We start from the raw sequence: 131,010 nt of genomic DNA, 5'->3' as shown, positions 1-131,010 counted from the left end.
GCACACACACACTTTTTCAGTTCCAGGCTGAGTGGCGTCAAAATGGACACGAGTACCCGTGCGTCCTCCGGAGGATTGGGATTTGATTACAACAAAAATGTATATAAATATATACCATCATCTGGGAATGGAAAATCCTGTGGGACTGATGCGGGTGGCAAAGGCTGGCATGGTATGGGTGGCCATGGCTTGGCATGGGAACACTACACCGAGCAGTTGGAACATTGCTGTGTGGAGAAGGAGAAGGCTCACAATGCGGCCAGCCCTGTGTTTTCACTAAAGCCCTGTTCCTTCCGATGGTGAGGGAGAGAAAAAGAGAGAGAGAGAGAAAGAAAGAAAGTGCAAAGAGGGAAACAGAAAAGGGGGAGAGAAACAGAGAAGAGGATATGTCAGCGGTGTGTCTCCTGGAGGGGCAGGGAGGGTGACTAGAGGGCTCCAACCACGCGGTCAGCCCTGGTCTGCCTGCCAGGGCTCTTGACGGCATGTGCTCTCCGTTGGCGAAAGAGACCGCCAATCTGCGTGGCATCTCCAACGGGCCATGTGGAATTTTGGCCACGATTTAGGCTATTTTTTGATGCAGATTCCGTCCTTTGGCCTTGGAGCGATCTAACCGCAGTTCATCTTTCCCAGATTATCAAGATGGTTGAAAGTGAAACATTATAAGTGGCAAAATAGTTTCGCCTCTAGAAAAACAGAAAAAACATGATTGGAAACACGTTGACGAGTCCTATAAAGGTACACAGGGTCCCTCTAGTGGCCATGTGAAATGTTACATACCAACAGACGCAGAGATGGCTGACACCACGGCATCCCATCACAACACTAGCAAACTCTGCTGCAAGAGGGGGAATAAAAAACATTTGATAACGAGTAAGTGAGCACAAACACAGACCCATAATTGAAATAAAAATTAAATCTAAGCTATAAGTAGATAATGTTATTAAGCTATAAATAGAATATGTTACTAAATAATTAAATGTATAAAATGTATGAAATCATATTTGTAAAATCTAAATAGCAAAACTACTGCATTTGTCTCACACCAAATAGCCATTTACACTCAACATTTACATCATTTACAATTACTGATGATTGTTTTGAATAGTTAAGACTGAGTCTTGAAATGTTTTGGAATCAATCCGTTTCAAATTTACAAATAAATAACAACAATAAAATGTGAATGTCATTACATAAACATCAAATACTGTATACTTACCACCACAACAAAATAGTAATAATAACACATAACAGAATTGAAAACACAATTAAAAAAAATATATGTCCTCAATAGTCTATGGCACAGACTGAACATAAAGGGTTTGTACTTTAAAAACATTCACATTTTTAACCTGTCTGCAAGATGTCTGGCAGGTGTAGGGGACAGAGAACTGAGACAGCAGTGAAATTGGGTCTCGACAAAAAGCTCTCCCATGGAGATGAAGTGGAAGGGGCAGTGAAAACATCTTACCTCTTTTTCTGGAGCGACCCAAGGGCTCTAGTATAGGCTTACATTACTAATAACCTCTGACAAATATCCAAACAAAATGCCACATATTGTTTTCTAAACAAGTGAAAGGGGTTCACAAAATCGATACAAAAGCTGCCGGACAGGAATGGTCCAGAATCTTAAAAAAAAAAAAAGGCAATGCGCTCTTTCTTCTTGGTCTGTTTCAAATATCGAGCAGAGTTGTTCTTTACAGATGCTTCCAGGTTTATTGCTTTTTAAGGAGTAACATGTGGAACACTGCAACAACGGTCCAGCAAAATTTATACAACAGTAATCTGTGTGACATAAATCTTTTGTTTCTGTGCTGTTGTTTGCTTCCCATGACGTTTGTTATCCTTTTAAGACTTTTAAGACTTTCCTTTTGTTACCCTTTTACTAAAGGGTACTTGAAGATTTAATAAGATTTTCAGTAGCATATACATACATGGGTGTTCATGAACATTTCTTGAATAAATTACTTTTACTGTCTAATATACGCCATGGCTTAACCGGATGATATACTGTATGTGTACATCCTGAAGCAAATAAAGCCTGGAAGTGTTACATCCTTGTGTGTCCCCTTGTCTCAGTGTTGTTTTTTGGTAGGCTATTTTTATATATATTGTGCACAGGAGAATCCTATTGAGACAAAATGTCTTTTCTGCTAGTCCTGGTCCATGTAAATGTTTTCTTTGTAAGGTTCTCTTCATTTATGATTATTAAATGTTTAGTTTGAGTGCACGCGGTGCAACCTTTTTAGATTCAACAATGGTTCTGAGTGTACTGGATACATATATGGCAAGTCATTATGACTTTCCATATATGTATCAAGTCTACACTCCTAACCATCGGTGAATCTAATTGTTGAATAGGCTATATACAGCATGACTATTGCAGCATTCCACTGGCAGAATGGTGCTGGGCGATCTTAAATAAGCCCTTCAATTTGACAATGAGTGGTTCTTTTTCTATTTGAGGTAGAGACATTGGACTGCTTAGCCTGTAGTGATGAAGAGCTCTGATGTGGATGTGTGACTGTGTGTAATGTATGTTTTTGATGTTTATAGGGACCCCCTCGAAAAAGAGATGGAACATCTCAAGGGGCTATCCCTTAATAAAAGAATTGAATTGAATTGAATTTTAGCATAAATAATCCGAATAAGCTACGAGGAGCAAGAGACATGGTATGCCTGTATATCCTACTGAAATGTAGAGAAGAAAAGGCTCAGGAGTGGGAGGACAGCATGGCAGATATTTTTGCCCTGGTGACAACAATATTTTTCTCTTTTCTGTGATGATCAAATTGTCTGATAAAGTTTTTTGTAATGTGATTAAGTTTGACATTCAGGGTGACTTCAGAAGGCTCTGTGGCATACTGTATTTAGCTGTCTGGACAAGACACGAATTGTGTCATGTGAGTGCTGATTTTGACAGATGTGTTTAGGGATGTGGTGAGCAACACTCCTCTGAGATCAAGGCTCTGTCCAAAATTGAGGTTTAAACATAGTAAAATCTATGATAGTTTAACATAGTTTAGATTTTGTTTTGGCTTGTGCTATGAATGTAATGGAAGATTCCAGCAATCATTGTGTCAAATATGTAAACCTCACTTTGTCGCTCTTACGTAAATCTACGTCCAGTGAAATATTAAGAAATAATGTGTCCATGGCCAAACATAGCTTTGTACCCCATGAGAGGCAAAATAGCCTATATTATAAGAAGCAGGCTAATTGAAGTGCATCATTGAAAGTGAACAGGGTGATAAAGCTAAGATTTCACTGTTTTTACTATGTTGAGCCACTAAGCATATAGCACATATAATAATATTGTGCTACGGATCTTCCTCTGCAATAAAATAACGAGTGGCTGTGATTACACCCAGAATGGCTGTGCTTCTACCGGATGCTCTGTGTATAATGTCAAATGTAACATGAACTCCAGTGGCTACAGCAGTGATTCTCAAAGTGTGGTCTGGGGACCACTGGTGGGATATCTACTTTTCCACGACAAGCCTGCAGTATGCTTTTGTAACGTCATTGCAAAGCTAAACATAGCTGAAGTCACTTTTCACCACAATAAGACAGGCTTGTATAAAACATAGGCTTCTGTAAGTGTTCTGCATCAAAATTACGGTGCAAATCCATTTGTCAGTTTTACGCAAGCCGTACCAACGCATTCAATTCATTTTCAATGAAATGCGGCATATCGTCGTTACCGGACTCGCAATGCATGTTGGGATTCCGGCACGGCGAGCGTGGGTCCGGTGGCACGTCAAAAAGTTGAGCTCTCCTGAAAGTTATGCAAATTAGCAGCGGCTGACGGACTGCGTTACCCAATGACTGTTGATTACATGAAGATGTCCCATGATACCTGTGGTCATCACGAAGGTGTATTTCCCTCGGTAAAAGCAGATTTTTGACATTTGTCGAACTTTTGGATGTACAAAATATAGACTACAAGCATGTATGTTGCATGTGCTTATGATGCCTGGGTTCAAATGATTATGTTCGATTTCGACCATAAGCATAACAACACGAGGTGAAGCTGTGTGTGAAAAAAACACATGTGCCGAGTTCGGTAAGAGCGTTTTGAACTGTAATTTAGGGGCAGTTGGTTTGCTATATGGATAAAAACGGCTAGAAATGTAGATTGATATACTTCCTGTATATAACTCCCGGGCCACGCGAGCTGTAGTAGCAGTGCGTCGACACTGGGGTATCCAATACGTCGAGCTGCGTTAACGTAACGCTATAGTGGATCCCGGGCCTTAGCAGTGACAAATTAGCACCCATCAACTGTCAGTTCAGTTGACAGGTGGTCCCTGAATTTTTTTGGGTGGGTCAAAGTGGTCCTCGGCCTGAAAAAGTTTGAGAAACACTGGGCTACAGTAACTGTCATGCCACTATAATGATGCCCTTGATTCCAATTTGTCTCACATATCTCTGCCATGATACATCAACTTGTGCCACATAAAAATCTATCATAACACACAGGCAACATTGTAAATGACGACACTCAGTCTGAAAATGTATCATTCTATTGCTGGTTAGAGTAAGACTAAAATATATTTGGTACATGATGCAGATAGGGGAAGTTTACCATGGTTTTGTCACATGGCATTTTCTGGTTTGTCAAAAGTAAAATATGTGGTGGCAACTGTATGTTGTGCATGATTCCATTCCAAGTATTCTGAGTTTTTTTCTCCTTTCTCCTGTTCTCCCTTTGTGCCCCTTTTCTCCTTTGTACTGAGTTGCAATCTGGTTCAACATATGGGCAGTACACTGTAAAAGACATAACACTGAATACTATATAATTATTATATTACATTCTAATGATCCCTTAGTTAACCGTTTGTTCATACTTTTGTCATAGCTACTCTGCTTCTATGTGTTTGCCTTTTATTTTTCAGTCTTTTTTCCCTTTTCTGATTTTCACGCAGTGGGCTACAATTTGCTATTTTCAATGTACTAATAATGCCTGTCACAAAGATTTGTGTCAATGAAGTCTTTAGTTTACTTCTTTGTGTGCCTTTCTCTCATCCTCTCAGTATCAAGAGAATCAAGAGCTTTTATTTGTCATTGACCAAAACGAGTTTTGACAACGAAATTGTGTTTAAGAATACACTGTACAAGTACTCTCAGGTCGCTGCTCATGCGAGCGCCGCCATTTAAATGCGGCAGTAGAGCCCTATTATATGTATTTCAGTGATCTATGTATATATAGCCTTCACTGGCCTACATGTGCATATTAGTGATGAGAATTTAAAACTAGGTTGCATTCTCACAGAAAATGCTGGAAGCGGGCTTGCCTTTTGGGGCAGAGATGAGCAGTAATGATGAGAATTTAAAACTAGGTTGATCAAATGCTACTAAAATAAATGCCTTGTTGTCGATATTGAGTGACGATGGTTAGTTAACCAGACGTGACCATTCCACTAAATGCAGACAAGACTGTGTAGCCTAACTGAATAGACTCAGTGGTGATACTGAACCCAACCTAAACAGGGTAAATGCAAATGATCTACTCACGTCAAAAACGTTATTCATTAATTCTGGTGGTAATAGGCATGTGTCACATAGTGTTGCATAGTGTTGCACAACACATAGTGTTGCACAATGTCACCAGAGATGCCAGAATGATGACTATTTATTCTAAAAATGTATGCATGACAAGCAAGCAAATTTTACATATTTTGACAGGATGTCTGTCAGTCAAAAATGAACTTGTCATCAGGCACGCCACATGACAGTGATTGCAACAGCTGGAAAACAAAAGATGTTCTGCCAAGTATTCAGGGAAATATTTGCATAGCCACACTAAGGCGTCGAAAACATCTCGATGATGGTCTGGTCTCCATGTCTTTGATGCTGGAAGTAAGTCTGGATGCAGATGGCGGTGGTTCCATTCGAAGTCAGTAGCAGTTTGTCATGCCTCATCCAACTGTTCTCGCCAGTATATGGTGTTGCACAACAACGCAACACAAGAAAGTCAATGTTGTGTCAACTTCGTTTTCATTCGTCATCCTGGCTAAATCAAGAAAACTCTTTTCGTCTGTTGTTCCATTAGAGGTGACAACATTTTCAACAGCTCCAGTAAACAAGCCTTTCTTTAGATGTAAATCAAAAAGAAACCACACTACAGTTAAACTGATTTGATGGACTAATCCGTTTCTGATGTAAACATGGGTGTTTATATTATGTATAACAGACATCACTAGATGGTGGCCTTTTGTTTCAAGTCACACTTTGGAAATGTTTACATTCTTTAGTCCTCCGAGTTGCCTGTTTCGGTATGTGACAGCACAAAGTACATGTAAGAGACTGTTCGTTATTTATTTCCAGAGTCTTAGGAAGATTTCCACCCTTAGTTTTGCAAGACCCTCCCGTCGCGAGCTTCAAAACTCTGATGACCCTCCCCACAACATCATTCAAAAAACGCATGACCCTGCAGTGCACCCCCTGTGCCAATGTAGTCAAAATCATACAAAAAAAACGAACCCTACTTGACATATGCACTTATTGCTCTGTGTATTTCCTGTGCACGGAGTACCTGCAAGTGCTGTATGCCCTCGATTAGTTTAAAAGTATCTAATGTAATGTAAACTGCTTCTCGAAACCCTTGTACATTTCGCAGCCAAATTTCTGAATGAAGTCCTTGAATAAAGCCTTGGCTGTGGCCACAGCAGACTGGTCCTGGGTAGGTACAGCAACCGCATAACAGGAAAACATGACAAGAATATTAGTTTAAAGGCCAACTTCCGATAAAACACAGTTTTACAGCACTCACTCCTTTTGAAGATCGGACGGTCACCCCAAGTTAAACTCACTTGTAGAGTAGAGAGTAGAGTAGAGTATCATTTATTGATCCCAGGGGGAAATTAAGGTGTCAAGTAGCATACACACATACATAAATAAAGACATTGCCCACAAGACGTAACACACATATTACACATTAAATAATCATCATATATAGCTCACTGTTACATACATTTGCCAAGGCATCTCTCTCTCTCACACACACACACACAACACACGCACGCACGCACGCACGCACGCACGCACACACACACACACACACACACACACACACACACACACACACACACACACACACACACACACAAAAACTGTAAAGTGTCCACAGTGTTCACATGTGCCTTAGCTGAGTGGCACATAGAAGCCCAGACAAAGTGGCCATAAAGTGTCCAGAAGTGTCCATAGTCTCTCTGCCTAGTACACTGTCCATTGTATTCCTTGGAAAAAAGAGATGGGGGGGGGGGGTGTAACACAAGTCGCCCCCTGTCTCACTCCACACACACACACACCAAAAATAAAGTGTACATAGTGTCACCTGTGCTGGGTGGCCATAAACAAAGTGTCCAGGAGTATCAGTAGTCCAGGGGGTTACACAAGTCGCCAACTGTGTCTCTCTCCACACACACACACACACACACACACACACACACACACACACACACACACACACACACACACACTTGCAAGGCTCTCATAGCGGTGCGTCACCTCGCCTGGCTGTGTTTCCCGGTGTTTCCCAATTGACATAAATAATGCAGAGAAACGAGCGAATCACGAAAGCCTTTCTGTGTTGCGTCACGTAGAAAGAAGGCGTTGCCCACAAAGGTTTATGTCGACCCATTTTTCTAAAAACATGTCGAGTAATTTTTTCTGCTTGTTTTCAAAACAAGCGACGTCTGGTGACCCAAAACCTAGCTTAGCTTAGCTATCAGCTGGTTGCTACTCTCAGGTACACACACAGCACAAAGCCTCATACACACAGCAAGCCCACTCTGGTTGCTCCGTGCCTGCAGCTCGCCTTAGGGTCGCTGTCGAAAGAGCACAGCCCTGAATGGAGCCTGCACGCCTCTGTTGGCGCCCCTATAGTGCAGTACCACCCGGGGAAGTGGCGACTCTGTTTCCCATTACATTCTCTCCAAGAACAGGAGGACTGAGCCAATCAGAGACACATTTCCACGAGAGCAGGAGGAGTGAGCCAATCAGAGACACATTTCCACGAGAAACACGGAACACCCTTTCGTTTCTCCACAAGCCACCTTGCTAGCTTGCAAACACGGCTTGAAAGAAAGCAACCAGAACGTTTTTTTAAAACAGGACCAACGCGTAACACATTCAATAACAATGGGGAACACAGCAATATTAATGAAATTACGTTGAGAGGCAATCTTTAAGGATGTCCAGGCCGCCCCAATGACATTTAATGCAGCCCCACAATTTCAAAGTAATAAGTGCTTTGCCTTTCCCTCAAAACCAGCCTTGTACACAGCACACTGTGCACATTCCTTGGCCCTTTTCTGCTTCAGCTGTTGGGGGCCTTAATTGGGTCTTGCCAGCTTGGATGTCTGGCTCCAATGAGGCTGACCCTGAAGGGGTCATCTCCAAGGGTGCAAGAAGGCCGGACAAAGCATCAGCATTGCTTTTCCGACTACCAGGACGGTATTGGAGAGTGTAGGCCTACTTAAAGTTGGCTATCTAGCCCCCAGGTTCGCTGTGTCTAGATAGACAAGGGGATTGCTGTCAGTGAAGACTTCAATATCGGCTCCGCACAGGCAGATATTGAATTTCAGTGACTGCCAACTTGAGAATGAGCTGTAGTTCCAGCTGTTACATTCTACTGGGTGTGGTGGCTGTAGCTGATGTAGGCGATGACCCTTTCATCTTGCGTTTGCAACAACACCACTCCCGGCTCCTCCAGACTGTCATCCAGACACAGCCGGAACAGCCAGCCGAAGTTGACAAGTTGCTAGAATGGGGACCTCAAATACGGTCCTTCTTCAGCTGGTCAAAATGCTGCCTTGTATGCCCCGGTCCACTCCACTAGCCTGTTCTTTGTTTTCCGGTGGTGCCCTCCGGCGATCTTGGAAAACCCGGGTATAAAGTGCCTGACCTGCTTTATAGTCTTTGGAGGGGGCCTGCTACAATCACCGCAGCCCCCCCCCACCCCCCTTCACTCAGAAAATGCCCCAGGTAGCATTCTTTCACCTGGAAGAGGCAGCACTTCTGGAGTTGAAGCTTTAGACCATTGGTCATTGACTTGACTTGACTTGACTTGGGACTTGAGGTCAAAGACTTGAGACTTACTTGTGACTAGAGATGGGATATCGGTATCGGTGTATCGGTATCAGGTTCAGATATCAACATTTTTCAAAGATCGGATCGGAATTTTCCCAAAATATTGAAATTTTCCTGATACAGACACTGCAATGTGAATTTGAAATCATAACACTTGCATATTAGTTTTCAGGATGGGATTGTTACTTTTTTACTTGTTACTTTTTGCTTATTAATTGGTTTCCTGTTCTTCTGACTCCCCTCTCTGACCAAATAATCTGCTTGGGCCTACCTCAAGTTGAAACCCATGCATATATGTGATTTTGGTATTGGATCGGGTTAATATCGGTATCGGCAGGTATCCAAATTTAGATATCAGGATCGGATCGGAAGTGAAAAAATGTGTATCGGTGCATCCCTACTTTTGACTTGACTTGAAGTCTCGTGGTGCCTTTACGAATAGCCTCGTTTCTCGTGGTTGGGCGACGAAAGGGGGAACTGACAATTGGGGAAGTTTGGTTCTGGGGGGAAGAATAATGTGGACGGACGTCAACAATCAAGCGCGACTGAAGGCGAACTGGAAACGACGGTAATCAAACATTTCAAACAAGTGATTTACGGTTAAGTTTAGGGTTAAGTTTAGGGTTAGGGTTAGGGTTAGGGTTAGGTTTAGGGTTAAGGTTAGGGATAATGTTGGAGGAAGGGAGACATGGCATGAAGCTGACACAACGACAGCGCTCCCCTCCTGCAATGCATGCTGCTCGGGTGGTCTCTCTCTCTCACTCGCTCTCTCTCACCCACTCTCGACAACAGCACGCGTTGCCCAACTACGAAAAATGAGGCCATATCGTAGCGGCTCCACGAAGCATGTAGTTGATTCTCCCCGAGACTGGGCTCTATGCAAACGCCATAGACCACCTCCTCAGCAGGGCTGCAAGCCGGTCTTGCTCTTCCTTTCAGGGTGGTATTTTGGGGGCTTGACTCTCACTGTTTGAGCATGAGCTGCTACTTCCACTATGGTGGGCTCTGACTGGGTGAAGATCTGACTGGGGGGGGGGGTACTTGTATGGGGAAGCCATTAGTGTTACATAGACGCTGTGCCATTCTCCCATTGCACATTCATGCTAGGGTCCTCCTCACCACCCCCCAGTCATGAGTTCAGTTATCCAGGTCTTCTTGAAAGCGGTCTCCCCTGGGTGGCTCACCTGTGTCCAACAGTCAGAGACCACATTCATGCCGAAGATACGTGATGAACACACAGAAGTGCTCTCTATACTCCCATAGGTCTATGTTTCCACAGTCTTGTGTTTTCTCAAGATTTTTCTAATTTCAGATATTTTGTCTAAAAAAACATTTCTTACTGACAGGTTAGGGTTAGGGATTGTTTTGGTCTGGGCACAGCTAGTTTTCTTTCATTCATTATATGAGTTTGATAGCCTAGCAACCAACTGGAAAAGGTATTTCTCAAAAATATGTCTTAAAAGACAGGTTAAGGTTAGGGAATGTTTTGGTCAGGGCACAACTTAAATTGCTGTAGCATTATTTTGTTTAGGATTAGCATTTGGTATGTATTTTCTAATGATAGAGTTAACACAGTGCTGTGGTAATAGCCTATAGAAAGCACTTCTGTGCGCCCATCACGGAAAACAATTCCGTGTCCAGGAGCACATAAAACAATTCCGTGTCCAGGAGCATGGAATTTTTGCAAAATCCGCGCTCCTGGACACGGATTTTGTGTCTTTAACATCCGTGTCCAGGAGCACGGATTTTTGGGGGATCAGAATGTCCTTAAACCCCCTTGCATCACACATTAGAAATCTACTGATTGATATTTAGTGGAACATGCTTTTTTTTCAGGGTCAAAGTTGGAGATTTCCCATTCATTTTTCCATAGGAAATAATAAGTGAAAAGGATGAAAATGTATATTGATTGGAAACTTTTACAGTGATATGATATGATGATTAAATATGCAAATGAGGTCTACTGAAATATGTTGTAAAATCTGTGGTAACAGACCACACATTCATACATTATCTTGCTGGAACCAGTTTCTTGAAGTAGAACTGCCTCAACAGTGTCATGTTTTAAAAAGAAATTTAAACAGTCTTTTATTTTTTTTACTTTGATTTAGTTATCAGCACACTATAATACTTTCTACTGTACATGTTCTATGTTCTATAATATTTTTCTTCTGTCCTTTCTTTCTTTCCTCTCAAGCACATTGAATGACAGTTATGTTAGGATCATGTGCTATCCAAATCCTATTGCTATTGTTATTGCTATTGCTATTTCACCATCCAGTTTGTCCACCCCTGATCTACTGCTGTGTTTTGGCGCCCTCCCTTGGCTGTTACAGCACTGAGCAACTTTAGGAGTGAGACACACTGTGTAAGATGGTGGCCAGAGTAGGTATTGCAATTACCGTATGCTGCTCATTGAAACTGTGCTGTCTACTGCAAATGTGATTTATTTTTGCATGATAATAAAAAGTAAATAGATACTAGTATGACCACAGTGCAGAAGTAAGTTTTGCAGATAAAAATGTCTATTTCTGGAAATTTAAAATGGCAGACAATGGAGAAGATCCCCCTTTTCATGTATGTAAAGTGCAATTTTCCAAGTCATAATTCAATTCAATTCAATTCTTCCTTTATTTCAGATCCAAGGGGATCCATATCACATTAACAACAAAGCATCATCACATAGTACAACATTTAAAAAAGAAGCAAAACAACATACAAAGAAAAAGAAGGGGGGAAATAATGAATAGCCTACTTGGAATTTGATGGTGGTGGTAAGTATTCATGAAAAAAGTAGCATTTGTGAATGGGCAGCATGAAAAATATTACACAATGAACCTTTAACTCTGTGCTCTAGTTTGTGGTTTGTGTGCCTTTTTGATAATATTCTGTTCCATTATTGCCATTATTGCCTGAGGCTGATGTTCTGCTGTAAAAATCGTTAGTTGGCCAATGCATGACTCAAATCCACAGTCAGACTCAAAACACATAATGACACCATGTAGCTTATTACACATATACTGGACCCTCTCTCTCATGCTCTACTGCATGTCTCCTTCTCCATCCCAATGACTATGCTGTATGCGTTTGTCGTTATTACATTTTCCAACCCCCTGCGGTGTGCTTGCATACTATTAGTGGTACCTACCCAGGCAGGGCCGATGACAGCTTTGTTCAGGCCCAGGACAAGGTCTAAGGGCCCCCTACCAAATCCATACAATGTAGTGAGGGCTGCTCAATTCTGGGCCCCTTCTATACCTGCCCCCCCAACCCATCCCTGTCAGTATCCCTACACAGGTACACTACCCCTGGTTGTGAATTTCTGTTGTATAACAACCTGTAACACAGGAATCAACTCAGCACAGATTTACTAGCAAAATGAAAGATAAAAGGCGCTGGTGTTGTGAGTATACAGTAGGTTAGTCATGTAGACAGGAGTATGATACATTATGGCTTATCACGTCTGTTCAAAACAAATGTAGATCCCATTTGTAAAGACACCCCACCCCTTCTTTAATACACTCATGTATGAGACCACTATACTTGCCATTTTCTCGAAAATATCGCTTTAAAAATTGCCTCCAGATTTTACAATGGGTCTTTCTCAAAACCTAGGACAGTGTCCTTCCAAGTGTATCAGCCTAAAGGTGCCGGTATGCTTGCTGCGAGCTGTAAATTACGCGCGTCACCGCGAGCAACCGGCATCACATGCTTGCTTCAAAAGCAGTTGACCAAGACGCAAAATACTGGCGGACAAACTCAATGAGACGCTCTTAAAAGTTGCTGCCATTGTCGTTTTCATATCAAGCACACTCGTGGAACTGCGCAGTCTATCTTACGATCGCCCCCAGCGAGTTTGAAGATAGCCTATTGCACCTGACGCACGCATTTGGCTGCCGTGTCCAACGCGCGCGAAATTGACATTAAATACGCATGTTAACGCGTTCATGAACGAATCGTGCACGCGCTCGCGTATCTTGCAGCAAGCATACCGGCACCTTAATTAGTCACGCCCAGTGATTGGATACTTTTTGGTGAACTCTACTGAATATCCAATCACTGGGTGTGACTAATAAAGAGTATCCAATCACTGGGCGTGACTAATTAGGCTGATACACATGGAAGGACACTGGCCTAGGTTTTGAGAAAGACCCAATGTTATTTGAAGTCTTGAAGTCTGGAAGGCTGTGCTACCGTTAAGAACCACTAGAGGGGACTATACCCTCAACTATAGAGCCACTTCCAGAGGGCTGCATTATTTTTCCAGTGTGCTGTATCTTGTTCTTGGTCTTACTGTTTATGATTACATGAATAAAATAGTAATATATGTATATCTTGTCAAACCTGTCAACAAATAATTGTCTAATGTCCTGTTTTGCATTTGCATTTCATGGATAAATAAAAGATAGGGTCGCCTTGGTCATGACAGATGGGCAACCAAAAGGTCTAGATAGAAATACCACATCAGCTGTGATAAGCAGTATAACATTAGCGTCTTGATTAGCATCACACTGGTTTACGAAAAAGGATGTCTTTTAAAAGAAAGTCATTTATCCTTACCTATGCAGGCCATTCAGTGCCAGCCAGGACTGTCAAAAACGTTTTGCTGTAACCTATATTAAGTTATTGTAACTTAAGTAAAGTAAGTTATTGCAGTTACTGCTGCTGCATTAGGATTATAATATGCAATAGCTGTGTTACTTTGTAGAATTGAATTTGATGACTTCATCAGAATCATTCTTATGACAGCACTAAAGAATAGGTTAAATATACCTATACCAAAGAGGGTGGAGTAATAAAGAGGCTTCGAAACCCACCCACCCAATGCAAAAGTGAGTGCTCAAGTTGGGTCTCCTAAGAGGGCGTTGTCCCCTCCTTCTTCTTCTATTTTTGAGGTGTTTGCACACGAAATGCGCTACCGCCATCTACAGTGCTAATGGGACTCCATTTATTCTCAACCTGAGGACTCCGAAGGTCTCCTAAAGGGGCGTTCACCCGACAGAAAGTGGATACCAGAAATGAACTAGAATGACTTATGATTCTGAGACAGTAGTAAGGGACAATGTGTGCTAAATTGTGTGGTTCGACTCTATTCAACAAGAGGCGAATTTACTCAATACTGTACCATGTCTTGTTGCAATTCTGAAATACACGTTTTGTTGTTGTTGTTGTTGTTGTTGTTTTTACTGTGTCTAATGTGCGGGTCCCTGGCAAGTGGGAGCCCCTATTGGCTGCTGCCATTGATTCAACAGTAACTCGGGCCATTCGTGAAGTCTTTACGAGAAAAACAGAAAAAAATCAACTTTAAGCCTCGTGGTGCATTTACGAATAGCCTCGTTTCTCGTGGTTGGGCGACGAAAGGGGGAACTGACATTTGGGGTAGTTTGGTTCTGGGGGGAAGAAAAATGCGGACGGACGTCAACAATCAAGCACGAGTGAAGGCTAAATGGAAACGACGGTAATCAAACATTTCAAACAAGTGATTTACAGTTAAGTTTAGGGCTAAGTTTAGGGTTAGGGTTAAGGCTAGGTTTAGGGTTAAGGTTAGGGATAATGTTGGAGGAAGGGAGACATGGCATGAAGCTGACACAGCGACAGCGCTCCCCTCCCGGAATGCACGCTGCTTGGGTGGTCTCTCTCTTTCACTCGCTCTCTCTCACCCTCTCTCTCACCCACTCTCAACGACAGCACGCGTTGCCCAACTACGAAAAAATGAGGCTATATCGTAGCGGCACCACGAAGCATGTAGTTGATTTTCCCAGAGAATGGGCTCATTGACTAGGATTAGGGTTTTGTTAACATGCCAGCTAGATCACTTCAGTAACACAGCACATTTAGACAGAGCACCCAGATTAAGCAGCATCATCTGCATGGACTGACTGTGCTCATCTGAAACTGTCCTGCACTTACCAGTCTGCACACTGTACTTCCTCTAATGAGCACATTAGTCTTTTTTAGCTTTGGATAATGGTGCTTGCTAAATGTACTGTAACGTACAGTAATGGGTACATGGCCTTAGACAATCTCTTCTAATGTCTGTGCTTCGTTAATGAACCCCTTTAAAAGGTATTTTAATTCCCCTAAAGCAGGGGTTCCCAACCGTCTCCAACTTGAAAGTGAAGTGAAAATGAAAGCCCAACTGGGAAACTCCAACTCCCATGGTCTTTGTGACACAGCACTCCATAGCACACAAGTGTTCACTACACACTGCACACAACGGAATTTCATTTATGCCTCACCCGTGAGAGAGATTCTCCCGCAAGAAATTCTCACTAATGTTCGGGGCCCACCTCTGGCCCAATGAACAATACACCTCAAAGAAATAGTCAACAGCAACACACATACAAACATTGTTTTGATTTGTACAAAATAATTTCAACGCCCAATTGGAACACTTTCAAGGCCCACCCGTGGGCCCCGGCCCACAGTTTGGCAATCACTGCCCTAACGACTATCTAACTGCTTTGGCCCCTGCACGCTAACCACACTGGTGTTTGTAATCTTATTCCAGCAGGTCATAAGGCTACAAGGTTATTTTGATTGGCACATGCATAGGCACGCTGTCCTGTTGCCAATAATGGGCTCCTGCAGCCTTGGCAATCGTCCCCGCTCCATTCAGAAGATGACAATGATACAGCTTTGAAGATTACCCAGAGACCTCTATTGATCCAGCTAATGCTTACAATTTTTCAATCAGTATAAATCTGTACACTAACAAATGACAATTTGGTCCCTGCAGTATGCTATTATTGCCCGAGTTCCGGTCCATGAAGAAGAAGAAGAAGAAGAAGAAGAAGAAGAAGAAGAAGAAGAAGAAGAAGAAGAAGAAGAAGAAGAAGAAGAAGAAGAAGAAGAAGAAGAAGAAGAAGACGAAGAAGAAGAAGACGAAATGCCCCCCTGTTCAGATTCACCATGTTAAAGGGAACAGTGAAGTCAACAACTCAAGTGTTAAACACAGCTGAGATGTGGGATGTAGAGTAATGCTGGCTTGGCTTGTGAATAACACAGTAAATGCATGTCATTTGTGAACCTCTCCTGTGCACCATTCCCCAGTCCTACCAACTGAATGTTCCACAGGCAAAATGCCCCCTCCCCAGACACTGCATACATTACAGCAGTGATTCTCAAAGTGTGGTCCGGGCAACAGAGTTCAGGTGGCCCACGAGGGGATTTCTACATTTCTAATACAAGCTAGCAGAAGACTATATTTGCAACATTATTACAAAGTCTCATTTTCACAACAATAAGACTGGCTTGTAATGTGAATAAAAAGTAAGTCTGCATAAAAATTTGAATTGTCAAATTGTCAATTCAGTTGACAGGTGGTCCCTGAATTTTTTTTGTGGGACAAAGCGGTCCTTGGTCTGAAAAGGTTTAAGAAACACTGATTACAGTATGATTATCTTTCAACCTGAGCCTTGAACATGAATCCCACTTCTTGACTTCTCCTGCTCAGACACATTCAGTGCTCTTGAGGCCTAGGCTGGACTGGGCTGGGACAAAACAAAAAAACAGCTTTTTTTTTTTACTTAGACTGGTCCCTCACGCATACAAGCCATTTTCGCACTATATCCTGTTTTATCCTTCCTCTGTCCACATTTTTAAGATGGACCAGTGGGCCGTCCCTTCTAAGCGGCTTTCTAGTCCCTAGTTTCCCTGCTTTAAGAAAATTAGACAAACAAACAAACAGACAAACAAAAAAGAGTAGGCCTATTGGCCCTTGAGGACTGGCCCACTGGGAAAATCCCCTGTATGTTAGGTAGGGCTGTAACGATACACACAACTCACGGTTCGGTTCGTATCACTATTTTTGACCTATGGTTCGATACACCCCACGATTTCTGAAATGCATCTCATTTGAAGCTTGAAAGCACTATCGCATTTTATCATATGGTTGTTTTCTGGACTGAAGGATAACAAAACTTTGAAAGGGCTTATCATGATACTGCCCCCTTATAGCACGATACAGTATCGTGACTCTGAGTATCACGATTTCTCGGTTCGATCCAATATTGTTACAGCCCTAATGTTAGGTCACTGGTCCAGCCCTGTGTGAGGACCACTGACAGCTTTGGTCAGGGTCTACTGGGGCAAACCAATGAATGTAATGTAATGAGCACCCAGTTCAGCACCAGTGTGACAAAGATCGTCCTGCACAGTCTGCCAACCAGAGCTCAAAATCACGACCTCGCAATCACAACCCTCCAGTATGGCATTACGATACCTATGAGCCATAGTTCAGTGCTACCACATCTCCATGAGGCTCCGGGAGGGAGGTTTACTAACGCTCTCCCCAAACTCTCAGCCAAACTCTGCTTGTTGGCATCCGTTACACCCGCTGGACTGGGGTACGCCGTCTCCCACCAGCTTGTGTTGTGACGCCAACCTACCTGATTGTTTTTTGATGTCATTCTCTCCACACAACACCACACAATAGGAGTGATTAGACTTTAATAGGGCCATGCAGAGCCGCGACAGCAGCCTGGGGTTCACTGTGCCAAGCTCAGGCACCAATCCAATCACTTTAGCCTTGTTTGCACTGCTGCTGCTGCTGCTGCTGCTGCTGCTGCTGCTGCTGCTGCTGCTGCTGCTGCTGCTGCTGCTGCTGCTGCTGCTGCTGCTGCTGCTGCCGCTGCCACTGCTGCTGCTGCTGGGAAGTGCACCATGTCACAGGCACAGATTAAGGCAACGGGGACAACAATCATGTGAATGCATTTAATTATCCGTTTGTTTACAGGACACCAAACTGACCCGAATGTGTGGACAGGGATAGCGTCCAGGCAAGTGTGAGAGGTAAAGTAGCACACAAATGTAGAGCTGAAGGCCGTGTCCCATTTATACCACCACCACCACTTGTTTATAACCCTGTACCCCACTTGTCATACAGAGGGGTAAAGTGTGACTGAGTTCCCAGGGCACCATGCATTTAAAGTGGAAATGAAGCAGTGACCTAATATAGGGGTCTATAACACCAGTAAGATAAGCCAGCAAATATATATTTTTTTGAAGTCTGAAATTTAAGCCGTTAATAAACAAAATAAAGCACAAACACGTAACGTTTCTGTTAACGTTTCCAGCCAACAGCGGGTGACGTCACGCGAATGGTAGTGTCCTATTCCTAATGCTGTTATGATAGTAGTGAATTAAACATTTGGGACTTGCGTGGCTGATTATGAGCTTATTTGCTTAACCCAAATGAAGCAAGAATACGTGTTTGGGTGGGACAGAACAAATATGAGGCATGAAGGCAGACAAGACATCCCATCACATGAACCACAGGTAAACAAGCAGCTTTTTTTGCTAAGGTGACAAGTCGCTAACCAATTTTGGTATGAGCCAACATGATCACTATTCATAATCGTGCGATGTCGTGCAATGTTGCAGTTCCCTACCTTCATCTTCCGATGATTTCGCCAACATTTTCCAAGCACCTGAATTAGGCTACTTTGACATCTCCGTGCACGTTTATCGGTGTTATCCAGTCAACAATAATCCAAGGCAACAACGCTATTCCAGCCAGTTTGAGGATGCATCCGCGACTTCAATAACATAATAGTTTACTACAATAGATGCAGCTACTTTAAGCATGCCATAACTTAATGTAGGCCATGATAGTTTAACGTGTCATTTCCCGTGGCATCAACTTCAAATCCCCAAAGCTCCTCCGAGAGCGAGACGAGAGAGGGGATGGGATAGCCACACACACAGGCTGCGTCCCTTCCCTTCACAAAGCTTTCCAAACTTCCGCCAATTTTGCAAGTTATTTTCTATTACTGAATTGAACCACATAGCCAACTTAAAGACATGGGCTATCAGATTAGCGTCCAACAATGCAGGAAAAAGACGTTATTGGTGACGGTCTGTCACTACAAACCTATGAGATCGAGCAGCCCCAGTCCTGACTCCTGTCCTATGGTGGATGCAATGGGTGGATGGCTGCAGCTATCCCACCATGCTCGTAGCAAAGGCTTTTTGACACAAAGTGATAATGACACTTGGCATTTCTCTTTCATCTGATAGTAGGTATATAACATAGAAAACCCAGGGACAATGTAAAATGAACCCCTCGTCCTTCTTCAATTTTACTGCCACGATTAGAGTCAGTTAGCGCTGTAGTTAGCACACGCTAACGTTAAGTGAATGGAAGGCTACATTAGCCACCAAGTTCTACCATTCGCGTTACGTAGGCGGCGAACATGGCTGCGCCCTTGTGGCGAAACTCGGTAATAACATGTCATTTTTCAGCAAACTACTTAAAAGTGCAGTTCAACGAACATCCATTCGTTTATGAAAATAAATAAGCCGCCAAAAAATGATAATAGTTGTCAGTGCTTCATTTCCACTTTAAGGGTCCCACACAGTGTCTGATTTATGTAGATATATCTCGGGGGGGGGGTCCATTAGAGCTGATTGGACATAGGGCCCGCAATGTGCTGCTTCGCCCCTGATCCTAGCACTCACTTTTGTGGGTGTTTCCCAAATACTTAGTGAGGAGAAGAAGAAATTCTGAGCGCTCTTGTTCTCCAACTCTGTAGACTCCAAAACTGTAGGTGCTCTTGAAGTAGGAAGACTAAAGTCTTTTCATATAGAACGTGGTGGCACTAGGGCCAGGCTTCAGGCAACTCCACAGGTCGACAAGGAAGTTATAATTAAAAACCCTTTATTTAAGGTGTTACGGCCTGTTAGGCCTTGATGAAGACCCAGTGTGGGTTGAAACCGGTTGGTGGTTTTACCAGTGTTACCATGCCCCATATTAAATAAAGGGTTTTTAATTATAACTTCCTTGTCGACCTGTGGAGTTGCCTGAAGCCGGCCCTAGTGCCACCACGTACTTAGTGAGGAGACTTTCCCTTGAATTTCCCCTTGAAGACTTCATATATTCATATCTCAAATGTGTCTCAGTGTGACCCATTGGAGGACATAATACGAGTAATTTGTTGCAAGGACCGAATATGTGTTTCTCATTGCAATATGGGGAATAGGATGGATCTAGAGTTACTCACACGGTGACTGTGACTGTGCATCAGCACCTACACAGCAATGAAGTCAAAAATGATTTTAGAGTGGGTACCTTGAATGTTAAATTGGGTTTGCACCATTGGGGAACATTTTGAAGTTCTGGAAGCTGTGCTCAGCAACTGTGGGTATAGTGTCCCCTGTTTGAAGCATACGGTATCTAATACTAAGTTGAACCAATCTGAAACGATCCATAGGCTAGCTACTTATTGTATATGTATTGTATGCTATGTGTTTATACACTCTACTGTTGCTTTACTGATTGGCATTATACTTGGGAGACATGGAGGGGGAGATTCCCCGTTTGCCAACACTTTCTAGAATAAAGTTGAAAGGCCTACAGTATGTAATTTGGGTTTGAAAGTGGTACTGCTAGGCAATACTAAGGGGGGGTTGCCATGGCAATACTGGCAACACTGTTGATGGCAGCTATGACAGAGAGAAGTGGAGTAGGCAGTAGGCAGAGAGAGGTGGAGTAGGCAGGAGGCAGAGAGGAGTGTAATACATTTAAAAATCATTATTCAGTCTCTCTTGCTATGAGCCTCAGACCACCAAACTTTCTTTTTGGAAAACATATCACGTAGTGACATATCATGCCCGTGGGGATAGGGCCGTGGCATGCCCCCATAATCGCAGCACGCCATTAAAACATGGCACTCCCGCAATATGACTCATTGATAAATCATTTAAACAGACAGACAGACACACGCACGCACGCACGCACACAACCACTACCACCACCGTGTGTGACCGCACGCACAAACGCACGCACACACACACACACACACACACACACACACACACACACACACACACACACACACACACACACACACACACACACACACACACACACACACACACACAGACACACACACACACACACACACACACAGACAACCACTACCACCATGGTGCGTGACCGCATACACACACACACACACACACACACACACACACACACACACACACACACACACACACACACACACACACATGCACGCTTTTGTCAGTGTGGGTCATTGCCCAGCATCTATTATGTCTGTGTGTGCAGGGAAGCCAACAGGGGAGGGGACAAAGGGGTCAAGTGTCCTGAGCCCAAGGAGACAGGAGGCCCAGAATTGGGTCCTCAATACATTGTACTGTATGTACTGGGTTTGGGGCCATTTCAGATGACTTTGTCCTGGGCCCAGCCAACGTTGTGGGCGGCCCTGTGTGTGGGAACTGTATGTGCCTGTGCCTGTGTGACTGTATGTCATACTACAAACTGTAAATCAGATTGCAATCTTCTCATGACAGACTTATAGGTGAGTGCATGAACACTTGTTTCAGGCTTTATGACCCCACAGAACTGTATCTGGCAACGCCAGGATGAAATGTCTAGTTTTGATTTAGCCTACACTGGGGTTCAGTTAATGAGTACCATGACACACTATTGAGTGTTATGTTTACTTGGCTCCTGTGGGACTTGAAAATACACACTGCACAGCACACTACTGCTGCACCCATACAATATGCAGGCTTCACTGTACAGTATGCCCGTGGGGACCCAGTCAGGCTAGGGTCATTTTCCAACCCTATATCCTGTCTCTCTCTCTACAACTCATTTCCTGTCTCCTACTATCCTATGAAATACAGACCAGAAAGTGAAAAAAAGAATAAACACATTGCAAGGTCATCTTAGGTTTTTGTTTGTGTGAGATGTAATAGACTACCTGGCATGATGTGGCCCTTTTAAACATTCAGATGGTTCTTTTGTATCTACCGGAAATGTCAAATTAAGGCCATTACCATTACCCATCTGCACCCCTCAGAATGGCAAAGTGTGGGCTTCTCAGTTCTTTCCCTTTATTCAGATTACCTACCTTCAGTCAGGTGACCAAAATAAATGGTCTATGACATAGACTCTATGGCGTCTCTGGGGTATGACTTCAACTTCATGTTGTTTTTATATCCATGTGTGACCCATCTAATGTGGATTGAATGTTTTGAAACTGATTGCATTTTAATCTTATTCACAGTTTGTCACAAAATAATAGTATTGTTAATAATAATAATAACTTGGTTTTATAGTGCCTTTCAAGGAACCCCAGGTCGCTGTACAATTAAAGGGGGGGGGTGAAGGAGCAAGGGGAAAGGACCGGTTAAAGTCCATGCCTCTGTGAATAGATGGGATTTAAGGTGCTTCTTGAACAGTGTGGGGGCTTGGCGTATGTTGGGAGTAGACCATTCCATTGTGTGGGTGCAGCAACACAGAAAGATCTGTCACCAAAAGTACAGAGTCTGGCTTGGGAAATGGTAAGATGGTCCTTTCCAGAGGACCGCAGAGACCTGGACTGGGAGTGGGGTTGGAGGAGTTCATAGAGGTACTGCGGATCAAGAGAGTGAAGTGATTTATGTCAAGAGAAGAATTCTGAGTGCTGTCTGAGTGTGGGAGTGATGTGTTGCCACCGCTTTGTGCGAGAAATTATCCTGACAGCTGAATCCCAACTTCATCAGATTTTGGGTTCGATAAAAAGTGAAAAAAATGGGATGAAAAATAATTTGATAATGCTTTGAGCATATCTTTTTTCAATCATGCAAATTAGTCACCTGTGACTCTTTTTGGAGGAACATAATGAACATGGAACATGACCTTAAAGCTAAACACTAATTGTGGTTAAGTTTGTGAGTCCAAGAACCCCTGCTGATTAAAAAGGCCATGTTAGACAACGTTAGAACTGCTTTTACAATAACACCATAATGGGAATCAACGCCCTGAAGAAGGCCATAAGGGCCGAAACGCGTAGGCATTGTAGCCAAATAAAAAAGTTTAAAAAAAATTGCAACCTTGAGTGCCTCAGCATCTGTCTTCCTGGACCAAGTTTGAGAGCCCCTACACTGATGAGCACCAAGGAAAAAAGGTGAAGACCCAGAAGCACTCCAATTACCTGCTTGTGTTCAATACAAATGGACTGTCTTCATGCAGTTGGGTTTGTTTGGCATCTTTTCCCCCAGACATGAAAGAGGAGAGAGTGTACCATTACATTAAACAGTAATGAATTATAATGCCACACTGTAATTAAATGGCTGTTAGATGAGATAGATGCAGCGTGCCGATCAGCCGCGTCGATGTCACAGCAGCAAGAGGTGAGTGAGATAATGACTTTAATGTCGTTAACTAAAATCCTTTTCAATTTATGTGTGCGTTTTCCTTTTTTCAGGCAACAGCAGAGGCGCATGATGACAGCGCATCGCTGACTCAAAGAAAATCTATCGCCTGCCCTCTCTAATGTGTACTCGTTTAATGAACCGTTAATATCTCTTATCATGAAGAGACGGCTTATCTGGTCCCAGCGCCACGGACCCCCGTGTCTGCATTCGCTGAGAAGGCTGCCTTCTAATCTGGCCACCTGCATGGGAGAGAAAAATATTCATTTGCGACAGCAGACAGATGTCTGTATGTTTTTCGCCTCCATTCCGATGAAATTCAAAACGAGCCTGAATGTAGGTCGAACAATGAATATGATGAGCTTTGTTATGTCAAAGGTGAGGACACACCAGTGGCAGAACAACTGCACACAGGGCCCCAAGGCAAAACATTGATAGTAGGGCCCCCCATACTGCTTGCCAAGGCCTGAATAGGGCCTCCGGCACCACCAATACAGGGGGCCCTAATCCCAGGGGCGAATGCCCTAATCGCCCCTCCCTATAGTTCTGCCCCTGTGCCACACTGCCTGTTCTTGCCACCATGGGCAAATTCTCTGTACAAAAAAATAACAAAAAGGTTGGCAACTGGACATAATCAGTATTCAAGAGATGATGTTTGTTTTCCCTACACAAGTTGTTTTGCTACTTTAAGTCCCAGATGGACTCATGCCCAGTTTTGAATGAGACAGATATGACAGTTTGTAACTGTCAAATGATTCATACAGGAAGACGCAAAGACAGGGTATTTTACTTTGTGTGGTCACCACAGATAACCACACTTTGAAAATGGGGTTTGTACATAATGAAAGTCTACTTAAAAGCTTGATTTGAGGCCAAAGATTTTTTTTTCATCTCTCTCAAACTTGTTTGAAGCAGAGGCAAGCACAGATTGATATACACATGGTCTTGCAAGCTGTCAGTTTCTCTCAGTCCCCTGTCCTCTTTTTTGTCCTTTTTTTCAATCTCTGCGACTCCAACAAACACACATCATCATACAAAGGAACACAGCTATCTATTTTTTTCTCTCTCTCTCTCCCTTTTACGAGGGCATCCATTTTGCCTGCGTTGGCAGATGTTGATGGTGGCAGCTGCAGATAATCCTCAAGTACTGGGCCTTGGTACATGTCGGAATTAACTCTGAATGTAACATCTGTCGGGCTCCTCTCCTCTCTCTGGGCTCCACTCTACAGCACAGTTACGTGCACAGACAAGTGGAACTCAGACCGCCAGACATCCACATCGCCCCTCGCATTCTCAAGAGGAGGAAAAAAACAAACAACTCACGCCTGCCCGCCACCGTCCCGTATGGCTGGTAAGTTTTTTCGCAAATCTGCAATGGGGTTCCTGTTTGTTGTGATGCCTTGTGGGTGGGGGTGCATGTTTGTGTTACTTAGTTTGTTTGTCTTGTGGTTCTGAATCGCATGTGTGACGAGCTGCAAAATGGAGTCGGTTGACTTGTAACTAAAACCATTCTTGGACATGATGTTATACTTTATATTTTGAAGTAGTAGAATGTGTATTTAAACATTGATGGGGGAATTTTCGGCCTCTGAGGCCAAGGTAAGTGGTAATTGATCATCAACAGACGATTGATTTGGAATTTCTGAATTTCTGGAATTGATTTTCTGAAGGAGTGCTAAATAGATTGGTGGTGGTCCCTTTGTGTGCCTTTCTCACTGAGTTTGGTGCTGTAGTTCTTATCTAGAGGTCCTCTGAAGAGCATCATTGGAGGCCGTGACTTAAAGGAGAGGGTCATATCACATTTGATTAGCACACACAGTGTTTTATATTTACAAAATACTCGTCTTATTTCAACCGTTAAAAGCAATGTTATATAATCTTGGATCACATGTATTTAAGCGCTCTTAACACCAGGCGTTCTCCCCCGTGGCCATCACTCTGAATAATATATGCACAGCAATATGCACAGAGCAGAGATGTCAAAACAGATGTCCGTTACATGTCGGAAATTGCAGCTTATCGTCTTTAAGATGTAAGGTGAACATACTCGAGGGCGTGTCTTGACTACACATCACATGGGTGACCCATGTGCTTACCAGTTCACATGGCCAATAGGCAGCACCAGTGCCGAAGGCAGCACCAATGAAATTGCTCTGTTTGGGACCTTGTATTTTTTTTATATATATTTTTTTTACTTTCTTAGTGCTCACCACTGCAGAATCTAATGTTTGAAGAAAAAGGATGGCTAATGATATTGACTCTGCAAATGGAGGCATACCTGAGGATTTCCTGGAATAATTAAAGAGTTTAAAAGAGAAAAATCGAATCAAATTGAACCTCAAGTTGTAGTCTTGTAGCAGGTTGTCCGCAAAAGTAATCATGTGGTATGTCTGAGTGTCTGACTCATCAGCCAGAGCCCTATCTCTCATGGTCACAACAGGGCTGCACAGGCACTTAAGGGTGGTTTATGCCTCGAGATCAGCGTCACTGCATCATGATGCAGTGAGCCGCGCAGTTAACGTAGTGAAGCCCCCCCCATCACGCAGGTACTCTGGGGCACCTCCCCAAAATTGTGTCTCGACGCAGGGAGCGACGGCGTGAAAGGGCGAAAATAGGTCTCTGATTGGTCCTCTCGACCAGCCTGCTCTGTCCTCGAGTCGAGAACAAGCGCTACTTCCTTGTTCTAACCTTCGTCGGTCTACGGACTGTGAGCTCTTCATTAAATAAGTTGCCCGTGCTTTGTTGTTTGATTTATTTACACGAACCGAAGACAACACATGCGCTTGCAAGTTACGACGCTGAAGTTATTTGGACAGTTGAACAGTGGTTCCGAGGTCGAGGAAACATTCCGCTTCGTCCTCGACAAATGAGCCACTTCTTTGTTCCAAACTACTACTGTGGCTGCCAGTGCGATCAAACATGCACGTGATATAAAGATTTAATGTTTCATTTTCATTCTCGTCGAGTTTGTGATGCTAAAAAACAACCGACACGTCTAGTTTACTCTTTGTATTGAAGGCAGTTTCAGCGTGGAATGACATCGCGCAGACCGTGCTTCAAAACAGGGCATAAACAAGAATTAACTGCATCATGGCTGCGTCAAGCTCACTCTGTGGCACAAGTAGGAAGCATAACTGAGCCTTTAATCTGTGGCTCTTCGTAAATCTTAATGAAGGTATAGCTCAGTGGTTCTCAAACCTTTTCCATCATTCCCCCCTTCAGAGGGTCTGAATGCTTCCGAGCCCCCCCAAGCAACAGCGGTAGCCTACTCGCGCAGACTGATTTTGCAATCGGTGCGCAGAATCAAAGGAAAGGTGACTGGTGATATTAAACAAAAAGGGACTGCAGTCGAGTACAAATTCATGACAATTAATCATATAATGTTGGTGAGGGCTTTAAACTTATTGACTTATTGGCGAGACAGGAAATCATTTCCTTAGGGGGAAAAACCCAAAATTAGATGTCACACGCCCCCCCTGAGATGCCTTCGCGCCCCCCTTTGAGAAACACTGGTAGAGCTATTCACAGACTACAGGCTACAAGGCTGGGCAGGCACAAAACTGGTGAAGTCAGCCCACATATTTGATTTAAAACTACAGTATATAGGCTGTACCAGGTGAAAGGAGAGGAGCACAAATGCAGCAAGACGAGATATGAATGATCACATGGTTCAGGACCCCATTATGAACCATCTAGATTGTATGGCTTTCATGCACATCCAATTGACTTTCAATTTGCCACCAGTGCTCGAAGGTCAGATATTTTCTGCCGTAAACAGTGAATTGCACATGCAACTGCTTGCAACCGAGTCCACGTACTTGCTTCAGGACGATTTGAGTACTTTGCACGATACTGGAGGTATCATCCAGGGGGGCAGATAGCCAACAGAGCTCTCATTAATCTTTCCCATCATTGTTTGACTCTACTGCAAACTCAACATGGAAGTGGACAGCCAGCCTCCCACATCCCCTTACGCTTTCTGTGTGTCCTAGGGCTGCAGCAGTTTCTCAGCAGTGTTGCCAGATTGGGCTGTTTCCCGCCCAATTGGGCTGCTTAGGATGGCCGTGTGCGGGTAAAAATGGCATTTAGCAGAAAAACCCGCCCAATTTTTGCCATAGACATCAATAGAATTGGGCGGGATTTTGTGCTTCTAGGCAGGTGTGGCTGCAGCCATAAAGGCTGGCAGGATTTTTCTTTTTGCACATTTCATGTTTGCACAAATAAAGATGTTTTATTTATATTTTGTACTTGAAAATATTGCACATTTTGTATGATGATTATGACTATTAAAATTATGTTTTATTATGGAGAAAGATTGTACATTGAATGTGAAATGCACTCAAACTCCCACGATGCATTGTAGATGATGATGTCACTTCCTCTTCAAAGTTAATGAATGAAGGCTACTACTAGCGTTAATGTTTTTGGCATGGAGAAAGGGTAGCGTTTGTTTTGAGCTCCCGCAACTTAACTTCAAGTGTATCTGAAGCACAAGGCTTCATCAAGTTTACTGTGAGCTGAAAGTTGAAGTCATCATTTTCCTCTTGGTCTATAACCCGGCAAAGTGGTATGTTGTATTTTATTTTATCTACTATTTTTATAACATTGGAGTCTGTGTGTGTGTTTATGGATATATGAGTAATGTTGTTATGTGTTTGTCTGTGTTTGTGTCAGTTCTACGGTGTACAATAAAGAAACACATCAGTACGAGAACCTGGTCTTGGCGTTAATACCGAGGGGAGAATCAGTAGAACACTACGGTGAACGCGAGGACTGAAGGACGAGAAGCAGCCGAGCTGAAACGCTGTGGTGGAAGTCGTGGCGAACGGAACAAAGGACGAGAAGTCGCCGACCCTGAATGCGTTTCGTCCGGCAAAGGAGTTCGGAAAGAAAGACGGAGTAGTTCCACAACTCGACTGCGTGGATTTCGGTGCGGGCCCAAAGCAAGGAGCACACAGCAAGGCAAGCAAGGAAACGCTTAAGGTTGGTGGTGCCTTTGAAGTTGCACAGTGTGTGTGACTTGCCCTCAGAACTGTCATCGTCTTCTACCCGCGGAGTTTAAAGGATTTATGAACGTTTCCATTCATCGAACTGTTTTGAAGAGTAAGCTGATGCTTAAACCAGCACTTGAAAGTTATCACGTGAAGTTTGCACAGGTTGAAATTGCTGTTTGCACAATTCTACATTGCTATATTTGTACAGAACTTCGTTTGCTTGGATTCTTAAATTAATGTGTTGTGGCCTATTGCACATTGTAGCCATTTATGCATGTTTGCACTGATTTCCTTGAACCTTTGACCTGTTTTTTTTCTTTCTTTTTTTCTCTTCTTCATCTAATCCTCTGAGTGATGTTTGGGTGTTGCCTTTGCAAATGAGTGCAGTTATTGGTCTGGACCTCTAGGCTACACTTAATAAGTCTACAGTTTATACCATTTAAAATCTTATTGAAGCTTACTGGTGCTACATAGGCCTATTTATGCAACAATATAGGCGTTCCTTTCAAATTACTTTATTTCATTAATGTATAAGTAGCATAACAACAAGATAAAATGTCACACTCAAGGGAAATAACAATACAAAACACACAAAATGGAGACCTTCCTGACCAAGACGATTCTAGAAAAGTTGTAACTAAAGATGACATTCAAGCAGAAAACACAGAGGCTCCCGAACCTAAAGAGGAGGGCGGCGACGCCACAGAGGAGGAGACAGAGGAGCCACTTAGGAGGAGCCAGCGTCCACGTGTTCTTTCAGAAAAAGGAAAACAATTACAAGAGGCCAAACTGAAAGACTTGCTAAAGACATTTGATCGCATGTATAAAAGGTGGAAATATCATATTAACGGATTAAAGAGAGCAATTAAGGGCCAAGAAGACTCAGACTTTATTGTGGAAATTATTGCTGCTATTAATGTCCAACAAAATGATTTAAATACCACCTATGAAAGAATCCGAGCCATTTCAGTACCTGACCATGAACTGAGGAGAAGGAATGACTGCTGCTGTGCTATAACTAAGGCTGCAAGGGAAAAGGCCCTGTGTTTTATCAGTGCTACAGGTAACCCAGATGACATACCCTGGCCTGAGGCTGATTCTGTGTTCGACCCCACAGAGTCCAGTGTCCGCTCTCTGCGATTGTGCCCAACCTCCAGAGTTTCTAGCCGTGTGTCCATCAAGCCTACACAGGAAAAGCAGCAACAAGCTGCAGCCGAGGTGGCAGCAACACATGAGGTTCTTAAAATTATGAAAACCCAGCATGAATGTGAAGAAGAGATCAGAGAACTGGAAGCAGAGGAGAAGAAGATAACTGCACAGCGAGAGGCAAAGGAACGTGAAATGGAGGCAGAAAGGGCAAGGGAAACGGCTGTGTTTGTAACAGAAAGTGCGGCTAGAAAAAGAAAGTTGGAGGAAAAGAAAAAGGAGGTGGAACGTTTAGAGGAGTTGAAAAGACACAATGCTGCACAGGCCAGACTTAAAATTTATACTGAGGAAGACCTGCAAGAACACGCTGCATCAGTCCCGCAGCACACACAGAGCATTCATGCTACTGTAGGCACCACATGGGATCCTGCTGCCTACTCCTCAGTTCCCTTGCAAGCCCAATTAAAAAAGCCTTCTTTCACGCTGCTACCTCCTGTAGTTCAGGTACAAGACCAACCTACTTCAGTACTTCAGCACATACCGAACAGTCATGACATTGTAGGCTCCACATTGAAACCTGCGGCCTACTCTTTTGTTCCTTTGCCAGCTCCATTAAGCAGGCCTTCTTTCACCCTGCCACCTCCTGTTGCCCGCCTACAAGACCACCTTAGGTCAGCACCTCAGCTTATACAGAGCGCTCATGCCACTGCAGGCACCATGTTGGATCCTGCGGCCCGTTCATTTGTACCTGTTCAAGTTCCAGCAAGTTGGCCCTCTGCTACACTACCACCTCCTATGGCTCTTTCACATGGCCACAGCATTGAAACAGCAGCACCTGCTTGTACAGCGGTTCCTCAAGTTGACATGCAAGCCACCTCTGCTGACTCCACCAATGACCTTGTACGGATGCTTGCTGATGCAATAGCAGCCAACAGAATTCCTATTCCGGAGCCTGCTATCTTTTTTGGAAATCCTTTACAATATACAGACTGGAAGATGTCCTTTAACACACTTATCCATCGTAAGAACCTACCGGCTCAGGAAAAACTCTTCTTCCTGCGAAAGTATGTAGGAGGAGAGGCCAAGCGTGCAGTTGAAGGATATTCTCTTGTCGGAACAGAAGACGCGTATACAGCTGCATGGAGCATGCTTGATGATCGTTTTGGAAACCCTTTTGTTATTGGCAAGGCATACAGAGACAAAATTCAATCATGGCACAAAATCTCCTCTAGAGACGGCAAGGACCTCCGGGAGTTTGCAGATTTCCTGACCAGTGTCACAACAGCCATGTCTCATACTCAAGGTTTGCAAACATTAAACGACTGCGTCGAGATTCAAAAAATCGCTGCCAAATTGCCAGACTGGTTGAGTTCCCGCTGGAACCGAACAGCAACGCTGTTTCAGTATGAACACAAGGTCTTTCCTGACTTTAAGTTATTTGTTACGTTTCTCAACACAGAAGCCAGGATAGCTTGCAATCCCATTACGTCATTCCAAGCACTGAAAGAGTCAGAGCAAGAAAATTATAGACCAAGTGATTCAGATCACAAGCTTCACAGATACCGCAATGCCTCTGCGAAAACTCTCTCTACAAGCTCAAGTGAAAAGACCAGTTATGTATGCAAGTTCTGCAAATGGTCTGGACATTCTCTGAACAAATGCAGGAAATTCATGGAAATGCCAGTTGAGGATAGAGTGAAGTTTGTGCAACTAGAGAAATTGTGCTTTGGCTGTCTTAAGGTTGGACACAGCTCCAAGGCCTGTGCTGCAAGAAGTGTCTGTGAGAGGTGTGAGAAACGCCATCCAACTTGTCTACATCAAGATCGTGAGAGGAGCACAACATCTCAATCTCATCAGCTGCAGCAAGCGGTCAGTGGGGAACCTGCTGAAAGCAAACATGAGCAACCCAATGAACATGTAGAGGTACAGCAAGCAACTTCAAACAGAGTCATCCAGCAGGACAGAAACACCCACACATCATCAATTCTCCCTGTGTACGTGTCATCAACAGCTAATCCTGAGGAAGAGATTTTAGTGTATGCTTTGCTCGACACTCAGAGCGACACTACCTTTATTCTGAAGGATGTAGCTGACCTGTTGCATGTAGAGAGAGATCCTGTGAGGCTCAAGATTTCAACAATTACATCGAGATCGATGGTTGTGTCAAGCAGCAAGATGCGTGGCCTACAAGTAAGAGGCTTGATGTCTGATGAGAGAATCAATCTTCCAATAACATACACAAGAGAATACATACCTGCCAATAAGTCTGATATACCCACCTGTAAGACTGCCAGGGGTTGGCCTCATTTGGAACACCTAGCTGACAAGATGCCGCCTGAGCTTGACTGTGAGGTTGGATTGTTAATCGGTTACAATTGCCCCCAAGTTCTGCTTCCCAGAGGCGTGGTGAGTGGAAAGGAAGGCCAACCATTTGCTCAGAAGTCAGTGTTGGGGTGGAGCATCATTGGCTACAGCAATCTGGATAATGATTTAGCAGATGACATTGGAATCAGTCACCGAGTCATCTCAAGAGAAATCACTCCAACACCCGAGCCACTTAAGTCTGAGGTCCACTTTGTGTATCGAACTAAGGTGAAAGAAATGCTCACTCCAGCAGACATACTGAAGATCTTTGAGTCTGATTTCACAGAGAGCAGTGGAGAAGATGGAGTGCTGTCTCAAGAAGATCTTCGTTTTCTAGCCAAGCTGAAAGAGGGCATCAAGCAAAAGGATGACGGACATTTTGAAATGCCATTACCCTTTAAGCAGGACAAGCCAGCACTGCCAAGTAATGTAGCTTGTGCTGAACACCGTCTCCAGTGCCTAAAGAGACGTTTCAGGAAAGACGAGCAATACTGTAAAGACTACAGGGCCTTCATGACAGACATCATAGCTCGTGGCGACGCAGAGAAGGTTCCTAATGAGGAGATCAGTAAGCAGCCTGCTTGGTACATCCCACACCATGGGGTTTATCACCCTCAGAAACCGGGCAAGATTCGGGTGGTATTTGACTGCTCTGCGAGATTCAAGGGCATATGCCTGAATGAACATCTTTTGACTGGACCAGATCTCACAAACACCCTCATAGGAGTCCTGTGTCGCTTCCGCAAGGGTCAAGTTGCCATCATGTGCGATGTGGAACGCATGTTCCATCAGTTCCATGTTGCTAAAGAAGACCAGGATTACCTCCGCTTCTTGTGGTGGGAGGGTGATGAGTTGGAAGCACAGCCATCAGTGTTTCGTATGCGAGTACATCTCTTCGGTGCTGCCTCTTCGCCTGGGTGTGCCAACTTCGGGCTCAAGCATCTTGCTACTCAAGGTGAGGGAAAGTTCAGCCAAGCTGCAGCAAGATTCGTCCAGCGCAACTTCTATGTTGATGATGGATTGACGAGCGTTGAAAGTGATGAGGAAGCTGTGCAGCTAGTGAAAGACGCTAGAGACCTCTGCAAGTCTGGTAACCTCCACCTGCACAAGTTCGTCTCCAACAGCAAGCAGGTGATCGCATCATTGCCAAGAGAGGAATGTGCGGAAAGTGCTGCAGACTTGGATTTTGATCTAGGCCAGGCTAAGGTGGAACGAGCACTTGGAGTGCAGTGGTGCGTTTCATCTGACACATTCCAGTTCAGAGTAACTGTTAAAGAAAACCCATTCACTAGAAGAGGTGTTCTCTCCACAGTAGCTTCAGTGTTCGATCCACTAGGGTTTGTGGCACCCTTCATTCTGACAGGGAAAAAGATATTGCAAACCATGTGCAGAGATAAAGTAGGCTGGGATGAGCCACTTACAGAGGAGCTGAAGCCGTGCTGGGAGTTATGGCTCAGAGATCTTCAAGACTTAGCCACAGTTAAGATATCACGTTGCTATGTGCCACCAGCATGTAAGGATGTTCTGAGTTATGAATTGCACAACTTCGCTGATGCTAGTGTGTTTGGGTATGGAGTCTGCTCTTACCTTAGAACAGTGATGAAGAACAGAGAAGTGCATTGCTCACTAGTTATGGGCAAAGCAAGAGTGGCCCCAACGAAGGTGACAACGATTCCCAGACTGGAGCTTTCTGCAGCAGTTGTGGCCAGCAGGATCGGCGACCTGCTTCAGAGAGAACTGGAGTTGGATGAACTCAGTCAATTCTATTGGACAGACTCAAAGGTTGTTCTGGGCTATATTAACAATGATGCAAGACGGTTTCAAGTTTTTGTAGCCAATAGAATACAGCAAATCAAATCCAGCACAGAGCCTTGCCAATGGAGGTATGTGGCCACAGAACACAACCCAGCGGACCATGCATCTCGTGGGCTCACTGCAAATGAACTTCTCAAGTCCAACTGGTTCACTGGACCAAATTTCCTGTGGCAAAGAGACCTCCCTGAGGAGGAGATCAAGGGAGAAGTCTGTGTTGATGACCCAGAACTCAGAAGGGCCCAAGTCCTCACGACAAAGGCAACTGAGCAAACACCTCTGTTAAGCCGCTTGCAAAAGTTTTCAGACTGGGGAAGAATGATCAAGGCCACAGCCAGACTTAAGCGTCTTGCAAGGACTTTGAAAGGACTCAAAGAAAGTTCAGAGTTGACAACGCTGGATGAGAGGAAAGATGCTGAGCTATTCATCATTCGCCTGGTTCAAGAAGACGTGTTCTGTACAGAAATCAAGGCTCTTAAAGAAAAACAGGAAGTTACGTCAACTCAAGCCTTCAGGCTGCACAAGTTACACCCATTTGTGGACAAGCACAATATCTTGAGGGTGGGAGGAAGACTGACTAAAGCAACACTCCATTCCGACGTTAAGCAACCTGCTATTCTCCCAAAGGGCCATCATGTCTCTCGGCTTCTCATTAAACATTTTCATGAACAAATTTGTCATCAAGGCCGTGGTATGACGATGAATGAGATCAGGTCTAAGGGCTTTTGGATTCTGGGATGTAGCAGTGAAGTGTCTTCCATCATATACCTGTGTTTGAAGTGCAGGAAGTATCGCAAGAGCACGCAAGAGCAAGTCATGGCAGATTTACCCCCTGAAAGGTTAGCGGCTACTCCTCCATTTACTTACAGCGGCATGGACTGCTTCGGTCCCTTCTATGTGAAAGAGGGAAGAAAGGAGTTGAAAAGATATGGCCTCCTGTTTACATGTATGTGCTCAAGGGCAGTTCATATTGAAGCACTTACTGATCTCAGTTCAGACTCATTCCTGAATGCATTGCGCTGCTTTATCTCCATTCGTGGGAATGTCAGGCAGCTCCACAGTGATCAAGGCACAAACTTTGTTGGCGCAAAAAGAGAGTTCCAAGAACTCATGAAAGGATCCACTGAAGAGCGCATGAAAGAGCTGGGCTGTAGTTTCATTTTCAACCCGCCCTCCTCCAGTCACATGGGTGGAGTTTGGGAACGACAGATCCGAACAGTGCGAAGTGTCTTGACGGCCATCTTGGATCAGTCTGGCAGAGCCTTGGACAGCTCATCGTTGAGAACATTCATGTATGAAGCAATGGCGATAGTGAATAGCCGACCTTTGACATCTGAGAATCTGAATGATCCATTAGCACCAGAGCCATTAACTCCCAATCATATTTTGACAATGAAGTCTGAAATAATTGCCCCTCCTCCTGGAGAGTTCTCTAGGGAAGACCTTTATCTGAGGAAGAGGTGGAGGAGAGTTCAATATCTAGCCAATGAGTTCTGGCGCAGATGGAGGAAAGAATATGTATTGAACTTGCAACAAAGAGAAAAGTGGTACAAGAACCGCCGGAACACAAAAGTGAATGACATTGTTTTACTGCAAGATGACCTAGCCCCACGAAACCATTGGAAGCTGGCTAAGGTCGTTGAAGTCTTTCCAGGGTCAGACGGCCGGGTCAGAAAGATCAAACTTTTAGTTAGTGATGCGACATTGAATGATAAAGGTGTACGCACCACTAAACCTGTGTATCTAGAAAGGCCCATACACAAAATAGTCTCTTTACTTGAGTCAGAATAAGGTATTAGTTTAATCAAGGTGATTAATTCATTACCTAGCTTTCATGCTTATGTGTAGTGTGCGTGTGTGTGTGGGTGTGTGTGTGTTGATCGTGTGAACTTACCTCTGCGGTTCCATTATCTCACGTTGTGTGATGGTGGGAGTGTGGCTGCAGCCATAAAGGCTGGCAGGATTTTTCTTTTTGCACATTTCATGTTTGCACAAATAAAGATGTTTTATTTATATTTTGTACTTGAAAATATTGCACATTTTGTATGATGATTATGACTATTAAAATTATGTTTTATTATGGAGAAAGATTGTACATTGAATGTGAAATGCACTCAAACTCCCACGATGCATTGTAGATGATGATGTCACTTCCTCTTCAAAGTTAATGAATGAAGGCTACTACTAGCGTTAATGTTTTTGGCATGGAGAAAGGGTAGCGTTTGTTTTGAGCTCCCGCAACTTAACTTCAAGTGTATCTGAAGCACAAGGCTTCATCAAGTTTACTGTGAGCTGAAAGTTGAAGTCATCATTTTCCTCTTGGTCTATAACCCGGCAAAGTGGTATGTTGTATTTTATTTTATCTACTATTTTTATAACATTGGAGTCTGTGTGTGTGTTTATGGATATATGAGTAATGTTGTTATGTGTTTGTCTGTGTTTGTGTCAGTTCTACGGTGTACAATAAAGAAACACATCAGTACGAGAACCTGGTCTTGGCGTTAATACCGAGGGGAGAAACAGCGGGTTTTGAGCAGTGCACATACAACACACACCATTGCTCTCATATATATCTGTCACCAGACACTGACTACCAAAGTTAAGTTAAGTTCTCATTAAAGTCATGCAGAAAAAGTGGAGAACCAGAAGGATTCCCAGCCAATTGGGCTACTTGGGGTGGCCGTCTGTGGATAAAAACGGGGAAAATTGGCAATTTGGCGTCTTCTTTTCTGCAGTTTTATGCCCATAATTTGTTAAAATTGGGCAGAATTTAACGCCTCTTGGCGTTTTTTTTTTTTATCACCTTTTGGGCGGGATGTGATCAGACACATCTGTACTTGACAGACCTTTTTTAATATTTATTTTCTTCAAAATGCTACTACTATTACCATGTCAGAACGCTAGAAAGGACTTTTTTTAGGAAAAGCACAAAAGCACAACAAATACCTCTTAATGTATGTCCTCTACAAGTCTTCTGTTGTCCAGTCTTGCACTTTAAATGTCTGTATGAGCACTGTCTATGTCCATACTGTCTTAAGTCCATGTATAAGTACTGTCTATGTCTATACTGTCTATGTCCTTACCTAGATTAGTCTATGTCTGTATGGGAAAGCAAGAAATGTAATTTCAAATTCTTTGTATGACCAGTGCATGTAAAGAAATTGACAATAAAACCCACTTGACTTGACATCTGGCAACACAGCAAGTGTGCGTGTGTCAGTGCATGTCAAGGTGGGCTTGAAACCCATCACCATCCCTTACCTCAAGGGGAAATGGAGGCCAAAGGGTTTCATCACTTAACAAAAAAGAGAAAATGGAATGCTTCACTGGGTCCTGTATCCAGTTGGTAAAAAAGGGTGCTCATCAAAAAGAACCAATTTGGCATGCCCTGATGAAGACAATGGGTCGAAACGCGTAGGCATGTAGCCAGTATTTAATAAAGGCTTTTTAACTTAAGTAAGGAGTGCCTCGAATAGTGTTTTTTATCTTTTCATGGGGGTTTCATCACTTCTTCCTTTTTGATCCAGCCAGCAGGACACAAGTCGTATTCCATTCAGATACAGGCTGAAGTTTGTTTCACTAAAGAAAGAGAAATATTTTTTTCTGAGAGGATTATAGTGGTTTCTGTTTAGAAATGCTAATTTCGATACCCCAACAGCAGCCTCTCATTAAGGCCTCTCCTCGGGCCTCTAAACACAAGCTGCTGTATGTGCACTGTGCCTCCAACCAATTTGGATTTCTCTCTGTCTCAGATTCAATCCTAATACTAATAATTGAAGAATGGGTCGGCTAAACAGTTTGTGTGTGTGTGTGTGTGTGTGTGTGTGTATGTGTGTGTGTTTGTGTGTGTGTGTGTGTGTGTGTGTGTGTGTGTGTGTGTGTGTGTGTGTGTGTGCGTGTGTGCGTGCGTGCGTGCGTGCGCTTGTGTTTCTATGTGTGTGTGTGTGTGAGAGAGAGAGAGAGAGAGAGAGAGAGAGAGAGAGAGAGAGAGAGAGAGAGATCATGCAAAGTATTAGAAAAAAAGAAGCCGTATGCTATACGTGCGCTCTAGCCAACAATACAATATAGTATATTTCGTCAATGACGTGAACATAGGGACTTGAAAAGTAATAGTTCTCCGGACTTGAAAGGTAACAGTTCTCCGGGACTAGACAATCTGTACAACAGAGCAAAGGCAATCAACTACACCCTGTTCTGTGCACATTTGTGTGATTTGAACAAAGTAAGTGGACAATAGATGTCAAGTCGCTGCAATAGGGCTATTCCAAGCTAGAATCCCTCAGCATGTGGCACTGTGATACACAGTGCTGTCTACGTAGAACGCGGGTATACGGAGTATACCCACTTCTAAATTTCAGGGATTTCAGTATACCCACTTAAAATTGATTGATCCGTTGTTTTGAATAGCACAAATATATACAGTATACCCACTTCAAAAAAATCTAAAATATACATACCCACCATAAAAAGTAGACTACACCACTGGTGATACATTACATACGTTGCAGCCAAAGGGGCTGAAGGTCCCTCTCCTGAATGGCCAGCTTTCTGCCTCCAGGGTGCCAAACTGGATGGCAGGCTTTGAAACCAGAGGGGAAACCATGTCTTTTGTGTTGTTCATATCTTTCACATTGAAGAAGGAAGTGCACCTGTGTTTCAAGTCAACCTTTCCTCTCTGAAAGTGACAACATATTCAGTCCTCTTTATATTAGGCAGCCATGTTGTGCTGTGTCTGCCTGTTTCCATTGCAAGGATCTGATCACTTAGCCTGTATTTGGTCAGGATTCAACCCTGCTTCACATCTCAGAGGTGATATTATGCAAATTTATATTCACGATTTTTTTATTATTATTATTATTTTTGATGTCTTTGTTTGACAAAAAGTCTTGGTTTGGAAGCAGCACTGGTCTGAGTGTGACGGAGGTCATCTTGCACCTGTTCACCCCCCTCGGGGATCGAACCTGCATCCTCGTCAACTACAACGATTCGGCAATGGGAGACACAGTACGATACCGCTGGGCCAAGAGACTAGTCTCTCGGCCCAACGGCACGAGACTCTATGAGGCTATCGGAGGGAGGTTTACCAACGTTCCACGCCAACTCTGTGCTAGTTAGCCTCCGTTACATGAGCTTGATGCATGTTAGTTCTTGTTAGTGAGTTTATATGCTTCAGTACCAGCTGGCATAAGGGACTCTTGGATGGATTTAGTTCCTGGGTATTTACGGCCTCAAAATGGAGTGTACTTTTAGGACATGATTTTAAATGAATCCAAAATTTTAATGCTTTTTTTTTGGAGTAGATACAGTTAATAGGTAACGGCATAATTTTGACCTACATGCTTTGTTTGTTGTTTCTGTTTGGACTTTTAGTATTGACTGACGCAATTCTGCATGTAGGGCTTCTATTGGATGATTGCAGGGCTGTAAATTAACACCCCCGAACCTGCAAATGCGGGTGAAATTTAATTTTAGCAAATAGAAAAAATGACCTGCTTGTCAAATTGGCTAATTTGACAAGCAGAGGAAAGCAGAGGAGAACAGCTGTCTGACCGAAAAGTGTCAGCGTAGTTGAGCATCATGCTTGTCCCATGCCAACCGTATCTCAATCATTTCGTGAAGTATTCACGAAAAAAGTCGATTAATTTTCGTGGTGCATTCACGTTATTGCCCGTTTTTCGTGGTAGGGCAACGAAACGCTGCCTATTCACTTGAATTGCCCGACTGTTGCCTAGCGACCCACTAGTTTGATGCCCTTTCGGTAGCCTACCGTCACATGGTAATCAAACATTTCAAACAAGCAATTTAGGGTTAGGTTTAGGGTCAAGGTTAGGGTTAAGGTTAGGGTTAAGGTTAGGGTTAGGGTTAGGGTTAGGTTTAGGGTTAAGTAGGGTTAAGGTTAGGGTTAGGTTTAGGTTTAGGTTTAGGTTTAGGGGACATAAGGCGTAAGTACCGAAAGGGCGTCGAATTAGTGAGTCCCGAGTGTATCAGCAGTGTTCTGTCAGCACCCCCTCCCCGCCCCTGCAGACGCTTGGATAACCATAGCAGCAGTGGGTCAATTCAAGTGAATAGGCAGCGTTTCGTTGCCCTACCACGAAAAACGGACAATAACGTGAATGCACCACGAAAATTAATCTGTTTTTTTTTTCGTGAAGACTTTACGAAAGGCGTGAGATAGGGCTCCCCATGCAGTGTCATGCTGAGAGGAACCCAGACCTCACTTATACACGTAGCACAATATGCTGTATAATGCTGTCAAATACTTCGCACCAGATTGATATACCTATGTTTAGATTATAACATTTGGATTTACATGGAGGGTTCTGCAGGCTTTTTATATGATTACTTCGGCAATACGAATGTCTTATTCGCCATTGAATTGAATTGAATTGAATTGAATTGAATTGAATGAGAGAGTGGGTATTCAAATGCCTGTTTGTTTGTATATTAGTGTGTGTGTGTGTGTGTGTGTGTGTGTGTGTGTGTGTGTGTGTGTGTGTGTCTGTGTGTGTGTGTGTGCAGAATATGAATAACTGGGATAGGTATACTTCAAAGGGTGGTTATCACCTTGTACGTTTCACATTAGAATTTACTGTGTGTGTGTGTGTGTGTGTGCGTGCCTGCCTGCCTGCCTGCGTGCGTGTGTGTGTGTGTGTGTGTGTGTGTGTGTGTGTGTGTGTGTGTGTGTGTGTGTGTGTGTGTGTGTGTGTGTGTGTGTGTGGTGTGTGTGTGTGTGTGTGTGTGTGTGTGTGTGTGTGTGTCTGTGTGTGTGTGTGTGTGTGTGTGTGTGTGTGTGTGTGTGTGTGTGTGTGTGAGGGGAGAGAAAGAGAGCGATAGAGAGAGAGTGTAAGCGATTGAGCATATGGGCACGTGAGTGTTGAAACCCTGAAGGTCGCATCATGAAAAGGAGGAAAACATCTTGTCAGTCCTGCTGCTTCAGGTGGTCGGTGCAGGGCATAGTCGATGATGCTATATTAGCTTTGAAGTGCATCAGTAGGCCCCTTGATGTCACCTTATACCTGCTCTCAGCACAGAGTCAGCCTTGGATTCCTATTCAGCCATGTTATGCTGTCAATGGAATAAGGACCATATGAAAACATGCAGGGAAGATATATTGGCCACACGCTACCTGACAGCTGAAATAAGTTACGTCTCCTTTATGCTGTGGGTGAAATGGTTACACTTTTGACTGTTAAATTATGTTATATTTTCTTTTTTATTTTGTTTTTTTGTTTTTTAAATCCAAGGTTCAGCTTGTTACAACGGTTTCGAAGGCTATAATTACCAATGATAGCGATTGTTTTTCTAAGGCTTCTCATACCACGGACAGGGATATATCCATGTTTTCTTTTTTTAATCAAACCAGTGAAATGTGGTGCTTGTTTGTCTGAAGATGCCAGTAGTTTGGCAACCAGAGACAGGGCCATGTGGTAAGTGGTTTAGTTTATTTATCTGCTGACTAACAGATTGCACAAACATTTCGTCTTGTGTGGTACCCTTTGCCGGCATGGCAGGCTGTGCCATGTGTTTTCTCTCTCTTTCAGTCCATTACCCTTCCAGTGAACTGCCACAGACACAAATAGTGGGATCCAATAACATTGTCCCGAGCCTTGAATAATAATCACCCACTGATACTCAGTTTGACGGCACAGAACCAAAGCCACCACGGGTTTCATATTCATATTCATATTCATTCAGGGAAAACAAAGGTGATCTAATGTGACATGTTAATGGGGGAGGAAAAGCTTCCTGGACAGAAAGAAACTCTGTATTTAAGCTTGTTTCACAGGTAGCTCCTTTTGGAGAACAATCATGTACCAACTTTTTACTGTAATATAATATATGGTGAATCCAGGTAAATTGGGCCACTTTTTTTTCTTTTCTTTTTTTACATTTAAGCGAATGGCCCAAAGTGGCCCGATTTACCTGAATTCACTATACCTTCTAAGGTACAAGGTGGTGACCTGTGAGGTAAAAAACTACACCTTTAGGTTCAATTTTGTTTTTTTCCCAGATAAAAGGGTATGGAAAAGACATCATTTTGTAGAAGTATGCGTAATTGTTCTGTGAGAAAAGGAAGGCCTGCTGGTGTGATAAGCCTACGCAAAGAGACTAGTAAATCCATTTATCCGTGTCTGTTTATTATGGAGTAAGAATGAAATGAATAGCCTATGTCTTTGTGCCTAAAACGTGTAAAAAACATTACAAATATTTTCCCCCTACCCCCACCTCGCGATGGTGTTTCAAGAATGTATTTGAACTAAGAGCACCTTAACTACCCCATGGTATGTCTGAAATTGGACGAATCACACACTTTTGCACTAAATTGTCTATATTGGTACAGGTGCATGCTGTACACGTACTTGTGAATGTTGCATGAGCTATTTGAGGCAAACAACATGATGTTCTGAGAGGCTAACCTCTCATCAGGGCACACAAGATACAGTCCCCCAAAAAAGTGTGTGTACATGTGTGCGTGTATGTGTGTGTGTGTGCGTGCGTGCGTGTCTTTGTCTGTGTCTGTGTCTGTGTGGTATGCGTGCGTGCGTACATGCGTGTGTGAGTCTGCCTGTGTGCGTACGTGCGTGTGTGTGTGTATGTGTGTGTGTGTGTGTGTGTGTGTGTGTGTGTGTAACAGAGTGGAAATAAGAGGTTTACTTTTAGGCTTGTAAATGCCACTTCAGATGTAAATTACCGACTACGCCACCAGAGGGCGCCAAAGTCCCTCTGGAAAAATGAGTTCACACTAGCACATAATTGAGGACACACAGGTTCGTCAAGGAGGTACAGAGACAAGATGCAGGGCCACAGTCAATTCTCTTTTAATAATGCAAACGGTTACAATATACATCAGTTAAAACTGTATATACAATGAACACATTGGACATAAAAGCTGGACATCTACACTGGTGCGCAACAGTGACCAAGACCCTTTTCCCAAATCCTGTAGCTCCAATTACACACAGATACTAAGCACAGCACACTTAAAACTAGATTAATACCAAACACCTCTACACTGCACACAAGGTATTACAAAGGGCACCCAACTATCCATTCTAAATCACTGCAACTGAGGAGCTAAAGGGTGATTGGGTGGAAGGGCTACAGGTGGACTTAATTAGGGCACCAGTGGACACAAGAAACTAAACCAAACATAACTATAGTTAAAGAAACAAAATGGACAGTCCAAGAACTCTCACTTTCTTGTCAGTAAACAAAAATACAGGAGGCAAAATAGAAATAAAACAAAATACACATGCGCACGCACACACACATTCACCCACTTCACAGAACCCTCTTACTTCAAGTCAAGCACTAAAATCAAGCTTCACCTCAGTCACCAGCCATACACACACTATCTAAACACTCTCGCATGCATCCGACACACATCAGGGGTATACAAAACAGCAGCTCATTAAGACAACCTCACGCAATGCCAGCCGGCTACACCTGCACACACAAACAGAGACATATGAATAAACAGTCACCACATAATTCATAGTGGGGGGAGGGGGAGGCAGCAACATACCACGGCTGGCGAGGCACACATATAGTGTCGCAGCAGGGGAAAGGGGCTCCAAACCACAGCAGACTGCTTCCTATAATGACAGGTGACAGAAATTAGCAACGCATGCAAAACTACTATTTTACAAGGCGGCAGGGGAAAAGACGACTACATACCCAAGTGAGCAGACGAAATGGGCACCGGTCAAGCTTTAAGTTGGTTACGCTCCCAGAGAAGTGACTCTTCAAGGACTAGAACAAAACTCCACACAATTTCCACTATTGTATGAAGTGCTACACAGACAAGACTTCAAAGCGCTAACCAAACGCCAAATGGTGAGACATCACCAGCAATGCCAAACGAATCAGCCCCTCACAGCCAAGAAGACTAGAATTACCTGCCTTTTAAAGCAACCACCATTATGGCCAATTGGTGCCACAGGTCACATGACACGATGACATCATAGGATATGCTACAGTAATTTAAAGGCACAGTTCCCCATTATACTACATTCGTCCCCACTATTTTTGTCGTCGGCCCGACGACATAATAAAAACTAAAGAAAACAAGGTGTACTGACGATTAGCTAACTTATCCTCGGGTCACGCTCTCACTCACACGTGCTCGCTCGCTCAGACATGCATACTCTCACTCAGTCACACACACACACGCACACGCACACACTAAAACATACCAAGAAAATTAAACAACACCAGAAAGCAAATGCACACACATACACACAGGCAATGTAGGACGACACAGGTGGGTGTTAAACCAGGTTGGGTGGACATGGGAAAGTCCCTTGAGCCTGGCAATTGCCCCCTGGGACTGGATTTCCCCAGCCTAGGAGACGCAAGCCCCCCAGTCCGCCGATGAGGAGAAGGACGCCCATCGCCCCTCAACTGGGCTGTCGGCAATGGCTGTGTAGGGGCAGGGACCCGTGGCCCATCACAGTCCCGGGCAAGGTGGCCAGGCTGTTGGCACCGCCAACACGTGAAGGTGTTTCCATGCGACCCTGCTTGAGGCCGCTGTAAAATGTCCACCCATTGTGAAAGTAGATTAAGCTGTTCCTGTTGCCTACTTGCCATGGTCCTCAGTTCTGACAATGCCGTCCTTTCTTCCTCCATGTTGGAAGACGGTTGGTTACAGAAACACCAAGATTCACTCTCCCCGGAAAACCAGTGTCCGAAGTGGGCTCTCCAGAGGCCCAGTCACCGAGGGTTGTGCCTAAAACGAGCTGCTGTTTTGTTTTTATACAGACCCTCACTGATGCAAGCACTCATACACAAGCATTCACACCACTTCATACATTCACACCACAAAGATACAGGTTTAACAAACAAGGCAATGTCCAAAATAAAACAAATGAGCCCAAAACGCCAGTCTCTGTAAGGTCCTTATCCTGCCGAATCTAACGCCAAATGGTGAGACATCACCAGCAATGCCAAACGAATCAGCCCCTCACAGCCAAGAAGACTAGAATTACCTGCCTTTTAAAGCAACCACCATTATGGCCAATTGGTGACATCATAGGATATGCTGCTGTAATTTAAAGGCACAGTTCCCCATTATACTACATGTGCATGCGTGGGTACATGCCTGCGTGCCGTGCGTGTGTGTGTGTGTGTGTGTGTGTGTGTGTGTGTGTGTGTGTGTGTGTGTGTGTGTGTGTGTGTGTGTGTGTGTGTGTGTGTGTGTGTGTGTGTGTGTGTGTGTATGTGTGTGTGTGTGTGAGTGTGTGTGGTGTGCATGTGTGCATGCGTGGGTACATGCCTACGTGTGTGTGTGTGTGTGTGTGTGTGTGTGGTGTGTATGTGTGCATGCGTGCGTACATGCCTGCGTGCGTCTATGTGTGTGTGTGTGTGTGTGTGTGTGTGTGTGGTCATGCGTGCGTACATGCCTGCGTGCGTCTATGTGTGTGTGTGTGTGTGTGTGTGTGTGTGTGTGTGCATGCATGTGTGTGTTTGATCATTTGTTAGGATGAGTTAATAGGGTCTCCACTAGGGCTGTAACGATATTGCATCGAGTCAAGACATAGCGATATGCAGAGTCACTACTCACTATACTGTATTGTGATGCGAGAAGGCAGTATCATGATACGCGCTTTCAAAGTTCTATTACCCTTCAGTCCAGAAAACAGCCACATGATATGATGTGATGGTGGTTCCAAGCTTGAAATCAGTATTATTATTGTTTTTAAACTTTTGTACATTATTAGTAACCACTTTCAACCTATTTACCTATAAACGATCACCCAAAAAGATACATTTTAAAAATCGTGGGGTTGTTCTGTGTTTGTCATTGTTTATATACAATAAAAAAAAAATAATAATTTAAATCGTGGGGTGTATCCAACCGTAGGTCAAAGATCGTGATACAAACTCAATCGTGAGTTGGGTGTATCGTTACAGCCCTAGTAAAAACGATCATCAGAAAGATACATTTTAAAAATTGAGTGTATCATTACAGCCAGTGGCGGAAGAATTACACACCAGGCCCCAGGGCAAACCACTGATAGGGCTCCTCCATACAGCCTGCCAAGGTCACAATAGGGCCCCCACTATCAATACGGGAGGGCCCTGGGCCCAGGGGCAAATGCCCTGCTCGCCCCTCCTATAGCTCCGCCCCTGATTACAGCGCTAGTCTCCACACAAGACAGTGTTGCTATGGCATGCAAAGCTAGTGCTGCAGGAGCTAAGGATTTACAACTCCTTTTAAAGTTCGCAGCAACAACAACTTCAGGTGTCAAAAACAGACATCCAAGCAACCACAGTAAACCTTTTGGATTACAGTGCTACATTTCATCTAGATTAGTTAGAGATGGCAGATTGGTTTCCACAGAGCTGTTCTGTGACCCTTTATTTGTACTCAGATGTGACTCAGTATAACTACATAGTTATTTATTTACTGTGCATAAACCATTACAGTATGTGTTTTCCATTTGCAGAGGGAGAGAGAGAGAGAGAGAGAGAGAGAGAGAGAGAGAGAGAGAGAGAGAGAGAGAGAGAGAGAGAGAGAGAGAGAGAGAGAGAGAGAGAGAGCATGCATGTTTGTGTGTGTGTGCGTGTGTGTGTGTGTGTGTGCGTGTGTGTGTGCATGCGTATTGTTTGTATGAGTTTTGCATCAAGGGACAAGTGTTCGCAGTCTCTCTAGATACTGAATATGTGTGTGTGTGTGTGTGTGTGTGTGCATGTATGTGTGCGACGTGCGTGTGCGACGTGCGTGCACGACGTGCGTGCGTGTGTGTGTGTGTGTGTGTGTGTGTGTGTGTGTGTGTTTGCGTGTTTGTGTGTGTGTGTGTGTGTGTGTGGGCATGCATGCATGCGTATTGTTTGTATGAGTTTTGCATCAAGGGACAAGTGTTTACATTTTCGCGGTCTCTCTAGATACCGTACAGCATTTTCTAATGACAATCTATGATGGTGTCTGTTTGTCCCCCCAGGACCCGCGATGGGAAAGCCAGGGAGTCAGGTTGTACGAGAAGTCTCCATGGACGGAATCCAGTCGCCGCCTGTGGTAAGCAGTTTTTTTATGTGTGAACACGACCATAGATTCGGTCATGACTGAATACTGTTCTATAGACTGTATAGGCCCTACTTTATATTGACAGACAAAGTGGAGTGTGTGTGTGTGTGCGTGTGTGTGTGCGCGTGCACTGAGGTGCCTGTGTGTGTGTGAGTGTGTGTGAGTGTGTATGTGCGTGTGTGCGCATTTAGGTGCGCGCGCGCGTGTGTGTGTGTGTGTGTGCACGCACTCTGGTGCCTGTGTGTGTGTGTGAGTGTGTATGTGTGAGTGTGTGTGTGTGAGTGTGTGTGTGTGTGTGTACGTGCGTACGTGCGTGCACAAGCGTGTGTGTGTGTGTTGCCATGTGTGCTAATTGTGCATGCATGCATGTACGTGTTTGACATGTTTTGGCATGAGATGACAGTGTGACGTGTTGGACATGCAGCAGACCTGCCACCACAGCACACCAAACAGCAAAACAAAAACAGCTGCATCCAGAGGGACTCTCCTTACAGACGGACGCCTCTGTATCTTGCACTACATACTGTATGTGTTCCACGATCGGTGTCACCGCACAAGTGTGTGTGTGTGTGTGTGTGTGTGTGTGTGTGTGTGTGTGTGTGTGTGTGTGTGTGTGTGTGTGTGTGTGTGTGTGTGTGTGTGTGTGTGTGTGTGTGTGTGTGTGTGTGTGTGAGTGTGTAGGCCTATGTGTGTGTGGTTGTGTGTGTGTGTGTGTGTGTGTGTGAGAGAGAGAGAGAGAGAGAGAGAGAGAGAGAGAGAGCAAGTGTGCCTGCATGCGTGCGTGCGTGCGTGCGTGCGTGCGGGTGTACAAACGTATTGAAACGTGTTCATTTAAATGTGTGAGTGAATGTGTGGGAGGACATGTGTCCACCTCCTCTCTCTCTACTGAACTGAGGGCTATAGATGTACCTCTGAAGCCCGCCATCGGCGTTGACGCCAAACCCCATTACGCAGCGTAGATCACCTTCTGCTTCACTTGACACCTCAGCGCTTTGGCCCTCTCTCGCTAGTCCATCATTAGCGCTCTATATGTCACAGAGCGTTTACGTTTGCGCAGGGACGCGCTCGCTCGGCTGCACTCCTCCCCTGTGGACCTATAGCCACCGCAGCCCAGGGCTGGACTGTGGGAGAAATAGGGCCCGGGTACTTTTGGCTAAAAGTGTGGGGCCCTAATAATTAGTGGCACAGAACAGACTCCCGGATAACCACCCCACCCCCCCCCTACACACACACACACACCCCTATGGGCCCCTATTTTCAGAAATGTAAAACAATTATTATTATTTTTTATTTTTTTTTACATTTCTGAAAATAGGGGCCCACGAGGGTGCGGGGCCCACCGGGAAATGCTCACTGTGCCAGATGGCCAGTCCAGCCATGTCAGAATGTATCGGCAGCGTACCTTTATAAAAGGCCATTAGACTAGAGTGGCGCTGCTGCACTCCAGACTCACAGAGCTTGTATTGTTGTAATAATTGCCAGTTGCATAGGCTGTATATGATGGCCATCTACGTAACACAAGGTTCTCGAAATGCGTATAGTGGTGTGACAGGAAGGTGGCCATGAAAATGACGGAGTAATTTCGTCGATCTCGCTTTATGCTTGTAGATGATTGTGTTACTGTAAAAGCTGGATATTGGATCTTCTAGATGGTGAATATACTGTACGGTATATGCTTTTAAAGCTTTGGTGAATTTGTGTTCATGTGTGATGCATGGGAGAATCTGAAAGTGTTTATTAAAGGCAGCTCCTCCCCTGGGTGCTTTCCCAGCAGTCATCACCACCTCTCCCGAACACTGACAGCTTTGCGCAGAGGCGATTCTAGGGTTAGGTGGGGCCCCAAGCGAAAATGCAAAATAATAAACATTTTAACCAAAATTGCCACTACTGTGGTAAAGTGTTGTGTGGGCTGTTATCCACTATCTAGGGGTTTGGGTCCCCAAGCAGCTGCCTGGTGGCAAGATGTGACAAAGTCATGTGAAAGGGCACCAAAAACAATCGAGTGTAATGAGCAAAAGTGTAATCCTGACCCCCTCTGTACCTGGGCCCGGAACAACTGACCTGTTTGCCCATACAAATACAAATGCACATACACAGTGTCATGATTACAAGCTAGGAATTTAAGACAACATGCCTTCCAACTGTACTCAACACAACAGGTGAATTGTTCAATATTGCATCTTGTCAAAATTCTGCAATTTTTCACTTTTGGCATATCAGGGCCCCCCTGGCAAGTGGGGGCCCTAGGCTGCAGCCATATCTAGCCTGTGCATTAATCCGGCCCTGCTGACCGGTAAGTGCTGACTTACTTTGTGAGTGGCGGGCGGCAGGTCCAGGACTAATCCCTCTGTGTGTAGGGACATGGCCGCTCACAGCTCACATTAGTGGCCCAATTAGACGCAGCAGAGTAGGCCGGCCAGACACCTGCCTGTGTGTGTGTGTGTGTGTGTCTGTGTGTGTGTGTGTGTGTGTGTGTGTGTGTGTGTGTGTGTGTGTGTGTGTGTGTGTGTGTGTGTGTGTGTGTATGTGTGTGTGTGTGTGTGTGTGTGCATGGTGAGTTGGCGGGTGTGAGTGAGGTGAGAAGTGTCTTTGTGTACAGTGTGTGTGGCTTTCTTTCTCTAAGTGCTGCTAAAAGCAGCCCTTGACTGACCCGTGATTCTCACCAGGACAACACGATTAAGGCCTAGGTAGTGACGTTTCCTCAGTCCAAGAATAGAGAGTAGGGGGTCCTTAGATCATGCCAAGAAAACAAACACCCAAGATAGGATTGTGAGATGTTTCATTATTGTTTAATGAGTCCAAGACAGACTCAGCCCTCCGTCAGAAAGAATATCCTCAAAAAATGTATGAGTAGCCTACCTGTATGAGTAATTTATTAGTCGCACACAACCCTAGCCTAGTAGGCTACACCACCTTGCATGCACTGTATACATCAGAGAGAGTAGAGAGAGAGAGGTTCCATTGGCCCATTGTTTCCTGGTTCTATTATGGCCCCCCTTAGGCAGACCTAGGCAGACCTAAGGACTGTTCTATTCATTGTAGCAGCATTATGACACGCCCCTTTAGGCAGACCGGAACCTGGTCACGTTAGGTGCCCATAGAAACCTATTATGTTGGCATATCGCTATTAAAGAATCTCTGGTATACATTCTTGTCACCAGCACAAGTGGTGCAGGCAGGGGGAAATCTCTTTCAGTGATTTTGGGCCGACCGGTCGTTCAGTTGTAATCCCCCTCATAGCCAAATCCGCAGCATGGACTCTTCATGTTGTCAAGCCAAGGCCACAACCCAGTGGCCACAGCACAGCACAGCACAGCGCAGCGCAGCGTAGCACAGCGCTAAGCTGAGCTACCGGCTATAGTGGTTCAAAACTAGAGCGAAGTGAATTGAATCGCTGGGATGGGATTAAGATTAAGGGTCCCTGCTCTTTGATGGGTTTTAGCTGGACAAATCTGTGTGTGTGCTGTGTGTGTGCTGTGTGTGTGTGCTGTGTGTGTGGTGTGTGTGTGTGTGTGTGTGTGTGTGTGTGTGTGTGTGTGTGTGTGTGTGTGTGTGTGTGTGTGAGAGAGTGTGTGTGTGGTGTGGGAGGGGGGAGGATTATGATGTCACCAGGTCGCTCCGGCTGTAGGACGCACGGCGCGAGAGACAGAGAGTGACAGAGAGAGAGAGAGACAGCGAGACAGTGACAGAGAGAGAGACACAGAGAGAGAGAGAGAGTGAGAGAGAGAGAGAGAGAGAGAGAAAGAGAGAGAATGGGAGAGAGACACATACTGTCCAGTGAGTGCGGAGGGGAAATTGAATTGTCAGGGGATCTCCGCTGAATGGCCGGGATTACTGCACGCCTGGTGTGGCGATGGAGAGTGAAATACCAATGGATGACGCCCCGGCACTGACACTGGTGAGAGATGGCACCTGACGTCTGTGTGTGTGGTGGGTGAGGAAACGCGAGGGAAGTGGGGGGGGTGCGGTGGGGGGGCTGCACGCTGAGCAGTGCAGGCCAAGCACTTAAGGAGAAGTGGATTACCATGTACTGTATGCCCAATGCTGGGGAAAAGCTGCTAGAAAACTAATGGCGACCACTGAGGAGGAGGAGGAGGAAGGAGACCGTGGGGTGGGCCGTGTCATTTCCGTCGCTTTACATGTTAAACCGCCAGCTGTAGCCCGCCGCTCTCACCACCACCACGCTGTGTCAAAAGGGGCGACCAAAAATCTGAGTGCATGCGGTGGTGAGTAGACGACGACAGACACTGTGGCTATTACCAGACATGGAGCAGTAGCGCTTTTCACAAAAAATGTGCGAAATGTGTGAGGTGTCAGATGGGATGTACAGTAGGGCTTGTACAAATTGGATAAATGTAGCACAGACATGACACTTTTTTAATCACACTACATGGTGATTCTCTCTGCTCTGTATACCTAGGGTGTAAATGGTGGCCTCTATTGGGCTCTCTGAGCCAACTTTGGAGGAGACAGACTGATGACAAAGTGCAAATGTCGACAGCTTTTTGTATGAACTTCCACGTGAAAACAAATTATATCTCTGTTATGAACTTTGCACAGCTGTGATCTATCGCTGAGGGGACGTGAGGGAAGAGACAGGCGTAGAGGGGGCCGGGGAGGGGAAGGTTAGTCTAGACCTTTAGCTCTGGGGCCCAAAATAATCAAACACCCCCTACACCTGCTCTCCAGACATCGGTGGGTCTCACCTCAGCCTCAGCCCTGACTCCTGCTGCTCTTAATTATTCGATCAGTCTGGTATGATTCATCAGCCAGCAGGAGCTATGTACTAGGGGCCAAACAAATTATCTGTTCTCTAATTTATCCTTGGCAAACTAGCCGACTGAAAAATCCACTTGAATTATTGCCGCTTTTGAATTATTATTATTATTATGGCCAATGATTGCGGGGAGCTGAGCTGGTGCTGAGAGCGAAATGATCCTCTCACTCACTCGCCAATATACTCGCCATCACCTCTCAACTCTATCATCTTTCCCCTTCAACTCCATCTCCACACGTTAACTTCATTGTAAGTCGGCAGCCATGGTTTTGAGGATGGAGTTTGCCTTGTGATTGGGAGGTGGAAGTCCATGTGGAACACTTTATTTTAGGGATACATCTATTAGCACTAATACATACAATGTGCCTGTATAAGTAACGTGTAAGGCATGTACAAAGCAAAATCAAACATTTGTTAGGCATGTATTCGCAAATGTCTTGTTCATGCACAATAAGGGACTTATTACCAATTTAACCTTAGTAAGGACCTAGTTGGCCTTAGCATTTGCTTAGTACATGCCTTACAAGTTACTTATCCAGGCATTAATATTATATGTATTAGTGTTTATAGATGTATCCCTAAAATAAAGTGTTACCGGAAGGCGCCTATAACCCCTGCAGTAGCTCCAGGGATTGAATGCAGTACTCTGTAACTAAACAACTCTAGGTCGCATTAGATAAAAGCATCAGCTCAGTAAAATGTGAATGTTAAAATAAGGAGTTCACATGCAAAACCCTCTAAATGCATTTCTGACGAGCTACATTTGTTTGGCTTCAATTGTTGCACTTGATAGTATTATAGGCGTACATATTTAAATTAAATCAATTAAAAATGTAAAAATCTATATGTCTAACAAAGATCACCATGAATTTTTTTTTTAAAGACTTCTGAAAAGAGACTTATGCCTCTTTTCCACTGCCGGTTTTCTTGTAGGCCTGCAGCTCGACAAAACATGACTGCCGCCACTTTTTGCACGACACAGCTCAATCGTAAAGCAAAAAGTGGCGGCCGAGTCGCGCTGTGTCGAGCTGTACGCCTACCAGAAAAACTGGCAGTGGAAAAGAGGCATTACAGGGTTTTGCATATGAAGTTTTCATTGAAATGTAAATGTAAGGCCCTGCAGTGGCCAACCGGTGGGGCACTTGCCTTCCATGCGGCTGACCTGGGTTCGATTCCCGGCCCAGGTCCTTTGCCGACCCTCCCCGTCTTTCTCCCAATATGCTTCCTGTCCACTGTCCTATCTTAGGGGTGGGGTTGCAGGTATGACATCACGTTGGGGGAACTCCCCCACGATTCTAGGTTCTACATAGACTCCTATGAGCCTGCGGAACCCCCAACGTGATGTCATAATAGTACATATTGTTAAGATGGTTAACCTGCAACCCCACCTCTAAGTCGAAAAAGACCCCCCAAAAAAAGAAATGTATAATGTAAAACGTGTGTGTTGTCCTCCTCTTCCCCAGACCACGCCGGTGGTGGCTCTTGATGGGCTGACCAAGCCCAACAAGATGAAGGTGAAGTGGGCTCAGCTGGGCCTGGTCTTCTTCCTCCTCCTGTCCGGCGTGATGACCGGCTGCTTCATATGGCAGTACAAGCTACCCAAGCTGCTCTCCGGTACGTCTGTGTGGTTTAACTATATTTTACTGTTTCTGTTACATTACAATTATGTAGGCCTACAGTTTAACACAGTGTGTTGCAACGAGTGCTCCGCGAATGTTGAGCGAGCCCATCAATTCTGTCAGAAGAGGGCCCCTTGGAACAAAGTGGTCCAAGTTTGAGAAACTTTGAAACTTTGTAGAGGGAAGGTCTATGGCAAGCTTAAGTAAAGGGAAGAATAAATGACTAACTTTCCCTTTACATTTACCAAAAGTGATGAAAGTTCCTTTGGTTGAGGAGTGAAACATCTGTCAAATTCAAAGAAGTTCAGTTGCTTACAACTACGCTCTTTGAACTCAGTACTTTTGCTACCTTGAATGAGTAATACTATCTCATCTGCATTACCTGTAATGCCTGACCATTCACATGTATTTCCTCCATGGATACATGATACATGTGAGAGGAGACACAGTGAAGCTGATGTACTACAACACTGAACACCTTTAATCGTCAATGAATCATTTTCCCATATTGGGATCCATAAAGAACACATTTTGATCCATCTACAGTCAGGAACTTCAACCTGGGTCTTTATTTGCAAACCATGTATTATTTATTCAACCTAATTTAGTTTAGTTGTGTGAAACAAACTCAAAAAGTTATGGATACTGGACACTCTATTGTGTCATTGCCAAAGCTTATTCTAACACGTTCCTCATTCATGCTGACACCTTGTCATAGCTCTGCTTGTCTTGACGTGGAGGTGATGAGCTTTCTGTCTCTTGTCCGTAACATTTTCCCCGCAAGGGGTTTTCTTTCACCCGCAATGAACATCAGCAGCACGTCGTCAATTAAATGCAAACAGACACAATTATTTAAATAGCCCAGGGTGAACTGCAGGGTGCTTCAGTGCGGGTCAGAGTCAGAGATGAGAGAGAATTAAAGAGTAAACAAGGCGACTCTTAGATCCTATTAAGTCCTCCGTGGTGAGTGATGGGAAGGGATTAGAGAGTGGGTGACGATGGACGGGGCAGGTGCATGGGAACGCACTGCAGGAATCAGCACACGAGGAGTGCATCTTAATATGCGACCTTGCCTCCTCCACTTGCCTCCTCCACTTGCTTCTCGTCATGATGACATCACTGACAACAGCAGTCAATATCTTGCAAAAGTTCAATTATAGGGTCTTTTTCTCATTTGCAATTGGGATGGTGAATGAAAAACAGTCCCTCAAAAGTTGTTGTGGCTAGGCTGACAGCTGGGAAACTTTATCGTTTTCTCCACGGAGGAGGGGCCAGGAGGCGGGACGAGGAGACAAGCGCAAGTGGAGGAGGCAAGGTTGCATATTAAGATGCACTCAAGCACATGGCCTATGTGTATTTACATGCTGGCAGTGTTTACTGAATGCAAACGTCTGTCGTAGCAAAGAGAGATATCCTCCGCGCTCCTGCACTTCACAATCTGGTGCGTCTTGGGAAAGGACTTGGTAGGTAGCACTTTACAATAACCTTCCGCTATAAACAGTTAATAAACAGTTAGCAAACAGTTAGCAAACAGTTAACTATTAGTTAACTAAAGGTTTACTATACATTTATAGGTGTATACTAAACACTTACAAAGTTTTAAAAATATATTTATTAGTCCTTCCGTAACACTTAATAGAACATAATAATAAGTTACTTAATATATTATTAAAACTACTTTTATGATTAATTAATTAGCATATCAACAGTAACTTAAGCATAACAAGTGACTTATAAACTGTTAACTAATTATTACTTAATATATTATAATAATTAGTTGTAGTTTACAATTTATAGTTCAATATTAACTAAGTGCTTATTATTTTATCATTAATACATTGTAATGAAATAATTGTTAAGTGTTAATATTAACTAAACTATTGTTAATTACTTATAAATCATTTAAAATATATTTATTAGTCCTTCCGTAACACTTAATAGAACATAATAATAAGTTACTTAATATATTATTAAAAATACTTTTGTGATTAATTAATTAATATATCAACAGTAACTTAAGCATAACAAGTGACTTATAAACTGTTAACTAATTATTACTTAATATATTATAATTATTAGTTGTAGTTTACAAATTATAAAGGAGGAGAGGAGAGGAGAGGAGGAGAACAGGGCAGGGGAAAAAGAGGAGAGGAGAGGAGGGGATAGGAGAGGAGAGGAGATGAGAGGAGAACAGGGAAGAGGAAAAAAGAGGAGAGGACAGGAGAAGAGAGGAGAGGGGGGGATAGGATAGGAGAGGAGAGGAGAGGAGAGGAGAGGAGAGGAGAGGAGAGGAGAGGAGAGGGGAGAGGAGAGGAGAGGAGAGGAGAGGAGAGGAGAGAGGAGAGGAGAGAGGAGAGGAGATGAGAGGATGGGAGGGGAGAGACAGAAAGAGGGTGGACAGAGAGAAGACTGTGTGCGCAAGAGAAAGAGAACAACTCCTCTCTGCCATTCACTCCTCCTCATCCATCTCTCCTTTCTTCCTCCATTCTATTATCATTCTCTTCTTTCCCTCTCTATTTTCTCTTCTCCTCTTGTGTAAATAGGCCTATGAGGGCCTAGTTGGCAATGGGATGGCACCTACTATTGTACTCTTGTGGTTCAAGGCTGGTGGCCAAATATTTTGTTTTAGCAGTGGTTTTAATGTTTATTACATTAATACACAAAAAAAGTGGACCTTCCCAATTTTGAGTTTTCAGTCATAAACAATCTTACGTTTTATATTGGTAAATATAATTGCACCTTTAAGTTAAAGTTTCTATTGCACTGAACTGTCTTCTATTTTCAAGTCATTGAAATAAATAAAATAAATCAGCTGATTAGGTTGATATCTTTCCTCTGTTTATTTATTGTATGCTGTTCTAGTTATTTTATAGCCTATTTCATCTGCAACCCAGTCGACAAATGCCTATTGAAAATGTCAAATAAATAGTTTATAAAAAGCATACACAGTAAAATGGGATAATAAATAGAGGTAATTCTGGTGAAACAATGATTTAAGGATGGGTTGTTATTGTTAAAAACATGACTTAAATGAATTTTAAATAGCAGAACCTTTACTGTGACAATTACGATTTGGGACTTTTATTTTGAAACCGGCTGTGGCTTCCCTTGGAGCCGTTCACTTCAGTCTGTCGTCTGCCGAGCCAGTCGAATTTTCTTTGGATCTAGAAACAATCAAAAGAAAATATTTCGTTTTTTATGAAGTTTAAGTTTCCTTTTGCGTCCAGCTCTGTGAATGATGTAAGTTTTGAAGACTAGAGGCTTCCTTTCGTCGAGTATTTGTTTTGTTTCAATTCGCCTTATTCACCCGGAACTTTCTAAAGACGTTGAGGGGTACACTTCAAGGGTACACCCGGCTGCACACCAGCTGTTTGGCGCCTCACTGCTGTGTGCCCACGTCCTCAAAGAGAAACAAATCCTACCGTGGACAGACTTTCCACCGTTTCGCCAAAGAGCAGGCACTTCGGCGTGAATGAATTAATCACATCAAGAGGGATCCTGGTCCATATTTCAAGGTAAGATGCATAATTATGTCCAATCATACGCATTAGCTAGCACAAATAAGCTAGCTCGCCAAGATTCCCTGATTGACGCTCCCAACGCAGGACGCTCCCCTGTCGGCTCGCTCCCACTAGCCAGACTATCGGTCCCACCGCCGTATAACGGAGCTAGTTATCTTTTTGATGTTAGTTTTTTGTTTCTAACCCTAACCTTAACCTTAACCCTAACCCTAAACCTAACCCTAACCCTAAAATACGTGCAATATAATCGGGTGGGACTACACGTCCGGGAGTGATAGAAACACCTGGGACTGCACGTCCGGGAGCGATCTCAGTTGGGAGTGTCCATCTACCACCGCTCGCCAAAACTTGTCATGGCTTATGTAGCCTAATGAAGCCTAATTAAAAAAATATGAATGTGTAATTACACAACGCTACATTTATATGGTATTTCCAGATCGCTATTTCAAAATTATGCTTTCAATTTTGTGTTAAGCGATCCGATGGCTTACCAGATGTGTTACCAGAACCAGTAGCATACTTGTGCCAAAATGAAGTTGTTTTGCTAACGAACTAAAATACATGCTGGTATTTATGGTTACAGATCAACGCTGAGACCGAGGTTTGATCTGAGCACGTTGAGAAGCAATGCTTTGTTAAGGTCACCCGTGGTATGACAACGCTAATAAAGGATGCTGTGCCTGCCAACTTTGTTCGAGCCAAAGAGGAGAATCATCATTCGCATACCGTGGTTAGTTTGTTCAGTCGTAATTCAACTGGCATGTGTTAACCAAGCCTCTTTACAAAAAACTGATAATAGTTTGCCATGGAATACATTTTACTTTAGACAAAAAACTTAATGCATGTGCTGGAGATATTTGTTTGCATTGATCATGTACTCCTGAGTCATGAGCCAATGATTTCAAACTGTGATGTCATTACATTGCATTACATTTCACTTAGCTGACACTTTCATTTTATTCAAAGCGACTTAGTTATTAAATGTCAGGGTATTGTTTACAGTCCCTGGAGTAATGTGGGTTTAGGTGCCTTTTCAAGGGCACTTCAGCCATGGAGATGTAGGGAGCGGTCAGAGGGATTCGAACCTGCAACCCCCAGATTGAAAGACCAACTCTCTTATCACTAGGCCACGGCTGCCTCACCACTAGGCCACGGCTGCCCTGTGTATGTTATGACTCTCCTGTCCTTTGTGTTTCTTTTTCAGTATGGATTCCATGGAGTATTCCATCGAGTATTTCTTCTGTTTCAATCGTCTTGGTAAGGCAACTTGTCTGTTTTTCCCCATACTGTTGTAACCTAGGTCTTATATTGTCTATCACTGCCAAATACTTCAGGTGAAACCTGCAATTTGTATTTTGTTTTGTTAATACTTAAGTTTGATGTTGGCTGGTTGAAATGAGTTCGGAGTAAGCAGACTGTATTTCACATGCTGTGATCACGCACCCATTGCGTGCAAGGTGTAATTCTCTAGGCCTATACATGGGTTCTAAATGTTGTTTATAACCTGACTGCGCGAACCTAGCTGTGCACAACTCCACCTCTGATTGTTGGAAACTGCTGACGGTCAAAAACTTATCTCACATGTGTGGCTGCCAGTGTCTTGCCCCTCCTCATAACATTGTGTTGAACACTGTACGGGCCCATGTATAATTGCAAGGTTACCTCAATTTCAGTACACTATGTTGTTATTTCATAGTATTCACCCTGTTTACTAGAGGTGCTCCGATCACCATTTTTTGGCCCGATCACCGATACCGATCACCAAAAATCTTTATCTGCCGATTACCGATCATTGCCGATCACAAAAATGATTTCCTATTTTTTTAATAGCCTATTAATATCCTTATTGAATACCATTTCTGCCCATAAACCAATCAATCTTAATTTGCACATGCCTATTATTAGGCTATTATTATTATGATTTTTTTTATTTTTATTATTATTATTATTATTATTATTATTATTATTATTATTATTATTATCTTTCAGACTAGTGTTGGTAATACAGTCTACAGTATTAATCAATGTATAAGTTATTGCATAGAATAACTAAACTATTTAAGATTGAATTGAAACTGAAACATTACATCAAATAGTCTTCCACATACGAGAAAAAAACAACCTGTAGCTTTAAATGAGCAGCCTCGTGAGGAGAGCCCCTCCCCTCTCTGTCAGCGTCCACAGTTGCAGTGCTCCACTACCGTTCTGAATCTCTCAAGTTTTAACCACATCTGTCGCCGTTTGGTGTTTCAGCGACTATCAAACTAATCGACTGACTGCCAATTACAACTTTGAAAACAATAATTGACATGTTTGTGCTGACAACGTGAAGTTGTCGCGTGCTGACCGAGGCAACTACACAGGTTATAACGTAAAATGGCTCACTGGCGAGTACTCAATCGCAAATTACATTGTCAGGTAAACGGCGCATAGATCGGAAAATCAGATCATTGTTGATGCAGATATGATTATGAATGGTGGAAATGAAGGGCGGAATGGCGAAAAGTTATAGACAAGCAAAGATGCCTTCTTTTGGTGCAGTTGCAGCTGTGCAGAGCCAGCGCCTACATGCAGCGCCAGGTGTAAAGGCAAATGGTTGCGTGAGGAATTTAATATCTCTCGATCGGTTTTTTGATCGGCATGTTTTTCCGATCACCGATCAGGCTATTTTTGGCCATTATCGGCCGGTCATGATCGGCAGCCGAGCAATCGGAGCACCTCTACTGTTTACTTGATAATGGTTATTTAACTGAATGGTATGCAATGCAGTAGGAACAAAGTGTTTGCAGGTTTGCAGTTTGCATAGCTTTTCTTTTGAGAAGATAGATTTTAAATGTTGCACAACTTTAAGTTTATATTTGATAGGAATTCAACATTGTCCTGGGTGTGTAGCTTACGGCTGTAACTGCTATGATGCTTTTCTGTTATGCTGCTCTACAGCCTAGGCTACATGATGTGTCTGTCCCTATCAAATAAACCAAACTTAACTGATGACATATGTTCACATAGGTGAAGTTTTTGAGCTGGATCTGGATTCTGCTGAGGATCCGTCGACTACTAGATGGCGAGCCACCCACTCATTCGATTGTGATCCTGTTCTACATTGCGCATGGCATATTTGGTAGGATTGTGGCCTGCTCGTGTCACATCACTGACTATGACTGACTTCAACGCCTTGAACTGAACTGCTTGAAAGGAGCTATTTTTCTTTTTGAACAACTTAAAGGAACTCTCTACATCGTCTCTTTTGAGGATTTAAAGGACTATTTCCAATTTTTGAAGGACAATTCAAATTTTTTTTTTTTTTTTCTTTAAATGTTCAAACCTTTTTGGGGGGCGGGGGGGGGGATTGTAAATATTTAAACTTTTCAATCTCTTACTTGTGATGTTTTTATTTCATTTTGTTAATGCCCATTTTATTATTTTTCCCTATATCCTATGTTTGTATTTAAGAATGTCATTCTTCATTAGGGTTGCATACAATATTTTCTATGGATACATGATTATTTATAATGATAAATAAATAATAATTATTATTATTATTTATGCAAGATGGACATTTGACACGAACATTATGGTGTTCCCCGTTCATTTTGCTTTCGATATCCTTTCCTTTTTGTTTTGGACTGTTTCAATTCACAGGACGTCACTTTAATCCTCCAAAGGACATTTTTGGAGTGAAGCGGCCAACTCTCTTGAATTACTGCTCTTGTCGGCTTGCGCTCGCCTCTGTGGATCTAATAAGGACATAAAAGGACAGAAACTTAATGTTTTGTGTTAAGGCTACATTTTTATGTTAGAAATTATTTTTGTATTGTAAGGGAATTTGATCTGGGAAATGTGTGTTGTGACCCTGGCAAGTTCTCTGTTTTGTAGCGTGCTGGGGTTTTTGATTTGACATGCTCTAATTAATATAAATGGTGAAAATGTTGTAGAAACATATTGTATGTTGTCTTTTAATTGGTATCTTTTTCACTCTACCCAAAGCCTAGTGTCACATTCTGTAGCCCATTGATCCTGGCCTACCATTGACGTGTACCATACTCAGTAGTGGGTAACAACAGTTTAACATCATTGATAATTCTTTTCTCTCCTTCTAACAGTGTGAAAATGTATTTCTTGAGACCAAGTGAAAATCATTTGTACTGTGATCATTTCTAGTGATACTGTCCAATTTCAGGAAATAGGCTCATATTACACATCCCCTTGAGTTAAATTATTGAGTTTTACCTTTCTCCTCCTGTATGTTCAACCGTTCTAGTATGGCAGTGCAAATTTTACCTCCATGCTAGCAGTTAACATTGAGTCCTATGAGACCAGCTGGCGGCTAGCTGGTCTCAGAACTCAATGTTAACTGCTAGCTTGGAGATAAAATTTGCACTGCCGTACTCAGAGAACGACAAGAAGTACAGGTAAAACAAAAAAATAAGGGAAAGGTAAATCTCAATAACTTGACCCAAGGGGAGGTGTAATATGAGCTTATGTCCAAAAATGGGACAGTATCACTTTAATGTTACATATTAACTAATCTCAACCAACTTCACCATAAGGTTCCCCATTCTGAATGTTAAACATTAGTTATATATTAATTAAGCTCAACCAACTTCACCATAAGGTTCCCCATACTGAATTTTAAACATTAGTTATATATTAATTAAGCTCAACCAACTTCACCATAAGGTTCCCCATACTGAATTTTAAACATTAGTTATATATTAATTAAGCTCAACCAACTTCACCATAAGGTTCCACATACTGAATTTTAAACATTAGTTATATATTAATAAAACTCAACCAACTTCACCATAAGGTTCCCCATACTGGATTTTAAACATTAGTAAAACATTAGTAAAGCTCAACCAACTTCACAATAAGGTTCTCAATGCAGAATTTTAAACATTAGTTATACATTAATAAAACCCAACCAACTTCACCATAAGGTTCCCCATACTGGATTTTAAACATTAGTAAAACATTAGTAAAGCTCAACCAACTTCACAATAAGGTTCTCAATGCAGAATTTTAAACATTAGTTATACATTAATAAAGCTCAACCAACTTCACCATAAGGTTCCCCATACTGAGTTTTAAACATTAGTAATACATTAATAAATACTATACATAATTATTATTAAATGATTTATAAGTAATTAACAATAGTTTAGTTAATATTAACACTTAAAAAACATTTAATTACAATGTATTCATGATTAAATAATAAGTACCTGGTTAATATTTAACTATAAATTGTAAACTGCAACTAATAATTATAATATATTAAGTAATAATTAGTTAACAGTTTATAAGTCACTTGTTATGCTTAAGTTACTGTTGATATGTTAGTTAATTAATCATAAAAGTATTTTTAATAATATATTAAGTAACTTATAATTATGTTCTATTAAGTGTTACAGAAGGACTAATAAATATATTTTAAAACTTTGTAAGTGTTTAGTATACACCTATAAATGTATAATAAACCTTTAGTTAACTAATAGTTATCTGTTTGCTAACTGTTTATTAACTGTTTACAGCGGAAGGTTATTGTAAAGTGCTACCGACTTGGTAAATGCAGGTGAAGAAAGGAATCACCGGGGCATCTTCAGATGTGGAAATTAACTTGTTTTATTGGGCAAGCGCCAAGACTAACATTTCGACGTTCACACGTTTTTGACTGAAGAAGACGTGTGAACGTCGAAACGTTAGTCTTGGCGCTTGCCCCATAAAACAAGCTATTTTCCACATCTGAAGATGCTCCGGTGATTCCTTTCTTCCCCTGCAAACGTCTGTCATTCGTCTAAACAGGGGGTTTCTCAACGGGGGTGATAGGGATGGGAGTCCTCTGGGGTGGGGGGGGGGCATTAAGAAGAAAACAGCTGAGAGGTGGAGGAGCTTTTTCAGCTTCTTTGGAGGAGCAGTTTCAAATGGGGGGGGGCATTAGTCTATTTTTTCACCACTAAGGCAGGCTTATGAGGAGGTCAATGGGGGGGCATTGGGAAGCTTATGTTATGGTCAAGGTGTGTTTGTTCAAAACATGACTAACCATGATTTCTAACCTCTGGGTACCTCTTGTGGAGCACACTGTAGGGAAATGTAATAATAACAAATGTTTGAAGTTGGCAATTGGGATAAAGAGGTTAGGAAAAATTAATGACACAGTACTCATGGTTTGGGGGACAAAAAGGGTTAGGAAACACTGCTCTAATGCAACACACTATTCTGCTGTGTTTGACACTGCTAGTCATTCAAGTGAAATGTCATTGTAGATTTTGCTGTAAGATCATTTGCTGGATCCTCTTCCATGTGAGAGTCATTTGTGTTTCCTCTGAAGGCCTTTACAATGCTCTTTTCCAAAGTCATGATTAGCAGTCCAGAACCAGAAAAAAATGTGCTCAAATGAAGGCTGCAGTTTTATTTTGTCTGTATCCAGCTGGCCTCACAAGCTAGCAGAGTTCACTTAAAATCTTTTCAATGTTTGCCTGTTCAGTAAAAGCAACACTATACTGAGTAGCTTTTCAAGCCAACAGTGTTTCCATAATTGCTTTAGAATTTGTGAACTTGAAACCATGAACTTTCTTTCATGAACAGGTTTAGACAGGTTGGCCTTCTGAACTGTTTTAGCCACCCATCCTCCATGGATGAAGCATCCTAAGGGTGAATCCCATTACACCCCTTAGCCCTACGCGAACCCCTTTGCCTCCGTTTTGCGCGTCCACGTGTAGGGGTAGTGGCATCCCGATTCACGTTCAGACAGATGGGTAGGGGTAGAGAAAAGGGCTTTCCACCCCTCTGCGCGGAGATTTTCCAACACCGGACTCCGGCTTTGACCGGTTTCCCTGAATGCATTGCGAATTCATTTAAAAATTGGCGGCAAGCCGCGGCACTCACAACAACACACAAATTTCAGTATTTTCGCCGCAATTGACGGTTTTAAAGTGGTAATAATTATTCCATTGCACTAAGTTTAACATTGTCCTAATGTTTTATGGCCCTTTTCTCCGTGAAACGCACATGAAAACAATCGCTATTAACGTCAACCTAATGCATGGAATTAGTGACAGCTGTGAGTGTCATTCCGTGATTGTTGAAGGGGCATCCCAATCCATAGGGGTTGCGTTTCAAGCCCTACACCTTGCGGATTTGTTTGAAAGTACGAGGGGCAAGAGGAAGGCAAAGGGGTAGGGGTGGAGATTAGTAATGGGAAAGGCCCTAAGCATGTTTGAATGAGCCAGCCATCTCTCGGTACAGCTCAAACACCAGACAACACCGTTTCCAACCAGCGTGGCAACCAAAAAGGAACATAGCATAATATTGTGTTGAATACATCATCCGCCTTTTCAGTTCAAACCTCCTGGATTTTTTTTAAAATTGTCTGGTGAGTGAGCCATGGGCCATCTCCGACGCACCTGCCAGCTGAGGTGTGCGGAAAAGAAATCCACGTTTAACATCGTAGTTCAATCCTTCCACCATGTACAGTACATTGTGGTCAATCCCTTTTTGAAGCATGAGGGCAAATGCAGTCATTCGTAATATTACTCACTGTCAGGAAGCACCTGGGGGCCATCGGTAAAAGGCCGTCACATCCATGTTGTACTGTCAAAACGCATAAGCATATCAAAGGCCCATCCAGAGGTGACAGGGTGATATTGTTCTGTAGATTAAAAGCATTGCTGTTGTAGAGGGCATGGTGAGCGTGCTGTGGCAAGGCGCTGGATTCTGGTTCCAGGCGGTCGCCCTAAGGTGAAAATCTATATTGGACAGGCGGCAGTGAAGCGACGATAGAATAACAACGAAATAAAAATAACTTCATCTACAATTGATTTTTCTGAAGGTTTTTCTTTTCCTCTTTGTAACACAGTCAACGTGGAAAGTGTAAGAACATTCCAAGCTGCATATGGCCCTTAAGTGACTTGGATGCAGAAATGCAATAAATAGAGCGATTGTGTTGATTTAAGTTTTGAATGAGGTTCACCTATTTGCGTGCACTGAAGATGAATGCATGTTTTTGCTTCTGAGTGACAGTTCACTGGAGAGTCCTTGGAATTCCATGAGGCATTAGGTCATTCATACGATGGGAAACACACCAGGGAAATTCAATATGATTGAGAGCTGAACACAGACAGGCAGGATATTTTGTTTGTTTTTGATCTTGGCTTTTGTTCTTTTTTTGCGTCTCTTGGGACTACAAAAATCCACCAACCACCAATAATTGCCTACTGTATGTGTCTGCGGCATTTCAATGCATCTCACCTTTGGCACAAAGTTTTGCGCAGGAAAGTCAGTCACTGAATTATTCAAGGTATGCAAGAAAAACAGATAGACCTTGTCCATTCTTGTTTCCGAAAAATATGAATCCCAGGGGCGTGGGTAGAGAGGAACAGAATGACTCAGACAACAGGTCAGACGAAGAGGACTTTCCGGACTTCTTAAGAGAGGGGAAGAGGCTCTTTTATTCAAAAGAACATTTCAGCATTTCTGGAAATCCTTGAGTTAAACGATTAAATCTTAACTTTCACCTTTTCTTCCAGACGTTCTCTGATGCAAGGGGGGTTGTCTCCCCTTCTGGTTTTGATACCTCCACTTTTCCTACAGGATTTTAATATTTGCGGTATGTAACTCCATTGATAATGGTTAAAATCTGAAACTTATCCCCCCTTCTGGTTCTTCAACAAATCGCACCCTGGTTGTGTTAACTCTCCTCAGCGCAATCAGCACATTCTTGTAAGTTGTGGAATGACTGTAGGAGCAAGGAGCAGAGGAGTAAAACCACTGGGGTGCACATATATTTTGGGGCGCAGGTGCTGAGGGTTGGGGGTAGGGCTGGGCAATATGACGATATATATCGTTATCGTGATATGAAAGTGTATATCGTGACCTTCCTATATCGTTTATATCGTAATAGTATTTTTTATCAATTTTATACAATTGAATGTCATTTAATTACATTTCATGTTGTCACAATACACACTATAACCTTACACATCTAAGAATCCTGGTCCTATCCTACGTTGACCTTATGACTCTACATTCTCTGTCTATCTCTTCTTCCTCTGCCTTCCTGCTTTTTCTGCCTCTCCTCTATACCTCTCCTTTTAAATCTATCTCTAAAAATGTTTTTTTTTCCATTTGTTAAGCACTTTGAGTTACATGCCTTGTATGACACAGTGCTATACAAATACAATTATTATTATTATTATTATTATTAAGTGCATGTAACTGTAAAAATAAGAGTAAAAAGATCCATTTTAAAGAAAGGTTGTTGGCGACATGAAAAAATAAAGAGCAAATAAAGAGAATAACTGAAAACGTATGTAATTGTGCTATATCGTGATATATATCTTATCGTGATATAAAGTAATCCATATCGTGATATAGTTTTTTTCCCATATCGCCCAGCCCTAGTTGGGGCAGAGAGAGTAGAGAGAGAGAGGTTCCATTGGCCCATTGTTTCCTGGTTCTATTATGGCCCCCCCTTAAGGCAGACCTAGGCAGACCTAAGGACTGTTCTATTCATTGTAGGAGCATTATGACACGCTCCTTTAGGCAGACCGGAACCTGGTCACATTAGGTGCCCATAGAAACCTATTATGTTGGCATATCTCTATACTTAAAGAATCTCTGGTTGGGGGTATATTGCACTTTCGGCGGCCTTGCTAGGTGCTATATGTTAAAGTGGGGCATTGGTGTCACATGGTTTTAATTATGTGTATTTGTTGATTAACATTGTACGTTGTGGGAAAAAAAGACATTTCAAAAGGGCATTTGTTGTCAAGTCAAGTCAAGTCAAGTCTGCTTTTATTGTCACTTTCTTCATATGCACAAGACATACAAGGGAAATGAAATTATGTTTTCTCTCTATACCATGCCAGGACAGACATATACAAGACTGACATTTTACAGACTGACATAAAGTGCAAGACATGACAGATAACAGTGATGGACTGGTAACAATAAGTGGTCAATAATAAATAGAGTACAAATAAACATTTAACATTTAACATCAACATTTAACATTGAACATGTAAACAGAAGATAAGATAAAAATAGTGTAGACAGTGACAGCAGCAATAGTGTGTGTATGTTCCAGGGCCCGGTTGCACAAAACACCTTAAGTTAAGTATTTCCCTTAAAGTCTGAGTTAAGGGTCCCCTAAGTGAAAGTCAGTTGCACAAACACCCTTAAAATTTCCCCTTAAGTTTTCCTTAAGGGTTTCCCCTTAAATATTTAAGAGTTTCCCTTAAAGTTAAGAAATCCCTTAAAGTTCTTTAAAATCGTTGCACAAAAGACCTTAACAACCAAGTTAAGGGAAAATATCTGAGGGACCGATATCGTCGCCTTAAGTCAGACATGGCTGAGTTTATGCACATTCAGCAACGTGATCAACGGATTCAAATAAGAGTTTTCCGCGACCGGGAGAACCCAATGGATAGGCACGCTTACCGACGAACCGTTAATTATTAATTATAGATTTGATAGACAATCCATAGCCTATATGAATTATCCGACCGTCTCGAATTGGACCATGCTACAGGAGTTGTGCTCTCCCTGCCGTCTTGCAGCTGATGATTGCGCCAGGCACGGCGCCAGAAAATCAGCTTTGGATGGGCCAGAACATTTTTGGGTGGCACTTCATTAGACCTATAACATCAAGTCCTCATAACAAAACGTCTAATTTTTACTCGAATATGTGCGTATATTCAGTGTTTCCTCATTGTGAAGATTCTCGGATGAAGTTATGGCCGCGGGGTTAGGGTAGCCCATTCATTAATTTCCTCCCTCACAGTCTCGTCCATTGTCCCACCATCACCAAATGTTTTTATTGCCCTCAAACCCCACATTTATTTTGCTAACATGCATGAAGATGACAATGATCAATGATCCTCGCTGTGTTAATTATGACACTGGAGTTGTTTGGGAGTTGTTTTAGGAGCTCGAAAATGCAGGTGAGACACACGGCACTTCTCCAGTGCTTGCGCCATAGCCTATTATTATAATTCTTATAATTCGCATTACCGCTTGACACTTCCAAAACAACGCGGAAGAAACTAAAGATAAATGGAATGATATCACAAATACAAAATAATGCATGGGGAGTAGAGCCCTGTTAGCAGGAGCGCTACAATCCACAGCAGAAGTCCAATGTGCAGGTTTCAGAAAGAGTCGAAGACGAATAACTCGCGTCAGCCTCAAGGCATATTTATTTTAAAGTATGAATGAACACACTGCTCAAGAGCGGTTGGGTCATGGCTCAAGGGCACTCAAGAGAATGATCGATCCCAGAACATTCCTTTATATAGGGGGGTGTGACGTCACCAATCATATACATCTCATATTAAATCAATAACACCCCCTTGTGGCGTGGAACCGATACAGTATTGGTACAGAATACACACAGTCAATCATACACACATGTCAACACTCCCACTTATGAGTGACTCGTATCCTGTACAGCTTTTAACAATCAGATTATAGACAGAATTAAATCAAAACAGTTTACATAGTACACACAGTACTCAACATATTTACAACATGTCAGACACTACTACCAAACATTAGCCTAGAAATCTAGACGCCCTGCTGTAGGGGTTTTTGGCGCGGCCAGGCTAACCAAACATGACTCCTGTAAATTTCTGTAATTTCACCTTTGAGACAGGCTTGGTCATAGCATCTGCTACCATTTCATCTGTAGGACAATAAACAAGTGTCATCTTCCGTTCTCTCATAGTAGACCTTATGAAGTGATATTTGATGTTGATGTGTTTGCACCTCTGTCTGCACACAGGGTTCTTCACAAGTGCAATGGTGCCCTGGTTATCCTCATGAACAACAGTTTGAACATATTCATAGGAATCCATACCCTTAAGTAATTGCTCTAGATAAATACATTCCTGTATTGTGAGAGCTAAAGCCATGTACTCGGCTTCACATGTGGATAATGCTACTGTGGGCTGCTTCTTACTCTTCCACGATACCAGTGAGCTGTCTTTACTCATGCTCACACAGTAGCCAGACGTGCTCCGTCTGTCGCTGGTGTCTGCACCCCAGTCTGCATCACTGAATGCCCGAAGGCCTAGACCATCGCTGCTTTTCTTAAAAGTCAGCTGCTTGTCAGTCGTACCTTTAAGATAACGCAGTGCATGTTTAACTGTCACCCAGTTTTCCTCTGTGGGGTTTGCAAAGTGTTGTGAAAGCTTACCAACCACATAACTAAGATCAGGTCTCGTACAAGTAGCTAAGTAGATCAGACTACCTACAGCTTCCCTGTATTTAGTTACATCTGTCATCTTGGGTGCATCGTCAGTGTATTCAACCTTTTGTTCACATGGTGTTTCGCGTGTTCTGCAATCCTGCATATTAAAACGCTTGAGAATCCTCTCAGTGTACCTCTGTTGTGACATGGTTACACATTCATCAGTTTGACTGAAATCTATGCCTAGGACGTGTTTTAACTTGCCCAGGTCCTTCATTTTAAACCTGCTCGAAAGCATTGCTTTTACCTGCTCTAGGCTTTGAGTGTTGCTTGCTGCGATGATAAGATCATCCACCCAAATGACAATTATAACCTTCCCTGTCTGCTCTGACTCTTTTGTGTATACACAATGGTCTGCTGGATTCTGTGTAAAGTTGTCATTTACCAAACATTTGTGCAGCATCTCATTCCAGTTGCGCCCCGACTGTTTTAAACCATAAATTGACTTCTGTAATTTACACACTAGGTTGTTTCCTACTTTTTCATAACCGTCAGGTTGCTCCATGTAAATGTCTCGGTCAATGGGTGCGTGTAAGTACGCTGTCTTTACGTCCATTTGGTGTAGAACTAAGTTCTCTTGTGCTGCCTTTTGCATGAGTACACGCACACTCGTCATGTTTGCCGTGGGGGAGAATGTTTCACCATAGTCTATCCCCTCCCTCTGGCTATACCCCTTCGCCACAAATCTGGCCTTGTACTGTTCACGTCCGTCACCACCCTCTTTAATTGAGTACACCCACCTACCTCCCACTGTCTTTCTGCCCTCTGGCAATTTGGTCAGGGTAAAGGTCTGGTTCTCCTCTAGTGACTGCATTTCCTCGTCCATTGCCCTCTTCCATTTACCTGCTTGTGGTGATGCCATAGCCTGCTTAAAGGTCAGTGGCACGCCACACACTGCTCGGTAACAATAGTCGACACTGGTGAGTGTACTATCATCATCACCATCACTGTCTTCCTGAGTTGAGTAAGCACTGAGGTAACTCGGGGGCTTACGCTCTCTAGTGGGGTACCTCCCACTGCTTGGGGCCTGTGGCGTCACCATGTGGTGCTCCTCACCATCATCCTCTGGGGATTGTGGACTGTCAGTCTGGGTGTCTGTGCTCTGAGCACTGGGCTGTGGTGCGTCTGTCTTGTTTGTAGGTACAATAGGGTGAAATTCTAAGTCCTGCGTCTGAGTCTCATTGTCACATGTGGTTTTAGTAATAAACTTAACCAGTCTGTGCTTCTGCACTTTTCCCTTGGTGGGGTAGTAAACTAGATAGGCGGGGTTGCCCTTGTCGTGCCCTACAAAGAGCCCCTTCTCACACCTGGGATCTAGTTTACCCTTGTCTTGTTTGTACGCATAACACTCGGACCCGAATTTGTGCATCTGGGCTAGATCACACTTCTTCCCTGTCAGTGCTGTGTACGGTGTTGTGCCAATGTGCTTGTTGAAGCATCTGTTTCTGGTATATGCAGCTTCCTGGACGGCATAATGCCATAAACTCTTAGGTAAGTTGCTGTCAATCAGTTTACACCTTGCCATTTCAAAGAGAGTACGCCCTTCCCTCTCAGCTATGCCGTTCTGGTGTGGGGAGTAAGGACAGGACGTCTCGTGTCTGATTTTGTTCTTTCGCAGGAGTGTCTTAAACTCTCTGCTTGTGTACTCGGTCCCGTTGTCTGACCGGATGCATTTCACATTGCCATAAGGCGCTACATCTGCCAGGAATTTTTCAGTAGCCTGTACGGCATCACTCTTCGCTTTCAGAAAGTATGTGAAAACTACTCCTGTGCACACATCTGTGAATGACTGCATGTATTTGTAACCATCTATGGAACCATTGGTCACTGGACCAGCTAGATCAGTATTCACCAGCTCAAGTGGTGTTTTCACCTTGTCAGTTGCATTTCTGTTCCTCGACTGAGTAAACTTCCCCTCTATGCACACATGACATTCTTTGTCAGGCTTACGCTTTGCACCTTTAATGTGCATGCCTACTGTAACATCTTGCAGTTTCAGTATGTCATCGTAATTACAATGCCCCATTATCTCATGCCAGGTTTGGATATCATGGCTAACATTGCACACATCACTCTCATCACATTCGGTCGGCAAGTAGTACATTCTGTCACACACATCAATGTTAAACCTTGCACCATTAGGCGCCACAAGAACATTGTTACCTTCTTCGAAAAGTACCTTGGCACCGTGTGCAGTGGCACACTTCACGGAGAAGAGTTCCTGTGGGAACGAAGGGATGTACAGGGCGCTCTTCAGAGTCACTGTGCATATTCGTCCGTCGCTGTCAGTGAGACACACCTGTGCGTCTCCTCTGCCTTCCGCCAACCCGAATGTCCGCCTCCCGTCGGCCAGCTCCATGCTGTGGCTCTCCGGCTTGAACGAGCTGTCGAAGGACTTGAACCGGCTCCTGTCGTTCAGCATGTGGGATGTCGCGCCTGTGTCGACGATCAGCCCTCTCTCGATCTGCCGCTGCTGCGCTGGCTTGCAGGTGTCCACCCGGAATGTGAAGTCGTCTTTCGCGGGTCCCTGCGCCTCACTCCGACCACCACTCGCTGCCCGGCCGCCACTGCTACCACCGCCGCCACGACTGCCGCCGCCGCCTCTGCTACTGTCACCACTGCCGCCGCCGCCGCTTCTGCTGTTGCTGCCACCACCGCTGCCGCTGCCTCTGCTGTTGCCACCACCGCTGCCGCTGCTACCGTTGCCTCTGCTGTCGCCACCACCGCTGCTACCGTTGCCTCTGCTACTGCTGCTACCACCGCCGCTGCCGTTGCCTTTGCTGTCGCCACCGCCGTGGTCTTCAGCGCGAGCACACCTGGACCTTTGTGTACGCTCGCTCTTCCTGCAGGCTTTGTCGCTGTGGCTGGTGCTTTTACAGGAACCGCACCAAACTTTTCTTGCGCAGTCATCTTTCCGATGTCCCTTCTCTCCGCACCGCCAACACGCCATGTCTGTCGAAGATCCGCCGACGTTCTTTTTCCTCAGGGCTGCGCGAGCCTTCAGAACCCTTTCTCCCGCCAACTCGGCTACTGGCTCAGCATCCTCCGAAGCCTCGAAGTTTCGTAGCTTAGCCTTGAACTCTGCTAGCTTCATCTCCGCTACGCCGTGGGTTACCATCAGCGAAAAAGGTTTGTACATTTCTGGTAGTCCCCGCATAATCATTGCCATCATCAGCCCTTCACTCGGTGCCTCGCCTGCACCTCTGAGCGCTGTGAAGATCTGCTCTGCCCGGATAATGTACTCTGTCACAGTCTCTGTTTCAGCTTTCTTCAGCGAGGTTAGCGTAATGTACAATGCAACAATTCGTGGCCTACCTTTGCCAATGTAGTGCTCTCTCAGCACCTTCAGACTCTCACGTCCATTATTTTTGCAGTCTCTGAATATCAGTCCCAGACTCACGTTGTCGAGTAACGGCGCCAACGAGCAGTAAGCATCAGCGTTCAGCTCAGCATCCTTGGCTCGTTCCTCAGCCGTCAGCGGTTCACCAGGCTCCTCAAGAATAGTCTCTTTTAACCCGACACGGTGCATACAGCACAGCATCCGTTCCTCCCAGAGCTCATATTCTTCGGCCCTACCGTCAAACACCGGCCACTTTGCTTTTTGATGCGCCATTCTCCTCAGCTTTCCGTTAGCGTTCCCGGTTTTAGCGCGCTAACTAGCTAACTCACTTTTAGCTGACTAGCTAACGTTCGCTCGCAGCTTTCCGTTGTTGCACATTGTCTTCGATACTGGGCCCATAACCTGTTAGCAGGAGCGCTACAATCACAGCAGAAGTCCAATGTGCAGGTTTCAGAAAGAGTCGAAGACGAATACCTCACGTCAGCCTCAAGGCATATTTATTTTAAAGTATGATAAACACACTGCTCAAGAGCGGTTGGGTCATGGCTCAAGGGCACTCAAGAGAATAATCGATCCCAGAACATTCCTTTATATAGGGGGGTGTGACGTCACCAATCATATACATCTCATATTAAATCAATAACACCCCCTTGTGGCGTGGAACCGATACAGTATTGGTACAGAATACACACAGTCAATCATACACACATGTCAACAAGCCCACGTCTGCTAAGAGAAGAGAGGAGAACGTTTGGAGCGGTGCTTAATTTGTAAAGAGGGAGGTCGCGGAGCGCGGAGTGGCTCCGGTGAAGAGAGGCGGGCGGGGCACATGTTGCGAACAACGCTATGCTCAGGTGCTGCCTGCGATATCCCAAGCACCCGGCTCATGTAGGCTATGCATGCAAGAAGATGTCATTTCAACCGCAACAATGCGACGATCAGAGCACACAATCACACTTTGAACCACTCAAACACATAGCCTATGCACGCACACAACTGTTGGAGCACAGTATTCCATAACCAGACATCTGGTTCGACAATTAAGCCATGGACATATGGTGTTGTTCCTTCCTCGCTTGGACCGCAAGGTTTAAAAAAAAAAAAAATTGACCTCCCCCACTGTCCTCTTCACCATATTTCTCGAGTTTATGGTCGCGGTGGTCTCTTCCCATTGTTGCTGCTTCTTCGCGGCCGTTATTTGAGGGTTGAATTTGCTTTTTATTATGTTTTTTCTTTTGTTAAATTCCTCTAATAATACCACTTTCTCTTCCTCTGACCAGTTTGGCTTTCTAGCCTTACCATTGTCCATGTTTAGGCCTAGGCCTATATATAAATACAGAATGGTTAACGATGTTTTGAGAAGAATATTCAAGAATGACTTAAAAAGTTTCCTTGGAAACAATAGAATTCTACCGTTGTAAACTCCTCTTTACTGTAGTAAATCCCTTAGGGCTTTCCCTTACCTAAGGGAAGGACTTAAGGCATTCTGTGCAACCCCATTAAGTAGATCCCTTAGCTAAGGGAAAATGAGCCCTTAAGGGTCACACTTAAGGGAGAAAACTTAAGGTGTTTTGTGCAACCGGGCCCAGGACTGAGGTAGTGCAGGTAAGGTGCAGTCCCTGGTACAGTGTGTGTGTGTGTGTGTGTGTGTGTGTGTGTGTGTGTGTGTGTGTGTGTGTGTGTGTGTGTGTGTGTGTGTGTGTGTGTGTGTGTGTGTGTGTGTGTGTGTGTGTGTGTGTGTGTGTGTTTGTGTGTTCTTGTGAGGGTAGTGCAGGTCCAGTACAATAGTGGAATAGAAAAAGTCAAAGCTGTGCTGTATTACAGTAAGGGAAAAGGGGCTGGTGCTTAAGCACCACATCATCCCTATCTGTGCACGCCTATGAGCAAAACCATTACTGTAACAGATCTCCGGGTGGCCTCCGTAGCAATTCAGAGTACCACAACATTTAGTGTTAAAGTTAGTGTGTCGTGTTGAACCAGTTTCCAATTTCACGGCATGTTTTACTTTGTAATTCTATGCATGTGAGAAATGACATCCTTGCATCCTCGGATGTTTCCTTGGAAAAACAGAAAAAGTGACATGCTGTGATTGAGACCTTTCAAGAGACAACCTCTCCCATGTCACTGTGCTGCGCTTAAATCTTTCAGCGGGTTTCAAACCAAGATCATATTGCGGTTATAATACTGTATATTACGTGTATTAACAACCTGACAGCTCTCCCAACCTTCAGCCTCTTTGTTTTTCTCAGGGTCACTGGCTCACCTTTTTTACATTATATATTTTATACATTATGTATTATACAATACATTAAATTTACACCTTTTTTACATTATATTGCACTTAGCTGACGCTTTTCATTTATTCAAAGCGACTTACAGTTATTATTTTTCAGGGTATTGGTTACAGTGCCTGGAGCAATGTGGGGTTAGGTGCCTTGCTCAAGGGAACATTAGCCATGGATGGAGATGTAGGTAGAGGTCAAGGGGGATTCGAACCGGTAACCCCTATTGAAAGACCAACTCTCTAACCACTAGGCCACGGCTGCCCTTTTTAATCCATTTCCATCCCCATCCCCATTCCCGTCCATGCCAGGTGCCATGCCACAAGTGTGATATTTCCAATCTGGCCTGGAGGGCTTGCTGTCTGGATCAAATCTCTCTCTGTCTCTCTCTCTCTCTCTCTCTCATTCTCACTCTGTCTCTCTCTCTCATTCTCACTCTGTCTGTCTGTCTGTCTCTCTCTCTCTCTCATTCTCACTCTGTCACTCTCTCTCTCTCTCTCATTCTCACTCTGTCTCTATCTCTGTCTCCCTCTCTCATTCTCACTCTGTCTCTCCCTCCCTCCCTCTCTCTCTCTCTCTCTCTCTCTCTCTCTCTCTCTCTCTCTCTCTAATTCTCACTCTGTCGCTCCCTCTCTCCCTCAGATGATGCGCTGGGGAGGAACGGCAAGGCTGAGAGGATGTGCCCGCGCTTTCCCGAGCCCACCACACTCGAACATCCCATCCCCATTCTGAAGGAAGCCCTGGAGAAGGTAAGGGCAAATGACTAATGTACGCCACAGCTGCGTCCAAACACATTAAGGGCTCAAGGGTGTGCGAAACGGAAATCAAACTGACACAAATGAAATGGCACCGCCCTTGAGACTGCTGTAAATCCTGCCATAATGCTGAGGACCCTTGCTAAATTGTTCTTATTTATTCTTTGGGCAAAGCATTACTGATTTTTAATATTTATTATTGCTATAATAATGAATAAGACACGTCGGACAACATAAACCAAGAGATAGTGTAGTGTACAATGCTCTCTGTGTGAATTTCTGGTCTACATTAAGGGTGTGTGTGTGCGTGCGTGCGTGCGTGCGTGTTGAGTCCTATTTGTCACCGTGTTTGCCATCTAACCAGCGTCTGGGGCAGCATGGCTTTGCACTGTCGGGTGTGATTTGGGAAATTAGATGAATTTGAAAAGCTGAAACAAGGACCGTAAACCAACAGTAAATAACTGTGTAATGTGTGTTTTCCTTTGGCTGATGCATTGCTGATATATGTCAGAGACAAGATGCATTACGTTACATGTATTTTTTTGGTCACGTTAATGCATTTCAGATCTCAGGTGAATGCATTTCACCTTTTCTTTGAAGTCTCTTGACCTGAGGTTGAGGTTGAACAGTGACCATTGTTGACCTGCTTGAAATGAGGCTCTGCAGGTTCAGATGTTTGCATAACTCTCTGAATCAACTTAAAGAAACTCCCGCACACTGACCATTTCGCTGTTCATTCTTTAATAAACAATGTTTCGGTACTAGACCTTCATCAGGCAATCTCCTGGAGAATCTCCGACGCACCTGCCAGCTGAGGTGTGCGAAAAAAGTCGAAGTATAACTCTCTGAATAATAATGGGTTAGACTGCACACTCAAAAACCGCCATCTGTACCCAAGGGCAGATTAATACACAGGCTAGATGTTGCTGCAGCTCAGGGATCCCCAGTGGTGTAGTCTACGTAGAACGCAGGTATACAGAGTATACCCACTTCTAAACTTCAGGGATTTCAGTATACCCACTTGAAATTGATTGATCCAATATTTTGAATAGCACAAATATATACAGCATAACCACTTCAAAAAATGCTCAAATATAGGCCTACAGTATATCCACCATAAAAAAGTAGACTACACCACTGGGGATCCCCACCTGCCAGGGGGTCCTGATTGGCTCAATAATTGCAGAATTGTGGAAAGATGAGGTATTGGAAAAAAAATGTCTGCCTTTGATTATAATTTTTTTTAGAAACTCATTCCTGGCTCAGAATGATGCCGTCTTTGCGAATTTGCTCTCTGCAGAGGCATAGGGGACCCTGTACCATCTTGATCCGTCACGCTAATCACAGTGACTTGCTGACTGCTCAGACTTTTATGATTAAATCTTATGTGAGTAGGTACTTTTCCCAAATCTGTTATTTGATGATTGTCAAGTGAGACCTGGCTGTGGCCAATATGCCCATGCTCCATGACGTCGTAGTAAATTAAACTGAGCAGAACTGGGGACTTGTGTGAGACTGTGTGAGCAGTCGGCTGTGGCTAAAAAAAAAAAAAAAAAAAGAGTCTCTTAGGCGAAAGATTGTCTTTGCAGCATCTTTCAAAGACGGATGATAATATGGCACTGGCCTATTACTGACATGACTGCCAGCATGGTTTCATTTGAATTTCAATTGAAAAAGTAATAGCCCACACTGTAAAACCTTATAAGTTGAGTTTACTTACAAAAACCCAGAAAAGTGGTTGCCCTAGAAAAACTAAGTAATTATGAATGATTAAACTTACAATCTTTTGTGACCTCAACTGTTGTATATACTCATTATATGTAAAAGTTTAAGTTAAATGTACTTAAGTCCAAATTGATCCCGCCCCTCCATTCATCACCACAAAAGAGGTAGCTACCATGTTAGTGTGGCACCTCCCATTCCTCACCATGACTGAGACAACTGTGGCATGGAACCAGTCCATCACACTGCTCTCTTGTATTAATAGACCAAACTATCCATAACCACTGAGAAATTCAAGTTTCTGCAGTATGTGCAATATTATTACCATTTAATTATTGTAATCTCCTGGATGATAGTACATTAACCAGTGTGCATAGAATACTTTAGTTGAGCATAATTAGACAATCCTGAAATGTCAAGTAAGCAACACACCAAAAAGGATACCTGCTACCACAATACTCACTACCAACTAAATACCTAGCCAGCCAACAAACCAGTCCACCAGCCAACCAAAAGAGTCAGTTGTCAGCTAGCCAGCCAAAGAGCCGGCTAACCAACTAACACTCAGTTAGTCAGCCAACTAACCAACAAACAAGTCAGTTGTATGGCTAGCCAGCTAACAAACCAGCCATACAGTCAACCAAAAGAGTCAGTTAGCCAGCCAACCAGCTGGCCAACAAACAGTCAGTTGGTTGGTCAGTTAGCTCACTAACCAACAAACCGGACAGAGAGCCAGCGAACCAGTCATTTAGGCAAGCAACTCAAGCATTGTGACAGTCTGAGTTTTTATAGAGGTGAAAGTTAACCATGTGACCAGAGTAATCAGGCATGCGGCAGCTGCAGGTAGTAATTCAATGAACTTGTAACAGTCCTATGTACTCAAGTGAGGGCAGGTACTAATTGACAGGTTGATTGGGCACTACCATTGTTCCTGGTTGATGGTAGGCAATGTCAATTATGTCATGCAGCATTTGACTTTCAATTGTGCAATGGCACTTCACAAGATAGCCTAATTTTACTAGGTGGCAATATTCTGATTTAAAATTGGATGCTGCAGCGTGGCCATATTGTCAGTTGAAATTTGAAACGATCTGTTAACATGAAACACACTGCAGGAATACATTCAACTGCCCACATCTGGGTAGAGGCCAGTTGGTGCAGCCTGAAGAAAAAGAGGCGGGGTCATAACCAAAACTTATGAATTTAATCCATTCAACTAAAACATATTCATCTGAACAACTATTTCCTCAAATAAGTTGTCAATACTCAGTATTCTTCAGAAATGCCATCAAACTTCTATTTTTTAGTGCATTTTAATTAGTCTTGGTAAGTACATTTGATGTCTGGGTTTACAGTGCACGTGTGTGCCGTATGGTGAATATATGTGCAATGATGTGTGTTTGTCTTTATCTTTATCTTCTGTATTTATGTGCAGTGTGTATGCTACACCAGTGTTTCCCAACCAGGGGTACGTGTACCTCTAGGGGTACGCGAGCACACTGCAGGGGGTACTTGGAAAGATGTTATTATTATAACAAATATACGGAGCAGTCACATCAGGACAGAGAAAGTGATATAGAACATGAATTAGGGGGTACTCATGGCACAACTAAGAGGTTTAGGGGGTACGCAAGACAAAAAAGGTTGGGAAACACTGTGCTACACCTTAATTTCCATCAGGATCAATGAATGACACTCTGCTACTCTACTCTGTGTTTCTGTCATTCCCTGTAGGTGGACGCGTTGCTGCGTACCAGCATTAATCCCACCAGCCTGCCAGCAATGTCAGCCATTGTCGTCTACAACGACACCGTGCTGTGGACGGGCAACTTTGGCAAGAGGAACGGCACCGACCCACAATCTCCTCCACCAAATGAGTACACCATCTACAGGTAGGCCCAAGGGGTGATCATGTAGATTTACCATGATAACAAGTTTGCCTTTCTTTTAAAAAAAACCCCATAGAAACAGTTGCGGGAAATTGTATATAGTGTTTAGAGGTAGTCCACAAGTAGTTGTCCAGGTGCCAGACAAAAGGTAGTAGGTAGTGTGATGAAGCGGTCTGCACACTGTGTATTAACTCCAAAAATACTTTATTTCATTTTAACATACGGCAACGTTTCGATCCAACAGAGGGAGGAAGATCCCTCTGTTGGATCGAAACGTTGCCGTATGTTAAAATGAAATAAAGTATTTTTTTAGAGTTAATACACAGTGTGCAGACCGCTTCATCACACTGGGAAATTGTATATAGGCTACATGCCACCAGCTGCACAGTAGGCTATGTATGGATGTTCAAAGTCCCTATCGCTGTTTTGCGTTTCACGTAGACCACACCTTTGGTCAGTGTAGGATTGATACTGGTAGACCCACATGTGCTGGGCAGGAGATGTGCTGTCAGAATCAGTGAAAGTGAAAGCTGTGAAAGCCCATTGGGAAACTCCAACTCCCATTGTCATTGTGACACAGCACTCAACAGCACACAAGTGAACACTGCACACTACGAGATTCGAACCTGCAACCTTTGGGCTACAAGTCTGACGCCCTAACCGTTTACCCATGACTGCCCTGTCAGACCCACAGCACAGCTCTCCCCAGCTCATTAGCATTTAGACTAACAAAACAATGTAACCATATATCATTGTCAGTCGTCTAAATCAGTCGAGTGCCAATGAGGTGAGTGTTGAAACTACATGGTACCAAGCAATGAGTAGCGAAAGTGATGAGACAATTTCACTGCAATGAAGATGCTTTTCAAATGCAAAAAAAACAAAAAAACAATGCGCACACGTTTTAGCAGTAAATGTAAAATTGCTCTGCATGAATTCATAGAAAGAAACTTTTAATGTTTTTAGCTTTGTTGATTATTTCCACAAGATTACTTGCCTCTTGTTTTAATGACCTCTTTATACACTTTGCCTGTGTTGAAGGCAGTAACTAGTGGCTGACAAGAGTGCAGATGGTACGCTTCCGTTTGATGGCATTTCTCTATTTCGCTAACAGTCTTTCCCCACTGATGCAACCGATGCATCTGTGAGCTTCCTATCCATCACACCATAGCCTATTTATCACATCATTTATGAGTTTGAGAGACATTAATTGCACACTGGGGCATGCCATCACTCACTTTGTTCAAGCACTTCTAGTCGTCTTAGTGGCAGCAGGAGACCCAATTGCAAAACATCCATTACCTCCATGAGCTCCAGCTAGTACACGACTACAACACTGAATCCCCAGAAATTGAATATCGGCCAAGGAGGTGATATTATCACCAAGGGGGGAATTGTGAGTTAGAAGTCTGTGACTCTTTAGAGTAGGCTGCCATATACTGTATCTATCTCAGTTGAAGGGTTATTTAAATTGCCATTATAATTGGCAGACTCCCTTTCTCTAGAGTGGTTTGAATAATGAATGTGAAAGGCCACCTGGGAAAAAAAGCCCATCTAGCCCATTGTCATTGTGACACAGCACTCCACAGCACAAAGAGCTCACTATATGCAGTGAAATTGTATTTATGTACTCAACCGTGCAAGGGGGCAGCCCCGAGGGAGCAGTGTGGCGGTATGGTAACATGCTCAGGGTACCTCAGTCATGGAGGCAGAGGAGGATGAACACGCCCTCCTACTATCCTTCTGGGATCCCTGGGGTGCATTTCTGGAATGCGTAGTTGTTAGCAGTTAGCAACTTCGGTAGTTGCCAATGGGAAATTGCATTGGAACCAACAAAGTAGCTAACATAGTTATCAAATACTCTTTCCAGAAAAGCACCCCAGTTTTGTAGAGTCTGGACAGCATGTCTCCAGTTTCCTGAGACCTTTTGACTAAATAGGGGTGTGCATTGGCACTGCCCTTACGATTTGATTCGATTACGATTCGGGATGTAATGATTTGATTCAAATCGATTCAGTCTGATTCTACGATGCATTGCAATGCATTATCTTTCTACTGAAAGCAACAACATTTTTTGGCTGCTGTGTGAATCAGTCCTGCAGCTTTCAATGCTTTAAATTGCTTAAATTTAATGTAAAGTTAACTTGCTACAGAAATGTCCTTGGAAGTGATTGCGATGCATTTTTGAATCGATTATTGTTGACACCACTATTAATAATCACATTGTGTTGCTAGCAGTGGGTCAATTCTGGCCAAGTAAAGCGAGGCTCAAACTATCGGCCCGATTATCGGCTGAAAACCCCCCTTACGACAATCGGTGGAACGTTATCCCTCAGGACTATCGCAAGCGATTGTCGGGAAAGATTTCCTCATCGTGTGCGACGTTCTAATATAGAACTTTGGTAGCTCAAAGCCGATCGCAAATCGTAGAAATCAAACAGTGCTTGATATTTGCGACTGGAAATAGAACGTTGGGCATTGTCTCGGTGGTTGCGAGCAGGGATAAGATTGACAGTTGCGATTCTCTTCTAGTGTGTGGTGCACCCCGACGTCAATCGGGAGTCGTGTAGTTTGAGCCTGGCTTAAGAGGTAATAATGAATTGGAAACTGCTCATAGCTCAGCATCTTATGTGTGCATCTACAGAACACCCTGATGGCAGTTCTGTAGCAAACTGTATTTCAAATTTTGCATGGGGTGATCAGAATTCTTGTTGCGATGTCTAGATACTTACATAGGCCTATAGCTTCATGTACCTGGAAAGGAGGTCCTTGTAATAATTATATTTTTACTTTTACTTTTGACACTTCAACCTTGTCCACTGTTGTTGGATGTCGTCACGAATGGTGGCAATTAATAAAACAACACACTCTGTGCATACTCCTCATGTCAGTCCTCAGTTTTCATGGCTCCATGGCTGTGCAGCGTTTTAAGCTTTACAGTGTGAAACATTGACTACTCTTCTTGGTTAAACATTATTGTAATGTGCCTGTCACACTGTATAATAACAAAGTATGCAATACAATGTAAGATTATGCATTGTACCTTTCGGTTAGGGTTTAGTTACAGATACTCAAGAAAGTGATACCTTCTCTTGCACAAGCGAAGATATGTAAGTACATTTATGGTGTAAATGCAAAACTACCACATGATATTAAATAGGTGTTAGACCAATTTTATTCCAATGTACCTAATGAGGTGGATAGGAAAGCCTAATAAGAAAGCCACAAATTTGATCCGACCTGCACAGAATCAGACACTTAAGTTTGGTCGACAGTATTTCCTGACCAGTCAGGCCTAGTAGATGAAGTTCCTTGTGTTAGACAGAACCAGTGGCAGGTTTGGAATTTTTTTTTCTTTTGACACCTCTGACTGAGGTTGGAGTGCCAATAATGAATGCCTGAAGGAAGTTCACAAGGCAGCGTCTGTGAGCAGGCATGTGCAGCATTCACCGTGCAGTAATGAAAGACTGAGGCCATGCTGGGCCACTTCCGAGAATATGTGATGCTCGGGGCTTTGTAAGTAATCAAGTTAATATTCCAGGAACAGGAAATGCTCTCCATGGCAGTCACTTGAAACGTTTCAAAATTCAGCACGTTGAGAGAGATGAGTTAATAACTTTGGGAACATGCTCATGCACAGCAACTGTTTTTTAATTATTTTTTCAAACATTGCGTCATGGCCATAAAATTGATCATGTATTCCGAATTCTTCTTCCGGTCTCTTTATGGTCAAAAGAAATACGTGTTGCAATGAAACCATTTTAAAAATCAATAAACACAGTGCCCAAAGAAGCAGTGAAAACAGTGGTGCATCCTACACTTAACATATAGGCAGCATATATCCTACTGTATATCATTTTAACCATTATTGTCAGCTGCAATCAGTGTCAAGTCTTTATTTCAAGGTTGAAGGTTTTAAGACATGCCATAAATAGAGTCACCCTACTACTGCAAGGTTTAACCACCTTGTTTTTATGTAGAGTAGAGTATCATGTATTGATCCCAGGGGATGTGACTCAAACAACCCCCACTAAACATTCAATGTCATTGTAGCTGATGAAGGTATATATTCCATGACATCATTATCACCATACAGCTGCAGCAAGGGTATTGACAAGGACTAAGACATTTGAACATATGTCACCAATCCTAGCCTCCCTTCATTGGTTGCCTGTTCACGTCAGAGCAGAATTTAAAATCTTGCTGCTCACATACAAAGCCCTACACGGCCTAGCACCTACTTATTTGTCCGAGCTGCTCACACCTTACATTACAGCTCCGTCCCTGTGGTCCATGCATGCTGGACTCCTATCAATCCCTGTGCTGCGGAAGAAGTATGCTGGCCACAGGGCTTTTGCCTTCCGCGCACCCACACTATGGAACAATCTTTCCCTTAATGTTAGGCAGGCAGGCTCTTTCAAGGTATCTTTAAATTCAGATTAAAAACATTTTTGTTTTCATCGCATTATGTTAGGCTCTGAAATGCATTGGTCTTTTGTTAATAATTTTGTCTTTTGTCTTAGGTTCCTACTTCTTTTATTATTATTTTTATTTTTTTCCACCTATACTTTTTTAGTATTAAGCTTGTTTAAATTACCATGGCCTACCTTTTGATTATTTCCCCATCATTTTTATTTTCCTCATCATTTTCTTTTATTATATTTTAGAGTCAATTCATTATTGTATTTTATCTTATTTTATTTTATTTTTTAATTTTGTTTTACAGTGTTTTGAGACCATGTTGTATGGTGATACTGCACTTTAAACAATAAATTATTATTATTATTATTATTATTATTATTATTATTATTATTATTATTATTATTATTATTATTATTATTATACGTAGAAAGCATGCCATGAACAGCAACAGCAACCCTTTGAGGAGTACCATCACAAATATGTGATTAGAATTTTCCCAGAATTTTGAGTTCTCATTATGATGTCATAAGGACTTTGCAAGATTTTTAACACAGACTTCTATGGGAGCTGTAGAGTGTTCCAGTAAAATTCTAGAAGAACTGGGAAAACGTGCGTTATGGGGCTATACCTACCTAACTTTACATGTATCTTTGGAGAAAATTGCCAGCTATGTGTTATGTAAGTGAAAGCAAAGCAGTTTTTTTCTTTTTTGCTGTTATGAGTAATTATAAAGGTAGGAGTACATTTTATTTGAGGCACATGTAGTAGTAGAGGGCAATAATTTCTATGAGGGAAAAAAGCAAATGGTAGTTTCAGGTGAGTGAACAGAAAATTCATGAACAAGCCCTGCTTAATATTTCCTGTATGCTCTTGTTTGAAAATCAGATGAGTTGGTTGTTTTGGCCTTGGCTGACAGCCACTCCTAACATGTGCATGCGAGAGGGATAATCTTTAGTGAGTGCGGCTTATGGTAATGTGGTCTTCAGTTCAACTTTCATGTCAGCAAGCGTTCTCCAATGAGCCCACTGACTTAAGTGTACTGTAGTAGTTTGTGGGCCATACCGGGTCACAGTCGAGCGCTCTGTCATTCAGCTGCCAGCATTTCTGTTTGTTTACAAGCATATGCGCACACACATGCACAAGCATGCACACATACACACACACACATGCACCCTCTCTCTCTCTCTCTCTCTCTCTCTCTCTCTCTCTCTCTCTCTCTCTCTCTCTCTCTCTCTCTCTCTCTCTCTCACACACACACACACACACAAAATTGCATCCTTGCAAAATGGTGCATATCCCTTTTGTGAAATTCACATTGGACATTCAATTGCACCGCAATGGAAAATGCATTTGTATGTTCACTAAATATTTGAATGGCAAGATTTCACACATAGATGATAGTAGTACTTCTGAATCTGAACAGTCGTTTCCAATAATAATAAAATGCAGAAGTCAAAAATGGTGGATACACCCATTTTTGCAACGAATCTCCTCATATCTTTTTGGGGCCCTCCCATGGACTTCCATTCATATGAACTCTAAGAATAGCGACTGAATGCTTAACTGTGGCCACACCTAAACAATCCACATCCTGAAGCTGTCAGTGAGGAAAATATTTTTACTCTTTTACATTTAACAGTAAAATACACACACACACACACACACACACACACACACACACACACACACACACACACACACACACACACACACACACACACACACACACACACACACACACACACACACACACACACACACACACACACACACACACACACACACACAGGTGTTAGTAGTACTAGTCGCCAGGGCTATTGACAGCTTTGGCTGAGCCCTGAAGAGCCCCCTACCAAATAAATACAAAGAACCCAATTCTGGGGCCCCTCTGTCCCTGGGCATGGGACAACCAGAGAGAGTAGAGAGAGAGAGGTTCCACTGGCCCATTGTTTCCGGGTTCTACTATTGCAGGGGGGGGGGGGATCCCCCTTTAGGCAGACCTAAGCAGACCTAAGGACTGTTCTATTCAATGCCAGGAGCATTATGACACGGCCCTTTAGGCAGACCGGAACCTGGTCATGTTAGGTGCCCATAGCAACCTATTACATTGGCATATCTCTATATACTTAAAGAATCTCTGCGACAACTGTCCCCTTTGCAGTCCCCCCTCCCCCACCACCTCCCTGCTGCTAGCAGTAGTAGTAGTAATTTGAGTAGAAGTAGTAGCCTAGTTGGAGTTGTAGTAGAAATCGGAGTAGTAGTAGTTGGATTCGGAGGATCAGAGCATCAGTAATAGTAGTAGGCTAATATTGCTAATGGTACTACAGATTGTACTACTCATCATCAAACACTGCAGACATTCTCCACTCTTTTGGACATACTGCACTATGGTCTCCCACCCCAGTACCCTAGCTGAGTGAGCCAGAGGACACATACAGCCTGCTGGAATTCTTTGCTATTAGTGAAGGTGTCTGGGTGGTTTGCCTTGTCCCTATATCACCTTATACACCCTCACAATACTGACTGACGACGACACAAAGAAACCGACCACATCCGATCTCACCACCGCTACTTTTCTTCCGCTTCAGAGTTCATTCCGCTGTCGGGTCACGGGTTTCATATGTTATCGTCATCACTGGCATTTAACTCTTGAAGGTGTTGACCGCTGCTTGAAAGCCTGCCGCTTCTGATTCACTGCGCCCCATTGTGTTTGAGCAACAATGGAGACATCCAGACGATGAAACCGCAGATTTTATAGGACTGCGCCCTGCGTCCTTTCAGCTTTTCATTCCGACACACTTTATCTTTCCATCTACTCCCCTCTGTCTTGTCATTCTTTCAAATCGTTTTTCTTTACTTTTTTTCCGGAAACTTCTGAAGTCGGAGTAGCCTACTTCATCCAATTCAAAGGACCCAAGATAAAACATGATTTAATCAGCTTGTCAGAGAGAGAGGGGGAGCAGGTAGGCAGGCTGGGTCCCCATGGGCATTCAAGCCCACATGAGGGGAGCTAGTAAGGCCTCCCAACGTCGGTTCTGATAAAGTGCGAGCACTACTCTGCCAATTTTTCATTCCACATTCAATGCAACCCCGCACACTGGCGCCGATGTCTGCGGATGTCGGCTGCCGATTAGGGACGATTTCTATTTTGTCGGAGCCACCACATTGATTATCCATGCTCTGCTGTGGTGAAATTGTGTGCGGGGGTAACCAAGATGGACGGAAGCGAAAGTGCTCCGCAGTGCTGTCAGAACCGATGTGCGGAGGCCAAGCAGGGTTGCCAGATGAGGCTGATAATTTCCAGCCCAAAAAATGCTCAGAACCCGCCTAGAAGCACAAAATCCCGCCCAATTGTATTGATGTCTATGGCAAAAATTGGGCGGGTTTTTCTGATAAATGCCATTTTTACCCGCACACGGCCATCCTAAGCAGCCCAATTGGGCGGGAACCAACCCAATCTGGCAACACTGAGGCCAAGTGTTTTTCACCCATTCATTTTGATAGGGGCCTGGTCTTATTTCGCCCCAAAACAGACGCCTGAAGCCATTACCAAGATAAACACAAGTGCTAACAGCTAAAGTTTAGGAGGACTTTCCCTGAACTCTCTCCCTCCGCCTCCGTAATGACTGCACCCACACTCTCCTGCCCTGTTATCGTTTTAGCTTGTTTACCATGCTGACTGGCCATCGCTCTGAGTTTGATGCCGAATGCGATGATTGTGTTTTGTGGCGGATGCTGCTTGTGTCGCGTCCCATCTGTGCAGCCTAAAACAGGTACAAATGGCTGGCGTAGGGGCTCCATTAGGCCTAATGGAGAGGACGGTGGTAATTAGAGGAATAGGAAACCGAACTGAATCTCACCACTGTTGTGTTGTCGCAATGACGATGAGGGTTAATACACACGCGGGCACGCGGGCACATACACACACGTGTCTGCACACACACACACACACACACACACACACACACACACACACACACACACACAAATACGTATATTCTCCCTTTCTCTCTCTCTCTCTCTCTCTCTCTCTCTCTCTCTCTCTCTCTCTCTCTCTCTCTCTCTCTCTCTCTCTCTCTCTCTCTCTCTCTATATATATATATATATATATATATATATATATATATATATATATCACTCATACACACACACACACACACAAATACATACACATGCAGTATACAGTACATTCTCCCTCTCTCTCTCTCTCTCTCTCTCTCTCTCTCTCTCTCTCTCTCTCTCTCTCTCTTCTCTTGCTCTCTCTCTCTCTCACACACACACACACACACACACACACACACACAGGTGTTGTTGTCATGGTTTTGATCAGGGTGTCTGCTTTTAAGGTGGCTATGTTTGTGAGGACATATGCTACCCATGATCAATGTTGCAGCAGAGAGTGTGGCGCTCATCCATTTTTAACCACTATTGCCTTTTTATTTCATGCTGTTGCTGTTGGTGACCATGGTGGTGATGCGTTCAACTTTGGGTTGCCTTGGGTGGTAAATTATTTCTAGCAAGGAAGCACTAGGGAGGAAAATGAACCATGTTGATGCCAAAATGTTGTAGCATTTGAGCTGCAACTCTGTTGTGATCATACTAAGTCCATAAATTTACTCTACTCTACAGACAGACCGACAGACGAGGTGACAGAAAGACAGAGGGCATTTTTGTGCTCTCTATGAAAACACATTTTACCATCCACCTTATCACCACGCCCATTTCAACCTGTTTCATGCTACCACCGCATTTCCTGTCTGCTACTTCTGGCTATGCTCCCCAGAACCCTTTTGAATGATTTAGCACTAGCTACTGCTACCCAAATAGTAAAGGCGCCGCCCTTGTAACTAGGGATAGTAGGGTGGATACTTAACCTTTCATTCCTCATGTCACACCTTTATGATCGATATAATCGTAATAAGCCCATAACACTCTTAATAAGTCACTTACACAGACTGTAATTAGGCATAATAAAGAGGCTAACATCATGTGAACCATGTGAAACTGTTTTCTCTCTTCAAACACCCATTTCTCTATCCACACACACTATCCCCCCATCCCATTATCGCCAGCCTGTCCAAGATCTTTTTATTACAAATCTTGGTATGTTAGAGCTGAATGAACACATTATAATGCAATATGAGCGTCTTATCATTTAAATGCAACTTATTGCATGTTTCTATGTACTTCAGAGGCTGAGATATTTAGGTTTTTAACCCATTGATGACTGATGTTGCGTTGCGCAACATTGGCCCTGGCGCCTGGAGCGTCATTACGCAACATTCAGGCTCATGAGATTTGAGACAACTTTATTACAAATCTCTGTTTGTTTGAGATGAATGAACACATTCTAATGAAAGATGAGGGTCTTAGCATTTAAATGCAACTTAGAGCATATTTTTATGTGCTTCAGAAGCTGAGATATTTAGGTCTTTATAGGCTGAGGGCAGCTTTTCTTAAAAAGGGCTCAGGCATTCAGCACCCTTTTTTGCAGGTGCCTTAGGCGTCAATGGGTTAAAGGCTGAGGGCAACTTTTCTTAAAAAGGGCTTAGGCATTCAGCAGCCTTTTTTGCGGGTGTTTTAGGCATCAATGGGTTAAACAGACTGTAATTAGGCATAATAAAGAGGCTAACATGTGAACCTTATTCTAAACCGTTTTCTCTCTCCAAACACCCATTTCTCTATCCACACATACTATCCCCCCCATCCCATTATCGCCAGCCTGTCCAAGATCTTTTTATTACAAATCTTGGTATGTTAGAGCTGAATGAACACATTATAATGCAATATGAGCGTCTTATCATTTAAATGCAACTTATTGCATGTTTCTATGTACTTCAGAGGCTGAGATATTTAGGTTTTTATAGGCTGAGGGCAACTTTTCTTAAAAAGGGCTTAGGTGTCCAGCAGCCTTTTTTGCAGGTTTTTTAGGCATCAATGGGTTAAAAAGACTGTAATTAGGCATGTATTAGAGCAGTGTTTCTCAAACTTTTTCAGGCCGAGGACCACTTTCTCCCCGTAAAAATGTTCAGGGACCACCTGTCAACTGAACTGGCAGCTGAGGGGTGCTTATTTAACACTAATTTTGATGCAGATCACTCACTTTTTATTCACATTACAAGCCTGCCATATTGTGGTAAATAATACTTCAGCTATGTTTAGTTTTGTAATTATGTTACAAATTCAGCCAACTACTAGCTCGTCTTGGAAAAGTAGAATACTCCCGCGGACCACCAGTGGTCCCCGGACCACACTTTGAGAATCACTGTATTAGAGGCTAACATGTGAACCTTATTCTAAACCGTTCTCTCTCCAAACACCCATTTCTCTATCCACACACACTATCCCCCTCCCCCATCCCAGGATCGCCAGCCTGTCCAAGATCTTCCCCACGCTGATGCTCTACAAGCTGTGGGAGGACGGCAAGGTGGGCTCCCTGGACGACCCGCTGGAGAAGTACGTGGAGAACTTCACCATCAAGAACCCGCTGGGCAAGGCGCCCAACTCGGAGCTCAAGTACGTGACGGACGGCCTCATCTTCCTGGACAGCGGAGAGGTGCCGATCCGCTCCTCGTCGGTCACACTGCGACGCATGGCCAGCCAGCTCTCTGGTGAGAACGTGTGGTGTGTGTGTGTGTGTGTGTGTGTGTGTGTGTGTGTGTGTGTGTGTGTGTGTGTGTGTGTGTGTGTGTGTGTGTGTGTGTGTGTGTGTGCGTGTTTTTTTTGGGGGGGGGCATTAGAGTACAAGTGTGTGTGTGTGTGTGGGGGGGGGGAGGCTTAGTGTGTGTGTGTGGGGGGGAGGGCTGAGTGTAGAAGTGTGTGTGTGCGTGTGCATTGTGTGTGTGTGTTTATATGCGTGTGTGTGTGAGAGAGAGAGAGAATGAGAGGGTTTGTGTGTGTGTGTGTGTGTGTGTGTGTGTGTGTGTGTGTGTGTGTGTGTGTGTGTGTGTGTGTGTGTGTGTGTGTGTGTGTGTGTTCCTTGCGTGTGGGTCTGTGCACATTCATGTGTCTCTCTGTCTGTCTGTTTCTGTCCTGAGGGCACCATTGTGTTTGTGTATGATGTATATGTTTGTCTGTGTCCTTTCATCCTGTGCACATGAATATCCATGTACTGAAGGCTACATGTATTCATGAGTAAAGACCTTGTTCTTACATGAGCATTCATATGTAAGGACGTATGAAATCTTTTGCTGCTTTCACACCTTTCATAGCCTACTCCTTTTAAAATTTGATGGATTCCAAACCGTGAATCCACACAAATAATTCCTTTCATTCCTCCCGGCGGAGTTGTTCTGTTTTCACATGGCAAATGTTTACAATAGAAAATTAACCTGAACTAACCCAAGTGCAAGCAATGTGTGATGATGAGAAATTAATGAAAAACCTGAGATGAAAAGATATGAGCTTTACAGACTTCACAAAGCAGAAAAGATATCCTGTCAAAAGAGATTGAGAAGGGGAAAATGGAAAAATATCATGTGCAATTTGAAAAATATAGGATAAGAATAAGCGCATTTCATGCGGTTGTAAAGTGTAACTGTCTCAGTATCTTACATGTTGTGTGGATGGACACGTAGCAACCAGGGCTTGACATTAACTTTTTCACCCACTGGCCACTGTGGCTAGTGGTTTTCCTGAGTCACTAGCCATTCAGGTATTCCACTAACCACCGATTTTATATGGGGTTTTATTTGTTTTTTTGTTTTTTAAATCATGATATTGTACGTCAAACCTCAGAAGATGAGGTGCTAAAGCAAGATGTGTCACGGATCAGACAGACGACCAGAGGACCACAATTGCGTCACACAAGGAGATTTATTGAAGTTTTAGGGAAAGGGGAGTTGGGAGTGAGTGAGGGTTCCAGGGGTTTCAGTGCTGAAGGATTACCGGGGTTACAGGGGTCCCAGTGGTCCGTCCAACGTGCTGTGTGCGTGTCCCCCCCCAGTGGCAGTGAAGAGTCCAACGGAGCCGGTGGTGGGTGGTCCAGTAGTCCTGGTTGGGGGGGGAACACAAACACAACAGCACGATGAAACAAGGCAGAAGTACAGTTCAAGAGAAATCCAAAATCGTTGTGAAAAGTCAGAAGGCTGGTCAGAATTACCGGGGTGGAAGAGTAGTCGGGAGTTGAGAAGGCAGAAGGCAGGTCTTGTTTTCCGGGGAAGAAGAATTGTCAGGGTACAGGCGGGTCCGGGGTCACAAAGGAGTAGTCAGGTAGAATTGCGAGCAAACAGGTTCAGGGTGTGAGCTTTGCAGACGATCTGACAAAGTAGAGCTGAAAGACAAGGCTTTAAATACTGGGAGAGGTTAGTGGGTAATGTAGCGCAGCTGGTAGAGTAATCAGAGGGGAGCAGGGCAGAGACAGGTGGAGCTAGTTTGGGTGAGTAGAGAGTGGTGAGCAGCACTGTGGCAGATAATTGAAACCAATTAAGGTGGTGAACTGGTGGATTGAGATGGCTCATGACAAGATGAGTGTATAGCTTTCTACATGGAGGTATATTAAGCAAATAGAAACCGACTCACTGAGCTTTTTTGTGAACTTAAATGCAAACAATTGATACAGAAGGGGCGAACAATAGAATATAGGTTATGATGCGTATGTCACACCAAGGAGCAAGCCAAATTGGCTAGTGACAATAAAAGCATTACTAGCCACAGCCGAGTTTTACGAGCATTTGGCCGGTTGGCTAGTGCTTGTCCTTTGTGGATTACTGTAATAAGGGAGCCAGGCCAAGCTCCTACTAGTGACGGAACACCTTCCGTGTTGCTTCTAGTGAGTACCACGCACTGATGAAGGCTTGATAGCCGAAACGCGTTTGCTTTTTGGACATGGTGGTAATATAAATAAATAATGAGACGCAGTTTGTGAGTGCGGATTTTTCTTCCTTAAGTTGATCCACTTTATCGCGCACCCAAAGACTTTCGTTTTTCCAAGAAGTTGAGCGCGTCCTTTGCCTAAACTTGCTTCTAGTCAGGCCAGGAGCAATACCAATATCGTTCCTGAGCTCCGGAGAAATCAGGAAATCCACCCACTTTGTCGGGAAGCAATCAAAATTGAGCAGCTCCAACGACCCTGGGAAGAGGCGTGTTCAAGACAGTGACGTGGTTTAAGCAGAGGCATTCTTTTGGGACTAAGAAAATATTTGCTTTAAACTTCGGCACAGCCTTGGCCTCGACCAGTAGCAAAAAAGGGAGAGGGGTTAACCAGGCCGTTTGGAAGTTTAATCGTTATCTTCTTGGTCAGACCAACATCTCGGTACGAGATTTGAAAGTCGATGATAATCAGGCAAGTAAAAAGGTCAACTCAACTCAATTTAGGTTCGATTTCAGCCCGAGGTCGTTTCCCGATCCTCTCCTGTTTCTCTCTCCCAATACTTTTCGGTCTCCTCTCAAACTGTCCTGTCCAATAAAGGCAAGAAAACCCCAAAAAATGAAAAACAAAAGGAACTCAACTCAATGTTCCCCTTTGGACTCCAGTAATAGCTTTCACTCTGTCCGGTAAATAAACCATAAACCGTAATAAACCGAAAAAGCTGATGTTTCTTTTTACTGTCGTCAAATGGGCAATGGGACAACTTAAAAATGTGACCATCGGAGTGACAATAACTTAATAAGAATTCAATAGATGTCGGAGTGACATTTCAGACCACTTAAGATCCTCTGCACGCAGCATGCATTTGGCTTGTTTGCCCAGTGAGCACTACTGCCATGAATGGATATGAGAAACAGGAATGCTTGTTTGAATATTGAATGAGAAAGCAATGCTCGGAGAAATTATTTCAGATAAATGGCTTTATCAAATAATTGATACAGCAATCTAATTCCCACACAGTCTTGCTGCTTAAAAGTGGGCTTATTCGAGCATTTTATTGGAATTCCAGCCTCATTGACTCAGCAACAACTCAGCAGCGTACATGTAATCTTCAACTGAAGGCCCATTACATTGACTGTGACTGATACAGACAAGTATGTGCCAAGCTTACTTTCAAGTTGCAGATTCAAGATTCAAGATTCAAGATTCAAGATTAGTTTATTACGTCTTATTAGGTTTGAATAGGTTTGAAGCCTATAAAGAGTAAAATTGTTGTGTTTTTTGTGTCCTCAAAAATATTACAAAATAAAAAATAAAAAAGAGAGAGGGGGGGGGGAGTGCAAAGAAAGTGCCTTGTTGTCTTCAGCATGAATTCAGTAATCTAACTGCTTGGTGGAAGAAACTACTTTGGAGTCTGGTAGTGTGAAATTTCAGGCTTCTGTATCGTTTCCCAGATGGTAATATAGTAAACAGTTCATGGATGGGGTGACTAGGATCAGCCAAGATTTTTTTGCCTTCCTGATGCTCCTTCCCTCGAATAGCTCCAGTGAGGGAAAGTCACAGCCGCATATGTTCTGAGCCGTACGCACAACCCTCTGAAGAGCTCTCCTGTTGGCTTGATAATATCATATTTATATAATACTTAATAATATAATATATATAATATTATATTTGCAAGGATGTCATAGAAAGAAGGGTGTGTTCAAACAGTGCTAGTGGTGATTTTCTGGTGTTTATTTAGTAGTTAATATTTTTCTTTTCCTTTTTTAAGATGGGAAATGGTGTGTGTTTGTGGTTGGTGGAGGGGAGGGGGAAGGAGTGCTGGCTGATGTCGTGGACATATTGACCACAAGATGGTTTAATCAAATGGATTTAAAAATTCTCTGTGTAACTCTCCCACTGGCTCTCCCTCTCTTTTTCTCCTTCTGTCTATCTCCCCTTTTCTCTGTGGGTCCTCTCCCACTCTCTCTCTATCTCTCTCTCTCCCTCTCTCTCTCTCTCTCTCTCTCTCTCTCTCTCTCTCTCTCTCTCTCTCTCTCGCTGTCTGGCAATTTGTCCTCTTTTCATTTCTCTTTCCATTTCTCTCTCCCCAGGTCTGCCCAGACGGCTCCGGGCCACTAACCTGCTATGGAAGGGGAAAACTCAATCAGCTATCAATTTATTGCAAGATGACGTCCTTGTGGCTGACCCTGGTACTAAGTAAGGGACTTTTCAATGTCTTATCTCATTCAGGATTTGTGAGCCTCACATACAATGGAGTACAACAGTAGAGTGGATGTCTCGATTATCTCGTTGCACTTTGTCATTTTATAAATATACAATCAGATGACATTCAGAGCAATCTAACAGATACATTTATAGAGTAGGAACCAACAAGCGCGATGAAAGAATAGAATAGAATACAGTAGAATACAGTAGAATAGAATAGAATAGAATAGAATAGAATAGAATAGAATAGAATAGACACTTAACAAACATATAAAAAGGGAAAGATACTGGAGTATATTAACAACCTTTCTACTGTATGTTATAGTTCCTCCATCTACAGTTACAAGGTGTGAAATTCATAAATGACTAAATCAAAGACACAATGTGGTACTGGAAGGCAAAACATGTACAACAATGCACACCTGAAACTAATCGTTATGGCTATCGGTTGGAAGACATACTGTACATATCAATGTATTCAAGTCTCCTTCAGTATTGAGTGTTTGGTGTCAAATTCCTGTAAAATTAACAAAAAAAAACAAGCACGTCCACTTTACATATGCTCATCTGGGTGCTAAATTATTTACTAACTCAGATTAAAGAAGAAAAATGTTAACGACAGCAGGGCTCCTATCAAATTAAATTATTGTGTGATGATCTGGTTGTAGCCCCTTCATTCTGACAGGATGGCTGACGGGATCCTATTCACTATCTGCTGAAAAAGCTTAATTACATCATTCCAATACCAACATTGTTGTCACATTACCAAGAGTCTAGGATTTATACATGGTCATTACCATTTTGGTGACAATAAGGTTATAACAGTTAACACTAGTGGTGTGGATTGGCACTGCCCTAACGATCCAATTCGATCACAATTCGGGAGGTAGCGATTCGATTCGTTTTTTTGCGATCCGATCCGATCCGATCCGATCCGATTCAATTCTACAATGCATTGCAATGCATTACATTTCTACTGAAAGCAAAGCAAATGTTTAATCAGTCATGATGAGGCATTACAAGTAGTCAGATACTGAGCAACAATTTATTGACTCTTTTCTGTATCAGTCTGTTTCAGTCTGTATCCGTCTTGCAATGTTTTGAAGTGCTTTTACTTAATTTAACATTCATTTGCTCCTGAACATTTTCATGGAAGTAATTGAAACTTAAAAAAATTGCCGGACCGATAATAAATAATAAAAAAGAAGAAAAGAAGTGCTCCCGAGTGCGATCCACTTTTTCACCTTCCAAATTGTTTATCTCCTCCCCAGGTGCCATTACAGCAACCTGGCCTTCTCCCTGCTGGCCCACGTCATGTCCGAGCGGGTGGTGGGCCAGGACTACCAGCGCTGGGTGAGCGACAACGTGCTGGACCGGCTGGGCATGGAGGACACGGGCTTCGACATCACGCCGGCCGTGCTGAGCCAGATGGCGGTGGGCGTGTACGGCAACGGGCAGGCGGCGCCGCTCTACGACCTGGGCTGGTACCGGCCGTCGGGCCAGATGTACTCCACCTCGGCCGACCTGGCCAAGCTGGCCATGACGCTACTGGGCGCCTACCACCGCAAGCTGCTGGAGCCCGACACGCTCAAGATCCTGCTGACGCCGCTCTTCCGCTGCGACAAGGACTACTTCGCCAACCGCACCGGCACGCCCTGGGAGGTCAACGAGATCCTGGGCTACGAGATGGTGCGCAAGGACGGCGACCTGGACGGCTATTCGGCCACCTTCTCGCTGGTGCCGCGCCTCAAGCTGGGCATGGTGCTGCTGATGGCCGGCACCAGGCCGCAGAGCCGCGACGTGGTGGCCAAGGCCTACAGCTACGTCATCCCCGCCATGGAGCGCGCCTTCCGCGACGCCAAGCGCGTGCTGGCGCCACCGCCCGACCCCGCGCCTTACGTGGGCTTCTACACCTACGGAAACATCACCTTTTACGAGATCAAGGCCGGCGCCGACGGGGTGCTGATCATGCAGCAGTTCGGGCCGCAGATCGCAGAGCTGATCCCGGAGCGGTACCGGACCATTAAGCTGAACTACCTGGTGGACCGGGTGTTCAGGGTGGTGTTTGAGAAGGCGTACCCCTGCGTCTTGCGCGTCAGCACCGCCTCTGTGTCTCTGGAGGCGCAAGACGGACAGCTCTTTAACTTCTACGTCTTTGATAAGAGGGGGCTGTCCCCCGGATTTGACGCTCCCGGCCTCAACACGTACAATGTGGTCCGAATAGCTCGCAGACCAACTTTTAACACCTGAGCTGGGCAGTCGTCGAAACTGCACAGAAAATAAGGGACATAGAGTGAGCATGATCTGTCAACTTTTCCAGCTCAGTGAAGCTGACCGAATGGGCTTTAAAGGTGTCAGTCAAGAGAGTCAAGGCCTATATTCCCCAATGCAATACCATTTATATACCCTTCTGTAGACACAAAATGGTTCAGGCGATGCAATAGAGAAACTTTTGGACACTTTGTTGACAGAACCAATTTCTTACTTTTCTGTTTCATATGTTTGTCATTGTGTTCTCCATTGTTTGTCTGTTTGTTTTGTTGAATGTAAACAATGCTAAGCTGTATTTCGTGTCCTTTTTTACACTTGACTGACTTAACCTGCAATATGTACAGTATTTTGTTTTTTTGCCATTCCTATGTCTATCCCTCTGAATGTTATTTTTTTCCTATACAATGTCATGTACTATTAATTCAGAACATAAAAGATGTCATATTGACAGCTTCTGACAACAGTGTAATTCCATTATGCTGCAAGTGTAAACAAGATATTGCTTTGTAGTACACCAAAACTGCAGTACACCAAAAAATATGGGATTTTAAAAGCCATCGATGTCATTCCTTACTTTTTTGTTATTTCTGTTTTTGTTGTTAGATGTTAACATGAAAGCACTTTTTCAAGGCTGACTCCTTATTCTGTTTATTTTACGTCTCAATTTTGTGAAACGCTATGTAAGAAAGATTTTGAAGGTTATCCTGCACCGCCCACACCCAGTCTCCAGTCCACAGTCTCACAGCAACTTGGAAGACGGATGCTACTATAGAAAGTGCGGAAACAGCATTGCTTTTAGCTCAGTCAGTGTTGCATGGCTGTGAGTCATTTAAGTTCCCTCTGTCATTTCCTCTGGCTCCCAGCCTTGTGATGTGAGACTCAACTTCATCAATGAGCGAAGATATTTATTCAGTATCTTGCAAAAAAAAAACCATTAATTATAGAAGTTACCTCATTTACGATCAGTTTAATGATTGGGGGTGGGGGGGGGGTCCTCAAAGGGTTGGTCTGCACTGCTTGACAGTCTTGACAGTGAGGACACCTCTACAATGTTTTCCCCATGGAGGAGGAGAGACATCGAGACAAGACCACAGAGAAAATGCTATTAGTACAGAGAGAGAGAGAGAGAGAGAGAGAAAGAGAGAGAGAGAATGCAGGGCAAAGCAAGGGATGGGAGGAAGTCGGATGGCTCACAGCCTTTATTTCAGAAATGTTTCTGAGGGAGGATTAGTGACTTTCTATGCCAAGCTGAGGTCTGCTGCCATTCATTTAATTACATTTACGGGTGAAAGACTTTTTGGAGGCTCAGACGTCAGGTGATGCAACGGCATCTAATGCCCATCAATTCATTAGTACGTAATTGGTGGTTGATACGCTGCAATGAATATTATTGTCTTGTTATGTAGTCCACACAAAAAAGCAAACAAAAATCCACACAATAAGTGGCACTGGCTGCCATTGCACCGCCCTGCTCAAATGTCACTGACCTTGCACAACAACATGACTCACCACTTTGGCACCGTTCCCTACTGTCCTGTCCTGCCCTGTGCTGTGCTGTCTGATACCTGAACTATAAACAAGATTCACATTGGTATTTCGTAATGGCTACTGTCTGTGCCTCTTGCTACTATATCACCAAGAACCACAGGCAGAGTGTTACTGCTGAATACAAAACATATGTATAAGTGATCTCTCTCTGTGAAGACAAAAACAAAATTGCTGTCAAATGACACACAAAAGGTAGATGAGATGTGCTCACACATCGCCTAATGATTCTCACAGTTCTTAACTGGGTGCTGAATCCCACATAAACAATAAATGAATAAAGGAAGCGAAGGATAAGGCTCCAGATTAAAAAGACACAGACACTCTGAAATTCACCTTATGCTCGCCTCTTTCAAGATTGGCCATTCTTTGACCTTTTCATTATGATAATGACTCAGTACAGTATGTAGGCTTACCGAACAACTGACAGGTCTTTGTTATGAACCCCAGTCATCATAATTTATCAGAGTAATAACTGATCTTTAAATTAACCCTATTCAGACTGGGCTTTTTTGGCATTCCTGGGCCTGGAGGGGGGCTCTTTTGACCCCCCCTCATAACTCATGAACGGAATACGGTATGACCACCAAACTTTGGGGAGATGATCTATATATGGACATATATGAATGACATCATTTTTGTGTCATTATCTGATATTATGACGTCATTATGACATCATCTGATTATAATGCCCAAAATCTCGCCATAATGTATTTTCCATCAAATTTAGGTAATGCACTTAAATTTTAATGACTCTATGCTTCAGACCACTTTAATGCTCACAAAGCTGTCTGATGCTAATGGTGATCAAAAATGATAAACATAATCTTTTGGTACTAAACTGTAGCCAACTAAATTTTAGGAAAAGTCACCAAGTTTCGTAGTCATATCTTAAGTCGTTAAGGAATTATACAACATCAAAGTTGGTGCGGGCACTTTTACCCCCCACCCCCACCCCCCCCCCCCTCCCCCCCCCCCCCCCCCCCCCCCCCCCTGGATAGGTCTGGATAGGGTTAAGATAACTGAATAAGTGATCTTTTTGCTGTCTGAAGACATTTATTTATGGTGTGTTACAGTTCATGCTCATTATTTAAGTCTATTTATTTCATATTTGATCTCATGATGGTATGTCCTCAGCATAGGCTACATATATTTTTTATTTTTGATGTAATTAAAATAAATGTGCAGTACTTTTGACAATAACTTCATAGTGTTTCTGACTCAACAAATTTGCAAGAAACTACAACGTTGCTGCATGGTTGTTTCAGTACTACAGTACTTGGTTTGATATAGAGTGATATACAGTAGGCTACATCCACAGATGCTTCTCCTACAGTCATGATGATTGGTGATTTGAACACATCAAATATAATACATTCAGCTCGTATACTGTTTACATCCAAGGTAAGTATCAAGTACCTTTTAACCCATTTTAGCCTGATGCTGCGTAGGCCTATAAGTTGTTTGACCTTTGGCGCCTGGAACGACAGTTTACGCTGCATTCAGACTCTTGAGATTTGAGGTTTTTTTTAATTACAAATGTGGGTATGTTGAAAATGAACACATTTTAATGCAATATGAGGGTCCTAGCTTCTAAATGCAACTCATTTCATGTTTTTATGAGCTTCAGAGCAGGGGTGTAGTGGGCGCGGTACACGGGGGTACGCAGTCCACCCACTTCTCCTGAAGTGAGATTTGAAAAAAATCCTCTACCCATGTTTGAATACAAAAAGGAATCATCACATAGCAGTATTGCAGGTGATTGACCAAACAGATGAAAAGGACAGTTGAGGCGTTTGACATGATAAGTTGCCTAATTATTTGATGACGTTAGTAATCGCGTACCCCCACTTTAAAAATCCCCACTACACCACTGCTTCAGAGGCTGAGATATTTAGGTCTTAATAGGCAGAGGGCACACACATACACACACACAGACACACAAAGACAAACACACACACTCACACACACGGACACACTCACACTCGCACGCACACGCACATACACACACACACACACACACAGACAAACACACACAGACACACACACACACACAAAATATGCGCACCCATGCCTGTATACATGCGTGCGCGTGCGCGTGCGAGCTCGCGCACACACACACACACATGCACACACACACACACACACACACACACACACACACAGAATTATACACAGTTATTTGGTTGCCTTGATGGTTAGATTTATCTTTACCCTGAAAAACTTTTAGAAGTTCGATGATTGGAGCTGTCAATCTTTCAACCGTTTTAACCGTAACAATAAATTCAACTCTTCTGTTTGCAACCAAGGTAAGTCATCGAGAAATTTGCTTCTTTTACATACAGTATGTACCAATTCCTCTGGCCCGTAATCTTAACAACCTATAACCCATGCGGACATATACACAACATTTAACAAGCACAGACAACACACACACACACACACACACACACACACACACACACACACACACACACACACACACACACACACACACACACACACACACACACACACACACACACACACACACACACACACAGGCGGACTGCAAGAAATGTCACAAACATGTCGGCGGACTGCAAGAAATGTCACAAACCTAATGGGCCTTCAACATGATGATAAATTGGTATTGGTATTGGTTCAGTATATTTGTACATTTTCATCTGTATGCATAACTATACCGTTTAATACCCAATGATGCCATCCATATACACTATGTTTATGCTGTGAAAGGTCATGCACGTTTGCACACAGTGTATTACCAAACGTAATGTACAACACCCATGGCTCTTTGAAGATACCATAAGACTGCCCAACAAAGCTATAATCCTGGGAGAGCTACATGTGACCCTACCATCGTCACTAGGTAGATCTATGTTGCCGCTTACCCGGCTGAATGAAGTGCAATAGTACGTCATGTGATACCATACCATAAAAAAATTTAGGCTATATTATTTCTTTACTCCAACCAGAAATGAGGCTGAGGAGAATGAAAGTCTTTCACAGGAAAAACAAATGTTTCCTTAGGCATTTTCTGTAAGCTTTCTGGAGATGCATGTCTACGAGATAGCTGCAATAAAAGTAAGTCTAAATAGGCTATATAAGTAGGTTTGTTTGACAAAGGTTCAGTCAGGTAAAAGTTTCATTTTCTGATGAATATGAGTTGTCAGTTGTATTGTAGGCCTTTGTCCTCAATTGAACCTTTTGTTTGGCTGGATTGAACACATATCACAGTAACTCAAAAGGTACCGCAGCCAGCGGCAGGGAGAACCCTACACGAACTACAGTGCCGTATAGTCATACTTAGGAGAGGGAGGAAGTGTGGTGTGGTGGATTAACACTTAAAATAATAATAATAATTAAATAGCAATTTGTGAAAGTGTGTAATTTACAATAATGTCTCCTCAATTGTTGCGGATAGTTTCATAGTCTCATAATTACAATACGATGTCTACAGAAGTGATCAGCTAAGCCTTTTCACAGTGGTGTCTAAACCTCTGGAGGGGAAATAAGTGAATACACCAGGCACGTGCACTCCAATACGGCAGGGGAGGCTGTGCCTCACCTGTCTCTTCTAGACTTCATGAGAATGATGAGATGCAGTAAATGTGAATAATAGTAACAATAATAACTACTGTTTTCGAGCAGATTTCCCATAACTACCATTTGTGCAGTATTTAAACAGTTTCAATCATTTTCAATCATTTTCGTGGCCAAAACCGCACTATTTTCCCACCTCCTGCTCCGAATACACTGAATTTGGGCCAACTCCCGAGTTGGCCTCACCGCAGATTGCGCAATCCCTCAGTAACAAGCTTCAGCGCATGCGCCATTTTGCTCGTTCTGTGTATGCAATTCGTAATATTGTATTAAACGTTTTTATACACTTAATAGAAATATGTATGGTGTGCCCTCATTTTCCTGATATTTGTTTTCACTATTTTCTACGTGTGATTATCATTTCTTTACTCTGAGCGCTTTGGCATAACCCCATTGAAAAATAGAGTAGTGCGGCGAGCAACACATTGGCCTCACCCTCATTCTGCCGTTGAGTCTAGCTTTGTCAGTGACGTCATAGCGCAACAAGTTCAATACAGTCAGTCATTAGTGTTGGCTAGCTTGTTCACGTTGACTTCTACCATGGAAGTGGATTTCATAACGAAACTAACATCATTCTCAAAGTTGGATTTCCAAGGGAAACAAGACGTGATAAAGGATGGACGACCGACACCAGAGCTGAGGAAATTGATTCAGGAGATTGGACAGAATATTATTTGATTATTTCACAGTGAGTGGTACAAACCCGAAAAGAACTGGCTATGTGGAATGGGAGGCAAGCAAAACAACGTTAGCAGTTTGCTAGCTGGGTTGGATATGTCAAACCGTGAGAATATTATTGCGAGAAGCCCTGTAATCAAGACAGCATTTCAAGGTAAGGAAATTTGATTATTACATTTGCCCGCCGTGGCGTTGACTTGGGTCTAAGTTTTATTTGATTTTGTCAAGATGAAGGAAGAGTTGTTTGAAAAATAGTTCGGTTGCATTGGTTTTACAGTAGCTATGTTTCACATATGCATTTCAGGCGTGATCTTAACCTGCAACTAGTGAGAATGTTTTGAATGACAGCAATGGCTACATGTCTCAAAGAATAATTCATCACGAGTGATTTTGGCAACAGAACGAACTAGGGGTTGTGGGTTCCTGGATTTTGGTTTGGTTTGCGGCTGTGTGTTCACTTTGCCAGTCCCAGTATGCCCAAGTGATAACGTTGCTTGCTATCCTAACGAGGCAGTTTAAAATGATAATAATCAAACGCTGTATAATACACGCTTTGAGGTTCGGCTCGTCTGACATTCTTTGAAATGTCCATCCTCGAGATGAACGACTGTGGAATATTTCAGCGTCATTGTCTATTGTTTAGCCTATTTAGGTTGAGTTTGGGTCCGCAGTGGTATGATGTGGATGAGTGGGATAGTTGACGGTTCTCAGGAGGAGTGTCCTCAAATGACGCACCATGTCGTGCCTATTTTTCTGTCTACTCTAGTCTTTTCTACCGGAGGTGGTAGCTGTCCATGATCACGGCCACGTCTGGCTTCATTATCTATTTCACAGGCTACCAGAAGGATCATCCCGGTGGGGTGATATTCTGTTGTTGAATGCATAATGTGAATTGTTGCTGTGTAAGCGGTAGCCTATTACAACGCAAGCATCGGATCTGTATTTTCGAGTGGTGGAGTGAAAGGAACGCTGATAAGCAGACCTCAAAATTCACCATAAGAGCATTTTTGTCCAAAATGCTCGTGTGGCTTGGGGTTATCAGCGTCCCCTCTTTCAAAGACCAGAAAACACTGAGAATGGCCTTGTATCTTGACGGCCTATAAAAATACAGTATAATCCTGGACACATATCGCGTCTGATCTGAATGTGGTGTCCACCTTTCTAACAGACATATTGTTGTAGGGAGGAGGAGTAGGCCTAGCAGGCCTAGTAGCGCAGCCTGTGCAGTAGGTAGCCTAGGTTAGAAACTAAACGTGACTCTGCCGCCAGTTATATGGTGAACTTGACTCAAACTTGTTAAATGGCACTGCCCCACCGTTGTTTACCTACGCCCCCTGCGCCAACGCCGAGTCTGGACCACTGAATCCTGTGTGTGTGTGTGTGTGTGTGTGTGTGTGTGTGTGTGTGTGTGTGTGTGTGTGTGTGTGTGTGTGTGTGTGTGTGTGTGTGTGTGTGTGAGTGAGTGAGTGAGTGAGTGAGTGAGTGAGAGAGAGAGATATCTAATAGCATTTTCTCTAAATGCAGTATGTTTTAATATGTAGGCCTACCTTATGTTCAGAAAGCGACATATGAAACTTATAGGTATTTGGCAAATATTGATATATATTTGAAAATCTGATATTGGAAAAGTCACTGCCTCACCAGCCATAAAGCTGACCGCACGTTACTGGAATACACCAGTAATATCTTTGCATAAATAATACAAGTACTACAGACAGATGTCTCTCATGTGCGGAAGCACAAACATTAGCCGTGCCTTACGGGCTGGCAGATTCATTTTCTTTTTTTTTTTCATTCATTTTAGCCCAAGCCCTTTTTGGGTAAAGGTGCCCTCTCACTATTAAAATCTTAATATCTTAGCCTCCGAAACATGAAATAAGTTGCATTTAAAAGCTAGAACCTTCATTTTGCACTAGAATGTGTTAATTCAGCTCTAACATACCCAATTTTTTAATAAAACAGCTAAAATCTCAAGAACTTGAATGCAGCGTATATGTCACTCCAGGACACAATGGGTTATTTCAAGGAAATGTGTTCGCAAATCAAAAGCATCAATTCAAAGCGTACCATAATATCTCTCCAGAGAGAATGATGTGACAAGAAATGCATAAACTGTGTTTTTTTTCAGCTCTACTTGCTCTCCAATAGCTCTCATAATAAATGAAAACAAAAAAATAGGCCTAATATATAAGATAACATTATTGGTAGAGATGCACCGGATCCTGATTTTTAGGATCCTGCCGGATACCGGATCCACTGCTTAAGATCCTGCCGGATCCGGAACCGGATACCGGATCCTACAAAAGGGTTGAAACATATAGTCTACTCGCACACGTGGGCCCTTTTTATTATGTTGGCTCAAACAATTTTTTAGACTCATTGGCTTATTGCCACACTGTCTGCACTGTCCGCTTCCAAAGGGCTTTCACTCCATGCAGTGATAGGGGTTGTGAAAGACTGACTGAAAAGCCTAGGCTAGAGATGCACCAGACCCTGATTTTTAGGTAACATGCCGGATACCGGATGCACACACACACACACACACACACACACACACACACACACACACACACAAACGTAAACACAGATACAGATACAGACACAAACACACGCGGTCAAACATATCACACACTGGGCAAATGAGTCACTGCCATTATAATTGCTTTTTCTCATTAGATAGAGAACAATTATGTTCAGCCCCAATGGTCTTTGTATACATGCACAAACATGATGCAAACACACGCACGCACACATACATGCACACACACACGCACGCACACACACACACACACACACACGCACGCACGCACGCACGCACGCACGCACGCACGCACACACACACGCACGCACACACACACACACACATAACATTAACAACAGGCAGCACACATCCAGTGGTAGTATCGTTTTCCATTGCCATTGACTTGATCAGTGGGGCACCTTTTGTTTCGGGCAGAACAAAAAAAAAAACAAGAATGGGAAAACAATTACACCGATTTACTCTTTTTGTTGGGAGCAGAACAAAGGAGCAGAATAGTCACAAAATAAGAAAATGAAGAGGAGCCACCCACCACAGTCTCATCAGACCTTACATAACACTGGCATTCAGAGGTGCATGTCAACGAGCAAGTCCATCATCTAGCAATCGCATCAACGATAACAAGGCCAAGGTCCCGTTCGTTAGACCTCTTGCTGAGGACCCAAACATAACAACAGGAGAGGCCCATCATTGCACATACAAAGATAACAACTGCAAACTCATCAATAGCCACTGCCTGAGCGACTGGATGTTAGTGACGCACAAAGAATGTTATGTTGATCATTAGCATTTAAATGGCCAATTTATGAGTCCTCAGCAAATGTACATTTTTTGTGAGATCGTTGAATATTTGATGAAACAATATACTGTCAGTCAATGGTGTTTTTCTTAGCATTGTATTACAAGAAAATATTTTTGATAGACAACCAATTCACAATAGTTTTTCTGATGCACAAAATTAAGAGGGCAAAGCACGGCAAAAAAGAAAGCCTACACCTTACATTTACTTGAACAAACAACAATAAGCATTTTAAAATGTTCTCGCCAATATGCTCTGTTTAGGTGCTTAGATAATATCTTGGACATGCCTAAATGAAAATCTAGTTCACATGATCCCAAAAAACACTGATTTCCACTGTTTTCACTGCAAATGCTACCATTTTAGATTTGAATGTGTTAACAGCAATGTCTTAACACTGATTGCCACAACATACAGTTCAGATTGACATTAAATACATACATCCAGTAGTTACACTATACAGTACATCAGAGCAAAAACAGAGAAAATATACCATATGGATCCATATTTTATACACACCGCTCAACACTGTATGTACAAGTATGTAACATTCCTAGTAACCTACAAATTTTGTTCCCTTTTGTTGTGTCATTAAGTTTTACTTCATGCGTGATGGACATGTGAAATAAGCAGTCCCAGTCATCCAGTGTTTACAATAAGCTTGATGATATTTTCAAAAACATTGGGAATGTACAGCGCAGTAATTTGGGAATGATGGCGCAATACCATTAACAGGGAGTAGTTACTCATGATAACATAATTAAGACAATTATGTAAACAAAAATCCATATGCTGGTTTAGTGAGGACATCAGGCAACATAATGACATGCTGCAGGAATACCAATGAGGTGATAAATCATCGACTGTCGGCCATTTTGAGTTCTCTGATGGTTTCGGCACTTGGGCATGTATCAAAGCATGTAAGAAATAAATCAAGACAGAACATCTGCACATCACATACACATCTAATTACAATCATATTACAGCCAAACTATTTGGTACCCAAACGTTTATCGGGTAGTGGGCGGAAAAGGCTGTTGATGAAGCAAAGGCATCAGTAATAGTGGCGTCATACAAGGCAACTTAATGTCAAAAGGTGCAAATTACAGGTTCAGAAAGTAAGAAAGTAAGGTTACATATTCCTGCCAACCACGTTTCAACTTGTTGATTCCAACAAGCACTCAGTTACAAATAAACATATCACAAGAACAAATGGATCTCCAAATAATATCACCTGTTAAGAAAATGCACAAGCAGCAAGAATATTCAATGGCGGGTTATTTTCGGTTGCTGGGTTCAAGTGTCTCTTTTTGCTGTGCATGTAGTGCAGAGCAAGCTCTAACATACAAATCCTAAACTCCTGTCCTAGTGGCTGTTCCACCTCAAATTCTTGGGACAGAGGCGAAGGCACATCACAGAAAGTTAAAGGGACACTGTGTGAGATTTTCCAGAAACCATGCTGCCCATTCACTAATGTTACCTTTTTCATGAATACTTACCACCACCATCAAATTCTAAGTATTCATTATGACTGGAAAAATTGCATTTTTCATACATGAAAAGGGGGATCTTCTCCATGGTCCGCCATTTTGAATTTCCAGAAATAGCCATTTTTAGCTGCAAAAATGACTGTACTTGGACCATACTAAAAAATATTAGTTTACTACTTAATAAACCTTCATGTAAAAATCAAATTTGGCAATAGGCAGCCCATGTTTCAATGAGCCGCATAGTTGCAGTACCTTTTTTGACCATTTCCTGCACAGTGTCCCTTTAAAGCAACATCCCACATTTCTGGCAATGTACTCATTTCCCTAATCTGACTCTTGCCACCTGGCATGTTTCGCCTTCATCTAAATTTTGTTTTACCATTCTCCTGAAGTGCAACTGGTACCTTCAAGCAATCATTTCAATGATACATCCTTGGAACGAGGAGCAATACTACCAACCTCAGGGACAGGCTAGAAGACCAGCGAAAAAATTAAACTCAATTATTTAACTCGAGGGGTGGTGGGAAATTATTATTTTCCATGATATTACTAAAAGAGGGTGAAGGTAAAGCAGAAAGGAAACATTCCAATTGTACCTTGAGAGAAGTCTGTGCATGTGCTGGTGAAGGTAGAGGGTGGGTGCCTGTACGATTTGAATACTTAACTGCCTTAGTTAACTTTGGTAACTGGTAATGTTGACTTAGAGGAATGCTAGCTCATTTGTTCTGAATAAGACTGTTGAACGCCTCTGCAGCAATGCCCGAGCTAACCTGATGATGCACAGAGGCAAAACGCGCTGTTCACTCTGAATAAAGGAGCATAAAGTCAAACAAGTGTGCGGTAAACTTTTTTAGTTTTGAAGCCGCTGCAGATTAATACTAGCCTAGGGAGCTTAACACCGCCGCATGCCAGATGAAGGATGTATCCATCAACTTGTCTAAGATCATAGAAGAACATACTGTAGATATGTGTGGGGGAAAATGGTGATGTGTTCCTGTTAAGGCTAAAGCAGCCTGTATATTTGGTACTGTAATACAATAAAACAGGTACCACTGAGATTTGTGTACAGCCCTATGCAGCACTTGCCTGGTTAACACCAGACCTAATCACAAGTGAGATTGTCTTTCAGATCGAAACGATTGTGTAGAACTAAAGGCAGTATGGGAGTTCCCAGGCTAATGCAGCACTGCTTACCACCAATATCTGAATTTCTTGATGGGAACCTAGACACTCCTTACCTCCTATGTGTGGGGCAGCAGCAACACTGGACCACTCCAATCCAGTCCAGTCTTGGTCTTGGCCCTATATACCCAGGTCAAAAAAATGTGTACTTAAGTGTACTTTAAATATATTTAATTTTCAGAAAGTATATTTTAAGTACACTCTATTTATCAAGTACAGTACTTAAGTATGGTATTTAAAAATATACTCATAGTTTAGTGTATTTAAAATATATTTTAAAATCATTTGTATTATTAAAGTTATGTACTTAAATATAGTTTTATAAAATATACTGTTAGTGTATTGTATTTTAAATGTATTTTAAGTATATTTGTATTTTAAAAGTAATGTGCTAAGTGTAGTATTGTAAAATATACTATTAGTGTATTATATTTTAAGTGTATTTCAAGTATATTTGTATTTTAAAAGTAATGTGCTAAAGTGTAGCATTATAAAGTATACTATTAGTGTATTATACTTTAAGTTTATTTTAAGTATCTTTGTATTTTAAAAGTTATATACTTCAGTGTAGTATTATAAAATACACTATTAGTGTATTGTATTTAAATGTATTGTAAGTACATTTGTATTTTAAAAGTAATGTGCTAAAGTGTAGTATTGTCAAATATACTATTAGTATATTGTATTTTAAGTCTATTTTAAGTACATTTGTATTTTAAAAGTAATGTGCTAAAGTGTAGCATTATACAGTGTACTATTAGTGTATTATATTTTAAGTGTATTTTAAGTATCTTTGTATTTTAAAAGTTATGTACTTAAGTGTAGTATTATAAAGTACACTATTAGTGTATTGTATTTAAATATATTGTAAGTACATTTGTATTTTAAAAGTAATGTGCTAAAGTGTAGTATTGTCAAATATACTATTAGTATATTGTATTTTAAGTCTATTTTAAGTACATTTGTATTTTAAAAGTAATGTGCTAAAGTGTAGCATTATACAGTATACTGTTAGTGTATTGTATTTAAATGTATTGTATTTGAAGACATACTATTGGTGTAGTATATTTTAAGTGTATTTTAAGTGTATTTGTATTTTAAAAGTAATGTGCTAAAGTTTGGTATTAGAAAGAATATTTGAAACGTACTTAAAGTTAAGTATGGTTTTAGTATATTAAGTACACTTGTACAAAGTTTGATTTTAGTACCAAAAGGTAAACTTAAAATGTGTTAAAGCTCTACTTAATTATATTTCCAGTGTATTTAAGTATACTATAAGTTGTCCCAAAATAACACAACTTAAGTATGTACTTCTGCAGCATGCTATAAAGTGCTTTCTCATGACCTTGAAATAGATTTGTAGCATACTTCAAATAGTTACACTTAACCACATGTTAAAGTACACATTAAACATCTTTTAAAGTGAATTAGTAAGTATATTTAAAATGTACTTACATTTAAGTATGATTTTAGTATATTAAGTACACTTCTGCAAAGATTGATTTTAGTACCAAAAAGTCAGCTTAAAATGTGTTAAAGCTCTACTTAATCATACTTCAAGTGTATTTAAGTATACTATAAGTTGTCCCAAAATAACGTTCTTTAAATACACACTTTTGAAGTATATTTTTTTACAAAAATACATACTTATTAAGTATATTAAGTACACTTTTTTCACCTGGGTACTTTTTTTAAACCATCATTTTAGTGTATTTTAACCTAGGCTTATTTATTCATTATGCTTTGTAACATTAAATAACCTTCCACCTTCCATTTTGTTAATGTATTTTCATGGTAAAAACACCATATTGAAGAGCACAAACAGATCTTAAAAAGGCATATAAGGCCTTACCTATTAAACTTTTAAGCACAATACTGAAGTCCTGTAACTTAAGTTGTGTTATTAGTGTATTAAGTGCACTTTAAGTGTACTTTTTGGCGCACAAATTAAACATGTAAAAGTGTCTTTAATTCGATAAAAGCATACCACCACCAATGATTTCTAAGTATTATTATTAAGTATATAAAAGTATACTTAAAGTGTACTACTCAAGACTATTACTTCAAGAACGTAATTGTGCCTGTTGTATAACAGGTAGTTGTGGTCTAGTGGTTAGAGTGCAGGTCTGTGGTTCAGTGAATTGTGGGTTCAAATCCTGGTTGAGGCAGTGGTTGTTGTCTGAAGTGAAGGTGAAAGGAAGGTTCATGTGAATGGCTGATGACTGTGAACAAGACAGTGTACAATGGAAATGAGTAATTAGAGATTACATTGATGTTTTTTTCATATACTTTTGAAATATATTTAAAGTGTACTTAAAATAAATATATTTGAAATGTGCTTAAAGTAAAATCTACTTGTAGTATACTTAAAATACATTTAGAGTCAATACACTTAAAATGTACTTAAAGCGTTTTTTTGTGAATATATTTGAAATGTACTTAAAGTAAAGTATGCTTTAGTACATTAAGTGCACTTGTACAAAGTTTGATTTTAGTACAAAAAAGTCAACTTAAAATGTGATTAAGCTCTACTTAATTATATTTCAAGTGTATTTAAGTATACTATAAGTTGTCCCAAAATAACACAACTTAAGTATGTACTTCTGCAGTATACTATAAATTACTTTCTCATGACATTGAAATAGATTTCTAATGTACTTAAAATGCACTTATCCGCATGCTAAAGTTCACATTAAACACATTTTAAAGTGACTTGGTTAGTATACTTATAATGTACTTAAAGTCAAATATATTTTTAGCATATTAAGTACACTTGTACAAAGTTTCGTTTTAGTACAAAAAAGTCAACTTAAAATGTGATTAAGCTGTACTTAATTATATTTCAAGACTATTTAAGTATACTATAAGTTGTCCCAAAATGTCTGGGGGTCCTCTTAGATGTAAGTTCCTGCATTTTAACATCCCATGTCCCGTTTCAGCTCTATACAGAACCCATACTTTTATCTCTAAATTAACAAAAAAAAAAAAAAAAAAAGATTATTTCAAGGGGCTTGTGGGGGGCCAGAGCCTTGCTGTCCAAGGGCCGCATCTGGCCCCAGGGCCGCCATTTGAATAGCCTTGCTCCAATCGCTGTGCACCACACCACACTCCACACCAGTTCAGTCCATAGAGTCCAGCTCAGCATATAAAGGCGGTCTCGTAAGTACGTTCGTAGAAGGTAGTCTCATCCTTGTGATTCCACCTTCTGTGTGAGGCACAGTTTACCTAAATATATAAATGTATGGCACAGTATGAGCTCTGTTCCTGTCATATGAAGGTGGAATGGTAAGTCACACACAGTTGTTGGCCCAAAACTGTGGAACGAGCTTCCTCTTCACGTCCGCATAGCTCCCTCCTTAGCTGTTTTTAAAACAGATCTAAAGACCCATTTTTATGCCTAAGCTTTTATTTCCCCTTGATCCTATTCTTGTCTTTTAAATCTCATATGGGCCCTATTGACTTATTGATTTGTTTATTTATTTATTGTTTTAACCTTCTTATTTATTGACATGCTTGTGTGATCTTCATTTGTTTAATTAGATAGGTCTATTTGTTCTTATTGATACTGACTTCAGTATATTTTTCAGTTATACCGTATCCAGGGGTAGAAAAGTAACTTATTACTTTTATTCAATATTGTACTTGAGTAGCTTTTATGAATACTTTGTACTTTTTAAGTACATTTTTAAATTAATACTTTTACTTGTACTTGAGTACATTTTGACCCAAGTACTTTACTCAATTACACTGGAACCTGGCCTGAGTACTGAGTAAAAAAAATTGACTGAGAGACAAAATGCCATGCACAATAATGCCACAATCTGCCAGAAATGAAAGATTGTGCAGGATGGCACACAGCATTTCCACTATTTTACTATCTTGTATCAATGTATTGGATGATGGCTGGTGCCAAGCAAGAGATAGAGGTTATGGAGGATGATATTCAAGAAAAATAAACATGACATTCTCAAGAGGAAAGCTAATTAAAAGTAACTAAGTACTTTTTACTCAAATTACATTTTAAGTGAAGTACTTTTTACTTTTACTTGAGTAGATTTTTAGATAGGTACTTTTACTTGTACTTGAGTAGAATTTAGGCAAAGTAAAGATACTTTTACTTGAGTACACATTTTCTGTACTCTTTCCACCTCTGACCGTATCCACTAATGCCTGTATTTTTATTTTTGTGTGTTTTATGGATGTCTCCATGTCTTTTGTCAATTGCTGCTTTATGTTGTTTCAAGTCTTTTTTACTTAGGCCCTCCTGTTAGCACTTTGGTCAGCTGCTTTTGTTGTGTTAAAAGTGCATTACAAATAAACTTTGACTTGACTTGACATGAAGGCAGTCTGATCTTTGTGTTCGCACCTGCTGTGGGGGAGGTACAGTTAAACAGTGTAAATAACTACTCCATGTCACATTAAGAATTTGCACTGTTCATGTCATATGCAGGTGGTCTGGTAAGTCACGTAAAATGTGGTCTCTTACTCCTGATTCTCCAACCCTCCACCCCCACCCCCCGCTGTGGGAGGTACAAATTATGTAACTGAATTTCACATTATGCACTTGCACTGTTGAACATACTGTTTGGACATATGAAGGTGGTGTCGTGAGTCACATGAAGGTGGTCTCTCTTCCTTACGGTCCCACAGCTTAACAAAATACAGCATATAACTGCATGTTATATTATGAGCTTGCACCTCACGTGTCACATGAAATTGGTCTGGTAAGTCACATAGAGGTGGTCTCTTCCTCATGATCTCATCCATTGCGGGAGGTACAGTTAAACAAAATATGTAACTGCATGTCACATTGTGTAGGCCTAATTGCACGGTTCATGTCAAACGAAGGTGGTCTGGTAAGTCACAAAACTGTGACCTCAAGGCTCTACCGTGGCCTAACGACAGCGACAGGGCACTAGCTTCCTACGCCAGCGACCGGACCCGGGTTCGATGCCGGCCCTGGGTCATTTGCCAGTCCTTACCCATCTGGCTCTCCCCACTCATTTCCAGTCCCTGTGTCACTATCCTGTCACAAATAAAGCACAAAAGCCTAACAAAACTCTTGGAGAAAAAAAAGACTGTGGCCTCCTAACCGCAGAAATACACCTACCGCGACAAGAGCGAGGCGAGCGACGGAAGCAATTGACTTTGCATTGAGTCGCGCGACAAAAGCGATTCTGGAGACTAGAGCGATTTGCGCAACGAGCGCGACAGTTTGAAGTTGAAATCCTTTCAACTTTCTATGACGCGGTTCGGCGACAAGCCGCGACAGCCAATGACTGTATAGAGGTCAGTGACCACAGCCAATGGGAATGTTTGAATGCTTTGCCTTCTGCTTGTAACGAACATACTGTAGTCGCTTCAATCGCGCGTATCGCTCTGTCGCTTGAATCGCATCGCGCCTGGTCTATTCGCGCGGTAAGACAGTCACATGACAGTGGTCTCGTCCTCGTGCTCCCACCCGATGTGGGAGGTGGTGGTGTCCCTGGGCCGGCTCCTGCGACTGCTGCTCCCGCTGCTGCTGTAGGTGTGCATGGTGCAGGTGGAGCCCTTCAGGATCTTGCTGAAGGGCGGCGAGCTGTTGTGGCACTTGTGGGTGTTGGTGGAGCCGCCCTGGTGGCAGACCAGCTCGCGGAAGCTCTCGCGGAAGCGGGTGGAGAGCAGGTTGTAGATGACGGGGTTGACGGCCGAGCTGAGGTAGAAGAGCACGCCCGACAGGATGTGCACGTACTCGTACAGGCCGTGCATGTAGTCCGTCCAGTCGGTGGTGAAGCTCCACAGCAGGCGGTCGATGTGGAACGGGGCCCAGCAAATGGCAAACACCACCACCACCACCGCTGATAGAGAGAGAGAGAGGGAGAGAGAGAGAGAGAGAGAGAGAGAGAGAGAGAGAGAGAGAAGTGGGGGGAGAGAGAGAGAGAAAGCAAGAGAGAAAGAGAGAGAGAGAGAGAGAGAGAGAGAGAGAGAGAGAGAGAGAGAGAGAGAGAGAGAGAGAGAAAGCAAGAGAGAAAAGAGAGAGAGAGAGAGGAGTGGGGGGAGAGAACAAAAGTAGTGTATGGGACACAAGGAACAAGTAGAGGTTAGACAAGGAGAAGGGGGAGCAGAGACAAGCAACATGGGGAGATGGATCGAGATGTGTGGACAAGAATACATAATACACAGCTAACACAGCGAAACTAAATTGAGGTCCATTCAAAAGCCTAGCTAGCAGATGGGGAAATAGCATCATCCCCTCAGCTGAAGACTGGCAATGAGGAGAGGAGAAGACAAAAATGGCACAGGTTACAATAGGTTGAAAATAAAGAAATTAAGAGAACATAAAAGTTATTGGAAGATGGGTGCGTGAGCCAGAGGGGTTGGTCATTGCCGACTACCATACCTTTTCTGAAAGCCTGGAATCTCAGCTTTCCAATGATATATAATGGCCATCTACCGAGAGGAGCTGTTTTGAGTCAACACACATATAGTGTAAAACTAAGGTTGAGAAAACAGCCCACACAAGACGGCAACAGCTAAATATCGGGTACTTTATAGAAAAGGAGAAATGTCTATTTCTTCATTTAGTAGGGTAGGATCTAGGGCCTCAATCAGGCGCGGAGCACTGGTATTGTGACGGGGGAGGGGGGGGGTGTCAGAGGCCCCCCTCACACCTAATGATTAAAAAACACCGGCAATAAAGGCATTTAACACCAACTTTGCTGCTTGGCATAATACTGAACTACTTAAAAAATACTGAAATATCGCAAATGAGGCCTCTGAGGTGTTTAGAAATCCAAAGCCATTGGTAGGGGGTCCCCCTCAGTGGTGAGGCCCCCCCCCTCTGCTCCGCCCCTGCCCTCAATGTATGCACAGTAAAAATTTACAAGGATTTCAGAGTAATTTACTGTGAAATCTCACAGTTAATTACTCTGATGTTCTGGTACACTATGCTACTGTGATGGTCACACGGCACACAGCAAATTAGTCTGAAATCATTGTATCACTTGCCATTTCTCACCTAACTTGCACATCACAGTATTTTACTGTGCTCTTCAAGGATAACCAGCATGACAAAGTGATAAGCTAGGAAACATCACAGTAAACTACTGTGTGGGCGGAGCATCTATTAAATTATTAGTGCATTGGGGCACAACTTCAGTCAAAGACAGGTTGGGCTCTTCAATACAATCACACCTTTCATTGACATTTTCAGCAAATTATATCATTCTTAATGTCTTGAGGTATACATGTATACACCCATCATCAGTTGACTACTTTATCCCCACCCTCTGTCAAGTAACAGAAAAATGAGCTTATATATATTGGGAGATATACATGACCATCTTCATGATGGTGGGAATATGGTCATTTTTCTTGTGTACCACTTTAAATAGTACAACCCCTACAATAAACACAGAATATAACAAGGAGTAATATTTTGAAGCACACTTAATATATTCCTTCTAGATAAATGGCTCTCCATAAGTGCATTGCATGATGGGACACGATCTGAAGCACGTATGTCCTAAGCCCCTCCCCCTCAGGTTGCACATATTGACATGAGGAAGTGAGAAAAAAGATGACCAAGCATGGGAAGACATGTAGCAAACAAGAAGTTGATGACTAAATAGTTTGGTGTAAATGTCGATGAAATGTCTGAAGGCCCAGATTGCACTATATGGCAGTCTTGGCCTAATGGTTAGGGAGGTGGACTTAAGTTCAGAGGGTTACAGGTTCAAATCCCTCCGAACCCTACATTACCCTAGGGACAGCAACCATTGTTGTATATTTGTATATCACTTTGAGTAAAGGCGTCAGCCCTCAACCCAACTGACATGCCTTCCCATTGAACTTTCGCCCACTTCAAGTGTGTAACAATATCTTACTGTGAACTCACAGGGAGTTACTGGCTACTAATTGCATTCATTTCACAGTAACATACTGTGACATTCTGCCATAATTTGTTACTGTGAAATCCAGAGAGACTTTTCGTCATATCACAGTTAACTACTGTGCGGTTATAACAGGTGTTTTCTTCGTCTAGGGCCTAGGCCATGATTGGGTGCATTATGTGGCTGCCTTGGCCTAATGGTTAAAGAGGTGGACTTAAGATCAGAGAGTTGCAGGTTCTAATCCCTCCTAACCCGGCATTACCCTAGGGACAGTAACCAATGTTGCATATCTGTATGTCACTTTAGGTTGCTCCTGGCCATGATGGAGTGTAATTACTTATTGTCAGGCCTTATTAGAAGAAGGTCTATGATTGGAAATGTTGCTGGTTCTGCTTCCAATAAATGAAGTTGCAACCAATGTGCTACACAAACACTTTTTTAAGTTGGCACCTGCTAATGCCTTTGTCTTGGATGTGCACGCCAAAACTCCAGCATCCAATTAAATCAGATATTGCCACCTAGTAAAAAAAAATAGGCTATCTTGTGAAGTGCCATTGCACAATTGAAAGTCAAATGCTTGACATGATTGACATTGCCTACCATCAACCAGGAACAATGGTAGTGCCCAATCAATCTGTCAATTAGTACCTGCCCTCACTTGAGTATATATGACTGTTACAAGTTCATTGAATTACTTCCTGCAGCTGCCACATGCCTGATTACTCTGGTCACATGGTTAACTTTCACCTCTATATAAACTCAGACTGTCACAATGCTTGAGTTGCTTGCCTAAATGACTGGTTCGCTGGCTCTCTGTCCGGCTTGTTGGTTAGTGAGCTAACTGACCGACCAACTGACTGTTTGTTGGCCAGCTGGTTGGCTGGCTAACTGACTCTTTTGGTTGACTGGATGGCTGCTTTGTTAGCTGGCTAGCCATACAACTGACTTGTTTGTTGGTTAGTTGGCTGACTAACTGAGTGTTAGTTGGTTAGCCGGCTCTTTGGCTGGCTAGCTGACAACTGACTCTTTTGGTGGACTGGTTTGTTGGCTGGCTTGCTATTTAGTTGGTAGTGAGTATTGTGGTAGCAGGTACCCTTTTTGGTGTGTTGCTTACTTGATTAAGAAATTTCAGGATTGTCTAATTATGCTCAACTAGAGTATTCTATGGACACTGGTTCATGTACTCTCATCCAGGAAATTGCAATTAAGTGGTAATAATATTGCACATACTGCAGAAACTTGAATTTCTCTGTGGTTATGGATAGCTTGGATGTTGGATAGTATGGAAAGTTGGATAGTATGGATAGTTTTTGTCTATCAATACAAGAGAACAGTGTGATGGACTGGTTCCATGCCACAGTTGTCTCAGTCATGGTGGGGAATGGGAGGTGCCACAATAACATGGTAGCTACCTCTTTTGTGGTGATGAATGGAGGGGCGGGATCATGGTAGTGTGGGTAGGGTGACAGTAACTTACTGTGGTGTGGCCACAGTAAACTACTGTGAGAAGATCACAGTAAACTGTGAGGATGGCCACAGGGAATTACTGGCTACTAATTGCATTCATTTCACAGTAGTTTACTGTGACATCACGGGAATATTTTTTACTGTGTGGATCCAAAATGTTACCCTCTGTAAGAGCTGTTTCAGTCCCCCCCCCCGGTGCTTTCAGGGTAGAGTAGAACAGGTAGCATGTTTTTTTTTTTACTGAAACTTTTGAAACTGTTCCACCCCCTCATTTCTGAACTTTGTATTTACTCCCATTTGCTGGTACTGGTCCATGGGTTCACAGCATTGAAGGATGCTCAGAGGAATTACATCCAAGGCTTTCTGATGTGACTAATGCAATATGGATCGAGGTCTGATCTTCAGTGCCACCCTCAGCCTATTAACCACAGAAAATAAGCACCTTGAAGCTGTTAGATTTTAGATGTTACTCATGTCACATTATGATACCTTATATTATTGACTGAAGACATTTTACCATACACCACATTTGCTCCTAGTCATGTTACATTCATTCATACCACTCAAAATAGATTTGTTTCGATCTCGACAGTCTAGACTTTTCTAAGTTCTAACTAATCGATGTGGGTGAGTGTAATTAATATTGGATCTGAGCACCGCCAAGGAAACCAGAATTAGAGAGACGAGACTGTAATAGTAAGCCACAGGGCTTAACACTAACACACGCCAGATAGCCAAATGCGGGTGAAAGTCGGCGTTGGCTAGTAGATACCGAAGGTTCACTAGCCATTCTGGCGGGTCCGTCACTATTCTAAATGATGGGGCACTGCATTTTGTAGTTTTTTCCCTCGGACCGCCTTTGCTACAAATGCAATGCAATGCGATTTCGCGAGCCTACAATACCCATGAAGCACCTGTGTCACGTGTCACCTGTGTCTCACGCACGAGAGGAATCTGATAGAGCTAGTCTTGCGAATATGAGTGGCAGCAGCGAGCTACCGGCATATCAGCGCGCGTTTGGAAATGTCACTGAAAAGAAAACCTTCACCTGAAAATAAAGTAGCGAAGTTCATCTCAACTGACCTGTTTTGGGATCTGTCAGTAGTAGTATAAGCCAACAATGTCATATTTGGAGTGCAGTGTGAAAACTGACATAGTGGAGAAGAGATTGGATGGTAATCAGAGATCGCATTTGTCTGATTTCTCTTTTTAGAAGATTTTGGGCGGAATTGCCCACCCTTACTGTGACAATGCACAACGTTTCCCAAAGTCTGGTCAGGCTTGATATCAACATTTCCTGCCTATTGTTATGTCAATGCCTTGTTACATTGGCGCAAATATGTATTGTAATGTGTTAAATCCTGGTTTTATCATGTCATAGGCAATATAACTTGCCTGGTGTTGACCTCACTTACTGACAAAACTTTCTTCAGCGGGGACAATAAAGTTTCTAACGATATCCTCCTGTCCTCGGCAGCGGTGGAATAGTCTGCTGACTTCACAACAGTGATGGAGCAGGGTCAGGCAGTGTTGCCAGATGTGTCTGACCAAATCCCGCCCAAAAGGTTCTCAAAAACCGCCAAAATGCGCTAAATTCCGCCCAAATTCAACAAATTACATTGACTTCTATGGGCCCAAAACGGCTGAAAAAAAATGCCAAATGGCCAATTTTTCCCATTTTTACCCGCAGACACTTCTCCCAAGTAGCCCAATTGGGCGGGCACCCGCCCAATCTGGCAACACTGGGGTCAGGGCTGTATCAACTTATGAATGAATGTGCTTCTTTAAAATGCACCTCATCCTTCACTTCTTCCTCAGCTCCAGTGGGATGAAGGCTGTTGAGTGTGTGGCCATGTGATAAATCAACACATGTATACATACACAGAGCTATTAAAAAGGGCAGGGTCAAGAACAGATCCTTGAGGACCTCTTTACTCACTTAATTTGTAGATCTGAACATGAGGAGACGAAGGATTGCAGGGAACGGTTGCGGGGAACATAGGGATGACCCTGATGAGTGTAGCCAGTGTTTTTAGTGCTTTTTTAATGGGCTTTTTCGTCTTTATTTCAGATAGGACAGTGAAGAGCGTCAGGAAGCGAATGTGGAGAGAGAAATGGGGTAGGGATGGCAAATGACCCAGGCCAGATTTGAACCCTGGGCAAGCAAGCCCAAATGTGGGAGGCTTAGCGTGCTGCGCCATAGCACCCCCCGTTTTTGTCGGTTTTGAATTAGAAAAAGGTGAACATGTGTGTTTGTGGTGGGTGCTCTAACAGCCATAACACTGGGCATAGGGTACACCACTTCCCAAATGACAGAGTTGTTTTTAGACAGTGAGTAAATCTGGGTTCGTAGGTTGCCAGAGAACGGTATATTCCGGACTGCATAGTGCCGAGTGTGAAATTTGATGGAGAGCAATTATAATGTGGGGTCACTGCTTATAGAGGTCAGTGTGTGGGGTTGTGTTTCAGGAGTTGTGCTTGGCCCCTTAGTTCCAGTGAAAGGAACTTTGAATGCTTCAGGATAGCAAAACGTTTTGTACAATCCAATGCTCCCAACCTTATGGGAACAGTTTAGAGCTGGCCCCTTCCTCTTCCAACATGATTATGCAATTAAGTTAATGAGTGAGTCAAGGCAGGTTTGTGAATATTTTTGGTAATATAGTGCACTTTTATGTGGTGTTTAACAGCCCCTGCAGTCATGGTTATTTATACCGTGTGTGTGTGTGTGTGTGCGTGCGTGCGTGCGTGCGTGATGGGCTTTTACGTCCTTCCCTAACAGGGAAGATTATGACAGGAAACAACTGAGAGAGAGAGGTGGGTTAGAGATGGGGTAGGGAAAGGACCAAGGCCAGACTTGCACCTGAGTCCCCGTGGGCAAAGAAGCCCATTTATGGTTCATGTTGCATTAGCGCGAATCTATGCACCACTACAGCCCCAAGGACCCAAGGTCATGAACAGAGTTGATTCTAGGGTCAGGTGGGGCCCCAAGCGAAAATTCAAAGGAATGATCATTTGAAACAAAATTGCCACTACTGTAGTAAAGCGTGAGCTGTTATTCACCATCCCTGGGCTTGGGGGCCCCAAGCGGCTGCCTGCCTTGCCTGGTGACAAGATGCTCCTCTGGTCATGAAGTATACTGCATAGCCTGAACAACACTGTTTTTTTGGTATAACATTACACGTCTTAAGGTGCCAGTATGCTTGCTGCAAGATACGCGAGCGCGTGCACGATTCGTTCATGAACGCGTTAACATGCGTATTTAATGTCAATTTCGCGCGCGTTGGACACGGCAGCCAAATGCGTGCGTCAGGTGCAATAGGCTATCTTAAAACTCGCTGGGGGCGATCGTAAGATAGACTGCGCAGTTCCATGCGTGTGCTTGATATGAAAACGACAATGGCAGCAACTTTTAAGAGCGTCTCATTGAGTTTGTCCGCCAGTATTTTGCGTCTTGGTCAACTGCTTTTGAAGCAAGCATGTGATGCCGGTTGCTCGCGGTGACGCGCGTAATTTACAGCTCACAGCAAGCATACCGGCACCTTTACAATATCATTTGTGAATCTAAGTTAAAACTTTAAATTAAAATATGTTAGGAACAGCTAAGGGTTACCAACATTCATCAACAGACACTTTGCTTTGATATCTAACAGATCAGAATAAATTATATACATATATTATATTGTGGGGTTGAGCTTCTGCAGATGGCGAGAACGAGATAATAGATCACAGAGAATAGATTGCGTTTCTGAGTTCCTCTGAGCGGTTAAACCAACTGTGACAATAACCTATATAGAGGCACATATTTTAACATCAGTGGCACAGCCGCGGCCTCAAGTTGGCTGGCTTGGAATTCTATTGACCTATATTAAATTAAATTAAATCAATTTATTTTTACCACACAGCAATTAATTCGTTAATTCATTCATTCATTCATTCATTCATTCATTCATTCATTCATTCATTCATTCATTCATTCATTCATTCACTCATTCACTCACTCACTCACTCACTCACTCACTCACTCACTCACTCACTCACTCACTCACTCACTCACTCACTGACTCAATCACTCTTCTGATCTGATGTGGTGTTCCTTTTTTAATATTATATAGCATTTCTTATAGCCTCCAAAATACGTACTTCATGCCTTGCAAAACGCCCAGAGACAGAGGGGGGTTCACCCCAACAGCAAAAGTCCAAGACATAATCTTCTCTTTGTGGTTTGTACAGGACAGTGCACAAAAGCCCAACCTATGAGGGTGACTTCATTAATACAGGATTCAACCAAGCTGATCTCACAATTTCTTTTTTCTTTTAATGTCCCCTCAGGAAAACAAAATTTGAAGCCTTGTCACACATTTTTCAAACATTTCTGTGATTATGTCACTGAAGTGATTTATATGTTCCCGCTTTGAGATAACTGTATATCTTGAGGGAGAAAAGATGAGAAAGCATTTTGGAACAGCAAAGCCAAATGGTTTTAGTCAGGAGTGATGGACAGTGGTTCTCCACTTAAATCAATGAAATTGGAACAGAAGTGAGGGGCGTCCTTACTCAACCACTTGGATTTTGTAGCCACCCCTACTAAACTTACACTGAATATCTGACTGTCTACATTTGGCTCTGATAAAAGTACTCTGTCCAAAGAAGAATAATGAATGAATAGAGCAGCCAACCACAACTCTGACCTTCAAACAATATCTTTAAGGTCCACTGACAAACTACACCCCATTTGTCCATCGCTTGTCCTAGCTGGCTGTTTATATAACAAAATCGACCAAAATAGTGTCGAAAAACAAATAAGGTTTCAATTACTTTCTGGACTTCACGGTTTGTGTATTAAAGAACTTCTCTGATGTGACAAGAAAGAGAGATGCAGTGAGAAAAAGATAGAAGCACAAAGAAAAAGATAAGCTAAAAATTAAAGTAATAACGTCAGTTCTGGCCAGGTCATGGTAGTCAAGAAGCTTGCCGCCCTCCCCTTCATCTCATTCATTCCTAATTGATCCAGGTGCATTCCCTCAGCTGATAATCTTTCTTCCCAGTGATTGGTTACACAGCTTCGGCACGCCTTTTAAATTCTATCCACTTCCTCTCAGCTGTATGCTGCTCGGTTTTTGCTACCCACCGCCTCCCCTGCTCCACCTTGTGGTGTATGATGTGACATGTTCTCTTGTCACGTTGCTTGGCTCTGTTCATGGGCGGTTATCTCTCACCCTGTCCTGCTGGGGTGAGAATTCCCTAAACTGCTGCTGCCCCCTGACTAAATGCTTTTCCATGCTTTTCCAAATGTAATTCATAATTTCAGTAAAAGAAATTTCATTTATATTCTTCTCTTGTGTTTCTTGACTGAAATGGTTCTGACAGAAATACTTACAGAGCATCTTAGTGACCTGCCTCCTCTTCCCTCCTTCCACGTGGATGGTCCAGCTGGCCTCCGATCCTCCTCCGCTCTTCCCCGAGTCCCCCCCGCTGTGGGCCCTCTGCTCCTGGCCCAGGCGGATACCGATCACCATGTACAGTACGCTGATCACCGTCATGGGCACGAAGTAGAAGGAGATGGTGGTCACCTGGATCACCAGGTTGTAGATCCACACGGGCTTCAGCACGTGGCAGGTGGCCGACTCGGGCACGGGCGCGCCGTGCAGCTCCAGGTAGTAGATGCCGTGCAGCGAGGTGTTGGGCAGGGCGCACAGCAGCGCCGCCAGCCAGACGGCGGTGATGACGCGCTGGGCGTGGCGCGTGGTGACGGTGTAGCGCGTGCGCAGCGGGTGCACCACGGCCACGTAGCGCTCCACGCTCAGCGCCGTCACGTTGAGCACCGAGGCGAAGCAGACGGTCTCCAGCAGCAGCACCCGGAACAGGCAGCCGGCCTCGCCGAAGACGAACGGGTAGTTCTGCCACAGCTCGTAGGTCTCCAGCGGCATGCCCAGGATCAGCACCAGCAGGTCCGAGATGGCCAGGCTGAACAGGTACATGTTGGTGGGCGTGCGCATCTTCCGGTGCTTGGCGATCACCGTGCAGGTGAGGAGGTTTCCGCCGACGCCCACGATGAAGATGAGCAGGTAGGTGAGGGCCACGGGCAGGAAGAAGGGAGACCGGCGCGGCCCCAGGTATTGAGACAAGATGTCCTCCAGGGTCTCGGGTGGGCTGCCGCTGCTGTTCCCGGAGACGTTACCCAGCAGGAGACTGTAGGCGCTGCTGCTGTTGACCTACAGATAGATAGATAGATAGATAGATAGATAGATAGATAGATAGATAGATAGATAGATAGATAGATAGATAGATAGATAGATAGATAGATAGATAGATAGATAGATAGATAGATAGATAGATAGATAGATAGATAGTGTACAATAGTAGAAACTAGCTTTTAGATAACTAGATATACTTTGGGTTTGTTAGTTGATTTTAATAAGATGTTTTGATAATAAAGATTGCAATGATGACTAAACATAATTTGTTTAGTCATCATTGCAATCTTTATTATCAAAACATCTTATTAAAATCAACTAACAAACCCAAAGTATCTCTAGTTATCTAAAAGCTAGTTCCTACTATTGTACAATATCTAACAATAGATAGACTTTTATTGTCCCCAAGAGGTGTATAAACAGATTCCACCGCACTCTTGATTAAAAGGTGCCAAACATAAACAAAAACTGTGTAAAGTTGAAATAAAAATGTCTGCACACTTAAATCCCCTTTGTGTTGTTTTTAATGATAAGCCAAGCGTTCGGTCTACTGACCTTCCTCAGGGGGCTCACTGAGCCCTGAAGAAGGTCAGTAGACCGAAAGCTTGGCCTATCATTAAAAAGAACACAAAGGGAATTTAAGTGTGCAGACATTTTCCTTTCAATTGTCCCCAAGAGGAAATGTGTTCTCACCACCATAGCAGTCTTGTCACAACCTACAGCAGGCATACATAAGGCATTCACAACAGACATCAAAACACCAAACACAATTGACATAGACATTGATGACAGTCACATACTAGATACATACCCACTCAGACATTGAGAGACAGCACATAACCCAACATGATGAGAAACACTATATATACACTCCAGGAGGGTCAAATGCAGAGGGTCACTATTTTTGGATGTTTTTTAGTGCAGTGATGGCATATGATACACAGCTTTTGTTGAAGCATGTTCACCTCCGAGATGTTCAGGTAGACCTCCTTCTCCTCCTGGCTGTGGATGGCCATGGTTGTCTGTCTGGACAGAAGGCAGACTGGCTGGCTGTGGGTGGGAAACAGTGGGGGGAGAGGAGAGTGGAATTCTAGGAGCTGTCAGCTGTGCATTGTGGGTCTCTGTTTCAGCTTCATTGTGGTTTTACACCTAAAGTAGCTGGGGGAAAAGTACAACTTTCAGAACGCAACAGTAAGCACATTCCCACAAATACAAAATAAAATAACACATTCTTCAAAGCATATTTTGTTGAGTGGCATCTAGACTGTACAACTGATGACTGAGGAGATTCAAGACGAGATGAGGCCTACTTGCACAGTTGCGGTGTGGAGTATCTTGAACAAAGCAATTTAACAGACTTTGTTGGTATTCACTGTACACAGAGCTGTCTGAAATACATCACCCAGGTGGACAGATACCATGAATTACGAAAGAGACCACAGCGTATGCTCCGGAATGATGAACAGCTTTGTTGGTTTGGTCATTGATGGATTGGAAAGGAAGTCAGTGAATGTGCACGATCCTTTGTAGCTGACATTGTACTTTTCTCCAAAGCAACTTAAATAGTTATTCAGGTGGTTACAGTGTGGGGGCAATGTCGGATTAGCTGCCTTGCTCGAGGACACTTCAGAAGTGTGTAAGAGACTGACCATAAGTCTTCCCACCAGTATTGGGTATGAACCTGCAACTGTTAAATTCCAAGATCTACTCCCTAATCAGGCCATTACGGCTTGTTATAGTTCTTCACGCTATATTGAGGTTTGTTAAAGAGGGGGTAACAGCGGAGAAAATTAAGGGATTATCACAGTTTAAGCAAATACGAACTGATACTGTAGCTGTATGTGGACAAAGTAATCAAGGTGCAATAACCTTTGGCTTCCCATCCAAGTACTGTGAAAACAGCTCTTTTTTGCAAAACCATCTCTAAAATAATCAAATTAATGCTTTTTAAATCCACAGATCAGAGAAAATATTCTGAAATACGCAAATTCAGTATTTATTTTAAAAAGCTGACTAAACTTGTACATAAACACACTTACTGTACACAATACCCATATTTACACTTACATTTAACAGATCCCCATCATAGATGAAATGTGCCTGTACATATTCTGTTGCATTTGAGTGAGCTGTTTCACTGGCCTGGGCCTCATATCCCTGTGACACACCAAATTTCATATTCAAGTCTTACAGTAGTACGATATACATTTATGGTGTATGTGGACCAAATGTAATACACCTTTGAAATGTGATCTGGCCCCCGGGCCTGAGTTTGACATCCCTGATCTTCTGTATGCTGTAGCTCATAGGTGGCTAACCCGCGGATCTCGAGCCGCATGCGGCTCTTTGCCTGGTGTCTTGTGGCTCTTGCGTTCATGTCTAAGTTTGTGTTTATGTCCCATAGGCAATATGCATTGGAATTGCGCACATAAAGTTGATAAGAACTATGGCAAATAAGTGCCCTGTGCTACTGTAGTAGGCCTTTCCTAAATGTGTCCTGAATGATCACGTTGGTGTGTGACATTTGTTACTGCATTGGTCCAAATACAAGACGTGATTTAAGCCCATGTTCTAAAAATAGCGCTTTCGCTGACTAGACGAAATAGCGACAAAAATGTTTTCAGTGTAGCTGAACCCAACAGGAGTTACGGATCAGACATCTTACTTAAGCAATCAATGCTTATGAAGAAAACATTGATGACATACAAAGACCTAATTACTGATTTTATAGTGTTTGCTTTTAGCTTGTTTGCATATGTTACAGCCAGTACAACTGTACTGTTCCCAGTATGCATATATTGTTCCCAGTTCTGAGACTCAGCTCATTTCCTGTGTGTATGTGTGTGTGTGTGCGTGTGCGTGTGCGTGTGCGCGCGTGCCTGCCTGCCTGCCTGCCTGCCTCCCTGTCTGTGTGCATGTGTGTGTGTGTCTGTTTATCCAAGTGCCCACAAATGCCTACATGTGCATTATAGATGGATTATGTGCCCCTGCTTGTGTGGGGTCAGGGAACTATTTGCAAACCACCACTGACCTCCCTCCCCACTGATCTCCAATTATCTTCGGTTTGAGCACAATCAAGGTTATGTTGATACCCCCACAACAAAATGTCATCATGTCACGTAGGACATGTATAAGTGGAACCCAGTCACATTAAGCAGCCAGCCACGGTATCCAGGTGGCAATTACAGCTCCACAGGAGAGACCGTGATAGGCATGCACATGGCAACAAAGAAAAGACTTTAATCTTATCGACATATGAAGAGTTCAGATGCAAAACCCCCTAAGTGCCTTTTCAGAAAATAATCTTAATTCATTTTTATTTAATACAAAGCTATATAAATTGCATATATATTTTTTATTTATGTAATATAATTATTTATATGTATTATCAAGTACATAAATGTAAACCAAACCAATAACGGGATTCACTAAAAATATAGAAGTGCAGGTCTTCAGAAATGGAGTTAGGGGGTTTTGCATCTGAACTCTTCATATTTTTTGAACTAATTCTAAATAGGAAAGACGTGTGCATGTTCCAAAGTAAAAAAAAACGTGAATCGTGATATCAATTGTGAATCGTGGTATCAAGTACAAGATTGTCTCGAAGTGGAGAAATCGTATACAGTGTAGATTGTCTTGCAGTGAGGATGTTTACTATCAGTATCAGAGTGATGTTTATTTACTTGTGTTGATGTCTTCACTTTTATTCTTTACATTATTGTACAGTAGGTAACACTTTACAATAACGTCCTATGCACAGCTTTATAAACACTTTATTAACATTTAATAACAATTAACATTTAACGAAGCATTTACAAATGTAAAAGAGTAATAACCAAACTATGACTGCACAATGGAGTGGGAATCAACTTCAGTTTCAGTTTTATGTAGTTTCATGCCATCTGGTCTTTGGAGGACAACCTTCCAGGACTGCTGCGACTGCGCTGTGTCTGCCGTGTTAACAGAGTATTTCTTGCCCATTTATAAACATTTGTAAACATTTTGTTGATAATTAGTTCATTGTTTATAAAGTATTTATAAAGCTGTGAATAGGACGTTATTGTAAAGTGTTACCGTACAGTTCGTACAGTTCACATTTTATTAACAGCAAATTGCAAGTTTATAAGTTATTTTTTCTCGTTTTTATTTTTTGATGGAAGATTGTGAAAAAAAAATCTTAATCGAGATTTAATGTTAAAAAAATGTGACATGACTTTTTTTTGCCATATCGCCCACTAGCCTGGCTATGCCATCCTTGTTACTTCCACCCAACGATTTTGGCTCCACACATAGGGCCCTTCTCAAAACCTAGTTCAGTGCACTTCCAAGTGTATCAGCCTAATTAATCACAACCAGTGATTGGATATTCTTTATTAGTCACACCCAGTGATTGGATACTCTTTGGTGAACTCTACGGAATATCCAATCACTGGGTGTGACTAATTAGTCTGATACACTTGGAAGTGCACTGCACCAGGTTTTGAGAAGGGCCCATAGTCTGGTGAAACCCTCCTAGCTCGGTTCGCTCACTGTTCTGCCAATCAGCAAACAGTTGAGAGTGGTGACGTAGAACTCACCCGTGGAGTCTGTTACTGATTGGTTAAGGTAACACTATTCATACTTTTGTCTTGTTATTTTATATGCTTTTGCAATACTATATAATAACAGTCATGCTAATAAAGCACATTGAATTTAAATTTGAATTCGGAACTCCAATGAATTTAAATGGCAAGTAAGCTCAGACCATCTCCCACCCATGGAGACAGATTCCTCATAGCTTTCGCCAGACTGTTTGACAGAGTCAACAGTCGGCGTTCGCCCCGGGCTAAACGCCCAGACTAATCGCCCAGCCCTACGTTGCATAATATCAACAGCCCTACGTTGCATGATATCAATCAGAACTCAGCCTTGGTAATTTACCCAAATGGCCATTAGCTAATTTTGTCTATTTTGGGATGCATATGAATATGTGATATGAATGAATTGCAGATGGCCAATGTATTTCACTTCCATTACATCTTACCTCCACTGCCAAGGCTGGACTCTGGGAGAAATAGGGCCTTGGCATGTTTGGCTTAACCCTATTCAGACTGGGCTTTTTTGGCATTCCTGGGCCTGGGGGGGGGGCTCTTTTGACCCCCCCCCTCATAACTCATGAACGGAATACAGTATGACTACGAAACTTGGGGGAGATGATCTACATATGGACATCTATGAACGACATAATTTTTGTGTAATTATCTATTATTATGATGTCATTATGACATCATTATGTTATTATGTACAAAATCTCGCCATAATGGATTTTCCAACAAATTTAGGTAATGCACTTAAATTTTAATGATTTTATGCTTCAAACCACTTAAATGCTCACAAAGTTGTCTGATGCTAATGGAAATAAAAAAAAAAATATGACATTATATGGCGTCATAGATATGGTGAAGTGATTTTTAGTCAGACATACCTGTCAGAAAACCGTTGCCATGGCCACAGAATAAATGATAAACCTAATCTTTCGGTACCTAACTGTAACCAACTAAATGTTAGGAAAAGTCACAAAGTTTCGTAGTCATAGCTTAAGTCGTTAAGGAATTATACGACATCAAAGTTGGTGCGGGCACTTTTAGCCCCCCCCCCCAGTCTGGATAGGGTTAAAGGGACACTGTGTGAGATTTTTAGTTGTTTATTTCCAGAATTCATGCTGCCCATTCACTAATGTTACCTTTATCATGAATACTTACCACCAGCATCAAATTCTAAGTATTCATTATGACTGGAAAAATTGCACTTTTCATACATGAAAAGGGGGATGTTCTCCATGGTCCGCCATTTTGAATATCCAAAAATAGCCATTTTTAGCTGGGAAAATGACTGTACTTGGACCATACTAGAAAATACTGTATTTGTTTATTACTTAGTAAACTTTCATGTAAATATCAAATTTGGCAATACGCAGCCCAGTTTCAATGAGCCGCATAGTTGCTGTCACTTTTTGGACCATTTCCTGCACAGTGTCCCTTTAAAGGGGCCCCTCATAATTAGCAGCACAGAACTGACTCGCCCATGGGCCCCGCACCCTCATGGACCCCTATTAAAAATTGTTTTTACATTTCTGAAAATAGGGGCCCACCGGGAAATACCCGCTATGCCAGATGGCCAGTCCAGCCCTGTCCACTGCTACATGTAATTTCAGCCCTGTGCAGAAAAATGAGATCAATAACAGTGCAGCAACATTAAGTGATTGCAGACTGCTGCTGAGAATCCCAAGAAGGTCTAGCACAAGTCAAATGTTTGTCAGTGCTGAGGTACCTATACTTGCGCAGCTGTGCTCCGTAATTTGATGTATAGATTCATGTGCAGGGCATCTGAGTCACATAATGATCTACGTAATTGCTCTTTTGGCTAGCCTTGAACGTAGCTCTGTAAGACTGTTCTCAAGCTTATGGAGTCACTGGAGAACATGCATGTATTTGAGATGAGCTATGCGCAATATCTGTGTGTGTGTGTGTTTTTTTTTTTTGCTCTTCTTTTTTTTTACTGTTGTGATGTTTTTATATGTGAAATGGATCCCCCTGGGTCTGGAATAAAGGCCTGAATTGAATTGAATTGATCCAACTATATCATATTTAATATGCCTGTCATGAGCACTCTCTCTCCCTGGTAGCAACCTTAATTGCATTCAATTCTCTGCCACTCTGCTCACTCTCTCCCTACTCTGCCTAACGAGCTCCACCTGGCTCCGCCCTGCTCTGCTCTTGTTACCTGGCCAGCTGCACTGCATTTCCCACTCACCATCCTCACCTTGCCTCACTCTGTTCTAATTACTCTGCCAGCTGCACTGCATTTCCCCACTAACCTCTCCCAGTATATCAAGCCCTGTTTTTCAGCCAAGCCCTGTCAGATCGTCTTCAAACCTGGACCTGTAACCTGCCTGTCTACGCTCTGACTCCTGTCTGATTCCGATCCTCTTGACTGCCTCCCTGTTCTACTGCCCCGACTATCCCGACCTGCCTTCTGGACCTCGACTACTCTCTGATCTTCAGCCCCTCCGGTAACTCGATTCTGCCTTCTGTCTCTCACCACGATTATTGCCTAGCCCTGGTCTGTACTTCTGCCTGCTGTTCATATTGCTGTTGTGTGTGTGTTCCCCCAGTTCTCCGACCACCAGATGAGCA

At 42.9% G+C, this 131,010-nt stretch overlaps 2 protein-coding genes and 2 long non-coding RNA genes across 4 annotated transcripts; 2 read left to right on the top strand and 2 right to left on the bottom strand.

The window, feature by feature from the left end:
- The first annotated feature begins 24,586 nt into the window (after window positions 1–24,586).
- Window positions 24,587–97,033, top strand: lactbl1b (lactamase, beta-like 1b). Its single transcript, XM_063214831.1, has 8 exons — window positions 24,587–24,610; window positions 46,520–46,593; window positions 52,843–52,993; window positions 75,034–75,140; window positions 78,603–78,760; window positions 89,543–89,790; window positions 94,082–94,187; window positions 95,468–97,033. Exons 1-8 carry the CDS (start codon window positions 24,604–24,606, stop codon window positions 96,444–96,446), a joined length of 1,830 nt encoding a protein of 609 aa, XP_063070901.1. The 5' UTR covers window positions 24,587–24,603; the 3' UTR covers window positions 96,447–97,033.
- Window positions 42,379–43,439, bottom strand: LOC134463070 (uncharacterized). The gene is made up of 3 exons (XR_010037625.1): window positions 43,254–43,439; window positions 43,102–43,171; window positions 42,379–43,022 (listed from the first exon to the last, which is right to left on the bottom strand). It is a non-coding gene; the product is annotated as an uncharacterized LOC134463070 (long non-coding RNA).
- Window positions 56,357–59,823, top strand: LOC134462001 (uncharacterized). Its single transcript, XR_010037472.1, has 4 exons — window positions 56,357–56,513; window positions 57,103–57,249; window positions 57,724–57,776; window positions 59,529–59,823. It is a non-coding gene; the product is annotated as an uncharacterized LOC134462001 (long non-coding RNA).
- Window positions 97,034–113,730: 16,697 nt separating the features above from the next.
- nmur3 (neuromedin U receptor 3) lies at window positions 113,731–124,851 on the bottom strand. Its single transcript, XM_063216224.1, has 3 exons — window positions 124,801–124,851; window positions 123,019–123,853; window positions 113,731–114,140 (listed from the first exon to the last, which is right to left on the bottom strand). The coding sequence occupies exons 1-3, from the start codon at window positions 124,849–124,851 to the stop codon at window positions 113,731–113,733; spliced, it is 1,296 nt and encodes a 431-aa protein (XP_063072294.1).
- Between the last annotated feature and the right edge of the window lie 6,159 nt (window positions 124,852–131,010).

Source organism: Engraulis encrasicolus, chromosome 14 (assembly GCF_034702125.1).
Source record: "Engraulis encrasicolus isolate BLACKSEA-1 chromosome 14, IST_EnEncr_1.0, whole genome shotgun sequence".
NCBI classification, from domain to species: domain Eukaryota; kingdom Metazoa; phylum Chordata; class Actinopteri; order Clupeiformes; family Engraulidae; genus Engraulis; species Engraulis encrasicolus.
This window is presented reverse-complemented; position numbering and strand designations above follow the sequence as displayed.

Bases quoted from the DNA above. Each gene is read 5' to 3' on its own strand.
- nmur3 (XM_063216224.1), bottom strand. From the start codon at position 124,851: ATGGCCATCCACAGCCAGGAGGAGAAGGAGGTCTACCTGAACATCTCG. The intron at 123,854-124,800 runs GTGAACATGCTT...ATCTATCTGTAG, and splicing joins TCTACCTGAACATCTCGGAG to GTCAACAGCAGCAGCGCCTA. The intron at 114,141-123,018 runs GTAAGTATTTCT...TCTCTCTATCAG, and splicing joins GCAGGTCACTAAGATGCTCT to CGGTGGTGGTGGTGGTGTTT.
- lactbl1b (XM_063214831.1), top strand. The intron at 52,994-75,033 runs GTACGTCTGTGT...TCTCTCCCTCAG, and splicing joins GCTACCCAAGCTGCTCTCCG to ATGATGCGCTGGGGAGGAAC. The intron at 94,188-95,467 runs GTAAGGGACTTT...TCTCCTCCCCAG, and splicing joins GTGGCTGACCCTGGTACTAA to GTGCCATTACAGCAACCTGG.